This window comes from Pelecanus crispus, chromosome 1 (genome assembly GCF_030463565.1).
Source record: "Pelecanus crispus isolate bPelCri1 chromosome 1, bPelCri1.pri, whole genome shotgun sequence".
NCBI classification, from domain to species: domain Eukaryota; kingdom Metazoa; phylum Chordata; class Aves; order Pelecaniformes; family Pelecanidae; genus Pelecanus; species Pelecanus crispus.
Window position 1 is genome coordinate 100,447,455 of NC_134643.1, and position 141,724 is coordinate 100,589,178.

Below are 141,724 nucleotides of genomic sequence, written 5' to 3' on the forward strand. Positions count from 1 at the left end.
CAGACACGCTGGGAAATACCTTCCATGCAAGTGAGAGAGCAAAAGTTATATTTATCTTACTGACTCCTGTGGTCAATAAACGTAACTCTAGACCTTGTGAGAGACTGCAACAGCTTCTAGGTCTCAGTTGAAGGTGAGCAGAGATCCTGCCTCACTCGATGTATGAGTTCTGTTCCTTCTCGGTGCTTCACGGAAGAAAATCAATCGGGGTGGCCTAAATCCACTCGGGACTGAGTGCCTACCAAGCTTGATCTTGTGGCTACAAGGGTGTCCGCTGCTGTTCAATGTCTGACGCTTGCAGGAAAGAACTGCTCTGAAAGGATCGTCAAGGCAAATGTTAGCTAGAACTTCGTTTGAAGTTCTAGGCTTTCGTTACAATAGTCATGGTCTTTGCATGAAGATAGCCTTGGAGGTGTGTGTGGGGGGTGTTTTTTTTTCTTTTTCTAAGAATACTTGGGAATCCTAAAACTCGTGGCAAATTTCCTGATTCAGCTATCTTAAGTGCTTCCAGGAGATATGCTGAGACCTTTAGCTGCTTAGTATAGCAAGGTATGTATACCTACCAGTGGTTCAAATATCTGTCCATGTAACTTGTGCAGTTTTATCTCAGAAGGCTTATGCTTGCTTAGCAGTAAAGCTTTACTAAGCACCTGAGCAGCTTGCAAAACATTCAAGGCATTAGGTGAAGATGGAAGTAGTTGTCCAGTAACCTTCTCTGTGCCACCCTGCAGCTAGGCTGCTTTTGAGCCTGCTGGGTTGTGAATGGACTCAAACTCATCCTAATGCTAACTATATTAAAATACTAATTAAAAAAAAAAAAAACCAAACCCAAACGGTGCAGTCGCCTACTAGAGGCAGTGTTTCAGGCAGTCCTGGGGGTAGCCCCGTATGCACCTAAATTCATTCCTTTAAAAGCATAGGAGGTGCACTGTCCAGATTCTCAGAAATCTGTATTTCGTCAGCAGAAAGAAGTACCCAACCAGCATGTCTGTAAGGTGACTGATGGATGCTATTTTTAATTGCATGGGCTTACTCCCATGTCATAGATGACCCAGTTAACAGTATTCAGCCAACTTTGACAAAACCAGCTATCGTGTCCTGACGTGACCACCACGGCAGCAGCCACATTCAGGCCTGATGCGCTTGATCTCCGTCTCTGCCAGACTTGTGGAGCACCTCCTTGTCAGAACTCGCACGCCTGTGCTGGGTTCTGTCTGCTGGGGGTGGCTTTACCAGAGCTTTCGTTGTGAGGAGACCTGGGAGGAAAAGTCGGTTTTTGAGAAAATGGCAGCTTCTGCTTCCTGCAGAGGCAAACTGAGGTTTTACACTATTGGAAATCACTGGTGTAACTAGAACTCTTTTCTAGGCTGCCGTAAGATAAGAAGATAAATCTGTTGGGAAAAGCAACAGAATTTCAAGAAGGCTTTTTGAGTAGTTAGTAGCCTTAAAAGGTGTTCTGCGAAAAGAAGTCGGGGGTTTTTTTAATTCATTATAAAATTACAAATTGAGGAATGCTGAGTAGTTCTGCCCTTAAGCTACAGAAGGGAAGGTTGGTTACATTCTAAAGCCCCTGTAACTTGTCTAGTTCCTCTGCCAAGAGACACTAGAACACCATAAAAATTGGACAATTAACAAATTCCTTTTTACTTCAGCCTGTTAACACCTTCTTTATTTCTTCTGGTTTTATTAATGAAGGGATCTCCTACTGTTCTCTAATTTTGATATATTGGCATCTTTAAAACTATGTAGTGCTTGCTTAGGAAAGCTACTTGTGTTTGGTGATTTGGAGCCATTGCCTCAGGATAGGTGCACAGTTATCCATAGAATTAAAAGCATGAAACATGAACTGTTACACTTGAACACTGTATGTAGCGTGTTACATTTCGGTTTATGCACTTCCATTTAAAAGTCTGGAGTGGTGGGAGTCCAAGCAATATTTAGTTACCAAAGCAAACCTTTGAACTCTACAGTGCGCACTTTTTGTGGTATAGATACATACATGCCAGCTGCCCTTTGGGCTAGGTAGAGCGGGTAAGAGTGGCAGGGACTGTCACAGCTAGCAATTAGAGCGTGTTTTGTTTTGTTGGTTTTTTTTTTTTTTTTAATTCAGTGGCATATAGTGAGATCCTAAAAGCCTTTGCTAATCTTGTGACTTAGTTCTTAAATTTGGTTCTTGGGATTGGATTTCCTGATGAGACGGATGCACAAATAAAGCCTTTGTGGTTCTGTAGCGAGAGCTCCACGGAAACTTGATGTCATGAGCCTATGTTTATGTTTTCCTTGCAATACAAGTGTATTAATTTAAGGTAATGTGAGTCATAATAAAACCATAATTATCTCTCCTCTTCTCCCCCAGCTTTCCATAATTTGTAAACATAGCAGTTGCATATAAAGGGTTGGCTGATGCTCAGTCGCTCGTTATAAAATCATAATTCTGCCTTTGCTTTTGTGAAGGAAGTGTAACTGCGGTAGCCTTTCACGTTCACATGTACACCAACCTCCACTATACAGAATTGCCTAAAGAGCAGTTGTGAAACTAGCAAGTAGCTTAGGCTGTGCTTTAGTTTTGTTACTCAAGATGCTTGGTTAACACAGACCTGTTCACGTGTAAAATTTAAGGCCTCCACCAGAAGAGCTTGGGCTGCCACACATCTAAAAGCACCGAGTAAGTGAATACTGAGTGATGTTACCATCTGAAAGGCAGGGCACTTCACCCAAGAAACACTGCCCCCGGGACAAACCTTTCATAGGGGTGCAAGACAAACTGTTACTTTCTGAAAAGTACCTTCAAAGCCACGCTGGACTTGTAAGCGCATTCCCCTCCCAGCCCCACGCCTGAGGGTGCCAACAAAGTAGGAACTCTTCTGCACGAGGGCAGGTCTCCGTGAAGAACTGCTCCGGAGATGCTAGGCTCCCCCACCTTGTCAGCAGCAGGCAGCTGTAAGGCTGGCTCCTGAATGTTGTCATATTCAATGTATCCACCATTCCAATGCTTTAGAAATTCGTGGCTCTTCCTTTAACAGCCAGGAATGGCATGGTTCTAGCTCCAGTGGCAACAAGAGGAGGGGAAAAATGATCCACGCAGCGCTTTGCTGTTTTTCATCTGTAGTTGCGTCCCTTTGACTAGCGTTTGTTCAATGGTAGGCCACGTTACTCCTTCAGCACTCAGCCTTTTGAAAACCTTGCTTTTATTTAATTACGTACTTCCCACTTAGGTTGGTTACCTATATGGGCTCACGGAAGAGTTAAATAGGCTAAACCTTGCGCTCTTGCATAGCCATGTTCTGGCACAAGGGGGTTTCCTTTTCTCATATGAGTTAATTTTTTGAGACTTAAGCAAAAATTAAAAAATAGGTGTTACTAGAACTACTCTGACCAGACATCTATCTATATATGAAAGGTTAAACACTGAAGAGGAATAAATAATTCTGTAATCCCCCCCAACCCCCCCTAAAAAAATCACCCAAACCCAAAGTTGCTTGAAAGAGTAATTCATGGCAAAGCTCGGTTTATTTAATGACGGAAATAACCGTAACTTTATACATCTAACACTAAATAAAAACAGCAGAATGTACAGATCAAATTCATTATGTACAGGAATTCACTAGGAATACTTTATAAATGGACACTTCTCATGAACTTTATTTAAGAAAAAAAAAATTCAAATTAAATAATATCAACTGCTTATTTGCAGCCTGACTTCAAATAGATTGCAGAAGGGTAGTGAACATCTTAAATTAAGAGCTGAAATCTAAAGAAAAACATAAGGCAACTTCACACATACAGGAACAGCAAAGCTAAGAGTGACACTCCCTACTTACCTGATGCCCTTCTGAAAAGCTAAGGCAGAGTATGTTAAGAAAGGGGTGTCACAACATTCAGCTTTGATGTTCCTGGCTGAGTCTTGTTCAGGAAACAACTTTTTTGCGATTTGTTTTTAATTTTTAAATGGCAGGCCATCAAGTCAGTTAAAGCATTTTTACAGTGGGTAACAAGGCTCCAAAATTCAGATTCACTTCTGTCTCTTCCATAGGTTGGGCAAATAAATAAATGCACCAAAGATTAAACTAAGGTGCTGGTAATATTCTTTTTGTAAGGTAACACACTAAATATACAAATAATGTTCTAGCACTATTTACAGCTATTTTTCCTCAAACGTTTCCTCACTTTAGTAATACATAATTATTTGTAAGATACAAACACTGACATAAATTTTAAAGTTTACCTAGCGATCTTTTAAATCTTTTTCCATCATAATGGCAGTATTTTAATTTGAAGCAGGATGGCTATCTCCAGATTCTTGATCATACAAAAATCCAAGAGTTACAGCTAGCAGTATTTTTTTTTTTTTAAGTATTCATTTTAGTTTTACTCCATTTGGTAATTAGAAAAAGAATACAATTGTAAAGGGCTGCAGGATGTATAAATAACTACATTACTTCTCTGCAGGAAGGCCTTGACCTTTGAAATAGTCATCTACAGATTAATTTAGATCCAAGGCAGGAACTCAGACTACAGGTTGCTTAAAAAATTTTCAACAACTGCTTATCTACATGCTTGCAAAGTATAAAAAGAACAGTCCATTCTGTAGCTTAGTAGACAGATACTCAAATAGTTAAATAAGATGAAAAGTAGAAATACTAATTCAAATGAAGTGGTTACTTTGTCACAGATTTTGCTTACATTTTGTTCAGAGGATCTGTTTCACAGGTAGTACAGAGTTATATGCATGTAACTTTATTTACGCAGTTTACCCTGCAATATTACAGGCTTCTGGCTCCTTGGATATCTTGCTGCTGTCCAAGTTGGGAAACATTTGATAATACTATAGACTGAGAACAATTTAAAGAATACAGTTCTGATAGTTCATGTGTGTAGCACGTTCGGTTACCTCGACAGACATGTTTCTTGCTTAAAAAACACCCAAACAACCAACAATGAAAGAACCCACACCTTGTACAGATTAAGATGTGCACTGTCCGTGGTATTAAATCAGAAACATTTAAACTTGGGCCAAGCATGGCTGTGACTCATGCTTACTCGCAGGAAAACCCAGTAAGAATTTTTCCATCTATGTGGTGTAACACCAGGAATTAGCTTGCCCCAGAAGTATTTTCTTACAGCAGCAGTAATAAGGTCTTCTGGAGACTGGTATTTTGACAAAAATTTAATTTTTACCCCATACTAACACTTTCATAGTTCTCTATACTGATATTGCTATGTGTCCCATTTGGGAATTATCAGGGCTCCTCCTTTCAACATAATAAAAGACAAGATCAGATCGTGAGTAGCTGGACTTGTTCTGTATATTTACCCTGCCAAAGAAGTGTGCCATTAGACATTTTTCACTTGAGAGTTTCTACATCAAATGTAATGCAAAATTAGAAACATCCATCATTAGGTTGCCTGCTTTGGATGCATACAACAATGCAGGCGACAGCTTCCTTTACGCAACCAAACGTCATTAAACGAAGCACGGTTGTGCATAGAGGATGAAGTGTAAGCTCCTCACTCACAAATAAAAAGCAGTTTACTTCTCTAAGCAGTCTCCCTGTAGTGAGCTGTCCTCTGGTCAACTTAAATTCACAATCCGTCTCAGAGAACCACTTTCTCAGACTTTGGCGGACCCCTGCCCATTATCTGTAAAACATTTTACAGCGTTTTGGTGAACCTTGGACCTGGAATTTAAGTAAGTTCTTCAAAACTGGGATTCACTAACTGCCGACGATGCATCTACCCAAAGAAAAAAGCCTCACATTTTCTGTATGTCACATGAAGCACACGCTGCACAAAGCATTCTAACATCCCCGTGTCTTGGGGAGTAAACAAGCAGAATCCAATACAGGTAATTCGCTCACAAACTTGAAGAAATGCACATAAAAACAGAAGTAAAAAAATGCTACCAATAGCTGTGCATTTCTAGTTTTTAGTGCAGCCTCCTTATATTTTTTTTTTCCTTTTTGTTTTTTTAAAGTTACAGCATTGTACTTACTCCATGACACAGAAAACTTTTTTTTTTTTTTTTTTTTTTTTTTTAACAGTTATGACCAGTGCAGAAATCTTAGCCTGCAAAGCTTTGGCGCACACTGAAGCATCTTAGCTTTTTCCCCGTAATGCATGGTGCAGTATTTCGTTACCAAGACATTCAGTACTGGGGATTAACTGTTTGAAAATAGGTATTACTGTAAGCCTCAGATACCCAGTTAAATACTTTGCTCTCGCAGATCATAAGACCTCACCCTTCTTGCTCTCTCATATACTATATTCAGTCAGTCTTTGTAACGTGGGCCACTTCTACTTCAACAGTTTCAATGGCCTGTGTCACTTCAGCCATTTTCTGTCCTTGCTGTTGCGCCAATACATAATTCACCACCTGCATGATGCTTTGGTCAGAAAGAGTAGAGACCGACGTACATTCCTCAGTAGCTGCAACTGCTTCGATGGCTTCAAGCGTCTCTCCTGTCACTACCACAGTCTCAATCTCACCACCACCAACGCTAATCTCAGTTTCTTGTTCCTGCACGTCTGCTGCTAAAATGCTGATGGCATGCTCCACCTGTGTCCCCTGGTTATGAAACTGAAGAGTATCTTTTTCCAGCATAATTTTGCAGGGTACGTAGTCCCTATGAAACTTGGTCATGTGCTTCCGTAGCGTCCGGGCATCTATGTAGGCTTCATTGCACACTGGACAGACGTACGGTCGTTCTCCAGTATGCGTCCTCACGTGACGCTTCAATGACCGTGCATCAGCCCAGGCTACTCCGCAGGTTAGACATTCAAATGGCTTCACACCTGTTCTCAAAAGGAAAGCAAGGAGCAGATGATCGTCAGTGTCCATAAATATGCACAAGCCATGATGAGAAGTGACGAGGAGAACAGCAGTATAAAAGAACAAAAGAAGTACTATAACTTTTTCCATGTAAGAAAGAGATCTTGTTTACCACTTCTGTACTACAATATAATGCAAGCATAATACATCAAATGGTAAGATTTTCCACAAGTGCTCTGCCCAATCTAACATTTTACTTTAAAAGCTTTTTTTCTTTTCAAAATTCCTTTTAACGCAGTTTCTCCCCTATTTTAAGGGCATACCGCTTAATAAAGTTCTAATTATTTTTTGCTGGTGATGCCTTTCTGAAACCATGTTTTACTTCATAGAATTTGGCACTTACATTCCTAGTCACACTTTGTTTCTATAAATCTTACTATACAGGTGTCATCAAACCAGCACTTACTCTAGTTAGCTTATAATGCCATCTACGGCTTTTTCCCTCCTCCATGCTACATGTGTTCAAATACTGCACCTGATGTTTGTATAATCTTATTCTGCCTTACAACGTCTGAGTTCTGTGGTCTGTAGTATCTAATGGGGCGTGTGTGTGGCAACAAACACTATTTCAGTACTGGGTTTTCCAGTTACTGTAGGTTTAGGCTAGGTACCTATTTACAGGACACCACCTCTGTTTAGAAACAAACACTAAATCTCTATTTCAATAGTTAGTCAGCTCTTAGATTCATTCATAACAGCTCTTTAAAAGGAGATATGCTTCAAAAAGTGGTTTTTGCCCCAAGATAGGAATATATATAGACTTCCAACACAGCTGGAACAACCAAATACTCCAAAGTCAGTATCACACTTCACATCTAAAGTAAAAATGCACATACTTTTTTTTTTAAATTATAAAATGTTTTTGTATTTTCCCCAAACATCATATAGTTTACTGCTTGTTATAAATTAAGAAGCTGACCACTTTACAACAGTGGTCCTTTTTTTAAATTCAGGCCAATCACTCTCCCGTTTGAAGAATACTTTGTTAACCGTGTGCACCTTTCAGAATGGAGAATGTTTTACTACATCAAATTCTTTGCCAGATATACATCTTTTAATCACTTCTAAAAAAGGTCCTCTTCGATTAACGTTCTGAGAGGAACAAATTGTCACTGTCCCTCTGTGTGAGTGCAGTTTTAGGACGATCCCAACAGCCACTTCTGGGAATCACTGGAAGCAAGTTAACAAACCGGGGCTAGCATAAAACTAACTGGAGAGTCTGTAAGAACTTCTGTGCGTCTTGCAATGCAGGACACACACAGACTCAAAGAAACAATAACCCCTTTCCCCATAATCTTTTTAGGGGTTGAGGGATGTCATGACTACTTGTTCTCTACATACCTTCATGATTGTTCATGTGTCTCCTATATTCCCGGAGTTGTGTGAATTTTCTTCCGCAATGCTCACAAACTCGTTCCAGATTTTGTTTTGCTCTTCCTTTTTTACCATGTGTGGCTTTCTTTACATGTCTTCTGTACAAAGCTTTCTCATAAAATTCTTTACCACATATATTACACCTAAAATGTGTTAAGTGAGAAATCTGTTGAAACCGTTATTCTGTGCTTATGTTATGCTTTTTAAACCAAAATGCACTTTAATTATAGTAGGCAAAGTTTAATGGGAACTCTGTCTCATATGACAAGTAGTTCCATAATTAGAAATAATAGTGCTGGACTGAGCTACATTTTCTCTTATTCATAGCCACAAAGCTTCCACTTACCATTCTAGAGAAGTGAGATCACATACAATGCATTTCTAACTTCATCAATTAAGTGTCTCCTGCTACAACTTCGTATATATTAGTTCCACGATTGTGCCAGCAGGTTAACAGTCAGACCACACTACCTGAAGTCACCCATCCCTTCTCAAGTACTCAAGACCCCAGCCAACATCAATCAATTGGTACTTTAACAATGGACTAGGCAGCTCTTTGTTGATTGGCTGTGGATCTGTATACGCTCATATTGATTAGTGTATTTCAGTTGTTAAAGGAATTTCCTCTTACCTATAAGGGTCTGTGACAGAATGAGACTTTACATGAGAATACCAGTCTTTCTTCCAACTGTAACATTTTCCACAGAACTGACACTGAAATGGCTTCACACCTAAATGTTTATTCATATGCTGCCGAAGATCTCGAGCTTCATAGAAACTCTTTTCACACCTGTAACAGTAAAGGTTTTAGCATCCCATGTAAGAAAGATCTTGGTGATCCTGATTTCAAAGGCACTGGAACCCTCTTCTTTAATGGCAACTAAATACTTTGAGCAGACAACATCTATTGTGTCATCAACATCCATATAAATCACAATCCCTTTCCAAACTAGGGACAGTTAAAAGGAAGAGCAGTTTATCTGACAGTCTGGAATATAACTTGAGGCCCTCTGAAACACTTCTGTCTGTTACAGGTAACTATATTCTTTCTGTTATTTTTATGGGGAATAATCAAAGGCAAACCAACTGGAAGACATCAGAAATTTGTATTATACCATATGAACTTACGAGGATAGTAACAGCTGTTTCTTCCCTTAACCAAAGAGGATTAATTATTGATACAAAGATAACTGGGATTTGTTGCTTGTAATGCTCAAATATATTTTTTTAGAAATTAAAAACCAAATTCAGAATCCAACAAGAACGTATCTGAAACTAGTGATACGTATTCTTTAGCTTGCTGTTTGTATACATCTAAACCCTGGCAAATTCCTAGTTTTCCTTCATTTACACCTTGCCATAGTATGACTATATGAAATTACAAATCACTAGCTCCTCTTGGTATGAAAGAAATTCTGCTCTTCAGACATCTTTGCCCGATCATCTGCATCTCTTCCTCATGTAACATCATATACCTGTATGACTCAAGAAAGGACAGAGGCAGAGAAATGCCAGTAAGTGAAGGTGAAGGATTCACCTTCTACAGCTGATCAACCTCTAGAATGAGGGAATCTCAGAATTCCCAACCTCCAGTGGAATCTGAAAACAAAAAAGCTTCCATACAGAAACAAAACTTTTAATACTACATTTCCCAAAGAATGGGCATTCTAGAGAGGAAAAAATCCTTCTTCGCTTTTGAGGGAAAAAAGAAAAGGGGGGGGGGGGGGGTGGAGAAAAGAAGGGGGAGGTGAGGGAAAGGTGATGGTCCCTGAGACACCCAAACAACCTCCTACTCCTAAGCTGGAAAAACTGACAGCTCCAGTTCAAACGGGGCTCTTGGGGATCCTGGGTTTGCAGATCCACATCAAAAAGTACCACAAAGACCCCTGAGGGTCTTGAATGGGATTGGCACTTGGTGCTCTCCCCTCAAGGACTGCATATTTACAAAAGCCATTAGAGAAGTTTGGAAGAAAAAAAAAATATCAAGGAACCACCACCCTCTGGACCCTCTGATGCACTACTGAAATTTAATCGAATACCTACTTCACTGAAAAACTTCCACAAATGTTTTAGGAAAATAGAATCATAGAATCATAGAATGCTTTGGGTTGGAAGGGACCTTGAGAGATCATCGAGCCCAACCCCCCTGCAGTAAGCAGGGTTGTTAAGCTTTGTTCAACTGGGCCAGAAGCTCAAACTCAAGCCTGGCAGGCAGATTTACAGACCAAGCCACCAAACTAGAAAACTGAAGTCTGGTTATTGCTTAGTGAAGCTCTCTAAACCATCTGTGACAACATGAATAATATTCTTAGTAGAGGTCTTCACTGTAGAAGAAACAAGGACTGTGCCTGTTTTGAAGGGGTTGGGGAATCAAAATATCTTCTGTGTCAAGGTAATCTTTTGCATCCATGACTGTACTGCCTTGAGGAAAAAAAAAAAAAAAAAAAAAAAAAGAAAAAAATCTATTTTTTTAAATATATTTCTCCTTCAAAGCCAAAATTGCCTTCCCTAGTATGTTTCATTAAACAGTTCTGTCCCTGTTGTGGACCCTATTAAGTCTATTCTTTGTATTTTTAAGATGGGTATTTTTAGCATGACAAAGCACTAAATAAAGACATTGCTGACAGACTTAAAGTGAGATTTCAGCAGTTAGAAAATACTGGTTTTGCTAGCACACAGCAGCACTACCAGAGATACTTTAAACAATACTTTAGATTAAAGCTTTCATTAAAACCATGAGTTGCATACAGGCAATCATATAAATTGTACAACCCCTCTTAATACCCAAGAGTTTTCCAGAGACCTAACTGACAGTTTGGAAATGAAGCACCATTTGTACTTTTGCAGGTCACTTGAAAGATTCTCCTATAGTCTGCTTGGTCATGGAAAAAGTATCCATGTTTTGCTAATGCACTAGGAGACATGCTCTTTCCAGTTACAGAGTTTCTGCTAAACTAAAGTGCCTACATAATGCAAAGATATTTAAGTGGTCATGCAAGTTTTATAATCAAGTGAACTGCAATAGCCACTGAGTCTTAATTCATGATGTTCCCGCAGAGCTGTTTGCTAAACACCATATGTATTTCAGGGCACACAAGTATATGACATCGTAGACCGCATAGGAAATTTTCAAATTAAGCTGAAACCAACTATCACAGTAAAAGATGGCAAAGACAGGCTGAATGCCCTTCACCTCTGACAAGCTTACAGCTCTTCTATCTGTCCTACAAGGGAGCTTTAAAATCACATAGCTACTGATTACAGCTACAAGTGCAAACACACCCATTAAAACACAACTGTATGAAACTAGAGCTAGGTAACAGTTAAAAAACAAGCTTTTTCTCTCCAATGCATGTATCAACAAAAGTGCATTTTTGACTCCTATGTTTTAAAAGTCTTATTCCAGGCCAATGAACAGCTTTATGCTACAACAAGGAGCTGCTTTTAATCTTTAAAATTACTAGGATCATTACTGTTAAGGAAAAAAAGCCCACAAAAAAACCCCACCAACCAACTTACTGGGTACACTGATATCCACGAACTTCAGGCTTTGGCTGGTGCTTCTTTATGTGCTTACTGAGTCCTGATGCCCTGTGGAAAGATCTTCCACAGATGGAGCAAAGATACTTGGATTCTCCTGACAAAAACAAAACGAAACATGTTATGCAGCCAGGCCTCTGTGTCTCTGGAGTGCTTTGTGAGAGTGTTTTTTTTCTTCTCATATAATTTATCTTAAGTAATAAGAGCAGTGCTACAAAGAGAAGTTGGTTTAATTACACACGGATGGAATTTTTAAACATACTTCCTATGTGCTAATGTAATAATATGCAGAGGGGGGAGTAGCAACTCTATTTTATTAGATGTTTTTAAACACAGGTACAACGTTGCAGCTACTAATTAGTCACGAAACGTGAACAGCCTAAAAATTTGCCCTCTTGTGTGAAAAACAAATAATTGCCTGTGTTCACTATAATATGCAACTTCTTCAGCAATGCAGCATTGCTTACGGATGACTTGCATCTTGAACTTGTGGAACACCCCCTTAAAATAAACGTTTTCCGCTACAATTTATCAATTTAGGAGTGCTGAGTACTAATATAAATTCCTTCATTTCTGGAACAGATTGTTGTAACAGAAACAGTCTCTTATTTTTGATTCCCCCCAGCTAGGGAAACAGGAAACACAGACAATTTCTACACATTACAGTTTTAAAACTCTGCTTGTGTTAAATTATCATATTGTCATCTTTCACATGCTAAGATCTTTCAAGACACCAGATTTTATAAAGTTTCAGTATTAGTACAGCAAGTCTTGTGAAACATATATGGAGATTCTCAGAGATTTAACTTAGCATGTTTTCCTCTGAAAGGATAGGCTGGAAGTGCAAGTGCTTCATAACATTCCAGCCTGTTGCCTATCTTTGTTGAATTGACATGATACAGGCATAAATACGTACATAAAAACATAGGAACAGACCAACCATGATCCCCTGTTCTTGTATAGGACATTTCCATAATAACATTAAGCTACAGTAAAATAAGCCCAGAAAACAAATGTAAAATGACTACTTACCTCTATCTCGGCTGCCTGACCAGTAGAAAAAAAAGCAGAAACTACTTTTTTTGTTTGTTTGTTTTGTTAAACAGTTCTTTTGACACTGAAGAACAATATTAAAGTTCAGCAGCATGCAATGCCAATCAAAGTAAAAGGATCCTCTTTCTTATCACTTACCTGTATGAATGCTCATGTGTTCCTGAAGACTTCTTTTTGTGACAAAAGACTTTTCACACAAGTCACACTTGAACTGTTTCTGTACTTCATGGAGAGCTAAGTGCATTTTTAATCCATGCTTATACGTAAAGGTCTTTCCACAAACCTAAAAAAAATCCATATCCAGTGGAACAGGACAAATAAAACTCATTACGTAATAGGCGTTTAACTTCAAACACAACAAAACCTCCTGTATTTCTTGGGAACCAGGACAGCCAAGCCTGTGATTTCGCATCAGTGGCAGAACTGGTCTGTTAAAAAAGAATACTCAAGGGAAGACATTCTTCTAGACACAGGAATATGAACTTTCATGATTCAACTTCATTCTAGTTTTCTCAGTCTTGGACTACAAGAATTTTCATCAGGCATGTTACAGAAGTTTTCCCCATTCTGAAGTGACTGAAATTAACCTAAATTTTAGGATAGAGTGTCAATACTAAAATACCAAGAAAACATTACTAATTTGATTACAGAGTAAAAGGACTTTATCTTTACCTTGCATGCATGTGGTTTTACACCTGTATGTTTGAGCATGTGTATTCTGAGCGAATACAGCTTAGGTAGAGTTCTCCCACAAATATCACATATAAATTCCCGTTTAGTTCTCCCTTTCACCGAAGACACGCCTGTCTCTTCTACGCTAGCAGCTGCAGTGTTCACTTCGGTCTTCCGAGTGTGCCGGACGAGGTGGGCTCGCAGGGAGGCACCATACTGGAATTCTTTTTTACACAACTGGGAAAGAAAATATTACAATTTTACTTTGCATTTAATACTCCAAAATTATTTCCAAAAAAAGGTAATTAAAGGTTTTAATTATAGTAATACGATAAGCTAGGTCTATAACCTGACTCCAATAGGCATTTTATCTCAGGTTAATTAATAGTTGTAAATTTTGAATTTTATGGCTACTGACAGAACCACTGATCACTTCCCAATGAGGCTAACTTCCAGGCTAATCTAAACACAGTTGCAAATTTACTGGTAAGGTTAAAAGTAAAGTCGACGCCAGCACTGTCTGAGCAGCAAGCATACTCCCATGTGGCTCACACGGTGCCGTTAGGCCATATGGCTGCACCACATTTTACCCCACCCCAACCAGATCAGGGCTGCATCCGTCTCCAAAATCCGTAAGGAAAATACATACATGTATGAAAAAAGGCAAGAAAAATAATTACTAATGTCATTACTGAATAAATTTTCATAAAGAGGGAGGTTTACAGACAAAAAAAACCCCAACTTACTGGGCATTTATAATCTTTAGATCTTTCATGTTTCAGTGTGTGCATTATAAGTGCATAGCGCCGCTGGAACACCATTCCACATTCAGTGCATTTGTGCTGAGCTTCTACTTCATTATTTTCCATGGTTTCTCTTTTGGGCTGTTTCATTTTTTTCCCTCTTTGTACCAGCTTCATGGCAACCTAAGTTGGAAAAACATAACCCTTGAATGAACTTCACTGCACTGTACTTCATACTTCCTCTGCAAGTTAGTACTAAAAGCTGATGTTTCTTGTGTGTTACTATACCACCACTTAATTTTGCTCAGTTTACTTAGCTGCTAGAAAGTTACCCCCTTTCACTTCACTGCAAAACTACAGATCTCATGGTGGGTGGAAAACTGGTCTTGTTTTAAAACCATAAACTGGTAATAATTATCAGCAGACAATGACGTACCAGTTCAGAGACAACTAACTGTTCAGCCCTGAGTAACTGCCTAAGTGAGAGCTGAGGGATAATTACAGAGGAACCACAAAGTGCTGCCAGTCACAATTTCTATCAAATGTTTCCAACTCTTTCCCAAACTCCAACTTCCCTTTTCAGGATCTACATTTGCTTTACTACAAAAGTCATCAGATTAAAGAAAAAGTGCCCTAATTAATTTTTACCAGTGAGCAAAAACTGAGTTATTAATAACCTGTAAAAAACCAGGCAGTTAAACTTAAGCAAAGTTCTTTCTGGTTAAGAGCATTCCAGCCTTACTAGTGTTTTTTTGTTAGGCAGTATTGGCAGTGCTACCTAGAGCTGATAATCTCATTTTCCTTTGTAGAAACTTGGTGTCATATTTTTTAAAAGCCAAGTTGTAAGTGATTAGGCTGAAATTTCCTGTATCGGGATCTCCCCTTCAGGTTTCTGAGAGGAAGGCAAGGGAAAAAAGTACAAGCACCCCCATTTCTTCTTGCTGTTCTCTCAACAAGTGAGATACCTAGCAGTTTTTAAAAATATGCTAGCCCTTCCATGTCTCTCAAAACCAAACAAACTGAACACAGGGAGAACATTTTAGTTTTTTTAAAAATGTTGCTGGTGCTCTGAAAACTAATGCAAACTTGGCTAAACTGTGAAGCCACAAAAATAATCTTGTTGAGCAGATGATTAGTAAGAGCTTGGAAAATAATCCATTCATACAAAGCACACTTTATCCCCAACATCTCCATACCAACTGCAATTACTGTAATTCAAAAGTCAGCAGCATTTTTCCTGCCACCTCTCTTTCCTGTTATTCTTCCAGCATCACAACTGGGAACTCAGGAAGGAGTGTCTCTTTCCCAATGCTTAAACGACATCCAGTGCTGTGGGAGGGAGTTGAGGGATGCACAAGACAAAAATGCTAAAAGCTATGAAACTTGTTAGGAAAGCAGAAACCTATTCCTGAGTCCAATTCTGAGCAATTTTCTAAACCAATTTCTTTTTTCCATAGGTGGCCACTGTCTGTAGACCTCATCTGTCAAGAGGCCAGATTTAAAAACTGCAAAGTAAGATAACAGGAGCTGTTCCTAAAGGTAGATATTCCAGCTCCCAAAAGAGAACAAAACCTTGTCATTCTCCAACCATCATAAATAGGTTGATCAAATATTTTGATTGTGCTGGTTTTAACATCTGGGCTGTAAAGTGGCCATCTGTAAAAGGAGACTAATGCTACAATTTCTATCTACAAGGGTGTGGTAATGATAACAAATTATCCCCCTGTATATGGGACTGGTGGCTCTAGTATGTAAACGTCTCACAGAACACCTCTGAAAATTAACAGTTCTTCGTAAGATTTAGCCAATATGCAGTAAGAAAGGCAAAGTGTACTCTGTCACAAAAACAAATGTATTAATGCTCAGTGTGGTCAATGTCAGCTATCCATAGGCACTAGAAGAGGAAAGGCTCCTGAAGGGGAAAGAGTAAGAAGACTGTTTCATTAAAAAAAAAAAAAAAAATTGGAACAACTAGTTCAATTACTAAACATTTAATATGTCTGAGTGCTAGAGTTTTAATACCAGTGCTCTTTGAACCATTTTTTTTTAACTGACCCCAACCTGAGGGTAGCAGGACTGCACTATTGTGACTTATGACTATGTCTTAAGATCTATATAAAATGTCAAATTTTTCATCCCCAAAGCTCTGTTATCATCTTAACAAATGTAGGCTCTCACTTCTCTAATAGATAAATACATTTGTCTATGACTAACATACACACATTCTAGTTAAGAATTAAATTCCCAGATCATTAAGAATTTTAGGGAGAAGATACACCTTCTGTCCAACCATAAGAAGCTGTGAGAAGATACTCAAGCTGGGCTAAGGTCACTGAGCATTCTAAAGATCTTCAATATGGAAGGAATTTTGATGCCAATGGGGTTTTTTTGGGTTTTGGGTTTTTTTTTTGCACAACTGTCACACCTTAAAAGTTACTTTGGTTTGCAGTAATGTTAAGCACTCAAAAAAGAAAAACATTTGCCAGACAGTGCTTGGAATTGGGAAACGGTCTTTTCAGATTGGTCTCGATACACTGGATGATTGCTGACAACAGGCCTAAAGACAGATAGAATACCTGCTGTATTGCAGATTTAGGATTTGTCTTTCTATTTTGCAGTTTTTTTTCAATTCCTTTATGCAATCTGATATATCCCCCTTCACTAACAGAACGTTGGCGAAGCTTGCTTTTGTAAGTATCATCTTGGCTGGAAGCTAGGCTTTCCGGCTGTGAATCTGAAATGCTCTGTTCTTTACTTTGCTTGCCACGTTTTTGCTTGAGTGTTTCTGAGGAGTCTTCAGAAGCAGTGTCCACATTTGCTTTACCACTTTCATTTTGATCTGTCTCAATTTCCGTTTGACTTTGTGTGTCCATGGCTTCCACAGCTGATGGCTCAGCCTCTATGACAGACACGGTGCTATTTGAAATGCTCTCCAGCAGCTGCATCTTGACGTAATTTTCAGCTGTTTCACACTGCTCCACAGGCTTCGAAAGATCATCCGGAGTGGCCTCCACAGGCTCTGGGGGCAGGAGGTTGGGCTGGGGTGCAGCTGCCTCCTCTGTCCCAGCAGAGGAAGGAGCTCCGTTCACAGCTACTGGCACTTCTCCAGCTGCAAGCTCAGGTTGCTCAGCGCTACCCACGGGCTGTGCCACAACTTCAGTCTGCACTGCTAAATTCTGTGTTGACTCTACTGTTTGAACATCTCCCTTTTGGTACACCGTAATTTGTTTCTCTTCCATCTGTTTGTGCACATTTTCACAGATTTCGAGGACCTCTGACATGAAGAGATGCCGGGCAAGCATGGCCACTTCTGCCATACTACAGAAGTCAAAAGTTAATTCTGAAGTATAAGCAAATTCCAACAGAGGCAGGAAACTGGACTTGCAGAACCCTAACAGGAATAAAACAAGAGATTAGAGCAAACACTGATGACCCCACATTACACCAAAATATCCCATCATGGATACAACAGTTCACCTTTGATACGGTTAAGTCTGAAATTTAGAGCGAAACACACTTGCAAGTAACACTGAAGCCCCTCCACTGGGACTCAATTAATTGTCATTTAAGCAAAAGCATCCTCCTTGTGTATTTTCTATGTGGAAGTAAGCTCAGACAACTTTTCCAATAAGTAGAGCTGAGGTAAGTTTCACAATAAAATTCTCTAGAAGAATGTTTCAAGATGCTGGGAGAGCCACAATATTTTTGAAGTAGAATAACCCTAATTTAACCAAAGTCTTTCTGGACCTGCTACATTCAGAAAGTAGTCAGGGCTTAAGTAACAACTAATGTGCCATAAAAATAAGACAAGGAAGTGGCTAATGAAAAAACCAGAGATATAGATAAGTAGATAGAAAAGCTTAAAAATAAGCATTTGGTATAGTTTTCCACAGTTCTGTAAATCATTTAATTTGGGGGACGTTCTGGACCATCATACTAGAAATCTGTTGTTCATGCATGTCTATCGTTCGTGCAGAGACAGACACAGTTAAGAAACTAATAAGAAGCAACGCAGTATGCATATGCTCTGTACAGTATTCTTCGTCACTGCAAAGCTATTTTTAGAACATTTATTTTAGGATCGTCTCCTATCTTTAAGGTACCAGAAGGTTTGAGAAATAAGCAGAAACATGTATAACAGCATTTCACAGACATAAGAAACAATTTAGTATTTGTTCAGCTAAACAGCTCTCTGAGAAGCTAGTCAATATCCCCTCTTGATGTATTCAAGCATTTGATTATGTTCCTTTTTTTAATGTTTGTGACTAGTACAAGGGGAAAACATGCCTAAGCCAGGTAAAAATTAATCCAAAGCTTCTCAGAAGTTTTAAGACGAAATCCCATAGTCCATTCAATATGGAAGATCAGATTATGCAAAACCAGAGTGATCACATTAGCATTAAAATCCACACAAAATATTTTTAGATTAAAAGAGAGAAAAACAGCAAAATAAAATATTTGGTTGTCTTCAACACTCAAAAAAAGACTGAATCAAATACTGTACACCTTACTTAGGATATTATGATTTCTAGCTTTGAAACCCACAACAATTCACCTGACAGATCCACTACAGCTTCATGACTAGAGACAGCTCCCTTTTCAATGAAGAGCTCTCGGAAGTACTCGCTGTTGGCTGCCAAGACAGATTTGTGAGCTTTGTACTCCTCTCCTTCAATCAGCAGAGTCACATCACAGAACTGATTGGAAAGCCTCTGCTGATTCAGTTGGTTTAAGACTGACAGACAATGTTTGGAAGATGACTGCTTCACAAGGCCCTTACTGTCAACCTGTCATAAACAACATTATGAGAACTTCATTACATTGAGACTGTGCCTTTTTAAGCATTCACACTGAAACACAGAAAAGGATTATTTTCTGCAACTGTACAATCAGTTCAAGCTTGTATAATACACAGCTTAACTTTACTATTGTTTTCTTTCTTTAAATGCATCAAGCTTCACCCTCCCTCCAAACACAGTTAAACCAGACAACTGGAAACATGGGAAGACACGGATATTCAAACAGTTCTTTGACCATATTTTTCAATGCTATGGTCTGAAATGGTTTCTAGACTCAAAAGTCTTTACATGCATATGAGCCCCCAGTTATCAACAAGAATTTTATATATAAAAATAGCATCGTTTATTAAGGAATAGATATAGATTCCATGAGAATCTTGTACGTGATGTTTTACTACTTATACTTTTGCTGTTCATCTTCCCTTGGGTCCTATATGCATGAACAGGAGTTGGGGTGATTTTATTTTCCAAAGATGATGTACTAGAATTAATTTCACGTCATATATACCAATAACCTGTTTCCACATATTAAATATCTTTGGCAAAATTTATGTCATCTTATTATTATAAGATTATCACAACAATGGGAAGTAAGTATGTGAGTAAGAATGCATTAACAAACATCTTAAAAGCATTCAAATGTAAACAACAGTACTTACAAATACAAGCTCATGCTTCGCTATTGGCTTCTTCTTCACAGGCTTTGGGGATGCAGCTGGGATTGATGCCGTATTACTCAATTCATCATCTGTTTCGTTACTGTCTTCATGAGATTTGGCATCCAGTCCTAGTTCCTCCAGCATTTCAGAAGGATCTGACAGAGATCTAGAGCGATCTAGCTTTTCCTGGCACTTGCTGCATTCTTTAATGTAATCTTTAACCTGCTTAAGAATACCTGAGAAAAATTAATGGAGCTTAATTAGGCTTTTAATCTTCAATTTACCTTAAACGTGTAATTAAATATGTAGGTGATTAGCAAAACAATATCACACACTTACTAAGAAAAATGAAGTCAGTCACCTACACTTTCCTTCTCTGACTTTTTTTACCAGTTCTGCTTCTCTCACACCACTGTATGACATCGTATGTCACTAGTGTAATTCATTGTTAATTTGAGATAGAACATCACTATATCAAGCAGACTCTCCTAGAAAGATTTTTAAGGCTAGAAAAAATTTTTGTATTTATACATTCACCCTAAGAATCCCAAGACAATGAAAGCTGTAACCTAATCCTGCATTTAGCCCACACAAGTGGATCTCAGCTTGTCCTTACTGAAAGGGGGCAAGAACTGGAAGGTTTGTCTAAGGGCTTTTGCAAAATTGGGACCAACTGTGTTGTATGCAATGACGCTGATATATATTATTAACACCGACTTGAATCTATTGCTTATGATTTTGGGGTTTAAAGAAATGAATCTCCCACCAGTACCTTAACCGGTGTAACTAAGTAATTTTAGATACTCAACAGTTCCTAAGCTCAGGGTCCTCTTCTAGGTACCAAGGCATTTTCAGTGTATGGCTTTCAACCCAAATGCATTTTCTTCACTAGGACAATATAAAAGCATACATAACAGCAGCCATGTGTCTCTATAGTTCAAATCTAGCAGCCCTCAAAAACTAGGCTGACAGTTAGACTCATAGTACTCACACCTTTTCAGCGCATGAGATGCACTATCATTACATACATATTTCTGTAAGGATGGGGAAAACACAGACTTCAGGCAACCCAAGGCATTCCAACTGAAGACATTCATGCCCATTTCAAACATTTTTACGTTTCCTTGATTTCATCTGAAACCAGGGCTAGTTCTCAGGACAGAAGGTCTCTGGTGTTCAAATCTAACACCCTTCCTGGCCACTGGGCCATACTCCAGCCCATTGCTTCCCAGTCACAGAGCAGACAGACACAACAGACTGGCACCTGTCTTGGGATGATGACTGGGTCAAAGCTGCTGTCCGCTAGCAGCAGAGGAGTTTTATAATAGCAGGGGAAAACAATGTTTTAAAGGAGACACAGGTGAGAAACATAACGCTTGAACTGAAAGCGCAGCATGAATTGTAGTATTCTCAGTGCAAAAGAAATAAGAGAATACAGGTGGTGCAAATAGAGGTAACCACTAAGATCAAAAGATGCAGAATACAGAATGCCCTCTTCTGACGAACAGAAGATATACTGAGGTCCATTAAGGAACCTTCCAGCATAAAGTAACAGTAAATGCTAGAACAGTCCAATATTGGGCAGACGATGAGAAACCAGATAAAGGCAAGGAGACCACAATCCAGAGTAGATGTATCAACTTTGACACGCCAATTCCTTTTTCACATCAAAGATCTTCAAGTCAATGAGATCTGGAGTGGAAGGATGGGCTGCAGCTAGAGCAAAAAGCCTCCAAATTAAGACAGGGAAAACTAAAAAGCTGAAATGACAGGCTTGCTGACTGATGGATGACAAAAGCAGAACAAGAGAAGCAGTACAAACAGAAACTGGACCCTGGGCCACTGAAAAGCAGGATCGTTGTTTAATGGATACATCAGACAAAGCAGAACACCAAATCCAAAGGGAACGCAGATACCAAGTCATCGACCCAACCGAAAGGAGGTCCGATGAAGAATTATGGATGTTCATACGCTACCGTTTCTAATGGCTATGGCATCATTCAGGACCCGACCGAGAATTAGTTTGGTCTTTTCGGCTTCTCATTGGAAGAAAGGGACAAATAAAACGACGAGTGCAAGGACTACAAACAGCTCTACTATTTCAACGTGCACACCGTCCACATGCTAGCTGGAAAAGGCATTATGAGGTTAAAAGCTGAACTAGGTCACATGGAACGGGTCATCGCCCTATGCAGGGTGTGCAAGTTGAGAAATCGCTGCCTCAAGCGGGCCGTACGCAACGCCTGAGCGGGGACAGTCGCGCTCGGCGTTCCCATGTATGCCATGAACACAGGAATACGCTGCTGAGCAAGAAGCCAGGGGACAGCTTGCTGACCACGGCCGCAGCTCGCACGGCGAAGCCGGCCGCCGAAGCCCCGACCCACAGCCGCAGCCCACAGACGGCGCCTTTGAAGGCAGCGGCCGGCCAAAGCGGGCCAGGGTTCCCCCTCCTGCCTTCTCCCGGGAGGGCAGGCGGCCGCCGCCCCTCACACACCCGGGCCACCGACCCAGCGCCGGCGGGGCCGCAGGCCGGGCTCGCCCGGCTGCCTGCCCCCGTCGCCCCGCCCGCTGCCCGGCCGCCCTCCCGCTCACCTCGCCACCAGTACTTCTGCGAGAGCCCCTGCCAGGTCTGCAGGCGGGTGCGGTGGGCGCCGTCGGGCGCCAGGTGGGCGGCGCGGATGAGGCGGGCGCGGCGCTCGGCCTGCAGCACCACCTCGAGCTCGGCGAAGCGCTGCTGGTCCCGCTGCCGCCGCTGGTAGTAGAGGGTGCCGCCGCGCACCACGTAGCAGGCGGCCGCTTTGCGGATCTTCCGCTTGGCGTTGCCCTCCGTCCCCGGCGCGTAGGGCTCCCGCTCGTTGGTCAGGTAGCGCAGGATGGCCAGGTAGCTCTCCTCGCTGGACATGGCGGGGCAGGGGGAGAGGGAGGAGGAGGAGGACGCGGGGATGGAGGGGCGGCCTCCGCGCGGCTCCCCGGCGCCCTCAGGGCCACGCCGGGCGAGGGCACGGTGCTGGGCACGCCGCTCTGGGAAGGCGGGTCAGGCTCTCGCCCCCGCGGCGGAGGCGGCTGCGGGGCAGCGCGGGACTGGGCCCGCCCGGGCCAGTCACATGCGGCGGACCCCTGGGGGGAGAGGCGGCCCCGGCCCTCGCCGGGGGTCCGTGGGGCTTGCGGAGGCGCCTGCCGGGGCAGGGGGAGCCTGCGCTGCCGAGGGAAGGGGGACGGGGGCCTCCCGCGCCTCCGCCGGCCCCTCGGCCAGGCGCCGGGAGGGCGGAGAGCGCGGGCGGCGGGCCCGGCGGGAGCCCGGCCCGGGGGGGAACTGGAGTTTCGCAGCCAGCGGCGGCGGGTGGGAGGGAGAAGCTCGGGCAGCAGCAGCGACGGAAAGACAAAATGGCTGCTGCACAAGAGGAAGTGAGGTCAGAGGCCCGCGCATAGGGGAGGGGGCGGGAGGAGGGGCGTGTGCTCAGGGAAGGCGCAGCTCGGAGCGGGAACGGGGCCGCCATCTTGGAGCCGGGCAAAGGAGAGGCCGGGCGGAAGGCTGGGGGCGGCCATCTTAGAGCCGGGCAAAGCCCCTGAGGGCGGGCGCGGCCGTGGCGCCGGGAGGAGGGGACGCTCCTAAATAAATCCCTTTCTAGCCCGAGTTGCGAAACGAGCAGTCTCCACTTCAGAATCGCCTCGGGAGTAGGAGCTACGAGGAAATCGGAGGTGTGATTTCACGTTGCAGCCTCAGCGTACCTATCAGGAGCTGCACCGGCGCGGGCAGGGTGGCGCGGCGGCTACGTCTCGGTGTGTTGAGCGTGCTCTTTATTTGTAAAGGGAAAGAAAGAAAATACTTTTGCATGTCAACTGCTGGTTTTCCTTGTCCGAGTTCTGACCCGATTTTGTTTTACACCCGTAACAGAGACACGAAACGCAGGAGCCACAGGATGCCCGTGCCCCGGCAGGAGCGCAGCCAGCAGCCGCCCTTCCCCTGCGCTTAGTGCTTGCAAGACAGCGTCGGGAGAACTGTGATCTCCCCAGATGCAGAGATACTGGCGGGATGGAGCGACTCCGGCAGAAGGCCACAAAGATGGTCAGGGATCAGAGCATGAGGGACAAGGCGAGGCTGAGAGCTGACCTTTTTCAGCCTTAAAAAAGGCAGGCTTTGTGAGGACCTTGCTGCTGTCCACAGCTACCTTACCAGAGGATAGAGAGAAGATGGAAGCAAACTCTTCTCAGAGTTGCATGGCAATAGGCAACAGGCACCAGGCACAGGTTAGAACACAGGAAATTCTAGTTATATACAAGGATTTTTAAAAATATTTTTTTTATAAAGCATGGTGGTGGTCTAATACTGGGAACCAGGTTGCCCTAAGAGGTTGTGGAACCTCTGTCCTTTGAGTTGTTCAAGACATCTGGATACAGCCCTGAGCAACCTGATCTAATTTTTAGTGATAAATATTTAATAGAGAATCAATTACATTGCATTAGGTAAACAAAAGGACTTTAATTTATTAACTTGTGTTAATTCACTGCACTGTATCTATGTTTGAGCTGAATGATGTGCAGTCACACCAGGTTAATGGCATGCTCTGGAGAGCCTGCCTCACTCACTTGAAGCATAGCTTGTGAGACGAGTAACCTGATGGGCTTTACTCCATCCCACCGTATCAGTCAGAACTCACAGATAAACAGCAAGGAAGCATAATCTTAATGCATTTCTGTGCATCTCTGCAGTAACAGCAGGCAGCCAAAGCCTGCAAACTTCAAAGCATTAACAAATACTGACTTACCAATTAGTCATATCTGATAATCAATGCCTATATATTATTAATGGTATTTCAAGCAGATTGTTTGTAAAAGCTCATATTCACTTTCATCTTTTTAGCTGAACACTTTCACAAGCATACATGCAGTGTACCAGGTGCTTTATGCAAAGACACTCATAGACTCAGGATTTTATGTAGTCGTCACTAGCATAGGTAACTTTCAGTGGTGTTTTCAGCCTTCAGTTTTAAATGATTAAAAATTCCTTTCCCTGTAACAACAAGCAGTTTTCCTTCCCCTCTTTTCCTCTCCCATTTCTGGCTCCTTCACTCTCAAGTGTCTTAACGAGTTCAAAAGCCTTCAATTTAATTCTAAACATGAGGAGCTCCTATGCCTTTTTTTACAGCAAAAAGCATAATTGTTTGCAAGATAATGGTGCAGATTCCACTAATGTAATCAAGCTAGACCTATTTTAAATGGGTTGCAACCTTCATCCGGACCTGTGTCTATTTTATTAATAAATCCAAAACAACATATAACCCAAAGTGCCCATTATGGAAGTTAGCCAGATGCTTATTCAGCACGACTAACAGCTTGGCAAGTTAGCGCTTTCCACCAATGCGGGAAGCAGAAACCTAAGTGACTAGTGTAGTAAGATAACAAAGCTAACAGGCATTAAGATGTGGCATCAGTAAATTGAGAATTATCTGATTCAGAAAACAGAGAAGGTTCATTTTCTCCTATGCTTCTAGTAAGTCAGAGGATATTGCTTTGCCAAGGCTATTGCTGTCCATCAAAAATACAGCAAAGTTTGGGCACTTTCTACATAGTGTAGTTACAAAAGTAGACAGATACATGCTTCATATGAAGAATTTAACAAATTGCTGCTCCCTCTAGGGGTGGGAGGGTGGGGAATTACTAAGGGAACTCCTATCTGCATTCTGGAAGTTAAATATGAACCTAAATGGGCTTGAGGTAAATGTATACCATCAGCTGCCTTTGAAGCTCATTCAACCTGTTACTAGTGTTGCAAGTGCTGCTAATTCGATCATAATTGCAGAATGGCCATACTGGCTCAAGAAACCCACCTAGCTTAGTGAGTGAACATACAGCAGGACCTTCACAGCCATCCTTTTCCTGACAACAGCTTCCAGCAATCCATGGGTTTTTTTTACTTCCTGACCCAGGAGTTGCATCTGAACCTTTGCATGTAACAGCCATGCAGTCTGTGAAACCATCCATTCCCTTTTTTCAACCTAGTTCTTTTATCCTCTACAACATCTTGCTACACGTTCCACAAGAAGTGCATTAGCCTTTTTAAGTCACTTACAGACAGTACTGCTTCGCACACCCTTTAGTTTGCCTCTCTGCGCTTAGAAACCTCTTTTTATGCCATTTGACATAGACGCGGAATAAACTTGTACTCATGTGCTGTTTGTCCTGCAGGCAAGAACAGTTTCTCAAACATCAGCTCCATCTTCCCTGCCACCTGGGTCATTCATTAAGAACTTAGGAAATGTCTGCTAATACAAGAGATTGTCTAAGAAACAAAATGTTTTATGGGAAGAAGATGTTTTTCAGTCTGCAAAACCAGACGTGGTTATTTCATAGATTAATTCTCTTCAGTATATCTCACACAGTTGAAGAGAACATGGCACAAGTTATGAAAGTTAGTCAGATGTTTATTCAGCACGACTAACAGCTTGGCAAGTTAGCGCTTTCCACCAACACGGGGAGCAGAAACCTTGACTGGTTTCACAATCTTCTGCTTAGGTGCTGCCTTTGTAGGAGCCTGTAGAGAAATAATAAAGTATGAGCAAAGAGAAGCAATTTATCTGCAGCCCTGAAAGCATCCCTGAGTATTTACGATTCTTGACAGAACTCAGGCAACTTAGATCAGATTAGAATTACCATCTATCTGATTGACATTAACAGATTGTTACACAAATACCACTGTAAGCCTACAACACATACGATGCCAACATACTGTACTAATTCATAAGTAATAATGAAATAGATACTAGCATTCATCAGTATATTGTTACCAAGTTCCTAGGCAGTAAAGATGTCACATCCAGACAAGTTTTTAGCTGTCGAGAATCTCTGACGTATGGTCAGAAAGTTGTTTTACTGTAACATTTCTTCTTTAAAAAAACGTTCACTCTCTTCAGCTGTTTAACTTTTGTATTAAAAGTTTGGTCAAGGTGCTTCCACGTAAAAATAGACAAACAAATGCTTCCTCCAAACACAAATGGGAATTTCCAATTAAGCTCTGCAACAGAATGTTGTGTTACAACACAGTATATTCCATTTCATTATTTCCTATCCACCTATTGCATCTTACCTTTGCAGCAGAAACAGCTGTTTTCTTGGTGGCCTGCTTAGCCTTCTTGGCTTCTTTTGCAGCCCTGTTAATTCACAGAAAAAGAGTAACAGTTATCTGTGTCTGCCATTCACTGTTTCTTTGTCTCAGCACCATAAGAACTCCCTAAGACCAAGAAAGGAATGCATTACTTCAGGTTTATCTTCTACATTCAGTACCCTCTAGGGAGGCTCCTAAAGAGACAGCAGATCTGTGTGACAAAAGCAGTATTTTCACAAAGGGAGAGGGCAAGAAGAGACCTTTCTCTGCTGCTACTATCTCTTGCTGAGATTACTCAGCATTGCCTCCAAATATACTGATTAAAAAACCCACCCAAACCCGCAAAAAAGCTTGTAAAACATGGAGCTCACCTACAGTTTAAGCTCTTGTACGAAAAGCATTAATAAATCTTTGAAAGGCCTCAGATAGCTCCACTTATCTCTAATTTCTCACCTAATAGCTTGTTCCCTCTGCGCCTTTCGTACTTCGGGCTTCTGATTTCGCTTAGCCATAATCTCAGCTAAAGAAGCACCAGTGATAGCCCTCTGAAACTTAACAGCACGACGCGTGCGCTTCTTTTGTATCTCTTCCTAAAATGGCAGAGAAAAATACAGACAATTAGTACCACAAGACATTAAATAAAAGGCTAAAGACAATTACAGAAACAAGCTGCTATTAAGATTGAAGCTATTATAAAACGGTATGCAGAAGTAGAATTTTACTCCTCTCTTTGGAGATAACCGATTTCTTGATTTGCCGAAGCAGATGCATAGCTAAAAAAGAACGACGTATTCTCCTCTGCAAGGTATTAAAACAATTATTTTGGAGAATGTCAGAAGTTCAGGCTTCTGTAACTCCCAGAAAAAGAAGGGGGGAGGGATAAAGTCGACTTTGGAGTCTTCTGAAAGAAAGACACTTCCCACCTGTTTCAAGTGGGATCACGGTGCTGGGCAGCAGCGTAAGCCATCAAGCATCAACTTTCCTTCTCCAAACAAACTGGTAAAAACATTGATTTATAACATATATGTCAGCCTTTCTAAATGCTCTTTTGCTGTGCAAGTTTAAGCAAGAGCACTGAAAACACCTCACGCTACATGCCTTATTAATTTCTCTTTTTCATGCAGTGACAACTACACGGGAAAGACCTCCTAAGTTACAGCCCAAAGTTTTCAAGAAGGGTACGTGAAAGTTTCCCCACCCTTTAAGTCCCAAATCAGCTCTCTATGCTATCACCACTCAGAAACTTTACAAGTCCAAACTTTTAGAAAGTCTGCATATTAAACAGCATTACCCACCTTCTCCAAAACTAGTTTTTTTAAAACGTATGCCATTCATACAGTTGTTAAAATCTGCTGAACCTACTGTGGTTCTGTGTGGTCTCTCAAAGTAGTGATACAACACAAACAACGCTTTTGCTGGACTGGTTACCTTTCAAACATAAAGCAGCATATAAACTCATGTAAACGCACTCACATTTTCACCATTATTTGCCAGTCTTCATCCTGGGTGTATGCCTCATGCTTCTGGTAAACACGAGCATACTGGAGTTACCTCTATTCTAACAGACCAGCGACCACATCTTTTGGTAGAACACTTTAGAGCGCCATTAGTTGGCATATACTTACTGACTGTCCCTTCTTGTGTTTACGCCTATACAGAACAGTCCAATTGATTTGACGGGGGTTTCTCTTGGAAAGGAATGCAGACTCACATTTTGCATTCAAGAACTGAAAAACCTGGGAAGGGAAAGTATTTTGTGTAAGCTTTGTTTCTATGAAAGACACTGTCACAGTTTATATTAACAGATCAAGTAATTCTTTGATTCAGTGTTGATTTCGACAGTGATGCTTTTGTATTTCTTTACACAGCTCTGACAAAAATTTTAGAAGGCAATTTAAAAAAATCTAAAGTTTGGAATTTTGTTCCATTGATCAAACTGATCTCTTACAAGCCGTTCCAAAGCAGCTCAATTTTTCTGAAAAAAGCTCGAATTACCACTTGCATCCACTGCTGCACTGTGTTCTAAAGCACAGCATGAAGACCCATACCCAGCATCATACTTTTTAAGCGTCTGTCCTCAAGTAACTATGCACTTCCTATGTGTTTAAGCGAGTCAAAACTTGGCCTAAGGAACACACGGAGACTGATACTCAGCCCAATTCCTTCTTGCATAGCTATGCTAACTTTCTTGTCTAGAATAACAGGCAGAATTAGCCGACTGATTTGTTATTAGCTATACAATTCAATTTGAGGTATAAACTAATTCCCAAGAGAGCACCTGAGGATTCAGTCAGTCTATTTACTTAGCTGTCATTTCCCAGCAGATTCTGTACAGCAAGACGACTGTACTGGGCTATCCAAGATCCAAACCCTCCTTTTGCAAATATAAACGGTGCATTTCTAGTTACGACAGTCCTATCCGTATGAGAAAACGAGAGCCCGAAAGGGCTCTCCTCCCTATTTTACCCCAACGATCCGTACCCAAATCATTTGCAAGTCCAGCTGTTTACTTCAGCAAACTTAAGCATTAGACGCAGTGTATCTAAATAGCATTTTCTACAGAACTGTGGTGCTTTAGACCAGACGCTTTAAGACACCCTTCCCACACCACAACCCGAGCCCCGACTCGAACGCCCAAGCCACAGCACAAGCACGCCTCTCCCGCGGGCCGCCTCTGAGGGCAGTCCCGACGCCCGGACACCGACGCAGCGCAGCGACGCCGTTCTCAGGCAGCTCGGTGCCAGCGCTTCAGGCAGACGCCGCAGCAACGCTACCGGAGACCCCGGGGCCACGCCGGGCTCCCCACTCGCTGCCCGTCCGCTGCGAGGCCTTCGCTTCCCCCAGCGCCGCACCGGCCTCCCCCCCGCCCCGGCCCGCCGGCCTCCCCCGCCGCAGGGCCTGCTCCGCCGCCGGCACCGCAGGTGCCCCCTCGCCGCGGGGCTCGCCCCGGCCTCCCCGCCCGCCCCCGGCCCCACCTTGCCGTCGGTGCGGGCGTAGCGGCGCCCGTGTCCCGGGTAGATCTTGTACCCGCTGAAACTGCACAGCTCGACCCTGCGCGGGAGAGGAGAGTTAGAGGGGGGAGCGGGTTAGCGCAGGAGGAAGGCGCGGCCCTCCGGCAGCCTCCCCGCGGCGGATGGCCCCGGATGGGGCGGCGGGGAGCCGCCAAGGCCCTTACTTCATGATGGCGGCAGCTCCGAGGCGGGCGGCGGCCGGGGCGAAGAGGAAGGGCAGAGGACGGGGGAGGGCGTTCCGCCCGCAGCGCGCTGCACGCCGGGACGGCCCCTGACGGGAGCGGAGCGGGGCGGGGCGGGGCGGGCAGCGCCTCCCGGGCTGGAGGGGCGGGCAGGCGGGGGTCCTGCGGGAGCGCTGAGGCCGGGCGGGCTTTCCCGCTGTGCGGTTGAATTCACGCCGGGCGGCCCCCTACGCGGGGCGCTGCCGCCCCACCGAGAATACAAGACACCATTTTCCCGTCGCGGAGCAAGGCATCTAATCGGCGCCCGGCGCTCAGTTGCCTGGCGGCGTCGGCAAGAGGGGAAGCATGGCGGCCACGGGGGCTGCGGCGAGGACCGAGGCCGCCTCGCCGGCTGGAGGGGGTAAGGGGAGTGCCGGGGCAGCCCGCCGGGCTGCGGGTGTCGGGGGCCGGCGGGGTTTGTTTGGGTCTCCGTTGTGTGCCGCTGAGAGGCGGGGGCGCGCAGCGCGGCCTGGGAGCTGTAGTGCGGCGGCGGCCCCGCGCTTGCCGCGGGCGCGGGGGGGCGGACTACGAGTCCCGAAAGCCCCCGCGGCCCTGGCGGGGCGCGGGCGGTGGGCGCGGGGGCCTCGGCTGAGGGGGAGCTGGGGCGGCCATGGGGGCGCGCCCCCTCCTTTTGGGGGTGAAGGGGCGGCTTGGCTGCTCCCCTCTTCGCTGCCGGCCGGCGCCCGAGGTCCCCAAGCGGGGCTGGAAGCGGTCTGCAAAGCGGGGGGCGAGGAGGCCGGCGTCGGCACGGCTTCCCGCGCTCGGGCAGCCCGCCCTGAGGAGCGGGGGTCGCCGCCCAGCAGCGGGCTCGGCTCTGGGCATGGGCGGGGGGCGCGGGGGGGCTGTCCGCCCTGCCGAGGACCGGGGCCCTCGGGGAGGGATTCGCCCGCGGCCTTGCAGGAGGTAGGCCAGGAGCTGAAATAAGGCCCCTTTCTCCTGCAGCGGAGGGTAGAGAGACCTTGGGGGACAGCGCTCCCTCTGAGCGTGCCTTTCTTACTTCCTGCAGCTGCGTCTGAAAGGACGGTGTGTTTTAATAAAGCAAGTCTGGCTTTGGAGGCTTAAGGACTCAGTGAGTGAGCAGAGGCCTGAACCAAAAGTGGGAGCCTCTGAGGTGGGAACCTGGTTGTGTCTATTGCGGTACATACCTGCCAAACAAGTAATAAGGAATTCTGAACCTTTTTTCTGCGTACTGAGAGCATCTTAGGAAAATCTCATTCCCTAAGTATTATACCAATTAGTCTTTATAGTGTGAAATTGTATTAACTTTTTTAATACATCTGTTTATACAGTTTGCATTGTATACTGAATAGTCATGCTTAAGGAAGCAAACTAAAGGACCCTAGCTCATCACAAGAAGGACAGCCCTCCCTCCCTGCGATAAGGACCTTTGATTCTCAGAATCTTAAAGCTGTCCACAAAGGGTAAAGGATACCCCTGAACAACCGAGACGATAACATCAGTGTCCTAGCCTTTCCAACACATCTGTGAAGCCCTCTCATTATCTGGTGTCATAGATAAGTAACTATAGCAAGACTGACTCCAGGGATGTCTAGATCAATAAAGAAACAGGTGGATAATGATGCCATAGAAATACAGTTGCTTTGCAAATGGTACTGTGTGTTAAGTAGTGATTAGTCAAACCATGCTGTACCTGAATGCTATAAAGGTATAAGAACCGTGTGTAAAACCACATTCGGGGTGTCCCAGTTTGAATGGTGTGTCCCAGTTTGAATTCATGCACCTGATGTGCATGAATAAAAGAATTACTCTTGTAATTCTATACTGTGAGTGCTAGCCTCTCTCCTCAGTCAGCGTGGGCCAGTTGCAAATTTTCATTAACAAGCCCTTGAATAAATGGGTAGATGCAAAATTTCTCTATTTAGTTAAAGTGACCACGTGGTTGCAGAGGTGGCTACTTAAATGCAAAATATGCAGTACCTTTTCCCTGAACATGCAAACACAGGAGTGACTGTTTCTGGTACTGCTGGCTCAGCCTTGCTGCTCTTCAGAGCTCTTCAGGTGGCTGTGGATTTGAGAAGCAATGGAAATGTAGTAAATGTCATCGGAGATGATGCTTAGAAAAGCATATTCTCTAGTTGACAGAATGGTGCACCAAAAATGTTTGTCTCTATCCTTACCATAACTGAACCCTAAAAGCCTGCAAACTGTAACAATATTAATATATAGTGCATGTTAGGGTAAGAACACTATTTGGGAACATGCTGCTGAAAAGGGTAGCATTATTTACTGAGCAGCTAGTAAGAGATGAGCAAGCACTAGAATGGTGTGTGTATGTAAAACACACAGCAGAAGCTTAATATATAAAAATTATTATTAGCAGGTGTTGCCATGGGTACCCAGTGATCCAAGTTCCCTGTAGACGGCAAATGTTTTCCTCTTAACTTTATAGAGTAACAGTTCTTGCATGGAACACTTTAATTGTGTGTTCTGTTAATTAAATGATATGCTAGCCTATTTACAATTTGCTCCTGCCCGAATGTCAACTGTACTGTAGTATGGCTATATGAATGTGTTTGTTCTGACTTGTTACTAGCTACTTTGCTGGCATATGTAACATTTAGCCTATCAATACCATTTGAAGGAGACAAGCACCAAAATCCTAAGGTGAGATGCACTGAAGGATTTGGACAGTGAAATCCTGGAGTGGAATCTTTGGCTCTGAACTAGACACATTCCCTACCCGCTAAGTTAAATACTTGATACTATGTTTTGCAGCAGCCAAACTGCTAAAAGGAAGCATATCTTAATATATCTGATAGGAAATGTTAAAGGGAGGGTCGAATCTTAACTTTGTTTCTTTTCTGAAGTTTAAGCATTCAACTTCAGACAGCAGAGTGGTGTCCGTTGTGGTTTCACAGGCTGAAACCTCCGTGTTCAGTTTGTATCTAGATTGCCCTTAAAAAATGGTGTAGGCTAATATTATTTTTCCTTTGAAATACACAGAGAGAGGGAAAAAGAGAAAACTGCAGGCTTTTATTCAATGGTCTAGCTTTTAGAAGAGTTGTTCGTTATAAGGCTGTTTCTTTTCCTCAGGCTGAGGACTGTCACATGGTCATTTTACATTTATGAGTTTAGTGCCCTAATCTTCAAATATTTTAGCAGGGTGTTTGATGGAACTCTCCAGGAAGGTGAGGTGTGTAGGTTTGCATCAGATTTCTCACATTCTGATTGATGAAAGGGTAGATGCTGCTTACCCTTTTTCCAGACCCCTCCTCCCCTTTTTAAATTTTCTCTAGTGACAGATGTGGCTGCTGTTGTGTGTGGAGTATGATCCTACAGCTGTGTGCTAGACATGTTCTGCGTTTGCCTATAAGCAGGAATTTAGATAGTGCCTACATATAGACAGGTAGTTGTCAAGCTGCTCAAAACTTGAAATCTTTGAAAAATTTAGGGGCTTTTGAAATTTGGGGTTTTGAGGATCACACCTTTAAATTTAGCTACCAAAATTTTGCTCTGCTTCCCACTTCAGAGGATCTGTTACTGACTTTCCCAGAATTGCACCAGAATTCTTTATTGGGTTGGGGCCTGGAATCCATGTCTTCCAGCAGCTAGATCAGTTATTCTAATGTGTTTGGTCTGAAGAAATTTGCTTCAGCTTTACGTGGAAAAGAAAGTTTGTTTGTATTTGCAAATTAGCTGCATGCATTACAAAACAAATCTGTTTATCTTGCTTTGCTTTTTCAGTACATGTTCTCATATATAAAGTGTTGACTTCGGGGCTTTTCTTTTTTCCCCTGCTCCTCTTTTTATTTTTTTTTTTTTTTTTCTTCTCAGGCTTGGTAGTCAACTGGTCAGGTCAAGGATTGCAAAAACTGGGTCCGACCTTACCCTGTGATGCTGATACTCACACTCTGATTCTGGACAAAAACCAGATAATTAAATTGGAACATTTGGAGAAATGCAGGAATCTGATGCAGGTCAGTGTTACTTGACTTGAATTTGCTATGAAATAATGGTACTGTGATGCTGATTAAAATACTTCTGCTTTAAGGCCATGTTATGTAATTGAAGTAAGTTAGCAGTTACTGTCTTCATAGGAAAATAAATGATGGCTAACTAAAATAGAAAGCTTTGTTTTCAGTGTAGCTCTACAGTTGATAGTGGGGGAGGCTGTTTGCTAGTTACCTAGGTAACTAAAATCAACTAAATAAATCCGGGGCAGGGCGGGGGCATAAGAACACTTAGAAAAGTCACTGATAACCCAAATTTTGATACTTGTTAGCTTTTGAATACTTGAGCTTTGTAACCTTAAAAATAACTTTTTTATCTTTCCTCTGTGTAATTGTAAATATGCAGACATACATACAGGACTCTCCTCCCTACTTGGGTTTCATAACTGTTCACAAAGGAAGAGGATTAGCAGCCTTAATTTACAAGAAGAAAAAAAGCCATGTGGATTGGGTTAAAAAAGAAATAGCAAGTAAAAAAAATGTGAAGTGGGGAGGGATCTATGGGGTCTTGTTAACATATCGATTCGTGTAGGCCCTGATGTTGCCAGTGCTTATCCTTAATTTTAATACTAGCAACAGTCCATTGAAGTTCATGGGGGTCTGAGTGAGAACAATGTTAATCATATGCATGGTGCTGGCAAAAATCAGAGTATTAATCTCTCCGGGGCAAAGCTGTACAAGTCCATGTCAATTATCACTGAAAGTGCCTCCAGGGAGACTTGAAGTCACCTAATAGCTTCTAGAGACAATCTAAACTGAGATAGGAGAGGTGGGGTTTGTTGCTGCAACAAACCTTCACCGGTCTGCCAGCTTGGTGGTCATGTTATTAATGTGTATGTCTAATCAGGATTTATCCTTTAAAAGGTTTGTGATTTACGGTCCTGTTAGCACAGGACTTTTTTGAGAATCATGTGAAATGTATTTTGTCCTCTGGCATGCTGACAGTAAGTATGATTTTACAGCAGGAATGGTGCAACAATGTGCACCATGATTTGGCAATTCTGATTTTAAAATCTTATTTTCATATGACACGATTCCTCATTTGTTCTCCTTTATTTAGCTATTGCTGGGAGGAGGATTTCCTCTTAAGTTTGCAGAGTAAGTTGTGAAGACTACTTTCTGTGATCAGTAATTTATTTCCTGGCTCTTGCACTTTTTTGTGTTATTTGCTTGACAGTGGAATACATAGGTTGAAGTAGTTCCTGTTGGATTAGATTTGTAACCGCTAAAAATAAAAGCCTATTCTGTCTGTGCAATTTAATAGTTAGCATTGTTTCTTTTATTTGTGTGTCAATCTGCAGCTCTCTGTAGCCAACAATCGTTTGGTGCGAATGATGGGTGTAGCAAAACTGACTAAGCTCCGGGTGCTAAACTTGCCTCATAATAGTATTGGGTATGTGGAAGGGCTGAAGGATTTAGTGCACCTGGAATGGCTGAACTTGGCAGGAAATAACCTTAAGGTAAAGTATTTAGTCTTTATACATTTTCCAGAATCTAGTGTTGTAGAAATTTGGAAAATGCTGCAAAGAAATCTCAATATGTTTCTGGCTTTGGTTGGAACAAATGTTGAAGTTTTGTGTCTGCTGGTTCATGAGGGCAACTTTTGGACAAGAATTGTCTAGGAAAAAAATAAAAGGTTTGATATTGAAATATAATGAGAATTGGGAAACAGTCCCCAAAATAGGAGAAGAATTATCATCTTTAAAATGAAACTGTAAAAACATGGTTTTCGTTTTGGGTTACTTATCCAGTGTTTTTTAGCTTTCAAAATAATTTATACTTATTGATACCTGGTTTTATTTAATGACTAAAAAAGAGTTACTGTGAGTAATTGGCTTCTTTATTTTTGTAGGCCATTGAACAAATCAATTCCTGTCTATCTCTTCAGCACCTTGATTTGTCAGACAATAACATAGCTCAATTAGGCGATCTCTCCAAGCTTACTTCGCTGAAGGTAGATGCTGTTTTATCTCTGTTACGTTCTTTGCATAAAGAAATTTGGTTTGAAAATTGCTGCCTTTAAAAGCATTCATTATTCAAACACTAGCTCTTAAATAATTTTAATTAATCGCTATAATTTCTAGAGGGAAGCATGTAAGAATTCTTTTCCTTGTTTGCAAGTTGCAGGAACAGAGGCAGTGATTTTTCTATAACCACTCTAATGATTTTGATAAAGATAACATGGTGAGATCTTGTTCATAGTTCTTGGTTCTCTTGTCCCATGTCATGAATCAACACAAAACATAGTGTTAACTCTTTCAGCGTGAACGCTGTAGAGAAAAAAATGTTTCCAAATACATTTTTTTGTAACTGTGACTATACTTCAGTTCAGCATTTTAAAATGAGAAGATTTTGCTCTAAAATATAAAAATTAGTTCTCCTTTGCTGGAATAAACAAATATAATTTTGATGATACCAGAAAGCTTTAATTATAGTTCTTTTGTGTGTATTGTGCAGGTATTGCATGAACCAAAAATATGGGGGTTTTGATCAAACATACCTTTCATCACCATATTTTTATTTTATAGACTCTGTTGCTACATGGAAATATTATAACCTCACTTCGCACTGCCCCTGTTTGCCTACCTCAGAATCTGACTGTTCTTTCTTTGGCAGAAAATGAAATCAGAGACTTAAATGAGGTGAGAGATAGAAGATATATCACCTTGTCTTTAGGTAGACTGAAAGGAGATAGCTGGATAAAAATGAAATGGGCTCCCTACTTTGACATGACCCATGTTGACAGAAGTGACTTTTAATAGTTTATACGTAATAACTGTACTTTTTGCTAGCTGGACAAGCTAGGCGATACTTCTTGAAATTTGTCCTTAGAAGAAACTTTGCCTCTTTTATTTTTTGTTTTTATATTTATTCAAGGATGTCAGAAGAATACTTTGAGGACTGAATTCATAGAGAGCTTTTCATGATTGTCTGAAGGTTGAAAACTGAGCTGATTAACTGCTGCAGACGGCTTCTGCAGCTGCTGTGTTTAGAATGGAGATTTGAATTGTGCTTGTTGCAACTGAATGTTTTTGGGCCTATGTCTTTATTTCTCAAAGATCATATAAGAGAAACAAATATTCTGCCTGTGATTTTTGTCTTTATTGTTTGGTGGTGGGTTTTTTGTTTGTTTTTTGGGTTTTTTTTAGTATAAGTAGCAGCCAAAACTGTCAGTTGGACTTCCATGTTGGAAGAAAAATCTTATTTTGGTAATATATTCCTCTGCTTCAAACAGTGTTTCTCAGCTTTTTGGCTTGCTGTTTTTTTGTCAAAATCTCAATGCCTGTTATAGTGAACTGGAATAATAGAAATACTATACCTTTCTATACATAAAGCCCAATTCCCAGATTTTAAGAGAAGCTAATACTTTCCAAGGGCTATAATACCTACTAGAGAATTAATGGGAAAATGGCAATAGTTGATAGAAGGTCCTTTGAAGATGCTCATGTTCAAAAAGCAAATGTGATTTTCAATGTATTTGTAATTATGTTGTTTTGTGTGAGAGATCTAGCTGTAACTAGAGTCTGTAGGCATTTAATGGTTCTCCTCAGTTAATGAATATATCTTCTTTTCTCAAGGTTTCTTTCCTGGCCTCTCTTCATCAATTGGAACAGTTGTCAATTATGAACAATCCTTGTGTGATGGCCACACCTTCTATCCCTGGCTTTGACTACAGGCCATATATTGTCAGCTGGTGCCTGAACCTTAAAGTTCTTGATGGATATGTGATTTCTCAGAAGGAAAGGTGACATCATATCATTAAATCTCTGAAATTATGAAGTAAAGTTTGGCTAACCTGAAGTTGCATTTTTATATAACAATAAATGGAAAAGTGCTAATAATCTGAAATTCTGTTTGCCTTGCTAATGAGATACAGGCCAATTAACATTACTGCTTTTGCTAAATTTTCTATCTGTCACACTGGAATTACTATGTGAAATCACAAATTTAAGTAGAAGTATAAAGTTAAGGTTGGTTTTGTTACTCACAGTAGCACTTTTGCGGAGCAAAACTGTGGCAGCAATTTATTAATGGTCTGTTATCCCTTCCAGGTTTACAGCCTCTTTGACTTTGCAGAATGAGACAATCAGCAGATTATCTTGCAGATTATCTATTATCTTGGGGGAAGCTCAAATGTGCTCTTTTATAAATGGTCTGATTTGCATATGCATTTCTAGATTTGCATTTTTTGGTATCAATTAGTTAAATATCACTTTGCTCATGTCACTTCTTACTGTATCATTGTGGTCATTGTATCACTATGATATCTGTATGACAGTAGAGATATCATCTTAAAGTTCTTGACATCAGAACAGCCTGTATAAATACTATCCAGCAGAAACACGTTCTAGTCCAATACATTAACACATTCCAGGACATTATTGTCTTATTTCATGCTTAATAAAATAAAAAGCTGCCTTTTTAGTCAAAGGCAAATCACTCCTGTTTCTGTTTCACCATAGTATATTATGAGGTTACCAAAAAGCTGCCTATAAGAATTATAATTTCTTTTCATGGCTAATGGAGTTTTCTATATTAGTGGTATTATTATATGTGAACATACTATATTAAATGTTCTCAGACTGAAGAGCATTTAAATTAGAAACAGATTTTAATTGTTGAATGCTCTCAGCAAGATTTGCTCTCTGCCGCTATTCTGCATGTTAGTGTGAGGTTTTTCTGTTTCTGTGAAAGCTTTGCTGATAAATTTTTTCACACAAATGTGTTTTCAGTGCTCAAAGACTACACACAGATAAAGCAGAGACTGCAGAGTGTGTGTCAGATCTGTTTTTGTTTCATCCGTGTGTATGTGAGGGAATGCTTTATTCATTATTCTGGTTAATGAAAATGCAAGTTGCTCTGGGCACTGCTCATGTTCCAAGTTTTTGTTAGATTTGTAGATTAGCTCTTAGGTACCAACTAGAAGAACTATAATCAAAGGAGAGTTAGGGGTTTTAGGCCATGCAATAATGGTGGCCACTTTTCCCCTTCCCAACAGTTTGAAAGCAGAATGGCTCTACAGTCAAGGTAAAGGAAGATCATATCGACCTGGACAGCATGTTCAGTTAGTCCAGTACTTGGCTACTGTTTGTCCTCTTATATCTACGTATGGTCTCCAGACTGAAGAGGATGCCAAACTGGAAAAAATACTGAGTAAGCAAAGGTGAGAACTTCTTGTTTCTCTATTGTTAGAGAATGTAATGGAGAACATAATTACATGTCTTATCATGTGTTAGATACAATAACATTTCCTTTTAAGTATTTCAAAGCAGCAATGAGGGCTGGAGATGGGAAGAGTAATGGAGGTACAGGACGTATCCTAGAGGGGAATGAGAGGCAAGACAGCAGCAGCAGGAGTGTTTTCCTGCTTGCTGGGTCATCTAGGGGCAAATTCTCTGTATTTTTCAGTCTGTGCTCTGTAGGACATTAAGGTGATTTGTATTAGGACTGATTAAAATAAACTACCTACTGAGATTTTTTGCCATGGAGAAAGTGAGGAAAACATCAAAAAGGAGCTTAGATTAACTTTTGTTCTAATTGTAAATGAAGATTATTGTGGTACACTGGTGTACTAGCCACTTTTTTGTTGTTAGCATGTTCTTGATTTTAAAGCTAAGGTGGTTGTCTGAGGGACGCTGTTCCCAGTGATGCTTTTGATGACCTCTGTATCTGGCACCTCGGGTCTGTCAGCAGAGGCCTCTATAGAGGTTCTGCCAGGAGTAGGCATTTTGCTAAGGTCTATGCAAGTAGATCGGGAGAGTTATCATGGTGCACTTTCCTCCCATGAAAAGGTGAACTAATTGGGATTAAGAGCCAGAAAATGTAACAATACAGGTATCCCTATTCCCCAGGACCTATTGACAAACTTTTTTTGCAGAAAGATCAGAGCAGAAGACTCAGCTTAAAGGAGCAGGCTACGTAAGTGGCATAGTGTGGGTAGAAAGTTGGGCAACAAAAGTGTTGTGGTAAGCAGAAGGGTGGCATCTCATCAAAAGGCTGGAAAACTTGGGAGCATCTGGAAGGAGCTACTACATACTTTGTCAGTGTAGACTGATCTTCAGGAGGAAATTATAGAAACGTTGGGGCCATTTCAGAGGAGAAGGTACAATAAAAGCATGTTGACATTGGAATTTCCAGCTAAGTGCTCTGACATTCACATGATGTTTCTGAGGAAAATTCAGGAAGTTGGCTTGCAAAATATAACTCTTTAAAAATTTAAAAGAAAACCACAAACAAACAAAAGCAATCCTCACCAAAAAATCCAACCCCTCCAAAATCCCCATGCGCATATATCTATATATATATGCACACACATATATGATTTTTAAGGCAGTTTGACTTTTCTGACCTCTGCCTCATGATCTTTGAATTTAGCTGGGCTGAAACAACCTGTGTGTTTTCTCAGTTTGTAAAAGATGATTTTATGTTTGTGGCACTGTTTGATTTGTATTAGGATTTTGTCCCTTTAGTAACAGGGATACACTTGGCTTGATTCAGTCATTTTCAAATATAAAAGACACTCCCTCCATTCCTCAAACTCTTCTTTGCATATAAGCATAATGTATCCCGTGGTAGACACTTGAAATATCTGCGTAGCTTCCTTCCTTGTGTGTAGAAACACTTCATGGTTTTCAATCTATAGTCAGAATTGGATGGTGGATTTTTTTTTTTTTCTGTACATGTAATGAAGAAAAAGGGATAGGAGGAAGGGGAACTGGAGCAGTCTGTGCAATCCCCTACTTTATGAGTAGTCCTGTTAGGCATCTGCAGAAATAGTCTCTTCTTTTAGAATGGGTTGATCACCTGTTTCCTTTAAAGTAGTTGATAGTTTCTTGTAGATGTTTTATGTACCAAAACAAGTTTAAAAGAAATATAAAATCTGTTGGAACTCTGTGCTTAGGCTCCACCAGAGGCAGCTGATGCATCAAAACCAAAACGAAGGACCACCTACATCTTCTACTCCCAACAAAACACTGCCAGTTACTTATGAACACAGCAGTCCAGCCCAGCCACCACAGATAGTTCTTGAAAGTGGTAAGAAGCTAATCTGCACCTTTGATCTAACCTGTGGAAATAATTTTTTCTTTTTTTTTTTTTTTTTTTTTTAGAACATGGATAACTTTGTGGAGAGAATTTCAGAACAAGGCCCCGTTATTATTTTATTCTGTTGAATTTTGGAGATTTTCAGCTGAAGTTATACTTTGTTTTCTAAAAATACATTCCATGCTTATTCATGTCTTGAAATGCTAGTAAGATTATTAGGTGAAAACCACAATCCAATAAACTAAAGATTTATGACTTTGACTGTTCCATCTGACAGAATTGTAACTTCTCCAGGGGGAGGCAGTTTGTGCAATTTACTGTACCGAGTATTTGCAAAGTTTGTGGATGTTACTCCTTATTGTTATGTAGAAATAATGCTTATCATTACTAGCATTTTAGATTGTCTTACACACCCAGATTCGAACTATCTAAACCAAATTGTGAATACCTATGAATTAAAGGAAGATATGTTATTGAAACAATGTGACACTTTTGAATATGGCTTTCTGCCTATCTAGAACCTATCATCCAGAAGAATTCTTGGGTTGGACCAAGTGCAAACGATGATCATTCCTATGCAGTAAAGAACACTTCTCTTCTTGAAAGAAGTTTTCGCAAGGAGCTATACCTTGAAGATGTACAGACAGATGAAGACAAACTAAACAGCAGCCTTTTATCCTCAGAGTCTACTTTCATGCCAGTTGCTTCAGGATTGTCTCCAGTGTCTCCCACTTCAGACCTGAAGCTACATGGAATCAATTTGGGCCTAGAAGATGATGATGATACAGGGATCGAATGTGTGAGAGATGTTAATAGAGAAGAAACAGCTAACAAGCAAGAAGCTTTGTGTGCTACAAGAGAGCATTCCAACAGAGCAGTAGGAAGTGTGGATACTCAAGAGAACATCAAAGAGAGTATACTGTTGCCTTCTCCTGATCCAGTGACAGCTAGCCTGACTGCTAATACTAGCAGCTGTTCAGCATCCTCTGAAGACCAAGTTCTGCATAGTCACCCCAGCACCTCAGTGGGTGCTGAATCAGGAGTTACAACTCTCTGCCCTGACCAGATGGCAGGAGAGAGTTCTGATTCATTAGCTATTGTCAATCAAGACACAGCTGAACTGCAAAGAATGACCAAAGCAGCTACCAAGCTTCAAGCCTGCTGGAGAGGATTTTACGCAAGGAACTATCATCCCCGAGCCAAGGAAGTGCGGTATGAAATTCGACTAAACAGAATGCAGGAGCACATCATTTGCTTAACTGATGAAATAGAAAAGTAAGTTGAGGTCATGCTATGTATTTTCAAACCTGAATGAATATAACCATCATTCCAGGATATTTCAGAACAGATATAAACGGGTCTTGATATATAACTACTCACAGTAGAACCTAGCATTGGTAATATAAAACTGTGATTACAGTAGAGAATTGCTTCTTGTAAGATAAGCACAGTTATGCACACAGCTATTCATACTCTCAAAGTGCCTTCTATGAGTGGGTTGGATTAGAATAAATGTTTCTATTTCTCTGTTAGCAGGACTTGCATGTTTCACTGCATAGCCAAAATAGAAGTTGCTAAATGTGATTTTTTTTTTTTTTTTTTTTTTTAAAAAATACTTGTCTCCTAGCAATTACAGTCTGTAAATGAAGCATCCATATTGAGAGTCATTCCTCTGTTACTGGTGAAAAGAAGAATTCTCTCTCTGCCTTGTATGATACAATTTTAAAATGAGATTCTGTGCTTGGTTCTGGGTTTTTTTTGATCCTACGAATCTGTGTTTGGAGGAGATCATTATCAAAGGTCCTCAATTTGTAAGATATAAATTGCAGACTTAGTTAATATCTTCCAGGATCAGCCTGGGAACTGGTGGTCTGACAGGCTCTTTTCCTTTACTATCACAAGCAACAAAAGTTCTGTGAATTAAGTTGGGCCCTCTGAACCTCTAGAAACTCCCAATGCTTACGCATCATGCCTACATCCAAGCGATACCAGTTGGGAAGAGCATAATTTGAAATGAAGAAGCACTATTTTGGGTTGTTTTTTTGTGCAGGAAAAAGAATCACATCTACTTAAAATGAAGAACTCGGGTTCAGTTTACAAAAGGACACTTAAAGTATTAGCAAGTCAATAAATGTTCTGCAGTAAAAGGAAGCAGAATCTTAATGTAACTCTGAAAAAGAAACTTGAAGTGAGCAGCTGGATATTGATGGCAAGCCAGAGTGCAGTAATGTCTTAATGTTAGGCTCTGTTGTATCTTTCAAGAGTGCCATTACATAAGTAGGCATTTTTATGTATTCTTGTTGATCTTGTTACCCAAATGTTGCTTATTTAAGCTGCATAAATTTGGATGTGTATTCTTGCAGACTAAGGAAAGAAAGAGAGGAAGATAAGATTCAGAGGCTTGTACAGGAGGAAGCTGTCAGATTTCTTTGGAACCAGGTAAATAGTTTTAGTCCTCTTATTTTTCTGCTTACATATCAATTTGAAAGGCATTATTTCATACCGTAGATCCTGAAGAGACAGTGTCGTTCATTTTTTCCAGTGATGACTTGGGTGGCTTATTAGAATCTAATTGCTGTGTTGTTTGCTATACTGGTATTCTGTGATAAAATAACATTCAGAAGTATTAGCGCAATAACGCTGGTTTTGTTACAAAAGGCTAAATTATAGCCTGGTCTGAGAAGGAGGGCAAAATGCAAGGGAAGCGCAATAAACGTAGCAGAAGTGTGAAGAATGATGTGACTGCTAGATGCCCAGGGTAAATGAAATGGTGCCCAGCTATGTTGCTTGTGAGCAACTCATTTTTGAAGTAGAAAAGTTATTAATACATCTTCCAATAAGCTATTGTTCCAAAAATAAGACTGAATGTTTTCTTAAGCATGGGTTATTTCATAAAGGTTCACCATACTTTGTTACAAGCAGATACCTTTTTCTTCAGGTACTTGAACTGGGAGGCTTGTGTGCCCTGTCAGTGTTGGGCATCTAGGTTTAAAAGCCATTATTCAACAATGGGAAGAACATGTTTTCCCTAAAGGTATAGCGAACCTTTTGTTGGTTCACTTAGTCTTAAATTTTATACTACAGCTTTGGTGGTGATTGCAAGAAATACTCTAGAAATCAAAGTACTTTCTTAATTGCATTTCATAATGAAACTCTCTCTATACTTTACAGGTTAAGTCCCTTCAACAATGGCAGCTTTCCGTGACACAGAATTTAGGTGCCGTTTGGCAACCTGTGATCCCTTCAGCCAGTACTTTCTGTCCATCTGAACCATCTATTCAATCACCCACACTTGAGCAAGAAACCCCACCGGGTGTTAGTTCTGCTTGGTTAGTTCCATCTAGCGATGTTCTTCAGGAAAAGTCTTTGTTGCAGTTCCCAGATTCTGGTTTTCATTCTTCCATGGCTGATCAGACTCATGCCAGTGACTTGTGTAGCTTTGAAAAGAGTTTAACGGAAGGAACTGACAGCTCTCTTTCAGTGGAAACTGTCAAACAATGTGGCAATTCTGTTTCGGCGTATTCTTCAGATGGAGAGGATGACTGTGGGGAATGTGGGCAAAGTAGAGAGAGCTCCAGTAACGAGCAGGACAACAGGCTAATACAACAGTATTTGAAATCAGTTCAGCAGCTGGAAGAGGCTGATGAAGGGACAGATTGCAATGATGAAACAGAGGGTAGCTGGCCACAAATCACTGTTTCAGCAGAAAGCCAAGATTCTTCATCTGATGCTGTCTCTGGACATCTCCCTCAAGATATGTCTTCCCCTGCCCGAGGTGAAATCAGTCAGACACCAGAAGGCTGTAAACTGAATTCGGGAATAGTAGAAGGGAAGCAAACAGACTGTGATTCCTCATTTCAGATGCTGCATGTTGGGATAGCTGTATAGTAGGCTCAGTTCCACAAAGGACTAGGGATTCCATTTCACTTTCCGTTCTTTTTCCCATTTATACAAAACTTTTTTTTCATGTGTGCTGTTTCAGAGTTTGACTTGTGCTACTAATTTATGTTTTAATTAGTATTTTATTGATGTTGCTGAGGACTGACACTAACTATGCTAACTTGAAATCAGCAAAATTCTTAGTGGCAGTCATTATGCACTTTATTTTCAAACATAAAACTGATATCCTAATAACTGGCTTCCATTAAATTAATTCTGAAGGTTGGGGATGGTTGCTGTGAATTCATTTAAATGAATGTGTTAGTAAGTCTTTAAATTTTGTTGTAAAAAGCAGGATTGAGTTCTTTCTTTGCAGAAGAGAAAGAAACAATATGGGAGGAAACAGAGTCAATATAGGCAGTGTGTGTGTGTATGGATACAGCCTGATAAGAAAGATGAAAGCAGTTGCCTTCAAGACTTCTTTTGACTTTAACGAGAGTAGTTTTGTCAGTGTTTCAAAGATGCATTCTATGAAACCAGTGTCCAAGTCAGTGACTTCTTTTTGTCATTTACGTGAAGCTGCTGGCTAGGAATTAGGTCATTTACATATGCACTGAAACAAGGACTTACAGGAGTCAGACCTTAGGGAGCTTCAGACAAACTTTGACCTTTGTTTGCCCTGGGGTTGAATTTCCGTGCTTTCTCAGGTAAGACTCAAAGTGGAACCAGTAGCAGCCTTTACTAAATAAGAATTTCAAAAGGGCATGTGATTTGGGAACATAGTTTCCAAGAACAAGTTTAGGAACAAGTGTCCATAGTTTTCTGCTGGGTTACAGCAGCAGACTTGGTGACATATGTTTTGCCTCCACAAGGATATTAATGTCACTTTGGGATTTGGATCTGCGTGGCTTTTAAGACATTAGCGTGTTTGATGAATCACAGCTACTTCTATCTACAGGTATAAATATTAAAAGCAAATGTCATGACTTAAAACTATTTCTTGACAACTCTGTTGGGATTTTTGTTTGGGTTTTTTTTCTCTGTATGGCCAGTATTTGACATTCTAATTAGATGTGGATCAAAAGCTGTCTTTCTTCCCTGTTGGCAAATGTGCTAAGTTACCTAGGCTATGCTTTCCAGTTAAACACTGGGCAAGCAATAGGGTTTGTATTTTGACTAGCCATTGCTATATTGGTTTTTTTAATGGAAAAAGATTAGGTATCTTAGTATACTGCAAAAGTGGCAAGGGAAATCTGTTTTGCCATGTGACTAGTAAAATAAAAGTTGATGTGACTTCTAGGGGTCAGTTAAAGTTGCTAATACCCCATTTTGCAATGTGCACTGGAAGGCCAGTGTTTCAGTAATTTGCTAATACCAACTTCTCAGATATAAAGACACATGCATATTATAATTCTCTGAATCCACAGGTTAAACTTCTGGTGCTATGGTGCCATTAAAATCAACTAGTGCTCTTTTAACATGACTCTTATGACCATGTTACCATGTAAAATAATTTAATTTTTGTAAAGGTTTTGGTTGCTTGTCTACTTCAGGTTCTGAGCTGAAATTTGCCACTACTCAGGAGTCTGGCATGAGGCCAGTATCTGCTTGAGGCCTCAAAATAGGCTGTATTTAGAACATAAATGTTGTGTTGGACTCGTACCAGCTATCTGCCCAGCGGTGAAGTTCACCTTGGAAGAATAAAGCTTGCCTCTGTGTATAGAGTAGCCATCACCTTTTTCCCCCACCCCCCAAAAAATAAGTTCTAGGGCACAAACCTCTCAAAAGAGCAGTCACTGCAGTCAAGCTGACGTCTGACTGTGCCTTGCATACATGAGAGCATTTTAAAAAAAAAAAAAAAAGTGGTAGATTCTTAATGTGCTATGTTTCTAACTCAGTCTAGTTACAGCATGTTTGTAGCATAACCATGTTCCTAATTAGATCTTAGATCATGAGTGTGCTTGGGTATTGAAAGTGGTACAGGTGCATTAATGTATCACAACACCTAATTAACTGTGCAAAGAAGTGTGTAGGCTACGTGGTCATACGCTTGTCCTTTGAAGGTTTTCAACTTGCATTTAAATCTGCCATGCTTGGAAATCTCCACAGTTCATAGGATTTGGCTCTTTGACTGTCAATCTATTATTTAAAAAAAAAAAAAAACAAACTTCTGTAAACCTTTAAAGATACTTTCTTTGGGCTTTGAGAGAGAAATTTTATCTGTGAAACAGTTGTTGGACCTTACTCTCTAGAGGCAGTGGTTAGGTGTAACGAAACAGTAAGTTCTCTTTTGTGGCAGAGTGCTGTATTAGCATATGCAATGGGAGAAACCAGACTACTGTCTGGATGTAAATGTCTCACTTGCTGAAGACACTGAGGGACCATATATATTTTGCTATTTTGTATTATTGTCACTTTTGCTGCAGAATTACAAAGAAGAGAAACAACTTCAATTTTGGAGGTGTTAAAGGGGGAAAACTTGGTGAAACTTAATTTTTCGTGGAAGCCCTAGATGTTTCTTGAAATTTCCTCTGTTATTAGGGCTTGCAAACACAAGATGTCTTATTTTAACTAATGCCTAGGGCAACGATTGGCTTTTTTAACTTGTAACCTTTATATCCAAAACTGATTTTATGAAGGTACAGCAAAGTGTGTACCAACATATAATCAGCTTTATCTTATTCTTCTGGGGAAGCTGTAAAATGGGAAAGATATTTTTGTGATGTTCTGAAAAGTATCTTGCATGTGTAGAAGATGAGTTGCCTAAGTATACAGAAATCACAAAGAATGATAAAGTTCTGGATTAGTTTTTACAGGGTTAAATGTAATTAGTTTGTACATACACAACATATTTTCATCCTGACCATTAAAATACACACAGGGAAAGACATAATGGAGGATAGAGTGGAAAAATAAGGACTCAGACTGGATGTGTACTTAAAAATGGCTTCTTTCAGTCTGTTCTGAGCTCTCAAAGAATCGTGATATAGAAATATCATAGTTTAGTATATGGTTTAACATTACTCTTCTTTGTATAAGTTTTCTTAATCTAGGTATGTAATATTCTTTTATCTGGATAGGGAAGCACAGCTCCCTGTGGAGATGATAGAAATTTCATAAAGGAATCAGAAGGCCTAATATATGAAAATCCATGTCTGTAATTTTCCTGTATTAATATTGTATGTCTTTCAGCATTTTCCTTTTGCAAGGCTTCATATTCAGCCGAAGAATGTATTTTGTCCACTAATGGTTATTTGTCAGGCAATGTTGTCAGCTCTGCCTCGAGTACAGTTTAAGCACTGCTTTCATTTGCTTCAAAAAAAATCAGCTAAATATAGCTCGGACTAACAATTTAAACTGTGCCACACAAGTAGTTTTGCCCTGAATGAGGTGTTTGGCACATACAAACCTCTTTGTCTATGGCAGAAATTACTTTTTTTTTGCCTGCTTTTCTGAAGGTCGGGACAAGGGGGAAGGTGGAAATGCATTTATCTGTGTTTTCAGGTGTAATTTGTGATGGTAACACCAACTCTTATGATTGCTATTTTGCTTTTCTCCCAATTATTTTTACAGTCTACAAATGTCGATCTTTCATGTAATCAAGAATGCATTTTTTTCTACTGTATGTAATATTTGATAGACACTGTTCCAGGCAGTATTTGGAAAGGTAGAAGAATGTCATGAAAGCAGGCCTGTTCACATTTTATATTTCAAGGGGTTTTTTTAAGGTGTTTGGATTGTATTGATTCCTCTCGGTTAGCTAACTTCTCTACTTCTCTACAAAAGAAAAACACAAGGCAATGCCTCATTAATGACAGTAAGGAAATTTCTGTTTCTGCCCTCTTCTGTGAACTGAGCTTAATGGTCACAACTCTTTTTTTTTCTTTTTTTTTTTTTTTAGTACCTAAAATTGTCATATAAATGAATTGTGAGATTTAGCTGCAGAATGAATGCAGCAACTCTAATGGGTTTTTTGTGGTGACTATTTTTGTGTGGTGCTATTTTCTAAACAAAGTATGTGTGGCAAGGATGGAATTTTTAAAAGGTACTGAACATTGGCCTAACTCTCTGCTTTTGTTTCCTTAAAAGAAGCAGGGTCATGCTTAAGTTGACTCCTTGTGAACTGGCTGTCTAAATTGGGATTTTATCATATTTACATCTCTAAAAGTGTTCTTACACCACAAAGCAAGAAGGCATTAAGACTGCAAATTTTAGTTTGTTGCTTCTAAAACACAAATACTTTTCAGCAAATACTTGAGAAAGTCCTTGTTAAACTAAATTGCAGAAGCCTAACAGTTTGTTTATAGTTAAGTTCCTTAAACAATTGTAGATTCTATTTGCATGCAGCAATTTAAATAATGCACTTAGCAGCCAGTCTGTCTGTATATATAAAAAAAAAAGAGTTGGTTTTTTTTCTGAATGATGTTGTATGTTATTGAGCTTGCAAATTGTTCCTGGTTTTTATGAATTTGTATATATTGTCCAAAGAACTCCAGTCTTAATTTCTACTGGTAGCAGGTTGTTGGATGAACAAAAACGGAAGATACATTCCTTTAAGACTACCTGGGTACTTTTTAACTGGACTTGAAGTTACAGTGTATCTCACACAGATAAGCTTTTCCCTGAGAGGATAGAACTGTAGCATTTAGTGTCGACTGACTGAATGACAATAAAATGTAAAAAGCTAGTCAGTTCCCCTGCTTTTAGCTAGTGGAAAAGAGATTCTTTTTCTGTTGTATTAACTTTTTCTGTTCCTTGAGGACTGTGCCATCCAAATAAGTAAGCATCAAGTATTCATGAAGTCTTTCAAAAAGCCGTCTTTGATAATTACAGGTTTTTTTCCCACTTTGGCTTTCTAGGACAAGTTACTGAAAAACACTTGTTTTCTATATGTCTGCCATAAAGTTGGGACTTTCTGTCTATTTTTAAATGCTTTCTGTATGTCAGTAATGTAAAAAGCAGAGGATCCTTTACTTGCAAAAGCATAAACCAGTATTTATCAGGAAAGGTGCTTTATCTCTTGGGATGTGCCATGCCAAATTTTGTTGTACAAGAGCTCTTAATAAGAAACTTCTTTTCTGGCTTCATTACATTTATAAGTATATGGGTCAAATTCACTTGTAGCATAATTCTACTGAACTAAATTTTGTTGAGTCTTTCACAAGTAGTATTCTACCTCTAAACTAGAATCTGAAAAAAATAACAATTAGGCATTGATTTGTCTTTCTACTTCTCACTATTTTCTGTGAAGAATGGTGGGTGGTTAAATTGGTACAGTTCGTATATTTTCTATGAGTGTTTACATTTCTGAATTTATTGTTTCTCAAATATTTTGTTGTACCTCTGAGTTTTGAACTGCAAATAAATGATTTGTACGTTTATTGAAAATGTTAATTTGTGCTCGATCCTGACTCTTACAGCTAATAGTCATTGTCTTACCATTGGAGGGCTCTTTTGGAGATAAAAAGTTTAGAAATACAAAACAGTGATGACAAGGTAAGCATTAGCATTCATGACTTGGTACAGCTGAGGCATCTAATGGCCCGCTGTTTCAGTGTTGAAGATAGTAAGAGTGTGGTAGGGTGCTCAAAATTCATACACCAATTGATTAGTAGATGCCACTGAAATTGGTATTCATGACTTGCAGTTAGTCATTTGTTTCTATCACTGGCCCACTCTTTAATGTTCTTAAATTAAAAGATGTGGCAGTATTCTGTACAGAGCTTTGCAGAAAGAGAATTACGGCTATGAGCTTATCAAGAGAAATAGAATTGCAAAGCATGTTGTTCCCTCTCCTACTATTTTGGTTTGGTGAGATACCTGCTGCATGCTTAAATAAATGAAGACTAATCAAACATTTTTCAGGCTTTAACAAACAGTCAGGAGCTCAGACATATATGAAAGTCATGTTTTACTGCACGACAGTCATCCCAAAGGTTTAAAAAAAAAAAAGAAAATCCCAAACTCAAAATAACTAAATAACTTTGTTTAACTCTCATTTTGCACATGGAGGTTAGTGGTCATTTTTTAACTCTTTACTGTGTGTTTCCACTTCATTACACTGAAGAAATTAGCTGAGGTTTTTCAGTGAGACTCTTGCTCTTCCATGAAGATATTTGAAAGACAGAAATAGGCATAGCTAAAGTGACTTGACTTCAAGTCTTAGAAGAGCAGTGCTGTTTTCTCTTGGAGTAAAGACCTTAAAGCTGTACTATTAAGTTTAAATGCTCTCTATTGTAGGGATAGTAACCATAACACTTCAGGTGCTCAGGTTGAAGGTCCCTCTTGTCCCTGTTTTTGATTCATACTTGTAATAAGACTGGACATTAAAATCTTTGGCTAGAGTTGGAAAATAAAGGGATAAATATATCTAGTGGACAGACCCAATTTTGTTCAAATGGAAATAGTTACTTTGAATTTTATGGGCGGAAATCCTTACATATGCTAGGAGCTGAGTTTCTTTGGTGTATGACGGTGTGGTTTGAAAAACTCCTGTTAATTCTGTATAGCATTATGTCCAGATGGTAGGTGAGGTATTCTTTCCCCTTCACTCAGGTGTTACAGTGTGAAAACTAATTTTTCTCTATTGTATTGGTACAGTTGCAAAAGCACAAACCACTATGTCCAAGTATAGCTTACATCAGTACATGATTTCAAGCCATAATACTGCATTTGTGAAGGATCTGTGATGATGTAATGTGTCGATTTGGGGTATAGGTAGAAGGAAGTATTACTTTGAGGCCTGCATGGGACAGCACATAGACATCTTGACAGATCTTAATACATGGGCTTCCTCAACTTTATCCATGGCACTGATGGAGCTCATTCTTATTTTCTGTCTATGGCTTGGCACGAGTTTTGCCTGTACATAAGGATATTTTCAGACATGTCTCTTGTGATGCTCCATCATAACTTCTTGTGGGTTTGGAAAGGTGCACGTGACTGCCACAAGTCCTGCAAGTAATCCAGCACGTTCCTTGGTCTAGGAGCATCAAGACCAATGGAGTCAACATGCCACCCTGGGCTATTATGCCTCTTGTCCCAGTGGGGACTTCCTGAGGATTGCTAGGACCTTTTCAGGTACAGCCCAAATTGTTTCTGGCAGAATTTGTGAATGTGAAGGCTTTGGGATTGCTCGTGTCTATCCCCTTTTTCCTTGCCAAGATCCTGTTTGCCTGCTCTTCCTGATATGTGCAAGACAACATTGAACAAGGGAAGAAATAGCAGAAAATTATGTACAGGATGCTCAAATGAAACCAGTCACAGCCTTTGACTTCCACGACTCTTTGTCTGTGAAAACCAGGAAGCCCGTGATCATGAAGGATGCCCTGGAAAATGTAAAATCTGTGCACGTCGTGTTTAAATTGTTCCTGTGTTGGTCTGAAAGCAGCAAACCATTACAAAAGCCTAAACAATTCTCAAACAATGTAGGGCTGTGAGGAACAGCAGTCCAGCAGCCAGGGCTGTTTTGTTAGTATTGTACTAAACTGCATTCAGGCAGCAGCCTTTGTGATGTCTCTTCCTGTCTGCTTTTTGTTACACCAGCTGAAGGTCTCCAGTCCCTTGAGAGCTTGCAGCATGTTTTCTGGTGCGGGAAGTAGACAGAAAATGAGCTGAGGAAGTTACTGCTGCTTATGTGTGTAGAGGCTGTGGGACCTGAGGAGAAACAGGAGGCACTCAGAGACTCCACAGCCTGAACTCTTTCATCCTTCCATCATTAGCTCCTACAGCCCCTTCAGCTTGAAGTTAAAGGCAAATGCATGTGCTGTATTTTCAAGATCTGCTTCACAGCTGTCTTGTAGTGCTGAGCTCCCCAGAGTGGAGTTCATTCACTTGTCCTCTTCTCGTTGTGGCTTGCTGGTTCCCAATTTCAATACTTTTTCTACAGCAGATTGGCTGTCCTTTTAATCTTTGATTCTCTGGCTTTACACACAGATACTGAGAGTCTTAAGCACATAAAGTAGCCATTCTTTTGCTAGCAGGACAGGTAACCTACCTTTCTCACCTGCTTTTTCATATTCATAGTTGCCTGATGCTTTCCCTCCTTTGGTGTAGCAGTGTCTACGTTAAACTCGCTGGATATGCTCCAGGTAGCCTTCGGCTGAGATGGCTGTGGCTGCACCCATTGTCTGGTGGAGAAAAGGAAAGGGAGCCCTGGAAGAGCTTGTGTTAGTCCTAAAGGGGAAACAAAACTACCTGGGGGCAATGGGAAACTGTGCTCCTGCTTGTCCCTGGCGTGGGGAATGCTGCACAGCTGCCTGGGGGAGGATCTGCAGCAAATTTGCTGGTGCAGAAGGGAAGTAGAAAGGCTGCTTGGTGCCTGTAGGTAAACTTCTCCGTAACCTTTTGGGAAACAACTTGAGGAAGCTGGAAGAGGATCCTTCTGGCAAAAGCTCTATCCCTTTACAAGCATTAGATGATGTGAAAAGGGTCTGGGCAGCACCAGATCAGCAAAAGACTTTTTCCAACCAAGTCAAATATATCTTAGTTGTTGCTATGCCTGAAACCAGGGGACATGCTGAACTTGTGTGCAAGGTCAGAGTGAAACTCGCTGTTTTAGGAACTGCCAGGGGGGCAACACCAGATGGTCATGTAAGTGGAAGATAGTTGCAGAAGTGATACAGGGGTAATGTGGCAAAAGGGGAGTGGTTGAAGATGTGTATAGAAAGGGAACAGGGTGGGTTGTGCTCTTTGCAAACTCTGTCCAGGACTCTGTCCAATGTACAGTTTGTTAAATTAAGAATCAGTTTAGTAATCCCAGATGCATTATCTAATATACTGTGTATTGTTGATGATTATTTGCAGGTAAGGCATGGAAGAGCAATGGGGCCAAGGGCCCAGCATAACTTCACCTTACTGCATGTAATTCTGTAAAAAGAAATACAGAAAGATCGATTTTTTAATTTTTTTTTTCTTTTTCCCCATCATCTATCTTTCTGTGCTCATCTCAAAGTAATAGCCAAGTGCTTCTGCTGTGATAAACCAGGAGGGATGTAAGGTGAGTAACAGCTGCTGAAGCTGTAGTTCTGTAGTTTTTTGGGGCTAATGACATCTAGAAGTTGCATGTGGAACAGACCTCACCAAAGTCACTGACATTCAAATAACTTAAAACCAAACAGCCTTTTACAAGGTCCCTTCTACACAGTGTGGGGGCAGATGTTCGGTGATCAGTTTATGGCCTCTATGCACAAAGGCTTACCACTTCAGAGATTGGAAAAGCACATTTGATTCATTATTAGGTCTTCATCAAGACTAACTACAGTAATAACCGAAGAATTTATGGAGAAAAGTAGTGGGGATCCCTTCCCATTGAGGGATAGTAAAAGGTAAAATGTGGTGGAGAATAGCATAGCCATACCGATTTCCTGTGAAAAGAGCACAAGTTTTGTCATTGCTGTAGTCTTCCATGCCCTCACCCCCAACATCAGTCCAGTTCTATTACTTAGATGGGCTTATGCCTGGCATTTAGCACACTAATTAGATAGTTTTGCCTTGGGTCTCACTTTGAACTGAAGGGTCTGTAGGAGAATTTGATGCACTGCATGGCTCATGAAGGAAGGGTGAAGAGAAATGAGGCCGCTATAAAATTGATAGACTTGGTATATAGACAGGGGAAAAAAAAAATCAATACCAAGTATCTTTCAAGATACTGTGTTTTTAGTGTTCTGCTTATGCAGCCAGATGGCTTTCAATTCTTGACGGACAGTATAGAGTACTAATAAAAGCTGGTGCCTGCTGAGACTTCTGCTTTCCATCTCTACCAGGTAATCACTACTGGCTGTAATGTGGGGAAAGGAGGAGAAAAGTAAAAGTGAGATCACTTTTAATTCATTCAAAATAGCTATGGCTGATGGGGGGCAGGAGACAAGAGGAGGCATTTAATATTTATAATGGCTAAAGTATTACGTACACAGGAATATTTCAGCTACTCTGTCTCTGTGTGTGCCTGGCTTTAAGCAAGCCACGTATTCCTTAGTAAAAATAAGATTCAGTCTTTAACCTGTACTCATGCAGACAACTGCTAGCAGGTGAATGTTTTGGAAAGTGGTATTCCCAAACCTAGGCAGCGTTTACGAGTGATGGCAAATCCAATTGCAGATGTCCTATTACCAGATGGAAAGCGCCACACAGCTCTGGTGCAGGCTGCTGAACTCAACGCTGACTGCGTGCATCTCCTCAAGCGTTCTGAAGTCCTGCCTTTTAACGCAGCTGTTTTTGCCCAATTCTGCTGTCCTGTGTTCTTGCCTCCCGAGCTCAGCCCCTGCAGCTGCCCTACGGGCCAGCCTCTCCCCTCCTTCATAATCTTCTTGCTGCTCAAGACACTGCTTCTCTAGCTCTCCCCCGTATTTGCCTTCGGGGACAGGCTCAGCGACGTCTGCACCACGCTGGCTCCCATCAGAGCCTTCTCCCGCCTGGGGCTGCAGCTGGGCAGGCCCTGGATGGGCGCCTGGCAACGCCAGCCGGCCCACAGGCCTGAGCTCCGCGCCGGCCTCCCCACATCCCGCCTTCTTGGGCTTCACCAACTGTGGCTCAAAAATTACCGGGACTCCCCCCGCCCCACCGGTATGAGGCCCTTCTCGGCACAAAGGATGCCTAGAAATAAGCTTTTTTTTTTTTTTTAATGATTTTTTTCCTTCCCCGTAGGATCACCGTGTCGCAAAACCCCGCCAGGTTCAGCCAGGAGCTTCCCCCGCCCCCGCCAGGCCCAGCTCCTTCGGCAGCGGCCTGCGCCCCGGGCCAGGGCCTCTGTGGGCGGCGGGGGGCGGGCGGGGCGCGGCCCTGAGGCGGTGGCGCGGCCGCTGCCGTTCGCCTCGGGGGCGGGGAGGAAGGAGGGGCGAGGGCGGGGAGGAAGGAGGGGCGGCGGCGGCGGGGCCGTCAGATCCAGCGAGCCGCCTCCGGGCCGGGGGCGAGGCCGCCGCCTGGCCCGGGGGAAACGGCTGGGGCTGCGGTGAGGGGGCGTGGGGTGCCGGCGGCGGGGCCTGCGGTGCGGGGGGCTCGTCTGAGGAGGCGCTGGGGGGGAGCAGCTCTGGGGGGGGAGCAGAAGGCGGAGCGGGGCTTGGGGGAGTGGCAGCGGGGCCGGGGCCCTTGTAGGGAGGCCCGGCGGCCTCGGGCAGCCGTGCCCGGCTGGGGTGAGCGCTCCCGGGCTTGGCGGGGGTCCTGCTCGGCTGCCGGCCCCGCCGCCCGCGTCGCTCGGGTTTTAGCTCGGCGGCGGCTGGAGGTGCTTCCCGCCGGTGCCGGGGCTGCCGAGCTCGGCTGCGCCGCTGCCCCGAGGGCTGCGAGCCGCCGTGGCAGCCGGAGGCCGTCCGGCCCCGCGGCGTGTGCCCGGGCCTGCTGCGTGGGGCTGCCGAGCCGCCCGCGAAGCTGTGCTGCGGCTCGGAAGAGCGCGGCGGAAAGTAGCATCCAAGCGGCAAATATACAGCTTTGCAGTTTATGTCGCCGGCAGCGGTGCTTCCTGCTTGCTTTTTATTCCCCCACGTCCCTTGCTCGTGGGTGCGTGTTCCGTAGCCGCGCCGTGGGAGCAGGCTTGTGTCCCCGGGCGCGGAGCGGGGGCTGCGGCACGGCCGGGCGCCTGCGAGTCATCCCCGGGCACCGCGGAATGGCTGCCTGCTGCAGGGGCTCTTAGCCCCGCTCTTCGGGGAGCACGGCCGAGGTAGGAGAAGCAGTAGCTAATCTGATTTTCTGTGACCGCAGCCACTCAGGCCTCTAGCCTGGAGACCTTGTGCCTCGGGGAAATCGTTTTGCCCTCGCCGGAGTGGGCGGCTCGCCTGCCTTAGCGATTTGCACGGCAGTTCTGTGAAGTAGTTGCGACGGTACGTGCTATTGTAACGCCACTGGCTTGGAGAAGTGTTAGGGTAGAGAGCTGACAATATTGCATGACTTCAAAAAAACCAAATAAAAACCCAGCCCTGTAACTGAGCATGAGAGAACTTGAAGACTGCTCAGAAAAATGTCCCTGAGCTGCTCTTTGGTTTTAACCTTGGGCAGAATGGGGCGTGTAATAACACGGAACAAAGCTGCGAGGAGTAATACTTAATAAAAAGCAGAAAATTCAAAGGTACAGGACTGAAGTTTAAAAAAAAGTAAATACTTTAAAAAAAAATCCCTGGATTATTGTAGAAACAACATTAATTTTACGGGTAAGGAGTCTTAACTGCCATGTTATTTTGTGTCACTGCAAGCAAACCACCAATATATGAGATTTTATTAAAAAAAAAATTTGTGTATGTGTATATATTTATGTATATATACGGGGGGGGGGGGGGGGAAATCTCTATTGTTTCCAAGGTTATTTATGGCCTTTTGCATAGATAGCTTCAGAGAATGCTCCAAGAATGGGGTAAGGCTTTTTGGCATACTTATGCGCTTCCATTATATAAAAAATGAACTAGATCAATTATTCAGGGATGATGAAACTGGAAGTATGTTAAGGCCTTTAGCACAAAGAAAGCTCTAAACCTGTACATTTGAATGTTTTAGAACTTGTGAAGTTTACAGAAATATAGAATATTTTGAACAAAAACTTTTGAACAAAAATACGTGGGAGTAGCCTCTGTGGCCTTTTTAGGTGTATGAAATTACATTCTATTAATTTTCAGTGTCTCGTGCTTTTCAGTGATTTGAAGAGAATTCTCAGCAACAAAATTGGAAATTCCATTTTTCTCTAATTTATTTGCTTCTGTTCCTCAAATAGACATATATGGCCTTAAATTAGCATTTTAATGTATTTAAGTATATTTATTACCAGTTATCATTTAAAAACCACGTTGGTATTTTATACAAATTTAATATTTTATATTAGCGCAGAACTGTTCCAACAAAGCTGCGTTTTTGTTGCATTTTGTCAGTTTGATATGTTAATGGACATCTTGCTCTTTCAATGCTTGTTCATCAGTCAGAAATACAATCTCTGTAATTCCCAGCAAAGCATTTGAAGTTATAATCCTTATAATCCTTGTAAAGCAATTTCAGATGCGGTCTATTTTGAGACTGTCCCTATACCAGTAGTACATTTCAGTTCTCTAGTCTATGTTCATTTAATGAATGATTTAATTAGCTAATTTTGATATTTAATATATCATTATGTTTAACTTGCACAGCATTCTTCATATAGTCTTAATAAATGGTATAGCTTCCTAGTTATACTCTTTAGAGAAAGTTATACAAAGTTTATCTAATCATTTGATTATGCTGTTGCACTTGGTGGATAGTTGGATGAGTAATGCTGCTTTGAGAATATTAGGTTTGAAGAGACTGGTGTCTTTTGACTGTCTCTCCTTGCCATCTGTTGTCTGTTTCCAAGTTTAGAGCTTCTCTTTCTGTAAGAACAGTACCCTTTTTGCTTGCAAAATGGCTGCCTCAAAATTGGCCCTCTAAAACAGAAGCAAGATCCAAGAGTCAAACTGAACAAGTGTTAAGCTGTGAGAACTGTTTATCAATGGTTGTTAAATCTGTGATTTTATAATGGATCAGCTATCAAGCAACCTCAAAGAAATAATGTATTTCATGAAAGTTAAATTTTATTAAAAACATGACTATTATTAAATTTTATCTTAAAAAATCACAAACAACAAAACCAAACCCCAACACCTTGCATTCTTCCCAGAAGTCTACTTTTTTACCATTAGAGCTGCATCAAAGTACATGATGTAAAAGGAGTGATTGAAAAAAAAAAAAAAAAACCCAAGGTGGATGTAGTCGAAGGTTATAGAAGATTTCTGAAGTTCAACTTTTAGTGCATTCAACTCTACTAGATATCTCCCATTTAACTGATAGGTGTTACAGCTGGTTTTTTCCCCCCTCTCCCCAGCAGAAAACTGGAGAAAGTATCTTTTCTCTTGCTTATCCAGACTTGCTTCAGATCTTAGTCTTTAATAACAACTTACTGGAATCTCTAATCAGGTACATAGGGAGATGTCTAAAAACACAAGTTTCTGCTAAAAGTCTTGGGGTCATAATGGCTGGATGGTGATAGTGTGGCCTAATAGATAAACAGGGTGGTTGGTTGTTTTGGTTTTTTTGGTTGCCAGAAAGAAAGCTTGCACTCTTCTTTTGCCTTTTTTGTAATACGGGCGAGACTGGCTTTACGGTAAGGTTTTGTCTTGACATGCCCAAGAGAGGTAACATAATAGATAGTCCTGTTCCGATTAATGCCACAAAATCTGTCTTGGCTTAACAGTTGTATTGTACCAGCTGTTGCCATGCAAAGTTCCACCATTTATATGCTTTCAGTCTTAAGCTTGACTTTACTTCCAACTGTTTTGGGGACTTAATATAATTTTTGTAAATACATTTGCAGGAATGAAGTGGAAGTCAACTGAATTCTCTTGTGCACTACTGAGACGAAATGACATTCCTGTTTGTGATGAATGGAAGTCCTGGCAGCGTCTAATATGGGAGGGAAAGACATGAATGGACAATGTGGCGTGACTCGTTCAGATTGCATATCTTCTGCCTGCTTATGGCAGGACTGGCTATTGTGGTGCTGGTCCATAATTTTTTTCAGTTAGAGGTAAGTGGAGCCTGTTTCTTCTCCAAGAGGGCTTGAGCAACATTATTCCTCTTTGAGTGTAAGGTTAGAATTGTGACTGACAGCATTTAACTACAACTTGGAATCATAGAAAATTCACACTGGAAGGGATGTCTTGAAGTGTTTAATCCAACACCCTCCTCAAAGGACTAACTTCAAAGTCAGCCTGAATTGCACAGGGTATCAGCGAGTTGAGTTTTGACAGTCTTCAAGGACGGTCAGGTTTCACAACCTGCCTGGGCAGCCTGTTGCAGTGCTGCACCCCTCTCATAGGGAAGAATGTTTCTCTTATGTGTATGTGGAAGCTGTCTCTTGTCCTTTTAGTTCTGATTCCAGTTTCTCTGTAATTCCCCTTTAGTAGCAAAAGACTGCAGTTAGGTCTTCTACAGACTTAAAAAAAAAAAAAAAGTCTGATTCCTTTAGTGTCTCTTTTTGGTCATGTACTCCAGTCCCCTAATCATCTCAGGGATTCTTAGCTGATGTCTCCAGTTTGACTCTGATATGGGGTGTCCAAAAAACAGATAGAGCGTTCTAGGTATGGCTTCACCAAGGTCAAGCTGAGGGGAATTATCACTTTGCTCGATCAGCTGGTTACGCTCTTGTTTATTCATTGCCACAACACTGTGCTGTTGGCATGTGATCACTTTGCTGTCCACTGGAATCCTTAGGTCTTTTTCTGCGGAGCTGTTAGCTAGCTAGTTGATCTCCAGCCTGTAGTGATGCAATTTTCTTTTGCCTTTTCCATTTTCCCTCTGCTGTGTCTGACTTGCATATTTCTTCATTTTATTTATCAATTTAGTGGATAGGTACTTTCGAACTGCATTAGTCAGTAACCCCAGACTAAAGTCAAGACAGATAAAATCACCAGGGATCCTAATACCTTGTTAAATTCTAGCTTTTATGCATGTTAGCCAATCAGTAATTGCTTTATGCATTTAGGTTGTGAGTATCCTGCTTGCAGAGTCCTTTTTTTTTTCTTGATGAATGATGCCAAAATGAAATGATCCAAAAGAGGGGCTGTAAAATCCCCTCTCACTCCCAAAAAGATATAATTGAATTGGAAGAGGTTCAGATAAGGGGTAAGGAAGATGTTTGAGAGGTCTAAAATCACAAGTGGCACAGGATCAATAACTAAACAATGAATGTTTGTTACCTATTCCAGTACTAGTGGAGACAGTAAATAAAAACTGCAGATGCTGAATTCAAAGGAAGCAGGGGTGGTTTTTTTATGGATTGCAGCAAAGCTGCAGAAGTCCTTGCACTAAGACTGTGTAGCTGCTAAAAACATATATTCAAAAAGTCTGGATGAATTCTGTGCAGTTTTGGCTGGGATAGAGTTAATTTTCTTCCTAGTAGCTGGCATAGTGCTGTGGTTTGGATTTAGTATGAGAATAATGCTGGTAACACACTGATGGTTTAGTTGTTGCTAAGTAGTACTGACACTAGTCAAGGACTTTTTCAGGTTCCCATGCTTTGCCAGGTGCACAAGAAGCTGGGAGGGGGCACAGCCAAGACAGTTGATCCAAACTGTCCAAAGGGATATTCCATACCATATGACATCATGCTCAGTATAGAAACTGGGGGGAGTTGGCCCGATGACAGTGATTGCTGCTCAGGGACTGGCTGGGTGTTGGTCAGTGGGTGGTGAGGGGTTGCATCACTTATGCTTTTCTTGGGTTTTGTTCCTCTTCTTGTTGTTTTCCTTTTCACCATTTATTATTATTATTATTATTATTTATTTATTTATTTATTTCATTTTATTTCAATTATTAAACTGTTCTTATCTCAACCCATGAGTTTTCTTTCTTCTACCCTTCTGATTCTCTCCTCCATCCCACTGCGGGGGGGAAGGGTGAGCAAGCAGCTGCGTGGTGCTTGGTTGCTGGCTGGGGTTAAACCACGACAAATTCATAGAAGAAGAATCCATTAGGGGATACTAAATTTTAAAGAGGTCAACCCTAGTGTTTAATAAGTCTCTTAAGCCACAAAGTCATAGAATCATAGAATGCTTTGGGTTGGAAAGGACCTTTAGAGGTCATCTAGCCCAATCCCCCTGCAGTGAAGCAGGGACAGCTTTAACTAGATCAGGGCGCATGTTTGTAAATGCATCAAACATGCGTCTCATCCCCAAATCATCTAATCTAGCTCGCGAAACCTAAAGAGCTAAGGCAATTATCAGCTAGCCCCCAGCTAGCCTCCCTGCTTTTTCTCTTTAGGATTTTATACTTTTTCATGTTGGAACTTTCTCTCTTGAATTCTTAAGCTACTAACGATACCCTCTCAATAGTCCTACCCATGTCAAAATTTTACTTTTCTTACTTTGTGTGTTTAAAAAAAAAAAAAAAATCAAGCTGTCCACGAAACATTTGATAGCGTGCTTATTATTTAATTCGCTTTTTAGTATGGAGTAACTCCTCCCTTGAGGTCCACAGCTGACTGCTGCATTATAGTACCGGAAAAAATGTGGTTGGGTTTGGTTGGTTGGTTGTTTTTTTCCCACAAACGCAGCCAGACAGATAAAATGTTCAATAATTTTCCACAAAGCGTGAGGTTGTTGCTGAGGAGCAACATCATGCCTTTAGGATACAGGAGAGTTTGTATATTTGTACCAATTGCCTTCAGAGCGAGAGAACCACTTCAGGATTGGTTGTGAGCATTATTTTATTTAAAAGCACTTGGAAAAGAGAGTGTATGGGGAGAGGGGAAGTTTCTTGCAAGGGTGAAGGAATGGTGTGTGGAATCAAACAGCTGAAACAGCACAAAAGAACTATGTAACAAAGGTTTTTATTCTTGCTTCTAAATTGCAAGTGCCTACGAAAGATAACTGCATCATCTTATTTGGATTATTGCTGGAACATTTGTCTGTCGGGTGGTGGCTTTTTAGGATTGGCTTTGACATTTAGAGTAACTTAGCACCCACTCAGTGCTGTGAGACAGTAAAGACAGTGAACTGATTTCATGTCTATCTTAGACAACAAATAGGGATAAAGTACCTGGAGTGTAAAATTACTGAAAATAAGATGACTGACCTCTCAGTAATTGGTATTTGTTTGGTTTCAAATAGTCTGCTGCATAAATTAAGACTGTCTGTTGGGCAAACTGGAACTCCCCCCAGCCCATGCCTGTCGCCTGGGAATCTCCTATGATGTTTCCTGCTCTAATGTTAGTGACGTATGCAGGTTTACAGCAATTGTTCTGAATGTACTAGGCCAAGCTAAGAGTTACAGCTGGTGGAAGATACTGGGCTTTGAGATGGAGTTCCACCTTTTCAGCAGCAATTAATACTCAACATTTTTTTTATCAGCCACCAACATTATTGCATTTAACTGAGGACAAATGTTCATTGCAGGTCTAGCCAAGTACCCTGTGACCCTTCTAGAATATCTTTGAGAGCATGATTGCCTGAGTGGGGCTATATGTTATATCTAATTTTTGCTTAGTTGGCAGTGAGAATGCTAAAAGCTGAGTAGTTGAGCTGAAACTTTCAGTAGTTCTCCTGAAAATACAACTTCCTTTTTTCCTTTTTATGACATCTTTCGTGCACCAGAAACAGCTCGTGGATTTGGTTTTGCTTAATTGACATGTAATCCATTCTGTCCTGCCTGTGTTACTTGGCAGACATTCATTAAATTACTTTGTGATCACATTTGGGTTCTGGTTAACTTCAGAATGCAGCAAGTTAAAAATAAAAAAAAAAACAAACCCAAACAAAAAACCAAAACACACCCCCCCAACCTAAAAAAAAAAAAAAACCAAACCAAACCCAGCAAACTAACCAACCCCCTTGGGAATTGCATTCAAAATCAAGACACCTTGAATGGAGTATATATAGAAATAAACAAAGCAGGGCAAGTGTTACTCAACGTGGAGATTGTATTAAAAACTAAAAGACTCTGTCGTAAGATAAAGGAAGAGGACTCTTGAGAAATCTTGTGAAATACTCTTTATCTGCCCTACCTAAAGAAATTTTATTCTATTTTAGCTGCTAACTAGGGTAGAGAGCCCACAGTTCTGCATGGGCTCAGTATGACTTTTTAACAAACAGGAGCCAGAGAGATTTGGAAATGCCAGTGAAAGAGAGGGTAGGGAATGGAGTGGGGACAGACTAAGCTTTTAATCTGCTCAGGGCAAGCCATGTGTATCCATAGGGATAGGAGAGCTTGAGCACTTGTTTGGAGATGAGCCTGGAAAACATTTAAGTAAGGAAGATGGTTTGGAAAACTTTTCTATTCCAGTAAAGGATCTTTGGTATATTAATTGACTCTGAAGCTTTCCCTGCCTTAACTGGAGAATGGAATCTCTGTAATATTTTCTCCTGTGAATAGCATACATGATGTAGTTTACTTTCACACATAAGCCTATAATTCTGCAATAATACATGGTCCTGTTTGGGCTTGGGAGAGGGCTGTAAAGATGAACAAGGATGTTAAAGAATGGTCCTTCAGGATATTGAAGCAGCTCTGGTTTTACCTTCATAGAGATTTTTTTTTTTTCCTCTTCAAGACTGACTGAGGAAATATTTGTGGTATGATCCATTCTGCCTAGTGGGTCATAACCTGGAGATGCTGAAGTTGAAGTGACAGTGCTTGTCCGGGACCTCAGCGGCATACAAGTGAGGAGCTTTGGCCTGGTGCTTTGCTAAAAAGGCTGTGTAAGTGGACTGCTTTAGAGGCATCGAACTGTGTTCTCTGCTCTGTTTTCTGAATGTATGAGTTTATTGGCTTGGTGTTCTCTGCACCCTTTTCCACTGGAAGATATAGGTAGGCCCTTGGAAAGACTTCAGAAAGGCTAGCTAGGACATAAACGACATCTTTCACATCTCTGACAGAAAGACTGAGTTAAAAATCCTGAAGAAATTTAAAGAAGGTTAAAAAGAGTGATAGGTCTGTTTTTAAGGCTGCCTTAGATAGCCATCTCTCTTCTTCATTTGAAAGGATTTTCTTTTTCCGTGCCCCCCCCGCCTTGAAGTACCAACCATTGAAGAACCAACTGAAATACAGAAACCTTCTCTTGAGAGCTTACACTGAACACAAGGATTAATCAAACACACATATTCTCCCTTTCCACCCCTCCTCAGGAAAGTGCTTAAATATTTTTGCTGACTGAGACATGGTTACCAGCTTGTTGGATGCATTGAAATATATAGCTAACTTTTAAAAATATTTCCATGCAGTATTTTCTGTGTTATGTATATGCATGAAGAAGTGAAAGGAAGAAGTTGTGAAGGTATCCAAAAATAACAACTTGGCTTAATTCAAGAATGCATGTAGGCAAGATTTAAAGTAGAGCTGTGCCCGAGATTCATTTTCAGCTTTGCCTGAAATTTACTGGATTAATAAAAGCAATGTGCAGTGATACGTTTGCATTTTTGCCTGCTGTGATGGAAAATAGAAATAATTACAAATTACCTCAGATGGCCTTTAGGGAAAATTTGTTAAATCCTGGGTGGAAGCGTAGAACAGAAGTAAAAGCTTCTATTATGATAATAACATTTATGTATCTGTTGGTACCTGTCAGTTTACATTTTATAGTGAAAATGCAACAAGTTACAATTTCAGATTTTATAGTTAACATGGGTATTGTCCTGGTTTCGGCTGGGATAGAGTTAATTTTCTTCCTAGTAGCAGGCGTAGTGCTGTGTTTTGGATTTAGTAGGAGAAGAATGCTGATAACACGCTGATGTTTTTAGTTGTTGCTAAGTAGTGCTTATGCTAGTCAAGGACTTTTCAGCTTCCCATGCTCTGCCAGGTGCACAAGAAAGTGGGAGGGGGCACAGCCAGAATAGTTGATCCAAACTGGCCAAAGGGCTATTCCATACCATATGATGTCATGCTCAGTATATAAACTGGGGGGGGTTGGCCGGGGAGCAGCGATCGCTGCTCGGGAACTGTCTGGGTATCGGTCAGTGGGTGGTGAGCAATTGCATTGTGCATCACTTGCTTTGTATATTGTTATTATCATTATTATATTGTTATTATTATCATTACTATTTTACTTTATTTCAATTATTAAGCTGTTCTTATCTCAACCCAGGAGTGTTTCTCACTCTTACTCCTCCGATTCTCTCCCCCATCCCACCTGGGTAGGGGGAGTGAGCGAGCAGCTGCGTGGTGCTTAGTTGCCGGCTGGGGCTAAACCACGACAACTATACACGTAGGAAATCAGCACACAGGGCAACGCACCCAGCTAAATTCTTTCCCAGGTATCAAACAGAAGATTCTGTGTATCCACCCTACAACCTAGTGTGCTCATTATCCTCTTACTCCTAAGCTGATCAAAACCAACTTCTTATGTAACAGGCTTCAAAAAGCCCTGTGCATTTCTGTTGCTTGTTAGGTTTGCCTTTCTTATAAAAAGCATATTGAATCTCTGTGTTGCTCAAATTACTTTAGTATACTGGCAAATTCAAATAAAATGTAGCAGTGGGGGAAACTACTTAGTGTGTACATGTACTCCAGGTGATATTTCAATGGACTAAGAAAGGTTTATAACAATAAATAAGGCTTTAATGTAAGTACGGGGAATTTTAGTACATTACTGAGCAGTTAATTATGGAGGAAGTAAATGGAAAACACTAGGATATTGGTAAGTACGATGATGTTTAAAACATTTCAAATAGTGTAGTTTTGATTTTTGTAGCAATCTTTCAAATCTAAACTAGCATATTCTCTGATGCCGTGTAAATGGTACATTGTGTAATTTTAATCTTTGCTTGAAAAACGATTTGAAGTATTTTGCTTCTCTATGAAATACAACTATGGATAAGTTCTACTATATACACCTGGTAATTAAGTACTCATTAGCTGCTGATTTTGTGTGTATTTGAGGTGTAAGTTTGGATTTGCTGATTAGAAATCTCACAGGTAGCTCTGGAGTCTTAGACTGTGCTATTTTTTAAATTTCCCTAATGCAAACCTGCAAAATTGTGTGATGTCATGAAGAAGATGGTATCTCTGCAGTCATTTGCATAAAAATACAGTTTTGGACACTGATATCAAGTCACAGCAGAAGCCCCCTGTCTTAGTCTAGCATTGTATTTAACTTCTAAACTCGTGTGGATTAGGAGATGCTCTGGTTGTGTTTCATTTGGCTCTAGAAGAAGCTGTATATAGATTTTAAAATCTTAAAAATATATAAATTAATTTATTTTCCCCTGTTTAGTCCTAGCTTTACTCCTAGACTATTTTACTTGCCCACCAGTTCATGAATTTATTGCCCCTGAAGCATTCCTTTCTTTTATTCCATTTCTCTCAATCTGTACATTACAGGGAAACCCACATTTCAGATAATTAGATAAGAAGCAACCTGAGTGTGACCAGATAAATGACTGCAGCTGCTACATGCAGCAGACTTCTCTAGAAGGCATGTGCAGGGGGTGCATCAGATTCATCTGCAGTGTAATGTCTCAACGAAACCCTATTTCCTTGCATTATATTGGGCAGCTATTAGACCTCATTGTGCTGGAAGACTAAAATGTTACTATGTAAGAAAATTAAACACAAGTTACAATTTACTATTTAATCATACGACCTTTTGTAATTTTTTTTCACACTACTGATTTTTACAGAATACACTTGGTAGCCAGAATACTGCCACAGAAAATATTGGGCCTGATTTATGTAAAAGCCTCTTTGCCAGAGCAGGGCAACCAGAGGTTGCCCACTTGTTTCCTTAGAAAGCCCACACTCAAAATAATAGATTTGTGTCTTCTGGTAAAGTTGCTTCATTTGGTCAGCTTCCAAGCTCTGTAAAACAAAGCCCAGTTCTTGGGATCATTTCCTGACAAAGCATCTGTTATTCATAGTGTTTAATTTAATAGCACAGTTTCAGGTAATCTTTTTCCTCCCCAGCACCTGGATGATGACACAGTTTCAGGATCAAATTGGATAACAGCAAACAATGTCCAGCATTCTCTATCACAGACAACCAAAACTACCAGGAAGCCTTACTGTGGTTATAAGCAGCAGATTTTGTCCAAAAGAGAACAAGCGGAACAGGAATCGTTGCTTGCCGCAATACGGTGGCCAAAACCCTCTGATGGCAAAATTGCCTTTGTACAAAGCACTGATCCTGCACATAGTGACTTTGTGATTGTGAAACCCAGCGAGTTCTTCAAGGTGGGTGATCAGTTAGAGGTGCTTGTTCGTATGAAGGATTTCCAGGGAAAACCCAAGCAGTATGGTGGAGACTATCTACAGGCACGAATTCACTCTCCTCTGCTGAAAGCTGGAGCAACAGGAAGGATTGTAGATTGCCGTAATGGCCTTTACAAAGTCGTCTTTACTTTGCTTTGGCCGGGAGAGGTCAAAGTTTCTGTGTCACTTGTCCATCCGAGTGAAGCGATCCAAGTCCTCCTGCGTTTACGAGAAGAAAGGCCGGACAGGGTCTATTTCAAAAGCTCATTCAAGTCTGGGAGGCGTTCGGAGACCACCGAGTGCAATGTTTGCTTGCCTGGAGATCTCCCAGTGTGTAACTTCACAGATCTCTACACGGGTGAGCCATGGTTCTGTTATAAGCCTCGAAAACTGTCCTGTGCTAGCCGAATCAGCCATGCCAAGGGTGGATATCAAAAAGGTCTTCTGACACAAGAGGAAAGCCTCTTTTTCCAAAGGTACGTATGTTGTTGAATTTATATTTACTCAGTCAAGTAATTTTTTTTTAAGACAAACTCTAGTTTATTAGTGAAATATGACAGATTGCCTTAGAAGAGGTATCTGTGTATCTGCAGGAGCAGGTGTTTGATGTGAGTCATTGAATATTCTCTTCCCCTCCATTCAGCCATGCAAGAACACAGTAATCTTAAACTAAAGAAACTTGGAGTGTTCTCTCTCTATGCTTTGAATTCAACCCTGGTGCACCTGCTAAATTTTACAAGAGCATGCTGTCTAAATCTGGTGGTGGTTTGGGGGACTGTTTCCTTATTTTTTGTTTCCACACCTACTCTTGCAATATCAATAACAACGCTTTGAGATGTATTTTTGGCCAAGTCTGAACTGCCTGAAAAGGGTCCAGGTTTTTGGCTTATTTTTACACAAAATGCTAATTGTTTTTATCCTCAGCAAAAGTCATCTTACATGTAATGCAGTGTGTTCCTTGTTGCTCAGTATGACTTTCAAATCTTAGGAATGATTTTAAGCCAGTCATGAAGAAAACGCCCAGTAGAACAAGCTGCTGAGCAATACCTGTGCAAGTGGAAATGATCTGTGCATGTTATATAAAGTATCAAACTAAATTAGTTTCACAGTCATCTTTTTCTTCTGCATTCAGCATTTTAAAAAATACCTCTCTTAGTGCATGGGTAGACGTGCTGGAACTGCTTCTGTATATACCCTCAGCTGAAATTAGACAAAGTTAGCTACTGTGTCAGAACTGTAGTTGTAGGCTACTGCCTTGCTCTCCAAAAAAGGTGTTGAAGGAAAGTGTTTCAGCCGTATGTCCACTTGAGGCTTAAATTGGGAAGGATTTTAGAGCAGCTCCAAATAGTTTAATTAGGAAAGTGTGTGTGCATGTTTGTAACTGAAGACCAGAAATTTGATTTTGGTAAGTATTGGTGGGATTCTTTTTTGGCTCTTCCTTTTCAAGTTTATAAGTGGGTCTTCTGACTTTCTGTGCCTCAGGCAGTTCACCTGTAAAATACGGCTGATATTGATTGGTGATGTTTCCAAATGGGAGTGGGAAATTTTTTTTGCTTGTTTTGTTTTGGGTTTTGTTTGTTCTGTTCAGCTCTGAGATCCTTGACTGAAATGGCTTATAGAAATTCCAAATAATTGATTTCTTAAGTAGAGAAAAACATTAGACAGGGATTCTCTTTAAAACTGCAACAAAAGACAGAACAAGAGCTTAGTATTAAATCTCCACGTCTGTCACAGCTGTACAATAGTGATACGTGTCCAACGCAAAAGGATCAGAATTCACTGATGTCCGCAAACAAATACTTCTGAGGTCTCCTTGTGTTCAGGGGGATGAGCTTTGTTTCTGTACTCAGCAAGTTGCTGTCCTACTGGAAGACCTTATTGCTGGAGATCTCTGAAGTTGGTTGGATGTCGGCTGGTACTGCCTTCTCCCCGAGAGGCAGGACACACCACCGCCAGCCTAGCCTAGATCTAGAACTGCAGGTGGTGGTGGTGCTGGGCTGCTCCAAGCTCCGCTAAGTACTGCGGAGCAGGCTGTGGGATTATGGGGGCTGAAAGCGGTGTTAAGCACCTACAGAGAGCCGGCAGAGCTGGGAGCTGCTGCTGCTGCTGCACACCCTTTCAGTGGTTTGTCTCCTGGCTGTGGTCCACATTCCACAGGCTGGGAACTTCCCACCTTTGTGGTATATCCCCCAAAGCTTCTTGCAGACCTCTGAGAGCTTGATAGCTTTATCTAGACTTGTGCCAGTAAGAGGGTGCATGAGATTTGTGTCCCAGTGCTATGAAATTTTGAATTCTGACTGAGAACGGTGATAGTGGTCTCAAGGAAACTAATACAGAATGAATTCAGCTATAGGAAGCAGAGTAAACTTCAAGTAACAAAATTCTTATTGTGAGTCCTATGTGCTTATTTGAAGTGGGTTAAGAAAAAATGAGATTAATATTACCTTCAAATTTTACAGCCTTACTATATTACTATTACTAATTTTTGTTCAAGCGATGTGAATATCAAAAGGCCGATACTCTCCAGTGGACCCGATTCAGTGATTGTAAAGCCCAAGGCATTTACAGGTAAAGTAATCTTTATAAGATTCTTGTTTGTAATTCATAATTAAATTTATAAAAAGAACAACAGGCATGAGGTAATAATTGATTTGTTTGTTTACATAGCATGGAATAGAAATTAACTTTTAAATTTGTATTGAGAAGATGAAGGCTTTTGGGTGTTGCTGTAATGTAAGTTCAGTACTAATAACAGTTGTCTAAAATTACATACATAAGTGGGATTTTTAGGAAAAAATAATTAAAAAAAAGTTTGTTCTCTTGCCAAAAGTGTCTTTTTTCTAGCATTTACTCAGAGATGTAAAATGTCTTACAGTAACTGCTCACCAAACTCTCAAGTTAATCTAGCAAAACCAGCTGTGTGATGTTTTTTAATGTCTGTCTCTGCTAAGAATTCTGTCTAACAGATTTTGACAATTTGCATTTAAGTATTACTATCATTTTTGTTACCACAGGATGTCAGAACCTAGTTGTGGACCAGAACCTAATTTTTCTGTACCCTGTCTAAAAACAGAACAAAAAGACAGTCCGTACCAAGTTAAACAGAGGTTTTATCTCATTCATATCCACATGCACGCTTTTTGTGCCTCTCGGAAGCCTGCATGAAATGTGATACACAGCAAATTACTTCTTAACTGAAAGCTTTTCAGATGTTTTTTCTATAAGGTTGTAGGAGACTTTAAAGGTAGTGTTCCTGACCTGAGCAATAAGGTCTTAACTGAAAACAGCCTACAGCATTTTCTTGCTTTTAGTTTTGCTGTTCACTAAAAAAAAAGAGTGCTGCTACTAGACCAGTAGCACTTTATCTCCCTTTCTTTCTCCTGATCCTTCAGATGGCATGTTTTTTGTTGCTTTTTTTTATCTTCTATATTTCCTCACAGAAACGCCTGCAAATTTGAAATTCAATTATATCGCCCTTCTTTCAGGAGCTGCAGATGATCAAAGCTTGCCTGGATTTCCTAAGGATTAATGCTGGCTTAGAAAGGGTTGATAGGAATAACACAGTATTCCTCAGGGAAATTCCTTCCAAGAAGAACAGTCTCTGAATACATAAACTTAATACACTGGTATAATGATCGTGGATGTATGGATTTGTTAGGATTGATGGCACACTTAAATTCATTGTTCTGCTGTTGTTGGTTTTGCGTGTACCTTTCTGGTTTGGGGTAAGTGTAGATTGAGGTGATTTTTAAAACTTTCTGAAATACAAGCTTTTATTTCTATTCTTGGTTTGTAACTATTCAGATTGGAGCTTTTACTCTCTTCTATAAATTCCAAAAGTAATGTCTTTCTAAATTCAGGAGCAAAACTGGTATGATACTGTACACCAATTTGAAATGTTGGAGTTGGGTTTAGTGTGAGGCACCAAAAAGTTTTTTCTAGTACCATTTTTACGTATCTATTTGTAGTCTAAGAATAAGTTTAAAAGGTAAAAAATGGAAATGTTTTTACATCAAAACTTAAGAAACAAAAAGTTGTGAATTAACATTATGAATTAGTCTTCAGTTACATGACCACATGAAGGGTTTTTTCCCTTTTCTTTTGTAGGATTCCTGTTTCATACATATTGGATGAGTCAACATTACTAGTTGGGTTTTTTCTCTTCCTTCATTGTCCCTGTTGCCTGATTTAAAGAATCATCCAAAGACAAAATTTTCTAATGGCTTTTTCTGTGGTACTCATGGTTAGAGTCTTTTGTGTTACACAAACATAATAGTAGTTTGCTTTCTATGGTGTTCCTGTGAGGTCTAAGGAGGTTAACATCTACTAATGCAAGACACAGAGAACATTGTGTAGAAACAGTGAGACCAAAAATGCCTATTAGGAATGGGTGTTTAAAGGTGCTTATGGCCTGATTTTTTGAGTGTTTAGATTTTGGCTACACCTGTGCTACAATGAAGCAGCTACCAGAGGATGCTTCTGGGCACTGGAATTCCACTGCCTGTACTTTCACATGGTTAGAATGGTCCCTGACATGATTTTGGCTGTGGCAATGTGTGCTTTCCCAAACAGCTGCAAGTTAGGACAGGGCAAGGACAGTTCTTAACAGGTAGTCTCCACGCCAAGGTGGGTAAAAGTGTTTAAACAGCTGGACGTGGCTGCTCCATGCAGCTGGCGTTGGTGCCACGGGACACCTCCGCACTGTTCAGTTTAGGTCTTCGAATACACATGTGGTAAAGCAAGAACCTGTAATGACCTCACGGAAGTTCGATGTACTAGTATCACACTGGATACTAAGAGAAATATGGCCAAGTTTGACTGACGTAACCGTGAGATTGCAGCTCCTCTTCGTGTAATCTCTGGCCCTTGCTTGCAACGTAGCGTCTGACTTCTGCAAGTTAAATAGGTGTCCTACAGAGTAGAGCTTCCCTGCTGCGGTCTAGTAACTCCTCGGAGGGCCGCCTGTCCCAGGCAGTAAAAGGGGAAGGGGGTAGATAGCAGAGAGACAGTGTAAAGTCCATGGAATTAGAGACTCTCGTAATTCACGCATTCAAAGAGCACACCTAAAATTCTTGGGTCGTAGCTTGAATTCTGGCATCTCCTAGTTTCGGAGTCCTTATGATTCAGACTTCACTTTTCCAGCATGTGTGGCTGGAGCAGGAGCGTTAGTGTGTGTGTTATTCCGTAGAGGGGTGGGTTGGGGTTTTTGGGGGGTTTGTTTTGGGTTTTTTTTTTTAAGCAAATAGGCTGTGGAGCGGGGCAGGCCGCTAGAGGGGAGCAGTGGGCTGCGGTGCGGAGGACGCCAGTGCCGGGGGCTTTGGGAAGAGAATCATAGAATAGAACCGTGGAAGCATTTCAGTCGGAAAAGACCTTCAAGACCATCGAGAGGAGGCTGCTCTGCTGATCCTTCTGCCTGTGTTCCTCTGTGCCTCTCACAAGCATCCACGACTGGGCGTTTCTGTCTAAGTGTGAAAGAAGTCAGATACTTGCTGGGTTTTTACTTTATCATCAGAGAGGCCATTTAATTTCAACTATGATTGTTCAGCCAACTGAGTCAGTAGTTGCAGGTTTTGCTGCAGAAATAGGTGGAATATTTTGAGGAGAAATACTTGGGCTTACAGAAGTGTGTGATGCATCAAGCTTTTTAATCTACACGGTACATCATATTCTTTTGCTTTTAAACTAGGGAAGATCTTCAGACATCACTGCCTGTGTGCCCATGAAGGTTATGGAGGCTGGTTTTGTTGTACGTAAATCTTGAAGAATTCCTCTCTTTCAGATTCAAGCAGTATGGACAGAGCTGAAGATCCCGCAGTTTCCCCCTCTGGTTATTATTATGAAGACCAGTGGAGGTCCAGAACACACTGGATCCATCATTTTAACAAGTCAGATGATGTAACCAAGTGCTTACAAGGAAAAGTAATCCACTTGTTTGGAGACTCTACAATAAGGCAGTGGTTTGAATATCTGACAGCATTTGTTCCAGGTTATTTTTTTTTTTTTAATTTGGTTTTGTTCTTAAAGACTTTTGCAAAGCTTTATTTCTCACATCTCGGACACAGAGTTGATCTTACTGAATGACAATGGCAAAACAAAGGAAGAGGAAAGACAAAACATCATCAGAAGTGCTGGCAGAAAGGCAGTTAGTCAAACGTTTGAGCAGACACTAGAAACATGTAGGCCTTGGAAATAGGGCCACAAGGTATCTGCAAAGTTGTCCTTGTAAAACGTTTCACTAATGAGGACCGCTGCTGTGGCTGTGAATTAAGGTGGCCACCTGGGGGCATGGCAGAAGCCTCTTTGGGTGCCTGCATAAGGCCTTGCAGCATCCCAGTCACACAAGGCATTTTGCAATGAAGTAGCAAATGACTTCCGTTAGTGTTGATTGGTTTCATACCCTTTCTTGTATTTCCCTTATTTTAACTTAAATAACAGAATTTCAGTAGCCAATTAGATATTCCTCCCTCACCCCTTGCCAAGCAGTAAAGTTGTGTTGGAACACAGACTTTGACACTCTTTATTCCCTATGTGTTGAAGTTGTCTTTAAATTTAATGGAGTCTTAAAGTTGCCAGAAGGGTTCCCATGAACACTGGATTCATAGGGTAACAATGACTGAAGGAGCCTGTTTGGAAAATTTCTTCTTTTATGAGAGAGAAAAGAAAATAGTGACAGCCTTGTGAAGTTGAAGTGTGCTGTCTTGCAAATTTCAACACCCATAAAAGTACACTCTGAAATACGCAGCTAGCATGTGTATGACACTCATCTTCTGTTTCACTTTAGAGTTCTTAAAATTACGTTCAGATTTCCTTATCGTTACTTTTGCCCTGTGGTCCTAGCATCTTGTTGATAGTTTTAATCTCTAATGCTGTCTTTCACTAATGCTTGCCCTTGGTTTTTCAGATCTAGTGGAATTTAACCTGGGGAGTCCTAAGAATGTGGGCCCTTTCATGTCTGTGGACCTGAAGCACAATATCCTACTGAAGTTCCGCTGTCACGGGCCACCCATTCGCTTTTCAACAGTCTTTAGTAGTGAACTGCGCTACATTGCCAACGAACTGAACGGCATAGTGGGTGGGAGAAACACGGTGATAGCCATAACTATATGGTCCCACTTCAGCACTTTCCCTGTGGAAGTGTATATCCGGCGGCTGAGGAACATTCGGAGATCAATTATTCAACTGCTGGATCGCAGCCCCAAGACGTTAATCATCATCAGAACCGCTAATGTTCAGGAGCTTGGGCCAGAAGTGAGCCTCTTTAACAGTGACTGGTATTCCTTTCAGCTTGATTCTGTCATGAGGAAAATGTTCTCAGGAGTTGCTGTGCACTTTGTGGATGCTTGGGAGATGTCTCTGGCTCATTACTTGCCACATAACTTGCACCCAAAAGAAGTAATTGTTAAGAATCAAATAGATGCATTTTTATCTTATGTGTGCCCTATGCAAACTTAGCACAAGTGGATATCCCTATGTCACCTTTTGCTGTAGCCGAAGTAAAGTTGCTCTTTGTCGGAGCTATCGAATTATGCTGGGTGGTATGGAAGAACTCTGGTTATTGTACTTGCATGCAGTACAAGCGGGGCGGCCTTAACTCTGGGTAGCTGTGAAGGGTGGTAAAGAGGAGTTGGCTGTTCAGACCATATCTTCCTGCGAGGTTGATTCCTTTCAACCTTGTAATTCATATCTGAGATTATTAGAGAGCACCTTAAATTAAATTGACAGTATTCAATAAGAAATTATGTGGGTTATTAGCTTTACTAGTTGTCTGCACTGTATGCTTAATTTAATCCATATGACACTGATTCTGTTGCCAGGGTCTTGCTGCTCAGAACTGTGTGTGAAACCTGGGAAAGATTTTTGGGAGCGGTCTTTCTCAGTGTTCCAGAGTTTAAGGGACATCCCCTCTAGTTGTATGTCAGAGAAGCACAGTGTCTGTTCTTGTTTCAAAGTCCTAATTAGAAGTATGAAGGGGGTATACCAAAATCACTAATAGCAATCAAGGAAGCACAATCAAAATATCTATGGTATTAAGTCATCAGGAATTTGCTGAAATTGAATAGAGCACACTAGTTAGGTACCGTTGGTGTTTACAGATGGCTGCTAAATAATGCAAATAGCCAGGATTTTAGTTTGGTTTCCTGTACTACTGAATCTCTTCTGAGCTTTGATGCACTACTTCTTGATTTATCGGTAATGGAGAAATGTGTATATTATGACCTCAGTGAAGACACTGTCTCAGGCAGTTTCTGCAAGTTCAAGTTGCAGGCTCGTCTACTTGAAGCATTTACTAATGAAAGCATTTCCCTTCCCTGTAAGGTAAAGCTATTCCGTTATGGTCCTGCAAAGTTGGGCTTCTGATAATTACTCTTGTACGTCATTCGTACATTGTGTCTGTACGGAGAAGCCGAGTGACCTGAATGCACTTGATGATGTTTGGCAATGGGTAACGGTAACTGGCACACACGAGAGTCAAGGAAGGCCATGCAATGATGCCCCTTCTATGTTTGGCAGTTTTATCATTTATTCATGAGCTTCGCTGCTGCCAGTACAAAAGGTCAAAAAAATCGCACCCAAAAGCCAAACACACACAAGGTTGCCCTTCATACAGGTGCTTGGTAAATATTTACGGTTTTGCTGGTGTGAAAGCTGGTGGCTCTTGGGCCTCTTGGCATGGTGTTTTCTGCTGCTAATTTGATTGAGCCTGTCTATAGTTTTAAGTAGTAGCACTTTGAAAACCAAGTTTTGATTAAATTCAGCCCCCAGATTGAACAGCAGGGAAGTGTTCCGTGTTGTCTTATTTCTGGTCCCACTCAGGCCAAAGGTAGTCTTTACCAGTGGCTCTACTGAGAAATGCGTCAAAACAGTGGTGGAGTGCTTCTGAAGCAGCTCATCATGCTTAAGGAGAATATGAAAGTTGAGTCTTTGTGAGGAAACTGAGAAGATGAATAAGGCATATTGGTAGGTTGCAGAGAGTGGAATAATAGAAATGTCTTCATATTTGAAATGTTTTGCTCTTTGCCAGGTTTGCTGCTACTTTAGTAAGATTGTGCTCTTATTGCTGGAGCCCCAAGAGAGCTAATGCTACTAGCTACAGGAACGGTGTTTTTTGTTTTGTTCATTTTAAAGGACAACTGAGAACTGTTTTAAAAACAAATGTAAATGCTTTTAGCATGTAAAAGTTGTCAGTAGCATCCATCTATAAACTTAACAATCTTAAAATGTTAAAAAATGACTGGAAGAGTCGCATACACTGAAATAGCATTTATTCTTAGCTTTTCGAATCAGGATTAAGGAGGTGCAGTTTGCTAGTTTCTTCTGACAACTGTCTCATATAGTATCTGTCCATACATTACCTTTAGGTAACTATTGCTTACTTTAATATGTTAACAGCAATTTATCCTCTGCTAAAAAGAGACTATACTAATTCAGGTCTGGGAAGGTAAACCACCACAATGCAAAATGACCTTTCATCTTTTTCAGGTGTGTTTTTTAAAATAGGTCAAGTATAAGGCTTTCATCCTGAATAACAAACCTATCCAAATAATGTTAATGAAAATAAGACTTCAAACTTACTTTGAAGGGAACTACTTAATTTGTGGACTAACCGTTTGGTTTAGCTCATAAAGCCATATCATGTGTGAAAGTGTTGTGGCGGCATGTTTCTTGTGCTCACCGCTGCTCTTCAACAGCAACTTGGTACCGCTGTTAGCTACCAAGAACAGATAGAGAGGAACAAATTTTTTTGAATGTTTTGACAATTGAGGGAAAGAGAACAGGACTGCTGTTAGCAAAGGTGTCTAATCACCTTCTGGTAGAACCTGTCCCTTTTAGATTAATTAGATTAATTTTTTAATAACATATTAACTAACTTTTAGGTCGTGAACTTGAGGGAAATTGCTACTTAATTTGGAATGAGGACCAATATTTCAGTTCTTTGGGCTCTGGAATAGACAGGGAGGAGAAAGGGAGAAACTGAGGAGTTTAAGATGGAGACTGGGGACGCTATGCTTCTATATATCATTCAGTTGAACTATAAATGAGTTTTTCATTCTATTCTCATCTTGTTACTAGTTGCACCAGTTGTGTATGTACTGTATATAGAAACATAGAAGCAATAAAATATTTTTAAATCAGCTTCTTTAAACCTTTAAGCTTCTAAATGGATTTTAATGGGGACTTAGGTTAAGAAGTTGGTTATTTTTCAAGTTACTTAATAGGAAACAGGACTGGAAAGGAATTTCTCAGTTAAGTATCTTCCTTTACACGTCAAAGTTTATTTCGCAAGATTTTTTCAAAGCCCTGTCTTCCTTTTTGTTCCATTTTATTCACTTGAAGGGAAGAAATGGTATTATTTTTGATATTTTCGTTCCTGGCCTGAGCCTTTTGATTATTAACCTTTCAATACAGAGGGTTTTTTTTTTTTTTTCTTTTAAAATTGTCTATTCAAAATTCAGCTCACTCAAATCCCAGTGAAAAATACTGTATTTTTATGGTGTTTATCAGAAGATTTCAGAGCAATTTATTTATAAAATAAGTAAACTCCCTTTTACAGATTTTACTGATCCACAGTGATTTTTCTGCTCCTGATATTTTGAGAATCTTGTTTCTCATATATACCATGCTAGGCTGATTTCTTCATTCTAGCAATTTAGTGAAAACGTTAGTTGAATTGTTGATGAAAATGAGGATAAAAAGCAGAAGTTTCCATTACTTTTTTTTTTTTTCCAAGTTTTCAATTGCTTCTAATTTCATTTTCTATGCAACACTGTTGCAGTTCTCCTTTACAATATTCGAGTTACTGTTTTCGTTGTTTTACTTGTTAGAGGTAAGCATTTAAAAAATGGGAACTTCGCTTACTAGAAGGGTCTGTACGACTTTTTATATACTACAGGTGACGCTTCCATGTATGTGTGACAAAAACGAAGATTTGAAGTCATCTGCTGGGAAGGGTAAGGCACTGGGGTTTTGCTTTGTTTTTGTTGCAGAAGTGTGGGTTAAAACATTGTTCCTGTCATCTGAGTTTAAGTAACAGCAAAATACTTCAACTGCAAATGTGTATTTAATTTATAAAGCCCTTACTCGTTAAGTCCAGTTCACTTCTTCATGCTTAGTTTCCACTCGTATATTTAGACTCTTGTTATCTGTTGGTAGCAGCAAAGGGCTTGCTATCTGTGTGTTAGAAAGAGAACTTGTTTTCAAAGGGGTTTTTTTCCATTGTATGTATATTATTGAAATGCTTACAATACAAAGAAGGCTCTGATGTCTCAAAGAATAAAAAGTTCCTAATAAAGAGGGCAAGTTTACTTGAACTGTTTCATCTGATTTAGTCTCAGTTTATCTTGTTTGCTATAACCCCCCGTACTTTCTATTTTTATAGTTGTGTAGTAGTTCCCTTAGTTTTACCTATTACATTTTTGTGCTGTGTGTTGGGTAGAAGTTTCATGCTGTGGTTTATAGATTAAAATCACTTCAAAAAGTGATTTTTTTAAAAATCTTTTTTCTTTTCTGATGATCTGTATTTGGAGGGGAGTGATCTGTGCAAGCAGCACAAGCCTGGCATGAGGCCTAGCGCTGAAGCACACGGATATTTCCGATTGTCACTGTATCAGGCCTGACACATAATAAAAGCTTGTACGTAATCCAGGCTTCCTTCTTTCAGGGCTTTTGCAACCCAGCTGGCCAATGGGAAACCCTTAAGCCACTCCATTTGAAAAAAGCAGCATGAAGAACAGAGGAGATGCAGGGCGGTCATTGCTTCTCTGGCTTATGAACAGTTTTTACTTCAAGTAATGGAAGAAAAATCGAGGAGAGATCTGTTCCGTAAGTCAGCGGGCACTTTCAAGGGCCGCAGGGCACCCTGCGCTGCCGTGCTGCGTGCCCGCTGCCGCCTGAGCCCCGGAGCTGTGCGTGCAGGGTGGTGGGGAGAGGGAGAGCGGCCGCCCAGCGCGGAGCGGGGAGCCTCTGGGACGGCCACAGGGCCAGGGTGGAGGAGCTGGGGGACAGCTACAGGGGTGCCTTGGAGTTAGGTTGCAGCCAGGATTCACAGCTGGGAAAGAATTTAGCTGGGTGCGTTGCCCTGTGTGCTGATTTCCTACGTGGTTTAGCCCCAGCCAGCAACTAAGCACCACGCAGCCGCTCACTCACTCCCCCTACCCCGATGGGATGGGGGAGAGAATCGGAGGAGTAAGAGTGAGAAACACTCCTGGGTTGAGATAAGAACAGCTTAATAATTGAAATAAAGTAAAATAGTAATGATAATAATAACAATATAATAATGATAATAACAATATACAAAGCAAGTGATGCACAATGCAATTGCTCACCACCCACTGACCGATACCCAGACAGTTCCCGAGCAGCGATCGCTGCTCCCCGGCCAACCCCCCCCCCCAGTTTATATACTGAGCACGACGTCATATGGTATGGAATAGCCCTTTGGCCAGTTTGGATCAACTATTCTGGCTGTGCCCCCTCCCACTTTCTTGTGCACCTGGCAGAGCATGGGAAGCTGAAAAGTCCTTGACTAGCATAAGCACTACTTAGCAACAACTAAAGCATCAGCGTGCTATCAACATTCTTCTCCTACTAAATCCAAAACACAGCGCTATGCCAGCTGCTAGGAAGAAAATTAATTCTATCCCAGCTGAAACCTGGACAATAGTCAAAAATAGCCTGTTTGACTTGGAAAAATCCCTGAACTACAAACTCCTGGGAACCAGAAGAGAGCACGCTGAGGCAGTATTGCTAAGCGTTTGCTCTCCTCTTCAGTTCCCCCTCTCATTCGATGGTGACCGCTGGAGGAGGCAGGGTAGGGGACAGCGGCCGCTGGTGTGATCCTGGGTGCTGCTCTCGTGTTCCTCCAAAACGAGGAGCCGAGTTTGCGCCCCAGCCTGCTCTCGCCAATGCCACCTGACAGCCACTAGGTAACAGGGCAAAGGCAGAGCACCTTATTCCCGCATTTTGCTCTGGAAACTGAAAGTGAAGTGTACTGCCATCATGTGCCACCTACGTCAGCCCTCACTTAGCCAAAAATGGAGGAGAGAGGCTGCAAAGCATGAGCTGCTTTTCACTGTGGTGTGAGGTCAGGCCCTGGGCATGCTCAGAGGGGAAATGGAGTGCTGTGTGTAGCAAAAAGAGGGGAAGCAAAAAGGGTAGGATGGAGTCGAAGGAAGGACAGCGTGCAAAGGTCTTGCTCTGTGACACCAGAGAAAGGAAGAAGGCTGGGGATTTGGTCATGTGGAAGTTTCCAAAGGCAGCACTAATCGTGTGGGGCAGAGTCGCTCCTCCGCTACAGCGCGCTGAAATGTACATACCTCTATTTCTCCAAATGTGTCAAAAAAGGAAGTGTTCTTCCCACCCAGGCTGCTCACCCGCCTCTTCCTCTGCTCCGTCCCTGACAGCAATGTCGTAGCAGTCATATGTTAGGTACTGCTCCAGGCTTTCTGCTTACAGTTGGTCTGAAGCCATGTATATTGGGTTTTCATGTGTTTGTAGACGTGACGGGTATCATAGATGGGGAACTTTTTAAAAACAAACGCAAAGCATTTATAACCAGGAGGAGGACCAGCGCACGGGCAGGCTTTCACCCCGTGTCGTGTGCTCTTCAGAGCCTGTGGTGACTCCGGGAAGGCACGAACCTTGCCTGAGACGGCACAGGCGCTTGGCAGGGCAGGGGCTTGAGCCTCGCGCTGCCGGACAGAGGGACAGGAGGCTCGCTGGGGCTGGCGGAGAGCCGAGACCACGTGGTTTCTTATCTGGTTGGAACGGGGCTTCTTGTGCTCATCCCATGGTTTAGCGCTGCACCCCCAATTAGCAAGGTACTACGTAACTTCTAACATTAGCTGCCTTTCTTACGAGACAGGACCAATGTATTTGAAATCGAAGAAGTGTTTTATCATCTCCCCGAATCTAGGTATTTAGGTCTTTCCTGAAAAGTTAATTCACCGTGGTGCTTGTCACCCGGATCTGCACTGTCACGTAAGGTAACCTTGCTTGTATCTGGGCAGTGACTTTCCAAAATCCTGTCCAAATTACCGTGTCCTCCTTCATGGTTGGTGTTACTAGCCCTTCGCAGGCATATTCCATAGCCTTTTGGGGGGTGAAAGAAGCAGGTCTGCTCTGTGCGTCTGTCACAGTGAATTGCCCAGGAGCTTCTCTGCCTGCAATGCTAGAGAATTAAGACCGTGTGAGTTATTTTGTATGAGCCCCAGCTGCAGAGTGAGCACATCGCTAAACCCAAGTGAAAGTACAACATGCCCTCCCCCACACCCTGACTGCCTCAGCTGACCTGGGCTGAACAGATCTGTGAATCCTTAATGAATGTGGCCAGAAGAGGGCTTCGAGGCACTGAAAAAGAGCCTGGGATGTCTCTCAAATGAAAAATGTAAGCCACAATGTAATAGTCGTGGTGGTGGTTTGTTTTCTAACTCCTGGGTGGTTGTGTTTTGAAAACAAATGGCTCAAACACCACTGGATGAAGCTCGTCTACTCGGAGTTCATTCTAGAATGAACTTCATTTGATGACATAGATGTTGATAACTCATAGGTTGGCTTGAGACTGTCCTTCAGAGGATGATTTTTTCACCCTAAATATTCTCTTAACTCTGATTTTTTTTTTTTTCTTCCTAAGTCACAAAAGGATCCAGAGGAGTAAACTTTACTGGGATAGAATGGTCCATCTCAAGTCACTTCTTCCTGCAACGCTGAAAATTTAGCAGAATTTGTCGGCTGACAGCAAGTCCATGCTATGACAGTCAGTGTTCCCTGGTTCAGCCATCCATTAAACAATTTTTTCCTGTTCCCCCCCCCACCCTTGCTCTTCTCCCCCTTCCCTGGCTAGCTCTGAAAATAGATAAGTGCTTTTCAGCCGGTGCCTTCATGCTTGGGCTCTCTTTACGAACCTGTTATTTTTTGGTTCAGCTTGATAGGGGGCTCTCCCTTTTCACTCTAAATGTCTGCCCCAGGTTGTTTGCAATGATCAGGACTAGTTATGGGATGAGTGCTATTGCTCTGCTGCAGCACGGCAGCCCACTCTGAAGGATCCCACAAAAGAGCTTCCAGGTGGGACGTACCCGCTGGACTTCAGCAGGCGAGAGGCATGGCAAAAGTACCTGCAGTGAATGAAGGACGACAAATTCACGTTTTTTCCCCCCTCGCTATCCTGCGCTCAGTTCTTTCTGCTCCTTCCTACCCTCTGGTTTTCCCTGAGCTGGGTGAGTCACGCTTTCCAGTCCCGCCTGCCCTCTTTCTCTGCCCGAATCAGCTTCTCTCAGGGAATTGCCACTTGCCACTGGCAAGGCAGCTATTTCAGCTATTTCTTCCTTCTGATGGTTTCTTCTCTTTCTGCTCCACCTGTATGATTTTTGCCCTGTGCATTTGTATTATTATTGTTTGCTTCTGCTGTGTCTCTTTTTTGCCTTTGCTTTGATAAGTAAAAATAGGGGGAAAAAAGTTACTTTACGGAAAAAAGATACTGTCTTAAAAATCCAATGAAAAAAGTTCAAGAGCTCCAGTAACAAGCAGATATTACGATTATTGCTGTAAAATGTGTCCAATTTACATGCATTTTCCAATCCCAGCAATTTCATATCCACTGTTTGAAATGTAGGTTCTCTACGTCAACAAAGTTCTTCTTGCTGTCCTGTTGTCCCTGTTCTTCTGTGCAACAAGTATCGCTACAAGTAGATATTTTGATTTCTGACTGAAGTCATGACTTTTCATCCTGCCCTGCCACACATCAGCTGTTTGGCCGTGGCATAGTTACTCTGCCCTTCTGTGCTTCCGTTTGTTTCTTGTCCTATTTGGATTTTCCTTTATCTTTGCAGTAGGGATTGCCTGTTTGCACAGGTGACTGGTGCCCCGGAGGAGGCTGACCCTCGGCGCATTTACAGCTGATAACAAGTATAACAAGTGTCCCCCATGGCTTTGGGAGCCAGAGCACCTGAGCTGCCCTGATTCAAGAGGCAGCAACACCTGGAGGGTGTTGGGGGAGGAACGGGTGGGGAAGCTGGATGAGCCCAGTGGTGCGCCAGGTGATGTTGGGCCATCCGTGCCCCTCTGGGGCTGCAGTCCTCTCTCTTTGCAAAGAGAGATCTTGGTACCTTGTGACGGCACCCAGAGGCTTTTCAGGTCCCCGTTGGCAGCACGCTTTGCTCCGCAGTTGCTGTGGCAGAGAGCAGGGCAAGGGTCCGGCCGGGGCACTGCCCTGCCATGCGTTAGACGAGACCGAGGGCACCGCAGGCCTTCGGCGAGCACATTATCAAATACCGTCCCCGGCTGGAACAAACCACCCTTATTTCAAAGAAAAGCATCGAGCCCATCAAGATTATCAGCTGAACATGTTCCAGTGATAGAATACATCTGCGAACAGGAAGATGGAGCCCACGCAGCATTTCCTGCCTGCAGGGGGAAGGTTTCAAAATTATCACCTTTGGGAAGGAGATGTTCTCTCCTACCTCCCTCCTACAGCTTGCTGAGGCAGGGCGAGAGTGAGGGTAAAGTCTGAGGGGTTTTTGTTTGTCTGTTTTTAACATCTCCGTTCCAGCGCAGGAGGCACTGGGGACGCAATGGGCAGGGGGATAAGTGAGTGCTTCGGTGCTTTTACCTTGTTGGTGCCAGCCACCGGGAACCGTATGCATTAACTGCACTTGGGAAGGGGTAAGGAAAGGCACTGAAGCCAGGGGGTGTTTGCTCTGAGAAGATTTGGGTGTCCTGTCCTTGCTTGTCACGTTTGATAAGCATGGTGAATCCTGGCCCGCGATACTGCTGAAAAGCGAAGAAAAGGGAGTGTGATTCAGCAGGATCTGCTCACCTTCTAGGAAAATCTTGGAAACTTCTATGCTGAAGGGTATCATATCTACTGGAGCAGGTGACTATTTTATGTCTGATGCATCTGTGATGGAGTACTTTTTTTTTCCTTTTTTTTTTTTTTTTTTTTTAACAGCTCCGCCTTGTTTTAATCGGGCTTCTGGCTGTATGGAGCTTTCGCACTAACTGACACTGGCCTCCTTGAAACTCATCTGGACCTTTCTGAGGGCAAAATCCCACTGAAATCCTGGCAGTCCCCAAGGAGAGATGTTTGCCCTGCTCCACCTCCCAAAGGCTAGAGCTGGTTTTGTCATCTGTGGGACACTGCATCTCTCTTGCTTCCTATGCGACCGCTACGCAGGCACCTGCTTGTCCAGGTTACCCTGTCGTGCCAAGGCAGAGAAGGGCTGCAAGATGCAGCTTGGCTGCTTGCGGCCATACAGGCAGCACTGCAGGCAGGAGGTGGGCAAGGAGGAGAACCTGACCCCATCGGGAAAGAAACCCCGCCGCGTTGTACGCTGCAGCTTTCTCTTTGCCCCTTTGTTGTACAGCCCTTTCTCGTTGTTCTTGCTGTGAATCTCACATCAGCATCTTCTAGACCCTTTTTTGGCAGCCTTACGCCAGCCCGGGGTTTCCTGCCAGGCTCTGGCAGGGGAATGTCCCCGCCAGGGCTTACCCCGCCTGGGAAATTCCAGTGCGCAGAAAAAGTCCAGGGAGCCATGCTCACACCGCTCTCCTCCTCCACCCTGCCGCTTCCTCTCACATGTCATAACATCCCGCCCCCCTCCCTGGTTAACCAGGGCTGAAAGATAAGCAGTGTGTGATCCACTGCAATAAAAAGAGCCCCATGGGTACTCAGACCAGAGCTGTAATAAACTTGGGGGTGGTTGTTTAGGGTGTCTTTTTTTTTTTTTCTTATATGTGTATTTTTTTCTCTGTAACCAGAAAGCCAGAGTAAGCAGGACTTTTGTGAGGGGAGGGAAAAAAAAATTTCCTTGCTGCTGCTTCTCTGTTTCATACCATTAAACCTCAGAGGAACTTTTAAATCATTCACACAGACGTGGCCATAAGGAACGATCAGTTGACAGTGGGGTGCAAAGAACTGGCTTGTTTTCCGTAGAGCTAATTCTAACTTCACTCCTCCAACATGAAGGTACACTATTATCATTTTATTTGCTTTATTGCTTAAAAGCTGTAATTGTTTGGAACAATATTGGCTTGTCATTATCTTTTTACTTCTAATGGCCTTGCAAGTGGCTTCTGCTATAAATGTCTGTGCGTGTTTTGGGGTCAGATATGGAAGAATGGCTGGCTTTTGGGAAGGTAACGGGTAATAACCAAGTGTGAAGAAACCACAATGAGTAGTGGGATTTTTAAAAGCCCACACTGGATCTAGGGGCAAAATATCCCTGAATAGCTTAGCTGTTTTGGGCAATTCTCTCTGAAACAGTCTTTTTTCCGGGGAGGATGTAGTAGCTTTCCAGAGTTAAAATGGATGCATGCATGCATGCATGGGAAGGTAAGCTCCTAAAGCACTGAATGGAAGAAACATTGTTAGTGGAAGCAGGTGTTTTGTATGTTCTCGATGACAGTTTCTTTCCTGGCGTCTCATCAGTAATTTTGGAATAGCAGAGCATCAGCAGCATACAAGCCTGCCAGCTTCAACAGGACAGGAGTAAACTGTTGTGGTGCAGTGTGAGACAACACAGGGAAACATATACAAAAATACGGGATCTATGCCTAATTTCTTGTAATTTAGCAAAAAAATCTGTGGGAATTAAAAGAACTAAGTTTCATGAACTTAAACTTCACTTTAAAATTTGTTATGCGAAGGGGTTTGTTAAACCGAACCATAAACTTCTTTTCATCGCCTGGTGAGGGTTTCTCTGGCTTACCACATGAGGTTGATTATGCAGCACCCTGGTTCATTACCTGTGCCCATATCTGGCAGGCAGGGAAGGCAGCTCAGCACTAAGCTTCTTGCAGAGGATGAAATGTGCTCTGCGTTTTAGACCCCCAAAATCTGGGGGCCCGTTTGTACCATGGTGTCATCGGGGACTTGCGTGTGGCTGGGGATGAGTAGCTTGCAAGTGCTTTAGGTGGAAGCAGGTATTTTCAGCTGGGACATTGTGGCTTGCCCGGAGGCGCGCAGGGGGCAGAGGAAGGGTGATACCCTGGGCTCTCCCTCAGCCAGACTGGGCGACCAGCAGTCAGGGACAAATGTCACCTAGGGGCATTGGGAAGAAGGATGTATTTCTGCTCCAAACGAAACTCCAGTATCAGCTTGGTTCCCGAGGCAAGTGATTTCTTTTTGGCTAGTTAGACCTTTTATTGACTTTCTTTGCAGCAAGCCACGTGTTTCCCGTTGCGTTCAGTGGCAGTGGATGGGAGGAGGGTGTGTGTGGGGAGGAAATGCCCTCTGCCTCCGGGGGCCTGGCACCGGCCGAGCCCAGGGCTGCCTGGGGCAGCCAAGCAGCCTCAGCCCTGCACCCTGCCCTGCCTACACCAGAGCCTTGCAGCTGCCCCAGAGGCGGTGGCTGGGATATCACCATCATCATCACCATCAACCAGCTGCTGGAAACGGGCTTCCAGCAGCTCTCCTGGGTGCTGGGAAGCTTCCCTTGCCACCCCTGGGCTGCCTGGAGCAGTGGGGTGGCAGGCACAGCCCCGTCCCTCCCTTCGGGTCTGCCTCCTGCTGCAGCCCGGACGGCCTGACCTGGCTTTGCTTCTAGCCCCGGGCTTTCAGGGGCAGCAGAACTCAGTCCTGACGGTGCTGCTGAGAAACCCCCATGTGACTTCTCCCATTCCCAGTCACAAGCTCCTGGGACAAAACATGCAAGGTAGAAACAAGAGCTGCCTTTACTCTTGCTTTCTTCTTAAGAAATTGGCAGGAAATTAAAAGGAAACTTAAAACATCCATGGGCTAGCTTCTGTGAAAGAGCAGCGTCCTGTCAGACAGGATGCGCCTGGCTTGGGTCGGTGTCTTTTCCCAACTAAGAACTGGAGGAGGGAGCCAATGCCTGGGAACAGAGCTTTGCACTGTGCCCCACCAAATCAAAGTTTCTTTCCAACTTTCTTGATGTTTTATGCTAACTCGTGCACGATTTACATATTACTGTAAATTTGTCGTTACTGTCACGGATTTCTTTCTAAATGTGTAGCAACTGGCTGTTAAGTCTGTAGAAGCAAGAAAGAACATGGTATTAGTATCCTTTCCATGATATTAATATGCTTTATGCAGACATAGGACATCTCAACTTATGTGGCAGCAAATTCTGACCCACAGATGTAGCGATGTTCTCCCAGTTGTCCCAGAACACATTTAACTGAAGATCAAACCTGCCTTAGTATATGCTATTCAGCCCAAGCACCAGGAAAGTTTTTGTACTGCTGCTTGGAAGCAACCTAACATTTTCCTTACCATAATAAAATTCTATTTGGCTGCCTTGGTTTAGGTGCTTTTTTTTTAAATGAGAAAATTTCCTGTTTATTGAATTTTTGTCTGACTAATGGAGTGCAGCTCTACAGCTGAGTGTCAGGACTTTCCCAAGGTCAGACAGCCATGTGTTTTGAAACCTGGGATTTCTCTAGTGAATGGGAGTCTAAACTGAAGGCATTTAAACTCTATAAACTGGAAAATACAGTGAAATAAGATCAAGACATAAGATGACGGCGTTCCCTTCAACGATCTTTGCAGTGTTAACATGGTACAAGTGTCTTTTACTGCGATTGTCTTGTTTCTGCCTGGGCTTTCCTGCATGCCGATCTGCACCCTTGAGCTGCAGGTATGCTCACAGGCTGGGTAGGATTGTGCAAGTCAGTGCTGAGGCTTCCTGCGAGTGGCAATCCTGCCGTGCAACCACAGCGCAGGTGATCTGCATGTGTGCTGACACTGTGCCTGGGATTCCTGGGCTGGTCAGCCCGGTTGGGTCTGCTGTCTGGTAGATGTGACTGGTTTGCCGTGTCCAAGAAGTGTGTAAATTTTCAAAATCTGCCTGGACAACGTTTTTGAGCTGAAAAAAGCGTATTTGGGGAGCCTAGATATATGGCAACCTTAATCATAGATAGGTTACCCATTACTACTAGGAAAGCAGGGTCTTGGGTAGATTGCAGTTTGAAAAATTGTATTCTTCTGGGTTAAAATCTCACTGAGATAAAGCAGTTTTCCCTCCCATTCCTGTACTAAAGAGCTGAGTAGCAATGCTGCACTGGGACAGCTCTGCGGTCCCTGCTAGACAGTGGTTTTGCTTTACAGGTGGTTGAAGTGGGTCCTTGTTTGTGGAAGGTAGGAAGACTGAAATCAAAGTTGACCAGAGCCCAACTCACCTGCTGTGCTTACAGCTGAGGCCCCTGCATCTGACAGCGGAGAATAAAATTAACACGGGTGTGGGCTCAGAATGACAGGTTTTGGCCCAGGTTGGTCACCTGAGTTAGGAGGAAAAAGGACTTCAGCATGAGTCAGGAGGAAAACTGATGCTTGCCCCTTCAGACCTACACTGAGATTCCCTAACAGCACCGAGAAACTGCGTTAACTCCCTTTCTAAACCGGAATATCGTAACAAGGAAAATATTTTAAGGCAAGAACGTGCACTATTTACCTCATCTATGTACCCACAGACAGTATCCTTTACAGGTGACATATGATGTTGCCCTTTGTTATGGGGAAATGGCCTTCTGCTTCTTCTTTACACACTGTGACATCAGTGGTGCGTGTATTTCTTAGCTATGTGTTCCTACTGCAAGGTGCTAATGAACTAATGAGATAATGTAAGCTATGAGAAAACATGACTAACCAGGGCAGTGAGTACATTGAGAGGAATGTCCACAAACAGAAGGTGTACATGCAGGGAGTCAGTTTACTTGTACAGAAATCAGATCCATTTAGACAGCTTTGTAACATTTGCTGGGTTTGGGGTTTCTTTTCCTCTGTACTGATTTCAGCTGCTTTAAATACACAGTCTGAAAGGATCTACTTAGGAGCAACCCACTTTTTCTTTTTTTTTTTTTTTTTAAATATCAAACAGCCTGGGAGAAAAAAAGCAGAATTGAGGGCATTCTTTGGATCAAAGGAGCAAGCCCCAAAAGACATACGTTAAATAAATAGTCTGAGTTTTCCTTTAATATGGAGAATTATACATGCCCCCTTTTGAAGTTCAGGCTGATCCCAGAACGTCAGTCTTGGAGACCAACGTCCAGGAAAAATGTAGCAATACAAGTGTAGCAAAAAGGGAAGAAACACTGACTCCTCTGTACTGGCTTCTAGAGCAAATCCGTGTCATGGACCATTTCCAACCAGCTGACGTGTGCTCTCCTAAACCGTTAAAGCAAACACAGGTGTTGATGGTCTCTAGGAGTGGAACAGTTACTAAGCTTTTACTTCTGGTTTTCTCGATGCTATTCTAAAAGCAAACCGAGCGTTACACTGGACGGCTTGGGGTTTGCGTGCTGTGTGGAAATGCTGCTAGGGTACAGAGGTGTGGCGGCAGTGTTCGCACACCTCGACTCACAGTCTGGAGCAGGAGGCTAATTACACCCATTGGAGAATAAGGTACATTTGACATCCATACAGCAAAAACTCACTTGCGTTAAGCAACTGGATTGTAAACTACCATTTTTACTCCCAGTTTAAGAAATACAACAAAGGTTATACTGCTCCAGAAACGTGTTGCAAAACCAAGTTCTTGTTACAAGTAGTTTGTGCTCTGCCACTTTGCCTAGAGGCTGACCCTTGTCCCGCGCTGCTGCTTAGGAGATGGACCGAGGAGAGAGGTGTATTCTGCTCCCGTACCTGCTGAACTGTGGGCTGCTCTGAGACCTGCCACGTTCCTCACTCGCGGTTAGGAGGGGCTGGGTGCCTGGCAGAGTGACTCCATGCTGCTCTACAGGGAAGGCACAGCCCCGCTTTCTGGGCTTGATTTATTTATTTATGTATTTTTTTTTATTTAAAGCCTGCACCCCCTGTAGCATTCACCCCAGTACGTGCCCCGGGGGCTGAGCAGTGCAGGCGCGCTGATGCTGTAAAGGCTAGCCCTTTCCTTACAGCCGCCCAGCCCCATGCATGCCGCGTTAACAACCCTTTCTCAGCTTTGGTCTCTTCTGAGCCCCATGTGGCCTCCCCAGGACCAGGTGGGACTTGCTCATGCTGTCTCTAGGGAGCAGCCCTGGAGCAAACCATGCCCCGGCTTCACTCAAAGGAGCTAGTTTCTCTCACCAGAGATCCCAGAATTGAGCTCGCACAAGAGCACTGTTACTGATCCTGGGACCAGGACGTGAGGGTAAACTGTGGGACCGCATCTTTTGACCGTATAGAGGTAGGGAGTAGTTACATCAGGGATTAGATCGGCAGTGATCGCTTACACGCAAAGCTATAGGGGATGGCATAGGGGGTGTTGGGAGGACGTCTTTGCAAGCACCCACAAACCTCTGCCTGAGCTTTGCAGCCCAGGTTTTTCTGAGCTGAGAGTCCTCAACCTGTCTGCCCGGTACCCCCCTGCTCCGTTACGCCGTGTGTGGCTTTGCCGGGCTGAGGACAGGCAGTTCTGCTGGAGGTTTCCTTTCGGCTGCCTTGCTGCCACTCTGCAGGGTGGCCCAGAAGTCCCCTGCCCCGCAGCGTCGCAGCTCAGGCCGCAAAGCTCACGTCAGAAAGGATAAACCAGAGGGGGCCGAAAGCTGGGCAGCAAAATTTCTCCCTCAGTCTGTACTTGTGCTATCGTTATTGAAATGCTGTTCTCAGTGTGAGGGCCCAGATGTGAGAGAAAAATCTCATGGTTACAATTCAAAAGGGTGTTGAAAATATGGAAGTCTGTTTTAATAGAAAGACCCCCAAACACTGAGCAGGCTTCTTGATTGTGCTTTGACGGCGGCTCAGCTGTTTCTGTGTAAGAAGGACACAGTTACTGGAGGCCTAATGCAGAGAGAAGCCCAGCACAGCAGGTCCAGTGCATCTTTTCTCTGTGCTGGCTCTGATTAGGATAGAAGAAGAGAGATATATGACTGTGATTAGCCTAGATGTTTAGTTGGAGGTGAAAGTCTAAGGTGTTGGCTTTCAACCCCTCTGACTTTTGCGATGAGACCCCTACCCAGTGCGTACAAGCTTTGAGACAATAGGATTTTTGTTTTGTTTTTAACTGAATTTTCAGATCCCTTCAAAGTAGCTCAAGGGTGTGCACAAGTCACACGCTCAAAAGCAGCGACTGAAGCTGTTGCAGTGATCAAGAATATTGCTATAACCCACACCAAGGCTGATTAGCTTTAATTCCACGATACTTGTCTAGCTGTGCTCTGAAGAGAGGGAAGGAACAGGGTTTTCGGGGGGAAAAAAAAAAAAAAATCTTGTTTCTTATTTTTGCAGTGGTCTGAGATACCAAGATAAGCATATTTCACTATTTCCAGACGTATACAGGAAAGGATTCAGGACAAATGTTGCTAATACTGGCCGCTAGTTGGCATTATTGATACATCCCAGTAAATGGAGGTGGTGCAACAAAAACCTGGGAGGGCAGCGCTGGGGGAGCTGAGGCATCCTCCTCCTCCACGCTCATCTCGCAGCCTTCTCCAGCTCTGGAGGTCGATGGGTTGCGCTGCGTTAACAGCCCGGCCTAAGCCAGCTGTAACCACCTGGGAGGACACAGCAGCCCTGCAATGCCTTCCCAGCTGACCCTCCTTTTCCCTCAGTTTGTTGCTGTCTGTACGGGCTGTGCTGGGTTTCCCGTCAGGAGAAGAGGTGACAAGCGCTTTTGGTCACCACCCTGCCCAGGAGGAACTTTCTTAGGCTGAAAATGCCTCATGGGGTTTGGGTCACCACAGATGTTACGTAGTGTTTGGGTCAAAAACCAGATGCTCAAGGACTGCAGCATTAATAATTACAATTTCTAGATGTAGCAATAATTTACCAGTAACTTGCATGGAAGCGCTTTGAGAGTACAAGGTGCTGGGAGCCAGCTCATCTTGTGCAAACGATGGGTGTGTGTATTTTTGAAAGAGCCTTTTGTTACAGAGCTTGGTAGAATTAGACTTGTCTTAATCTGCTTTGACTGGGAACAGATTTATGCCAGAAGACCTGATAAATAAGATGTTGCTGATGAAACAAGTATGAGAGTATCAGAGTGTTGCCCGAAGTGGATATTGCTTGGTAAGATGAGAGCGGGTCAGCAGTTCAGCCTTCAGTAGAGTAGAAACTTTGGAAGAGAAGAGAAAAAGAAATTCCACGCCCTCTTCAAGACAAAAACCTCATTAAATTGTTTTATAGAATAGTTTTCATTCATACGCAGAGACTAATCTTCAATTAAATCCATTCCAATATAATTACTGAATAGCAAGGATAAAGGCACTGTCTGTCCCTGCCTGCATGCGGTTTAGGGACTTTCCATGACACAGCAGGACTACAATGAGAGAAATCCGTTTTTGGTTTGAAATCTACTTTTAATCTTGACATTTTTAAGGGAATTGCAGACAACTATGGTGCCAAATCTAATTTTCTAGATTGTAGACTTCTCAGATTCACGGTACCGTTTGCACATTAAAAGGCAAGATCCATTTGCTGCCGTAGTTGGAGACCCTCCTGGCTAGATTAAAACGACTCGCTTTCCTGGCTACCTGGCAGGCATGCGAACGCAAAGGTTGATCGGTCGGATCTGCTTTTGGAAAGCTGGGTTGCGGGTCCTCCCATCAGCCAGCAAGTGTGCAAAAAGCGTTCAGGGGCTAAAGGATCTCTGAGCAGCAAGCGCTTTGCAACAGGGAAACACTTAAAGTGTCCACCTAAGGCTAAGGTATCGTAACTGAGGGCTAAGGCTTGAGGAACAACAGAGAGCGATCTCCTTGCAGGTTTAAAACATACAGCCTGATTTCACAAATCCTCGCTTGCATAAAGACGTTCATTGAAATCAGTGAGAACACTCGCTTGGGAGATAGCTGCTGATTAAGGAGCAAGTGAATTTTTACCTTTATTAGACGACGCTATTTCTGGTACTGCTTGGCGTCTGATTTCGCTTTATGGGTTACACTTGCAAATTTTGCTGCGACTGCATAAATTCAATCTATGGCATAAAACAACAGTCTTTGGAATAGAAAGCTGCCTAGCTAATTCCCAGTGAAACCCTTTCTTCACCTGGCAGCGGAAGAAATATTTGAATAATATAAAGTAATTCCCTCCTGCGTCCTCATGGGCTGATTAATATAATTTCATGTTGCACCTGTCCCATGTTTTTTAATACAATAAAACCATATATAATAATCTAAATTATAGACCTCCAATTTGCCTAATATACTTTAGAAATGCTGTGTTGTTTTACTACGTATTTTTCGGGGCAGCTGCGGTGCTAAAAACATCCTAATCGTAACCTCACATGGACAAAAATGCACGCTCGTATTTTAGAAGATGGTGACCTCAGTGGAAACAAGGAAAGCAGACATATTTGTTTGAAAAGTAGAAATCTGAGAAGTTTCCCCTGTGAATATTGGTAATAACTCAGTAATGTTGTTAACAGTAATCACAGGCACACGGTTTCGCCCACTTTTCGTTTCGGCATTGTATTGCTTACCCGCTTGTCTCGGCTGGCCTCGACTGAGAGGCTTTGCCACCGCAGTATGGTGCAACCTAAAACCAAAATAACTCCTGCGTCTGCCCCCGGCCTCTCTGATAAGAGAGGAAAAAAGATGACTCATCTCTGTTGTGAGTAACCGCTCACGTTCCCTTTCTCTCTGGATGCTGCCCACTTGATGCACATGGCCAAAAAATCCCCGTACTCCCAAGCGCGGGTACCCGGAGCCGAGGCCTGGCAGGAGCGGGGCGAACGCTCCCGCGCCGTCGCGCTTGGGGCGAGGCGTACGTGTGCGCGGGGACGCGAGCCTGCATCAGCGGCGGCGGGAGGCCGAGGGCGACGCTCGTGGTTTCCATCTCTGCACCTGCACCTCTTGGGTGGAAATTTGGGCTTGCACATCTTGCGAGTGGGAGCTGCAAAAGCTGCGGGAGGCCCCCAGGGGTGATCTTGGAGGACAGGGTGCGAGGTGGCATCCATCCCCATCGTCATCCCCATCAACCCAATGCCATCCCCATCATCCATCATCCCCATCACCCTCACCCCAACCCCATCCCCATCATCCCAACGCCAACCCCGTCCCCATCATCCCAACCCCATCCCCATCTCCCTCACACCAACCCCATCCCCATCATCCCAATGCCATCCCCATCTCCCTCACCCCGACCCCATCCCCATCTCCCTCACCCCATCCCCATCATCCCAACCCCATCCCCATCTCCCTCACCCCGACCCCATCCCCATCATCCCAACCCCATCCCCATCTCCCTCACACCAACCCCATCCCCATCATCCCAACCCCATCCCCATCTCCCTCACACCAACCCCATCCCCGTCTCCCTCACCCCATCCCCATCATCCCAACCCCATCCCCATCTCCCTCACCCCGACCCCATCCCCATCTCCCTCACCCCATCCCCATCATCCCAACCCCATCCCCATCTCCCTCACCCCGACCCCATCCCCATCATCCCAACCCCATCCCCATCTCCCTCACCCTGACCCCATCCCCATCTCCCTCACCCCATCCCCATCATCCCAACCCCATCCCCCTAGCCCTATCGCCACCCCCATCCCCCCCATCATCCCCATCCCCCCATCCCCATCCCATCATCCCACCCCCCCATTACCCCCATCGCCCCATCCCCATCCCACCCATCATCCCCTTCCCCTCCATCCCCATCCCCTCATCCCCAGCCCCCCCATCATCGCGATCCCCCCATCCCCGCCATCCCCCCCGTCACCCCCAGACCCATCGGCGGCGCTGCCCGATGCCGGGGCTGGCGGAGCGGGGCGATGCCGCCGGCCCCTCCCGCCCCCCGCCCGGCTCCCGGGGGCGGTGGAGCCCCGGGCGGGGCGGGGCGGGCACCGAGCCCCGCCCCCCTTCGCCCCGCCCCTCGCCCCGCCCGGCCCCGCCCCCTCCCGCCGCCCTGACGGGAAGCGCGGCCCCGCCCCGGCCCGGCCCCGCCCCCGCGCCCGCGGGGGGGCGGAGCCGCTATAACCGCCGCCGCCGGCGCCCGCCGCCCCCACTGGCCGCCGCGCCGCCCGCCCAGCCCTGGCCGTGCCCGCGTCCGCTCCGCCGCCCGCCGCCCTCCGCCGCCGCCGCCGCCCGCCGCCCCGCGGCACCGCCATGATCGTGGAGAGCAGCCGGGACGCGGCGCCCGATGGCGGCGACGGCGGCGCCCTCAGCAGCCCCATCAACCTCGCCTACTTCTACGGGGCCTCGCCCCACTCCAGCGAGGGCAGCTGCTCGCCGGCGCACTCCGCCCCGGGCTCGCCGGGCTCCGACTCGGACCTCTCGGTGAGCAGCCGCGGCGGCGGCCGGAGGGACCCCCGGGGCGGCGCCCGCCCCGCGCTGCAAGGTACGGCGTGCCCCGGCGGCGGTCCCGGCCCCCTGCGCCCGGGGGAGCGGCGGCGGCGGCAGCGGGGGAGGAGGGCGCGGAGCCGCGGTTCCCGCTCCCTCCCCGCCGGGCGAGCCGCCGCGAAGCCGGTCGCGGACCCTTTTGGGCTTAAAAACCCCCGGAGCGGTGGCAAGCGGGAGCTCGGCGGCGGGCAGGGGCGTTTGGGCGGCCCGCGGCGGGGTTGCCAGCCGTGCGGGAGCGGGCGGGGAGGCGGCGGCGGCGGGAGCCGCAGGCCCGTGGGACGGCGGGGGGCATCGCCTCGGCTCGGCTCGGCTCTGCTCTGCGGCGCCGGCCTCTGGCTCGTTTCCCACAAGCGTTCCTGCTGCTTCCCCCCCCTTTCTTTTTAAGTGAAGACGGAGCCGGCGGCTTAAACTCGGGTTTTGTTTTCGTGTCTCAACAGTTGAACAACACATGGCGGGGGGAAAGCAGCACCGAGGACCTTTCCAGGGGGTCCGTGTGAAGAACTCGGTGAAGGAACTCCTGCTGCACTTCAGGAGCAGCAAACAGATGTCCTCGGGCTCCGCCACGGAGGAAGGCAAGGTAACCAGCATTTTTCAGCACTGACATAATCGCTTTTCATGGTCACTGAAGTTGGTTTAACAAAAAACAAAAAAAACCCAAAAAAAAAACCCAAAAAAAGGGCATGCGATAACGCTAGAAACGAGCTCGCCGCTTTATCTGATGCGGATGGAGTCAGTGCTTTTCCTTTTTGCTATGTAATGGAAGAAATTAGTGAGAAGGCTTACTGCAGGAGAAGGAGGCACTTAAAAACGTTCTTACTAAGCTTTATTTTCTAACTGGAGTTTGGATAAAGATATGTTTGTGTTACGAAACCACAGAAACTCCCTGTTAACTCAAATGAGGTCATTCATTGTAAGAGTCGGGGAATCTTAGAAGAGAATTGTTTGTCATGCTATTGCGCTCCTCTGTGCGGAGCACACAGTATGAAGGCACACCCCTCCAGCCTGAAAAGATAGAAACAGAAAAAATATAAGAAATTCTGGGAGGATTAAAGGAGATTTTTTTTTTTAATAGTCTCTCTGAGCGTGTGTTTGCGAGCTTCCTAGATGAGTGTTGTCACAGGAAAATTTTTGCTTAGAAAAGTTCACAGCATTGAAGAAATATAAAATTGGCGCGCTTATTTATGTTTAAAAAAAAATCCTCACACCTCAGTAAGGAACAGTGTCTTTCTCTAGACTTTCTTGAGTTTTGTGGTATTGTAACAAATAGCTTAAAAAGCCTTAAGAAAAGCGGTGGTTTTCATTTAAGTTCCATAAAAGTCTTTCCATTTTCTAACCTTAATTAAAAGCAATTAAATTAGGGTTAGACAATCATGTACTAGAATTATTCTAAGGTATATTCTGTGTTTATAGAAGCAAGTCTCTGCTTCTTTCCTCTTGATTTTGGTTTTTTTTTTTCCCTGAAATAACATTATACTAATGGAATAATTGGATTTTTCTCAAAAGGCACAAGGAGGATTGGTGAACTACGAGCAGTACACAGGTAAAAAAAACCCTTTCTTTAAATACCCTGCAATAAGATTTTATAAGCCGATTTTAAGAGTAACCTCTAAATGGATTCTAAATTAATGTTCTTTTTGGCAGAGCTGAAGAGCATACTAGGTCACAGTGGCAAAAGAAAGGCTCCCGAACTCCTTTCTGATGGACCTTCTTTCAAACGCCAAGCTAATGTTCACCCACACCTCCTGGTAAGTAACTTTTTCTGCACCTTTATTTTTCAGTTTGCTTCGTGTAGCCGGAAATTGCCAGACACAGTAATACCTCTTAACTTTCTGGGGCTTGTTTTGATTTTTGGTTTTTTTTTTTTTTTTTTCCACCTGACAGACGCCACCCCAGACACCAACTTCTATGGATAACATGGAGGAGACTCATAAAAATGACCCAAAGCACGACAGCAATTCTGATCTGCTTCAGAACATTATAAACATCAAGAATGAGTCGAGCCCTGTTTCACTGAGCACGGTGCAGGTTAGCTGGTTGCACACTGTCTCCAGTCACAGCTCGCCCAGTGAGCAGTACCAGGATGGCCTGGGAACACAGGCTTTCTCCCCGTCCCAGAAGTACCAAGGCTTCCAAGATCACACCTCCCAGCATATGCTTGATCCGGCGCAGCACTGCCAGTTCCCTCCATCCCAGAACCAGGATTTGTCGCAGAACTACCCTTCAGACGCTGCTGCCTCCCTGGAGTACAGGCCGTTTGCTGCCAATGACCAGTCTCCTGGCTACCAGCAGAATACCTTTGAGAGCCACGAGCTGCAGTACTGCCCGTCGCAGAGCTTCTCCTCCCTCTTGAATGACTCTGAAGGCTCAGAGGGCATCTCCGCTCCCCTCCAGCCACTCTCCGGTGCCCACCCGCAGGCTGATGTTGGCCCCCATGCTCCAAACTTCAGCTTGCTTTCCAATAACGTCTGTGGTAGTCTGGAGCGCAGTGTCTCTTTGGCTACTTTGAATGTCTCTCTACCTGACCAAAACATCGCCAGAAGCACGACGCAGCTGGGCAAGTCGTTTTTTCAATGGCAAGTGGAGCAGGAGGAAAACAAACTGGCTAACATCTCTCAAGACCAGTTCCTTGCAAAAGACTCAGATGGAGATACGTGAGTACTGTTTATCTCCGTGTTTCTGATGTGGAAGGTTGGGAAATGTTTCTGTCTGGGTTTCAGCGGACCATGGGGTTGTAATGGACGCAGTTCATTAGCAGTGTTTGTGTCATGAGCGCAGCAGATTTTGTTAATCAAGTGAAATGTGTGGTCGTGCTGATGGGCTGCGAGGTGCAGAGTTGCAGCACACTGAGTAGATAAGGTGTTTGTATTGTCTAATTTCAGGTACTTATCGTTAGACTTCTATCTAATAAATGGGGAGAAAAAGATTCTAATTTAGATGCTTTAAATTGCCCTGGGAAGAAGGTACCCATGTTCCTGTCTTAGTCACCCAGAGGAGATCTGAAGCTGGCAGCATAACACCACCCCCATATGTTTGGATCTCTGTAATGACTTGAGCCCTGGTTTGTATTACGGCGGTGTAACTCTGTGTTTCCCCTCTTTCCTGCAGCTTCCTTCACATTGCGGTTGCCCAGGGCCGACGAGCTCTCTCCTACGTTCTTGCAAGGAAGATGGCTGCCCTGCACATGCTGGATATTAAAGAGCACAATGGCCAGGTGAGGTTCTCAAAATCTTTGCACCTGCTTTGTGCACCTGAGTGCTTCTGCATATCTGGACCTTGAGGAAGATGTGGCGAAATGCTTATTTAATATTAACCCTGAGACTTAGCCTGCATACTAATATTAACCTTGAGCTATTAATACTTCTTGGGATCACCTTGAGCTGGTAAAACTATGTGCTCTGCTTCATTTGTCCGGGCTTCCTGGTATTCATAATCACTGCTTAAATAATACCAGGTAGCTAGGCTTTTTATTTGTTCTAGTTGCTCTTTCCTGTTCGAGATCAGATGAGTAATAGTTTAAATTTTCTTCTCGATGTTTGCAGAGTGCTTTCCAGGTTGCTGTGGCTGCCAATCAGCATCTCATTGTGCAGGACTTGGTTAGCTTGGGGGCTCAAGTCAACACCACAGACTGCTGGGGTAGAACGCCGTTGCATGTTTGCGCTGAGAAGGGGCATGCCCAGGTCCTTCAGGTAAGAACCAGGCAGGCGTAGCTCTGCCCTGACCGTTAACGCTTGTACTTTGTAGTAGTTGTCTTGGGAAACTCTGAAAATGCCACTCCTTCCTTTATCTTTCTCTCTGTGTAACCTTGTGAGTATGTCTCAGGGCGCTACAGTAATGGCTTAAAGTGAGACCGAATTTCACATTAAGGTTCTCGCCAACGTTTTAGCGTAATTTGGTGGAATCCTCTAGTCTATGAAAACAATAAATAAGTCTCCTCTTAATGCCATTATTTATTGCAACTTCGTTGCAGTAAGACCATATACAAGCTTGAAGAAGCAATATGTGGTTTGGATAAGACCTAAATGCATACCTGTTCCCACTTTTGTAGGCGATCCAAAAGGGAGCCATGGGAAGCAATCAGTATGTGGACCTTGAGGCAACAAACTACGATGGTGAGTAGTTAAGAGTTTATAATTTACAGAGTTACTGGATGTTATAATGTTTTATGGCTGCTGATGTGAATGTTATCCTGGGTTGAGAAACAATAAAATGGAGTATATCTTTGCCAGGTTGAAATTTACAATTACAATTGAAATTACATTACAATTGGCATATCTGACAGATAAAAACATGGTTAGTCTGTGCCTGTCAGGACCTCTTCCCCCTTACATTCGATTGCTGTGTTTGGCATGGAGAGTTTAAGTGGTAATAGGCTGCTGTTAAAAACGTGTGAGTGCCAGCAATACATTGGTGGATACAGAAACCAGAACCTCTGATACCAGAGAGCTGTTTTAATTGAACCACTTTCCATATAATACCTCTTTCTAAAGTACATTTTGTAAAAAAAAAAAAAAAGAATTCTTTTATTATCTGCTGGCTGAGAGCTCACAGTAGGTTGCTACTTGACTCCTCTGGCAATGGGCAACCCAAATCCCGAGCCATTCAAAAGTAATCGCTGTCACTTACAAATGTGGAACCATCCCTGGGCTTGACAGGCAGAGAAGCTCCTTTACCCATCCTTCAAACCAAGCAGCCAGTCAATACTTCATTATTGCTTTTGTTCATTAATGATGATTTTGGTTTTTTTTTCATGTTAAGGTTTGACAGCATTGCACTGTGCTGTTCTGGCCCATAATGCTGTGCTGCATGAACTGCAGAACAGTCAGCCACCTCACTCCCCTGAGGTCCAGGAGCTTCTGCTGAGAAACAAGAGCCTGGTAGAAACCATCAAGACTCTAATACAAATGGGAGCCTCTGTTGAAGCAAAAGTAAGTACAGCAGCTTTTTCAGAAGTGCCAGATCCAGAGAGAATGTGGAAGCAGAACATGTCCCTTTCTCCCATGCCACATCTCAGCTTTATTGCAAAGTAGACTAATTTGAAAGCTTCCCTACAGCTTAATTTACCCAAGTGCAATGAGAATGTTGCATTTATTCAGTACAAGGTATTATCAGTGCAAATGAACCATGGGGAAAGAGGGAGGTGACAGTCTAATTTCTGGATTAAGAATGATGCTATGCTGGCTGCAACTGGTTGTGTCTTAAAAGTAAGAATATGTTTGGAGCACTCTGAGGTATCTGTAGTAATAGGGTGCTGATGATACCTTGTTCTTGAACTGCAGATTTTAATTAAAAAGTGTTGCCCTGTCCAGTTCAGGTCTGTGCTGGGCCAGATCATTACTTGGTTTGATATTTTGGCTACGTAAGCTTACTGCCAAATGAGATCTTGTCCATTGTACATTAGATACTCATATTAAAATATATATTCAGATTGACTTTCGGTGAATTGTAGTGCAAATATGTTTGTTCAACACTCTGCAGTTCTCTGCAGTTACTCTGCTTTCTGTTCTTATTTGTCTGCGTGTTCACCCTGGATAGGTGAAGGACTTTCAGGGAAGACTAACAGTTTCTTTTTTTGATAGGATCGCAAAAGTGGTCGCTCGGCTTTACATTTGGCAGCAGAAGAAGCAAATCTGGAGCTCATTCGTCTCTTTCTGGAGCTGCCCAACTGTCTCTCTTTTGTTAATGCAAAGGTACGATAATTTTTCTGGAATGCGGATGTAATCTGGGATGTGCATGTGTGTGCCACCGCGAGTGTCCTGAGACTCCTGTCCCTGCCTTTCCTTCATGGAGTTACTTTGTCTTCTCCAGGCTTACAACGGCAACACAGCACTCCACGTGGCTGCCAGCCTGCAGTATCGGGTGAGTCAGTTGGATGCTGTGCGCCTGCTGATGCGAAAGGGAGCTGATCCAAGTGCCAGAAACTTGGAGAATGAGCAGCCAGTTCATCTGGTTCCTGATGGCCTTGTAGGAGAACAGGTAAAAAACCAAACCACCTTCTTCTCTGCTCCCATCTGTCCCCATCTACACAAAAGCCTTATTCCTCTCCAAAAGCTTCTTTTGGGTTTTGAGTTGCAGATTTTCAGGAAAAGATTTTGCAAATGCCATTTTATTCGGGGATTTTTGGTTTTAATGTCAAGATCGGGCAGAATATAGAAAGACCTGAAATCATAGGTTTCACTTGTAGCTTTTATTTTTTTCCATCTCAAAAGCTTTTTCCAGTCAAGCTAGGTTTTTTCTCTGTAACCTTGCAACATACTGGAGGTAATATCCCTTCTCTTGTTCATCTCAGTATGGCCTGAGATCATGCTTTTGTTGCTCTTTTCATAATTAATGGCAGTTCTTAGGTCTGAATAACAGATGAAGAAAATCCCTTTTTCCTAGGAGCTGTACAAATAAATACATGATATAAAAGGTGACTCTTGACCTGAGAAGCTAATAACGTAAGCAACTAATTCTGTTGCCTTTCATTGGTTCAAATGCTGTAAAAAATGAATCAGTTCTGGTGTAACTGAACTCAGAACCTAGGCTCAGATAAACGAGGAATGCAGAACTGGGTCTAGGTTTGTTTGGGTGGTTTTTCTTTTTTTTCAAATTATGACTTGCTTTAGGATGATGAATACTAATGTTTTGTCTTTTTTTCTTCTCTAGATAAGACGTATCCTAAAAGGGAAGGCGATTCAGCAGAGAGTGTCGCCATTTTAAGCTCCATGTGATGGAGTTCAGCAACTCACACTCACTGTCAGTCAGGCAGTCCTAATGTATCTGTAAATAGACCATTTGCCTGGTGTGGGCAAATGTTAGTTGTTTCTGTGAAACAAAAATATTTTGTTCACTATAGTATAGTGGGTTATGTAAGAGTAAAAAAAAAAAAAAATCCCCAAACCCAACAATCGAATTCCTCTGAGCAAATGGGAATGTTTCATTCCCAAGTACATGGAACATTTGCCTGGATACCTGGATTTCATAGCTACGTCAAGACTGATTTTATTTAAACAGCCATACAGATAACTTCTGGACAAGGACAATTCTACAGGAAATCTTTTTATTTAGAGTGGGCTGATACATATCAACATTGCAGAGTGTTTTTTGTTGTGTTTTTAATAACACTTAAGTGTTAAGTGCAAGAGAAATAACATACTTTTGAAGTTGAACATTTATTTATGTAACTTTGTAGCTTTCTTCCAGTATCTTGTGCAGGATTGTATATAGTCACTGGCATTATTGTACAGCTGTATAGTTCTAAGAATCTATTGATCACTTGGGGAATGAACTGAAGAAACAAGTTCCTTGATCTTGAACTTGCAAATTGCATATAGAGTTTTAATACTATACTGGTGCAAATCGGGTAAATTTTGTTGTTTTGAAAGACTGAAGACCAAAAGTACAGTTAAGATAGATTGTCCCTAGCACTGATTTGTGCATGCTTTTGGAGCTGTTAAAAAAAAAAAAAACAAACCCAACCCATGAAAAGCCATGCTTCTTCAGGGGACTGTATCAGTTTTTCTTGTACCCAGCAGAGGTTTTTCTTTTGATGGGACAATAGATTGAGGGAGAAAGATCATGACTTTTATGCTGTATGTAACTTTGTTGTACTTTACGGAATATGATCCTGATTCAGTGAAAGTATTTAGCATGTACTTAGCTGTTGATGCATGCTGAAATCTCTCCATGTGAATTACAATACTTCAATATGTGTAAGCCCCACTAGTGTCAGTAGGACTTAAGCACATGCGTAAGTAGTTTGCTGAATTGGGCTCTAGTTAATTCTAGAGACTTAGTGTTTTTCACCTCCTAAGCAGAGTTAGTCCATTTATGGTTTTACCTTATAGGTATAGTGGCTAGCCAAGTAATATTTGAAGTTAACATTTTTCTATTTTTAGTAATTATGGGTATTAATGCAAAATGTATACTAATGACGCTGTATACTTGTGTTCTGTTGGAGGAAACTTCCTTGTCCTATCACTTTCTGAATGATCCTTGCTGGGCTGTAATCCAGTAATATGTTCTCTGTTTGGTCTTTGCTCTTAAACTGTTTTTGCATCACATGCAATTCTCTGCCATAAGTGTTTAATTAGTCTGCTGTTTTGACAAAGTATGTCTTGTAGACAAGCTAAGTGGGGAAAAAAACCTGATAAGCAGAGGCCTAGCTGCAATGTATTTCTTGAAGGGTCTCATGTAACTTGTGTTTGAATAAACATACTAATTAAATTTTGGTGGTTACTGTCTGTGATACAAATAATGATGATGAAATCAAGCCTGAGATATTTAGCATGGTAATACTGTGAGACAGATGAAGGTTCATTTGTTAAGGATGAAATGAAGTCTTTCCATCCCGCTGTTTATGCTTTCTCGTTTGATGCTGGTTTTGAAGCTGGTGCTTGGGTGTTTTGGGTCATGCACCATGCAGTTGTATTGCCTGTGTATTTAGTAGATGTGTGCCCCAAACAGAGTTAAGTTACCAGGTTGTTACCTGAATGCTTGTCCCTGCATGCTTGAAAGAACGATAGCAGTTCTGACAATGTCGTGTTTTCCCTATGACTTCCTTGCCTTGGCCCTCAATTCTTACAGCCTGGGTACAAGCAGTCACCTTAGCACAGGTGAAAGTCTGCATGAGCAAATGAGGCTATACACATGGGGACAGACTCTCCTTGCTTCACAACTGAAAAGATGGGCTCTGAGCTGGCCGTGACCTTTCAGGAGAGAGAACTCTCATCGCAGACTGTCCTTGCTGAGCACTGAGCTGGTGAGGTGGCAACAGTCAAGAAAAGCAGATGAAGCATTAGGATCTGTAAGAAAGGAATTGAAGAAAAACAAGAGCGCTTCTATGCTATTGTATAAACCTGTTGTCCACCCCTGCCTTACTGCTGTGTGCGGTCAGGGTGTCCCCTCAGATGGAAGTGTTCTAGGATGGGGAGAGGCCCAGAGGTGTGGAGGAGCTTCCCTGCAGGGAGCAACAGAGCAGACGGGGGGTCTTCGGCTGCAAAAGCAATGGCTGACAGCAGGTATGACAGGCCTGCAGAGTCATGTCTGGCCAGAGGAACCGGATGGGGATGAACTGCTCACTGTCCCTTCCAGCATGAGAGCTGGAAGCTATTAGTGACAGGGCCAAGTACACAACAGACAACAGGATACGATTCCTTGAGATAGCTGAAGAATGTGGTAGAAACAAGACATTTGTTGATGCAGGGAGGGCCTGGGTGCACACTTAGAGGCAGTACCTTTTTGTGGAGAGTTACTAGAGAGAGTAACCATGTGAGGCAGTACTTTCTGTTGAAGGGTGAAGTACTGCAGGCTTGCCCTCCTGCTCTCAGCACTTCCCTGGGGACTTGCTTCTCTGTGGACACTCCTCTTGCAGACCTGATACCGGGCTGGATTATACCCTTTACCCAAATCATTGCGGTTAGGCTTTTCAGTGGATCGTGGGCTCAGTCTGGCTCCACTGATACTGGTTGCACCTTTCATAAGAAGAAAACATAGGAAAATCATCTTGCAGCTAGTTGAGTGCTTCAGGGGAGTGCTCGTGGATACTTTGCTCTGCTCCTGCTCTGTGCAAAAACTCATCCCTGGTAGTCTCAAAAATGGCTTTAGGTGCTGAGGTAAGGTGATGGAGAGAGGAGGCTGTACATTGTTTAGCAGATAAGAGTGGGAAATGATGGAGACCGGAAATGGAACTGAATTTCTAGTTAGGGTATGCAAAGATGAAATGGCACCTCTTATGTGAACAGCTAATTGGACCTATAGATTGTGTTGAAGATGCTGTTGTCTGCACCTCTCACTGCAAGTGACCCTGCCCTAGTTTGGGTTTGTTTGTTTGTTTGTTTTTTTATGAGGAGCCTGATAGTACTGTTTCTGCTTCATTTCATTTCCTTTATAAGATGTGATTACATAGGAAAAAAGAATTGCTGCTGAGATATTCTGGCCTGCAGATCAGCCTGATCTGACTGCCTGGCACTCCTTTCTTGGGTGGTGTTGACTGAGTCATCTCGCAAAGGGATGAAGTACCTTGGGCTTGTAAGGGTGGCGGAGCATGAGCGTGCGTTCAGTCAGTGCTTGAGCATGAAGTAGGCGCTGCTGGTGAGAGACATTTAGCAAGCGGCGCGGTGCTTTCAGCAGCACTTGTACCCTTCTGGAAGGGACACTCCTGGCACTCCAAGCTAGAAAATTCCTGAGGGGAGACTGAAGTGTTTGAAGCCAATTTAATCTGCGTAGAGCCTAACTTCATCGTCTCAAGAGGCAATTTCACAAGAAAGCATCCCTACTCTGACTCATTTTTCTCTCCTATGATATTTGGAAGTTCTGGCATATCTGACATGATATAACTAGTTATTAGAAACAATCCCTTTTTACTGAAGAGCGAGTGACTCCAAATGTTTAGCAGGCTAACAGTGTTTATCTGAAAACTTATGGTGCTGGGAAAGTGCTGAATAGCTTTTATGGATGTGGATGCAGGCACACCATTTATTTCTCTGGTTGGAGTAGAGGCAGAAGAGACTCTCTGGCTTGGGTCCGAGTAGGGATATTAAGACACATGGAGCTTTGTTCCCAGGATGTTTCTGATTTGTTTGTCTAAGTAAGCCAAACCTCAGGAAAGGTTTGCTTTTTGCCTTTTTTTTTTTTTTTTTTTTTTTTGTGGGCTACTCATCTGGCTGGAGTTGTGGAAGGTGGCAATCCACAATTTACAAGAAATGAGTTCTGCTTCTGGGGATGGAAAAAGTACATTTCCCACATTTATTTCTAATTTTATATTTTTATCAGAAAAAGAAAACATATCCAGGAAGTGCATTCTTAGAGCGGTTGGGTGTGGCAGAAGCAACTTCAAAGATACAACATGAACTGCTTGTTCTTCTCGCCTGACAGTTTGCTTATCTGGTTGCCTTTCTTTTAAAAATATATTTGCTTTCCTGTGTAAGGGAAGAGCTAAGGATGATTAAGGTGCAGCGAACATGGGAAGCCTAAAGAACAGGTTCCTGCAGTTAAGCATCTGGCAAAAATTGACCTGGTCTTTCAGTGCATTCAAAACAAATTCTATCGTTATCTATTACCTTTCTTGAGTGTTTGGTGGTCCTCTTGGCCTGAGATACCAATGGCTTGGGAGAGTCATACAACTGACTCATCAAGTTGATTAGGTGTCATCCAGCCTCCAACACTGCTACCTTTCATTTTGTGTGATTAGGACAAAGACCAGTGTTGCTGGTGCAGACACTGGCCCGTGCCTGGGTTTAGAAAGGCAAGCGGCACCCCCAGAAGTCAGGAAGCCTTTCAAGCAGCATCCCACCTCCTTTCCCCACTGCCCCAAGGGCTGCAGGGAGGGCTTGCCTAGCAGCATTTTGCTATTGTGAGAGGAAGCCTCTCTTAGCATATTTGAATTTCTTCTAGAAGGTGAAATACTAATTTGCGAGCAGAAAGGTTTAGTTTGCTCAAGGGGTGGGCTGCTGATATTTCTGCCTCTAAATGAGGCAGAACTAGCCCCTAAATGAAGTTGTTCCTAACAGGTAGCCTTGCTATCTGGGAATGCTCATCTGTACGCAAAGCCCATATAGGCAGCTCTGTTTCCTTGCAAAATTTCCCAAATGTTGCTGGCTAATGGACCAATGTCTAATCTTACAGTATTTCTTTAGATCCAATCACTATTAGCAAAAAACTCAAGGCAGCACTAATGAAATTGGGAACTGCACTACCGCGATGATGCTACACCAGAGGTTGTCTCTTCAAATAGCTGCATTTGGGGTTTGGTTTCTACTTCAGGCACCTATCTTGGTCTTGCTGGAGAAAGGTAATATATCTTGGGCTGTGTTTGTTTAGTGTGTATTTGTTTTCCGCTCTCGTGATTAAAAGGCTGACTCTGTAAGTCTTTGTTTTACCAGGAAACCTTACTCTTAGCTCTGAAAACTCGATCTAGGCTGTTTTGAGAAAGTGGTTGCTACACTAACCAACCTATACTTCACACGTGGTTTTCCTCTTAGTTTCTGCTGAAATTTCTTCCTTCCCCTTTGCTAGTTAGAGAGCCTGAGGGAAAGATGACTAAGGTGGTGCTTTATGTTTAGGAAGGGGAGCAGACAGTTGAAAGAAGTTGCCCATTGCTTCTATAAACTTGTCTGGGCTGCGAGACAGACTGTGAAGAGTCTGAGTGAAATGTCTTCATGTGGATGCAGTGCAGGGATGCTTTGACATATGTTTAATGAAAGTTTGTAGCTCTGTTCAGATGGTCTTGGTCACATATGTGACTTTTTGATATCACGGTAGATACCATTTGGTACCGTGGTAGGTCACGGTACCAAATGCTGCGTGTTGGCTGCCTGTGGCTGGTTTTTAGGCCCCAAATAAAAGATCTCTTCATTAGTGCTGAGCTCTTTCCATCGAGTTGACCTGGGAGAGAGGTAGAAGTTGGATCATTTCAGTCTGTGGCTCCTTAGGACAGCCTTCAGTCATTGCTCATGTGGCTCTCAAGGCCTTTCTGGGAAGGCCCAGAGCTGCCCTGTAAGCTTCAAACTCAGGCTTGCCATAAAAGAGGACTGGGACTACTGGGACTACATGAACACTGCTGTTTGTGGCCAGCCAATAAACCCTGCGGAGCTGAGCAGGTACATCTTGTTATTATCCTCAGGCAGACCACAGGTCCTTGCCTAAGGACTTTCACTCCACTAAAACCAGCCCAGTAAGTGATGCCAAGAAGAATTGTAAGAAGAATTAGAAATTTGAGGTCACAGCAAGGAAAGATCTTGAGAGATGCTTACAGTGCTACTATGACCTTGTCCTTTGCACTGTGCTGCACCTGGGCATACTGTGTAGGAGTAAGAACTGGTCATCAGTGGCAGCCCATGTACATTTTGAGGGGAAGTGTTTTAGGAGTAATTTGAGGAAAACCATCAAGATAGTAGTGTGCTACTATCATTATTCACCAGTAGATTTCTAGGTGGCTTTAAAAGCCAGTAATAATCACTAATCCCATCAACTAGGTAAGAAACCAGAGGCAGGGAGAAAGAAAGGTCATCTGAGGATACTCAAAGAACTGCAGGAGCCTCATCCAAAGGCCATGCAGGCTTGCAAATATCCTCCTAGTTGCCTGCTCTTTCTAAATTTGCTGAATAATGCAGTGAACGATGACTGATCTGTAGGTCATTTATGTTTAGCTCATCAGAGACCCTGCCTGTGATACTGCTTTTGCCCGCTGCCAGGATTGCCAGACTGTTCAGCCATTGGGCAAAAACTCAAAAATGAGCTGCAAACTCTTTTTCCCTGAAAAATTTAGTCTTTCTAAGCCAAGATGCTGGAACAGGAAAAGAAAAAGCAGACCCAGACTAGGAAAAAATATACTAGAGCAAATTCAGTATGCTACAACTGCAGGGAACTCTAAGCTAGACTTAGTCTCCAGTCTCATTGCATTTTGTGAACATTTGAGGCAAAACTATGAAAGACTTTTTAAAGTGAGGTGAAACCATATAAAGGCATTTTTAAAAGTTGGTCATGAAACATGCTTAGTCATTAATGGATTTCTCAAAAAAGAAGGGAGATGATTCAAACTGAGGAATAAACATCTGTCTTAATGGTATGGGCTTTTAACAGTGCTTAAGACATCACCATGAATGCTCTGAGGGAGATATATAAAATAAATCTTCCTATTGGGATTGCAGTGGCAAGATTCAGCTCAGGACACGGATGACTCACCAGGAGGTAACTATGCCATTGGGTCAGCTGCTCCAGTGCTCAGGATAGATGGACTTCTCTTAACAAAAATAATAAGTGGGGTGAAAGAGTGTCTTTAAAAGTGAGCAGATAGGAGAGGATGCTTTACTGCCTAGAAAATACAGCTTTCATCCAGCTCTGTCCTTGCCCCTGGCCCTAGTTGCAGGCTGGTATGGTTTTTCATCTTTTCAAACTTTCTCACACACGTCTGTGAATAAAAAACATGCATATGTAGAGTAAGTTTATAATATGGATCAATTTATTTTTGTACTCTGTAGGAGAATTGTATGCATTTATGCATGCAAAAATCTAAGTATGTAAAATGTATTGTGTGGGAGTATATAAGGCAGCAAAACTCTTTCAAGAAGATTAATCTTTTTATCCAGTAGTTCATTACTTCAGAAGTTTTTACTTTCTTTTGTTAAAAATAGAAACTTTTCCCATATTATTCCCTTGGATTTGCAAATTGAATGCACTAGTAAAGACCTGTAGTAAAAACCCAAAGCTCTACAGGGAATAAAATTCAGGTTTCTAATGGTTTTCTGTTCTGAGAATGAACGCCAACGTTGAGTCTCCCATGCTTAGTAAGGATGAAGCACAGTCCTCAGCCATCGGTGAGGACCCTAATGTCCTCCCCGTTTCTCTCTCAATGAACTCATAAATCTGTAAGTCTGCGTGAACTAGTAAATCTTGCAGTCTCCTCTCTCTGTTGCCGTAAAGAGAAGGACCCCAGGAAAGGTGTTTTGTGTGCACCTTGTGGCATGGAGGGCTGAGTTAACACTGCAAAGGGCTGATCTGCTGCCTGGAAAATGACATACAGTACATAAACTAGGACACTTCTAGTCCTCACCCAGGGCTGAAACCTGCCTGTGCAACCAGTACTGCAAAGGTAGATACCTTTGTACTTTATTATAGACACAGTAAACAAAGAATTTTTGTTTCTTCTTCCTTAGCTGTCGTAATGAAATTTTATTATTGTAGTGGTTTTATCTGTCTTCTGATGAACATGAATGTTGTTAGCCTCTTTCCCACACTTTCTGCATCGGTGTCTTCAAGGCGCTTCTCTTGACTTTATGGCAGCCCTTTCTTTCCACGCCTTGTGTCCCCAGCTGTAAGCGCAGGCTGGGCTGCGGTGGCTGTCGCTGAGCCTGGGGACAGCAGATGGGAGGGAACGCTGGAGCAAACCTGACTGCCAGCGTGTGGCCGCTGGGCACTGACCTGCTTTGGAGCAGCCCAAGCTGACGATTGGGGTTTTCAAGCTTAGACGCGATAGCAATGGGGTGGGTGCATACCTCCAGCTGCCTGGCTTGGTCCTTGAGCATGAGCTAATGAGAGGTATCCTTGCTGCAGGGACAATGGCAATTGTCCCCTGTTACTCTGTGCTGGACAGAACAGGAGCACGGCTAATAAGCTTTATGTGCTTTCTAGGAAGGTGCTGGAAAGATGCAGCAAGAGCTGTGGGAAAGGCAGCCTGCTCCTCCTGCCCTCCCGCTCCCCAGTTGATGCCCGGGCTCCTGTTTCCCCACTCTTGTGGGAGGACCTTTGCTCTCCAGGGAGGTGCCTGGTTGCCGCTCCGTAGCTGGGGCTGCAACTACTAAGCCCTCTTGCCCCTTCCTCGCGCTGCCTGTGCTCCGCAAGCCCAGCAACGGCACCTTCCTTCAGGGATCTACTGGTGGCTGCTCTCCCCTGGAAGTGCCCCCCCATCAATCTTGTGTCTGTCCCCACCCTCTCTGCCCCATGCGCAGTGGGGATCTTTTGAGGGCCCCTGCCCCAAAGAGCTCTTGGTCTAGACGCTAGGTGCAGGGACAAGTGCAACAGGGGCCCTACTTCAAAAAGATGTGTCTTCCCTGGTCACCGGCTTGACGTCTTCCCAAAGGCCTCGTGCTGCAGATGGGTATTCGGGGAAGATTTGAATAAGGAGAGGGAGGAGGCCCGGCAGCTCTATCTGGGCCTCCATTAGCTGCTCTCCGTTTGTGTACAGAGTTTATATGCTGCTGTGGCGTTGTCCTTGTTACCATGCTGGTGGCTCTGGTTCTTGCTCTGCCTGTTTATTTTTATTCCATTGTTGAATTTATTGCTCCTGGACTCTTTACTCTTGTTGGCTCCTGATAAATTACTGCCTCTTATTAGCCTTAAATTACTGTCTCTTACCAACCTTTAATTATTTGCTGCCATCATATCTTGGTGCCACATCCTCTTAATTATTGTTGCCATACTGGTGGAGACTCCTCCGCACCTTTGTTAAACCCATTAGCTTTGCTTTTGGCTTGCTTTGGCCATTCTCTCATCTCTCCCTGCGCCTCCTTCCCTATCTCCTTGTGTCTTGCGTTGATACTACGGAGCATCATCCCCATCCTTTCCTGTGAGCCTTTATGGTTGTACTGCAACCCTCTTGGCTCGTCCTGTGCCACCAGCTCGCTGCTGCCTTGTTCCTCCACAGCCTGCGTCACCCTGCCGTTTCAGGGCTGGAGGGTGCTGGTGGATTTCTTTTGCTGTGTCTTCTCTCTTTTTGCTTTCATGCATGCACTGGTGTCCTCTGCCTGTCCAATTTCCCCCATCTCTCCTATTTCTTGCTTTTCTAGGGGCTTGGTTTTTTTCCTGCTGGTGTCCCAATTGCTTTGGTGGGATACACTTTGCAACTTTCTCCTCCTTTTTGCTGCTAAACTTCATTTTGAGACCTGCTTTTCTGCTCAAGACTGGTGCTGATGGCTCTTTGGTGCCTCTTTTCTTGAGCAACTCCCGAGTGTCTCTATCCTGTTGTACTCAGTCCACCACGTCTAGCTCTGGTACTTGCTTTTCCCCGTCTCCTGCTCAGTCTCCGCCATGGAGCACCATGCCTGTCCTTGGGCAGTCAGATCCTGCCTCTCCTGGTGCTTTTGAGTTCTCCACCTCTGTGGAGCTCAGGCTTCCTGTGTTGTTACAGCATTTGGTTTCCATTGCCACCCCCTCTGTCGTGCTCTGTGTTGCTGTTCCCAGAGTAGCATCTGTTCCCAGCCATCTTCTCCCATGCCCATATACCCACTTGCGCAAATCCCCTACCAGCTTAAGCTTTCCTTTCTAGCACTGCCAAGACGTTTCCTTTTGTGTCTGCTACGACTAAACTGTTGGCTGTGGAGGAGGCAAATTGAAACTCAGGGAGACAGAAGAGGAAGCCAAACCTTGCTGATGTGCCTAGAACTAACCCATTCTACCACTTTAGTCTCCTCTTCAAATTCCTCTGGTCATAACCCATTGCTGAAATGTTGAGTGCCTGCTTGTCTCCCCCATGTGCACGTCCCAGTGCTCATGCAGTCCCACAGCCCTGGTGCCTTTTCGTTCACCCATGCTGTAGGCTGGCCACAGCCTGCAGCTCACCCTCCTGCAATGCCGCATGTGGAACTTTACCTAGAATAGCCACTCTGACTTGCTTTGCCCTCTCAACACGGGGGCCAGTAACTGCCTTGGCATTGCCATTTCTTTCCCCAAACTTGGCTGTGCAAATTTCTTGCTGCTGTCTGTGTACACCCAGAAGTGTTTTCTTTGCTGTGCCACATCTTCGTGGCCTAGGTCCTGTGCCTCATCAATGCTGTTGATGGAGGCTGGTGAGGCCGAGCGCTTTTGCTGGGACCAGGGAGTCCTCGGTGGTGCAACCCTCATTCAAGAGCCTTGTTCCCCCCAGCCAGCGCTGTCAGTTCTCAGGACCTGTCTGCTTGCTCCAAGCATTCGGTGAGATTGCGGGAATGATTCTGCCTATGTAAGTCATTAGTTTAACTAATATTGTATCTCTTTATTGTAAAAATGCTCTTTGAGGTTGATTAATGAGGAGTGGGTGGAGATAAAATGAACTCTGGTTTTGCAGGTGAAACACCATTCCTTTAAAACAAAATACTTGTAATGTTAAAAAAACATAAACCCACTTAAAACAAACCTCTACTTCTTCCTGTGGGGAGACTATGTCTCCCACAGAAAGTTATATTTTCTCCTATTTTTTTTTTTTAAACAATGTATTTCCTGCACATCCTTATCTGCCTGTCTTCAGTCTCCCTCTTAATAAAGTGCTAACATCTTGGGTCACCAGGATGTAGCCTGGTGGATTGTCCCTTTGAAACACATGTCAGGTATATGACATAAGGTATAAAAAAAGCTGTGATATCTTGGAGCTTTCTGACTCTCCTTTCATAGTGCTGCAGCAGCTACCAGCTCCTGTTTCATCTCGCAGAGCCTCTTGCACAACGACTTGTTGACTTAATGATAAATCTTAGCAAACTCTCAAAACGCCCCTGTGGAAATTGCTCCCTCTGTGAAGAAATGCACCTAAGAGCCAGCGTGGTGCCCAGCTCTCCCCGTGCCGTACCCCAGCAGACAGGAGGCTGCTGCTGCCCAGGGGTGTCCCGGTGGGCTGCTGCGGAGGGGACGGCGCAGCCCCCCTCCGCCCAACGGGCAGCGTCCTCAGCCAGGGCTGGCAGAGCCCTTGCAGACTGCAACAAGCCCAGGAAGACCCTCCCTAGGTGTGGTTCCTGACTGTCATGTCCTTTATCAGAAAGCCGCAGGGTAATCTGTGTTAGGCCTATTCTCTTGCTAAATACAAGTTCAGCTTCCAAGTCTGTCAGCCCGGTTGGAGACTCCTTTCCAAGTGGAGGTGCCTTGGGGGGAAGGCAACGTAGAGAAACACTGCAGCTCTTGCAGCCATCCTCATATCCAGTTTCTAATACCGCCAGACTCTTTTGGTGCATAACTTCATAACACCTTGGTGGTACCCAGGGCAGTAGGGGAGGATTTCCTGGTCGTCACCACAGCACTCTGTTCTCCAGTGGTGTTAAAGACCACCTTTTGCTTTTTCTCCATGAGACATGCTAACCAAAAAAGAAGGCCTTACTGAACAGTTTTGGAAATACCTGGTCATTTTGATTGTATGATACACAACTCCCTTAAAAAACCCCGGAGCATCAGTGTAGGGTGCCTTTTTCTGCAGATCCCTTGTGCCCTGTGGCTGGTTAGGGTGAGGATGGGCTGTGATGCTGAGATGGATGGTTAAGCTGCAAATGTGGAGACCAGGCTGCTGAGCAGAAGATGGATGAATTAAGTTAAAAAAAAGCTGTGCCTGGCTGCAGACCAATGCCTGTCTGCCTTGGCATGCTGTGCGCTGGGATGGGTGAAAAGCAGGAGGGGTATGCGTGGGGGAATACGCCTTGGCACTGTGGCAGCAGGAGCAGCAGGGCCCCTGCCTGCACCGGCGGAAGCGGGTGGGAGGTGATGTGAGCCTGGGAGCTCTCAGCGGCATGGCTCGGCTTGCTCTCCCCTGCTGCTCCACTCCCATTTCCCCTTCTCTCCATTGTTTTGCTTTGCTTTCTGATGAGCTAAACCTTGTTTTGGAGAGGGAGGGACGCTGGTGCAAGTGAAAGAGGTCCTCAGCAGTGGGGAGAGCGGAGGATTGTTCTTAAAACTTTCTCTTGCTTCTCCCTTTCCTGCTCTTAAAGGAGCAGCAAAGCACCTCCGGCATCCCAGGGCCATCCAGAAGCCTGCCCAGGATGCTGGCACCGGGAGGGTGCTCTCAGACCCCAAGCTGCTCTCTGGTGGTGACCCCACTCCCAAAGCTGTCCATGCAAAAGCGTGTGTGAATGTGCGTGGAGGGCTGGTGCCAAAGGGCAAACGTGCTGTTTGTCCTGCGAGGGAAAGCCTATCATCACACGCAGCCTCTCCTGGAGCTGCGTGCAAGCTCACGAGGCATGCACGGGCGTAGAGGTCTGCACGATGGGGACTGCATTTGGTGTTAATCGTCAGAACATCACATTAGACTCCCAGCATCTCCAGTGCAAGGATTTTGGAAGAGTGACTCTCCGGGCGCTATCAGAAGACATGCAAATGCATGCAGAGCCAGCTCATGCACCCAGCAGGGAACAAGCCTTCCCTTGAGGTAGGAGTGGGTGGGCCTGCTAGTCGTCTGGGCCTGAGAGGTAGGAAACACCCCAGCGTCAGTCCTGGCTCCAGAAGCAGGCAACACAACTGTGTCGGTAATTGCAAGCTGCGCGGGGACTTTTGAAAGCCCTACCCCACACTGGCTCGTCCCCGTCTGGAAGAAAAAGGATGTTTTTCTGTAGCGGAGGAAGGGGAACTGTGGTCTCCTCTCCATTTTGGTCCACATCCAGTTTACAGTGTAAGGAGTGGCTCTGGCACAGCTGGCTGGGGGATGACATGCCTTAAACCCATTTTCTTCTTGACGTGTCCTAATACATCAGCCGCTGCCTTAGTGGCACCAAGACAGTAAGGGCATCCTCTCCCGGGGAAAATCATGCGTAGCCGGGGTAGCTCAGTACAGGGCAGAGGGGCGGATGCGGGGGCTCTGCCAGCTCCCCTTTCCCTCCATGGGAAAGGCTGCTGGGCGCCAGCAGCACCCTCTCCCTCGGGTGCTGGGCCCTCGGGCTTGTCTGCTTCCCTTGGCAGCGGTCCGGGTGACTCCACCAGCGCTGTCCCCGTGTCAGTCGCACACAGCTTCTCGTGGGTGCTGGCGTGGGGTGGGGGGTCAATAACGCTAAAGAGGGTTGTTTCAGGGAGGGACACCGTGGCAAGCTGCCAGCCCCTGGTTGGGAAAAAAAAAATCTTATTTCCCTGAAGGTTGTTTCTCTGAACAGAGCACCCTGCCCTTAGGGAAAGCCCTGTCTCTACCAAGGAGAGCTCGGCACCAACCCCTTCAGGGTTTCAAGCACCGGTGCCTGCTTTTGCAGGATGCGGGACATCAGAAAGTGGTGGGAATGGACCCCAGCTCTGACTCCTCTGCGGATACGGGTTGAGATGCTGGGCTTTGCCCTGTCCTTCCTCATGCCCATTCCCACCAATCGCCACCTCCTCAGCTCTGCCAGGTGTTGTGTGGCCCCAGTAATTTTTCCCATGTGTTTTTATTATTTTTTTAAGGGATTATTAACCTGGGCGCCTTCACCGTCAGGTTTGGTCCCATGGACAACTCCTGCCATTAAGAGAGATGAGCCCTGCAGCACAGGGATGGATGACTGGCAGAGCGGGGAGGAGGTGACAGGAGGAGGAAGCTGGCTACTGTGCTGCGGTTGTCTTCTCCCCAAATTGCATGGCGAGGGGGTTGTGCTGGAGATCACTCGGCCCATCGAGGCAAAGCAATGATGGCTCGAGGAGCCCTGCAGCCCACTGGATCCAGGGGATGGTCTGAGATCTGGTGCCGATGTGGTGAAATCCTGAGGGAGCCTTGTGGCTCCTCTGGGGTGCAGAGGGAGGTGAGCTTTTGGACTGGCTATAGAAAGGTGTGGAGGGTTCTCCCCTCATGTTTCTGAGGGGTTACAGCAAGTGCAAAGGGTGAGCAAAGCTAGTCAGTCGGTGAGATGAGGCTATAATTAAAGCCTTCCGACCTCCTTGCCTTACCTAATTTCTCTTAAATCGAACCTTAAATCTACTTTCCTTTTCCTTACCCAAGGATAAATGCAAAGTAACGCAATTAGGTTCAATGAAAAAACAAATAGTAGAAAACTGATCAGAGATAAGAATCTGATTTCATCTCCTGTCAAATGGTGGTCTTTCTGCTACTTCCTCGCCCTGGCAAAACCTCAATTGCCAAGGGGACCTTTGCCTCATCTATCATTCAAAAATATCATTCCTTTTTAATTTTAACATCCAAAGCCTCCAGCCAAGCAAATACTTAGCGTGCGCAAAGCTTGCACCAAACAAACCGGGACAAATTCCCCACCACTGTAATTATCCTCCAACATTATTCTTTGCTCTCAAATAGCCAGGATACTCTTGCAGGGAGGCTGTGGCTCACTGGAGCCCTGAGGCGTCGTACAGGCCTGCTCTGGCCACTTTTCCCACAGCAAATCCTTCCTTTCTCCCCCAGGAAAGCGCACTGGTTTTAATGCGGGCACATGGCTCCTTGAGCAGCGAGGGCTCGCCTGTGCTGCTGGAGAGTGGAGGTGAAACCAGCACATGGCTCTCCTCCGTGCCCACGTGTGGAGGCTTGCCCAAAGTCTGCCCGGGCCGTACCTCCAAAAGTAACTGCTGCCTATGAGGGCTAGGCACCTGATGGAGATGGGCGAGTCTCGACAGTGTACCTATGTATCCTAAAAATCATGGCACTGGGGCCTCAGCTTCATGTCCATGAAACGGCTGTGGTCCTTCCCTGCGGGCTTTGGGAGGGAGAGGGAAGAGGCTGTGTGAGCACAGCAGATGGATCACTTGAGTCCTGCCTCAGTGCCCGGTGTCCAAATTAGCTTTCCATGTGCAGGTAAGAGTTATTTTATTCCCTGATTTCATGCATCTGGTCGTGCAGGGCAGGCTTACCAGCATGCTCTACTGGAAATGTTCGCAGGGAGACGTATCCTTGGTTTAGACCCAAAGATAACAAAAATCAGCAGGGTACGCCTTTTGCCCCCTGCACATGGAAGGGGAAATGAGACAAGGATATTGCGGTTTGCTTGTAAGGCAGTTTTTGGCACGCTTCCTAGAAAGCCCCCTTGATTTTTGTTTCCATTTTCGCATTAAGCAATTAAATTCAATTTTGGAAAATGTTCAACCTGCCACTTCAATCTTTTTAAAGTAGTGTAAGTAAGTACAGTTTGCTCTGGTTAAAGCAGCACTGCTGGACTCCAGCCCTTTGTGGAGGTACATGGGTTGCTAGAAATAGCCTGTTGCTGCGGGTCAGCCTTGGTGGGCAGCTCAGCACCAAGCCAGCCGGTCGCTCACTCCCCTCAGTGGCATGGGGGAGAGAATCGGAAGGGTGAAAGTGCAAAAACTCGTGGGTTGAGATAAAGACAGTTTAATAGGTAAAGGAAAATCTGTGTGCACATGCAAAGCAAAACAAGGAATTCATTCACTGCTTCCCATGGCAGACAGGTGTTCAGTCATCTCCAGCAAAGCAGGACTCCATCATGCATGATGGTGATTTGGGAAGACAAACACCATCACTCCCAATGTCCCCCCCTTCCTTCTTCCCCCAGCTTTTATTGCTGAGCACAACACCATACCGTGTGGGATATCCCTTTGGTCAGTTGGGGTCAGCTGTCCTGGCTGTGTTGCCTCCCAACTTCTGGTGCACCCCCAGCCTACTCATGGGCAGGGCAGCCTGAGAAGCAAAGCAGGAAAGCCCTTGATGCTGTGTAAGCACTGCTGAGCAGTAACTAAAACATTAGTGTGTTATCATCGACACTGTTTTGGTCACAAATCCAAAACATAGGACCATATGAGCGGCTATGAAGAAAATTAACTCTATCCCAGCCAAAACCTGTGCACCTATTATTTCCACTGAGGAGGAGTAATAAGTCAGAGCTATTATCCTGGTATTTTTTTACAAGTGCGTTGTTCAAAGGACATTGGTTGGACAAGATCTGTAGGTAAAGCTAAAATCTTTTATTAGACCAACTGCTATAACTGCAAAGAATTAAGACGCTCTTTTGGGAACAGAGTCATTCTTTGCTTTGGGGCTGTGGGCATGAAAACTAGTTTTTTTCCACCTGTACCAATTAGTTTAATAAAAGACACAGGCTTGCTTGTGCACTCATAGCAGGTGACTGCCTCTGTACTACTGAGGCTACAACAGGGCAAGAACTATAAAAGTAGCACCTGAACAGGAGGAGTTCTCCAATTATACAGTGAGTGTATAAATCAGGTCAAAGAAATGAACAAATTAACCTGTCAAATTCAATAACTCAACATGGCATGTAATCCAAAGTTCAGCTTCACTTAGGCTTTTATTGCTCACTCAGGACCAACTGCTCCAGTAACTTGCTGCTGTTTGGGTTTCTTTTGAACAGTTAGCACTGTTGTTTCAAAGAAGTAATAAAACTTCAAAAACTGGACTTTGAGTTTACACTGTTTGTGCTTGGGAATTGAAATTTTTTTAAATGGAATTTGTCTTTATCACCTGGAGAGAGTGTGTGTGAGAGAGAGAGCGAGCAAGCAGGAGGGAGATCTTTACATATCTACATCATCTTGAATTTCAAAGGGCTTTACAAATCTTAGTCTTCCAAAATCTACTAAAATGCTGTGCTTTGCATGTGATTATATGAAGCTCATTAGTACGGGTACTAATGAGCCTCTACACACCCGAGGCAGATAAATGAGGTTCCAGAGTAAAATGATTTGCTTAAGGTCAGACTCCTGTAAGTTGACAGCAGAGCTGGAAATAGAAACCATTGTTTCCCAGTCCCTCGTACCATATTCCCACGGACGGAATGTGTTGTGTTTTTTTTTTTTTTTTAAGATGAAAACACTGCTGTTTGTTCATGCTGGTTTGCTTCTTGTGCTTTCAATGTAATCTTCACAAATGCAAATGTCCTGACCTAGAGCTATATAAGACCTTCATTAAAAACCTCTCCACAATATCATTCTTCATGCAATTGTGTGAAGCAGAAGGGATAGCCCAATTTAACAATTCCCACGCCTCATAAAATGATTGGCCTAGTTTCTTTAAAGTGGGTTTAAGCTATAGTCCCCAGTGTGATTTAACACGGAAGCCACACTATTAATTGTCTATCTTCTGCCATTAAGGTAGTGAGTTACTGGAAAGTGATGGAAACAGTTCTTGTCTTTCATGCACTAATAGCCAATTTTGCATGGTTTTTTATTGTTATTTTCAGGCTGCAATGGGGCACACTGACCTTCCTCCTCCCTTCCGCTTTGAGGAGCTGTAATTGGAATGGGGATGAGTGCAGGGAGGTGCAGGACTGGTGCTGCACAAGAGAAACCCCAGTATCGGCATCAGGGCTCTGCCCTGGATATGGGCAGCAACCGAAACACCCCGTGCCCACATTCTGGAGAGAAACCGGGGATAGTGTTCCCACCCCGGGAATGGAGACAGGCCACGTTAGGGAGATGCCTAGAAACTCCCGGTTACACCCTTCAGAGGGTACCGCGCCTCCATGACGGTGTGCTGTACCTTGTGAAGGGTGAAACCTCCTCTGTGTTTTTCCCTTTCTCTCCACTAATGTGTCTCCTTCCCCCCTGTATGTAGAGCATGCCTTTTCCTCGCTTACCTGTTATTGCTGGAGCAGAACAGCTGTTGGCCTTGTCAACAATTTGGAGCAAGGCCAGTGAAAGGGGTTTTTGGCAATTCTAGGCTTGCAGGGAAGACTTGTGGCCCACAAAAAAAGAAAAGATACACACACACACACACATATATATGTATATATACACATATATATGCATATATACATATACATATGAGAGAGAAAGCAAGGGAGAGAGTCTGCCAACAAGCCTATCATGTGAGTGCGTGCGTGTATTTTTTTGGCAGGGCATATGTGACTTTGTGCCTGCACATTTTATACCATTTCTATGTACTTTTCTCATCCTGAGCCCGTTTTTAAGCTTGGATGGCTGGGGACATGAAATCATTCCCTGGCAGAGCGGTGCTGCGGAAGCCGTCGGTACCTGCGGTTGTGGTTTACCTGTGACCGGCCTTTGTGGCACACATGACACGGATCATCCATCCCGGGGCAGATGTTGTTTTCTCCATCAGTGCTCGAGCCGGTGTGGGTAACGCTGGCAAGTGGAGCGTGGTAAATGCAAGCAAACAGTTTACTTACTTCTTGTATAAACGAAAGAGATGAACACTCATTCTCCTACTTATCTCAGCAGGGCTGAATCAAATGATGGCCACAGAGTTCAAATACCTCACGTTGATTAAAATCGGGGGTTTTTTTTGTAGGTTATCTGAACACAGACTATTTTTTCAATGCACTGAGACAATAGCAATAAAAGCTGTAAAACTGTGTTCTTCTTTTGGCACTAGCCCATTGTAAACAGCGAGCTACCAGGCTTAATGAGGCAATTCTGTACCATCACTTTTAATAACTGAATGTTTGTCTCCCGGCTATTCAGGTGGGCTATTACTGGTATTTAATATTACTGGCAATGTTGTTATATATTCTGTGCCAGAGCTGGCAAAGAGCAAGGCGATTCTTCCAGATAACAGCCCTGCAATAGCATTTTTTCTGGATTTAACTGAGAGAAAGGCCAGGCAAAGCCACTGTGCGCTTGTATTTGGCTTTCCTTTTTCCTTGCAAACATTATTTCAAACACTGAAAGAGTTAAATGAAATAATTACAGGCATAAGCATGTTGATTCTAGCTTCTGTTATGGCAAACATAAAAATGTATTGACTAAAAGGTAAATGTTGATTGAAGTAAAAAACTGACGTCAATATAAACTCCAAAGCACTCTGTATGTTGATGCTTGGCACATGAACACCATACTGTATATATAGTGTGAAATACTTAGGTTTGTTTTAATTAGATGGATGATAATCTGGTGATTGTGGTTCTCATTTCAAGTGTAACAATTTACGGCATGACTAATTCTGCCGAAAAAACCCAAAATTGTCAGCGACAATCTGGAGGGCTGAGCAAAGTGTTAAATGACAGCAATTTATTCTATCAGTGACATCGATGGGGTTTTCAGAGGAAAAGATTCGTATACTCTGCCTAGTCTGCCCAAGTTTGTGGGGTGATTTTTTCTGACCAGTGTGTTTTGTACCAGTATTTCCTCCCCACCCAGAAATCTGCCGATGGAGACCAGTTTGTGGCTGAAGCTGTAGACATTTGGTCCCAGTACCATCCCTCCCTCCCCTGTAGATGTGATGGTGCTGGTTTGGGCTTCTTTCCCTCCTCTTGCCTCCCGCAGCCCAGGCTGGGCCCCTTGTGCAGGTCACCCCACCGTCGTCAGCCTTTCTTTGTGTAAACCAGTGGACCTGAGCTCGTACTTTTCTCTGTCCCCAGTTTTGCATGGCACTGAACTATCTCCTGAGAGTTAAGCAGCTCTGGGCAAGCTGGCCTGCCAAGGAGAGGGCGGCAGCAAGGTTAAGACCTGATGAAGCACCGTGGGTGCCTCAGAGAGGTCTGCCAGCGTGCTCACTGGTGGATCCAACAACGAGACTTCCACCATGTGCAAAACGAGGGTAAATTTTATTTTGCCTTTCCAGTAAAAGCCCTACTCGTGGAGTGCGGAGATGGTGGTGAAGGGGGTGTGTGGGCAGCTCCCGGCTCCCAAAGGTGAGGGATGAGGCCAGGTCCCAGACAGCGGAGGCAGATACAAGGGCTGGGCTGGAGCCTTGGGACACAGGTGTACTGGGACAAGAGATGGCCGGGAGCCAGGACAGTCGCCTGGGGGATGCGAGGGTGGAGCAGGAGGGGGTGGCGCGCCCGCAGCTCCACAAACGGCCATGCTTGAGTAAACTGTGATTAGGATTAGATTTGTAAATCTCCCAAGAAGCCCTTGGGAAAGCGCCTATTGTGATTCACAAGGCTTCCCCCTGCCTGCGCCCGCGCGGTGTGCAAACTCCGACCGAAGCCCTTGCTGCCCCTCCGGTGGGGATGTTTCTCCAGCTGCGAAATCTGCGTGTTCAGCAGCTGCACCTGGCTCTGCCACAGAACCTGCTGTCAAATCTCAGCGTATCAAAGCCCTCATGCATGGGCTTCAGCTTTCCTCTGCTTCTGTGAATTCACTAAAGCTTGCATTTATTTTTTGTGAGCCCCCAGTGTGGGCCCTAAGTGTGGATAACCTAAACGTGTATGTGTCCTCCAAAGCAGCACCCATGAAAAGAAAGGCAAGGTGGAAGATGAAAAAAATCAGGTGTTTCTTGGTTTCTTAAGACAGATCGGACCTCATATAGGCTCATGTTTTTTCCTATTCCTGTTTCCTCACTCTGATATATAAGTGGAGGCTGACTGGTTTCACAGAGAGTGCTGACCTTGCCAACCCAGTATTAACCCAGGGTTATCTTGAACCTGGGCTTAGGAGAATGACTTTATCTGAAGGCAGTTTGGAGCGGTGCTGGTTTTCCTCTGTTTTTAGGGTATCCCCATGTCCCACTTTCAAGCATTTTTTTCCCTTTCAGAAACTCCAAAGGGAAGAAACTTTAATTAGGATTTTAAAATTAAATATAAAAGAGGACATTCTCAAGCTGCAGCCTGATTCTGGCAGTTTATGTCTTAAGAAAGAGATTACGTGACTTGAGACCTGAAGTGTTCCCTGTTTTCATACCTTGGCTACATTAAAAACACAGCATGTCTGTAGATTTCCCTGGAAAATGCTCAGGGGCTTAATGAAGAATTAAGCACATTGACTAGTTTTCCTTGAGACTTGATGGATAATCTGCAGGTTTTCCTTTTAAAGCAAGGATACATTTTTCTAAGTATTTTCAGGTATTTGAACTATGTGGTAAAACAAGGTTGCCAAGAAGCATTTTTTTCTGTTTTGCAGGGTTTCTTCTCTGTGTTAGCTCTGGTGCCTGCAGGGAAGAGCGTGGCAGACAAGACTGGTGCCTAACAGCAAAAACCAGCTGGAGAATCCCACCGCCTCCTCTCTGGGGAAGAGCAAGAAGGATATCCAAATCAAAAAAGAAGCAAAATAGAGAACTTTTTTTCCCCTCCTCTTCCAGGTGACTTTTAACACGACATTTTTGTGACAGGAACCTGTTGTTTCAGGCCACTGCCCACATATGAGGGTCTGGAGGGGACCAAAACCTGATGCTTCAGAGGAAATTTTGTAATCCACGGTAACACAGTTATGTGATGTGGCACACACAGGGTAAAGAAAATGGGAGGGCTCGTTTCCACACCTGCCACATCTCTCATTTGAGGGCTGAACATCCAGCTTATTAAGAAATTGTGGTGACGTATTGGTATAATTTCCTAGTGTTGTCCAAAGCAGAAACTGGGTCTCCCGCATTTTAATGGCATGCTTTTTGTGACTGCTTTTGTGTTTAATATTGCAAGGTAAAAAGCATCTGAAGGCAATAGAAGGAGGCACTTTAAATACAAAGCAGTTGAAAATGAAAGGCTCCTTACGTGAGGCATAGCTTTTGCTGAGTCACCTGCATCATCAGGTGCGAGCCCATCCAAGGGGGCGGTGGTGTTGCCCCCTGCCATGGCTGGGTTCTGAGCTCAGGATGCAATGTACAGTATAGATTTGGCCATGCAAACTTATCTCAGTCACCAAAGGCATTTATTAAACTCTGACTCACCCCACAGAGACACAGGCCATAACTTTTCAAGGCAGTCACTCTTCGGAGTAAAACCGCACTTGAAGAAACTGGGTCCTTCCCGCTGATAAGCTCAGGAGCTCTGTGCTGGCACTTCTTCATGTTGCAAATGATGTTGGGGGTATTCACTTGAACAGCAGAGTGCATTAGGAGATGAATTGCCCAGCCCGCTTGTCGCAATTTACCAATGAATCAAGGTTTCACGTAGTTTGTGAACTACTAGTAGATGATGCATCCTTCTCTTGGTAGGTGGGTGATGTTCCTACTGCTAGACTGGGTATTTCCCTGCCTTCAATACTGATGCTGTGTGAAATGCATCTTTCTCAGGGCTCCTCCTTCAGTCAGCTCCTGGCATGTGGAGGCTGAGAATTTGGATGTCTCCAGCTACATCACTGCATCACCGGGGAGGATGATAGGGAGCAGCATGGCAGTGTGCTGTGCATCCCGTCTGACTTGGTTTTCTAAGGGTTCAGGGATCTCCTGCTCTTGTTCTTGCATAGAGCCCAGGTGCAGGAGTCCTGCTTAGTCAGCCTGCCTTCCTCTTCCCTGCTTTTTCAGAAAAAACCCAGCAAAGCTGCCAGGTGCAGGTCAGGTAGAGGCTTCAGAAAGATGCATCAGAAATCATAGCTGGCTGACCAGCACAATGGCAGGCCATTTTGTTGTGTTGCAATGTTGGCTCTGCCACTGGCTGCACATCACGGTTGTGTTTTGTGTGCTGGGATAATTTGGATGGAGACAAAATTCTGCATAGCTGGGGTGAATCACGGGCTGCAGGAGCTGCACTGCCATGTCTTGCAGGGTGAGCTTGCATTTTGAGCAACTCAGATGTTATCTTGTCCCAGGTTCTTTCCACGCTGTCAAAATCAGTGCTGCTGGATGATCATGTGGATGTCAGAGAGCAAATGGTTTGACCTTATTCTCCTTTTTAAAGCAAATTGGTGCCTTTTATGAATTCTTGCCCTGGTGTAAATCTAATTTCTGCTAATTTCAGCTTATTTCTGCCTATCCGGAAGAAATCCTTAGTAGCCTTAGGAGTTTATGTACTGTTGACTTGCTACACATCCATTTACAAAACTGCTATCTAGTGTCTGTGTCTCCAGCTGGACAGCATGTGATAAAAAAAATCTTCTTATGAATTATAAATAAACCCCGTCTGTGCTCTGTGGTGGATGAAATAACATGCAATGGGTTAAGTATTTGGATTCTGCGTAACAACTGAAATGGCAAAGAAAAAAAGAGCAGGTAACATTATTATACAATATATAAATCCAAGCTACACTGGTATCTTGGGTAGTGTGAGTGTTTATATACGCTTACACACACGTATCTGTGTATCTATATAGTTAACTCTTGAGGTGGAGCTGCTACTGTGTGTGACAAGCTGTGTGATAAACTTTTTAGACTGAAGTGGAAGAAACTGCTCTTTTATATACTGAATAAAAATATAATGATTTAAACTTAGTTCTTTGCATTTGCTTCCCTGAAGACATAGTGTGCTACTTTTGGTTATTTTTTGTATTCACGTCTTTTTTTTGGTTATTTTTTTGTATTGACTTTTTTTTTTTTTTCCCATATCAGCATATAAACTTCTGGCACAGCTGTGCTTCTGGTTTTCTTGGGAAATAAGGAGTGCCAGCAAATATGCAACTTCGACTCTGCCAACAAGTCAGTCGATGCCAGTAGAGAAAAGGTGACAGTCGGCAGAAGCAGAGCATGGCTTCAGCTGGGCACCAACGCGCCATGGGGAGCCCAGCTTTGGGCAGAGTTCAGCCTGGGGGCCCGTGGGCAGATGCAGGGAGGGTTTAAGTGGCCAGGGCATGTTTCACGTCCCACCAAAGGAGCACTGGGTGGGCTCCTGTTCCCACTCCGGGGCATGGTGCTGCTCCATGTTCCTTGCTGGGGAAGCACCGAGGCACTCACTACCCTGCAAGGGGAGGACAGGTGTGGGTGGTGGGGTCCTCCAGTGGCCTCCACCCGCCCATCCCCACACCAGCACAGGAAACGGAAATGAGAAATGATGGATCGCCGGTACGTCCAAAACCCTGCTGCCCTCTTTCACTCCCACCACCCCCTTGAGGCCAGAAGCTATGAAAATGAAATTGGTAAGAGGCAATTTTTAACAGGCTATTTCTCTGGTAGGCAACCTTATGTAGCCGAAGAGGAGGTACCAAATGCTCATTGGTACTCCAGTTAGTTTAAGCTAACCAGTTGCTCTGCATTCCCCTCCCCCCTCTTTTTTTTTTTTTTTTTAGAGATTTTCTTATGATTAGAGACTTCCTTTTCACAGCACTTCATGCACTTCTTCATTTCTGGCAGGGCTTAATTCCCAACTAAGACATGGTTTGCTAATGGCTTATAACCCTAGAATGGAAAAAAAAAATTCTCGGATGGAAAAATATTTGCCCAGAATGACCTCAGCTTTAGGCTTAGAGCAAGCAGTGAAAGTACACAAAAGCATTGGGAGTACATGAAGATCATCCATCTCCCTTAATAATTTGCTTGAACCGAGTAAAAAAAGGACTTGTTCCTTATGGAAAATAGAAATGTTTGATACTTGAAGTGGCAAAGTGCACATACTGCTACTTATGAGACCAAACCACGCTGTGCATAAAAAGACAAGATGCTGAGGATGTCTTGACTAGTAAAATCCAGAGAGCCGAAAGCCTCTTCTGAAAATCTGTGGGGATATATGCAGAATGAAAGTAAAAATACCTATGCTGGTTTGGAAATACACGTGCAATGTCTGGTTTGTATTTCTTTGTAGGGGCTTACATTTGCATCAAATAAATTTCATTACTTGCTACTGAAGAGATCTTCCTGACAGGCATGCATTTTCCTGTTATTAGCTCAGGTTACATCTTCCCATTAAGCATAGGTGTCTCCACGCTTGGACAGATATACTCTGATTACTGTATATGCCTTGATTCATGACCCCAAGGATGTGTACAGTGGTCCCCAGTGTAACAGCAGGGCTGCCATGGACTTCAGTCCTACTGCTTGCTTTGGATTAGCTTTTATCATGCTCCTTCACTACAGTGGGTCTGGGGGTTATAACTGATGTTTGGACACGCGGTATCTTGTGAGACTGGGTTTGCAGGTGAGTTACCATTAACCTGCATAGAGATTTTCTTTTGATGGTAAGTTACGTAGATATATACTCTGAGTTCCCCAAACAAAGGCTTTTGTGATGGGAAAAAGAACAGCAGTAATACAAGAAAGGCACTAATAGCTTAGTCCGACAGCTCTCTACTCTCTTCCTCTCCCCTACTCTCTCTAAAGCTTCCATATGTGGCACAAATTTTTTTTTGCACCCTTACAATACACTCTTTCTATCTGTTAGAGCAAATAGGCACTTGCACATGCGCCCTATGGAGCATCAAGCCTGCTTGGCACAGTCCTCCATCCTGGCTTTTTGCTATGATTTTGCTGCCTTTTGGAACTGGGTCTGGATTTTTTAACAAGATAACTCAGCGACGGCAAAGCAATGAAAACAAACAGTTTGTCTTCATGTTCTGGCTCTTGGAACAGGGATATGCCTAACAGTGGGAAGTCAGGGTTTACCTAAAACCAGATGGAACTCAAACCATGGTAGCTGTAGCTCCACTTGGCTCCAGACTACTACATCAGCAATTGACTTAATCCACAGAAAACATCTAAGGGTTATAAGTATGAGGGATCTAGAATTAATATGTGCACATTAATAGCAATTTTCTTTTTTCTGGGAGTGATTACTGGAAAATGGTTGTGTTGCTGAGTAGTTGGTCTCCCTTCCAGCTCTGTAATATTTGTATTCCTTTGCCTTTCTTATTGTTTTATGAGGATTTATTTCTCCTGGTTTTGTTTGTAAACAAGACAGCAGATGCCAGGGCCTAAACCCTATTAAAGATCTAATCCAAAAGCTGTGAAAATCGGCGATTATCTTGCTTATGAGCTCGACTGACTAACAAGCTAATAGTTGGACTAGAATAACAAGCTAATAATAGGATTATTTTAAGATCTGAAACAGAGATTGACTAACTCTTCCACACATTTACAGCAGTAATTCTGGCTATTCTTTTTATGCATATGGACTGGGGTAGTTGATCCTTTGCTCCCTCTCCTCTACCAAAGTGTTTTTGAATGGTAATGTTATATAATTTTTAATGGGAAACTGTGGATTTGAAGTGAAAGAAATTTTACATGAATTGTTGTTGGTCCCCCAGCCAACCTTTGATATTTTGTCACTGAGGGGAAAAAAAGCAGTATCTGAAAAGCTCTGGTTTGTAAATTCTGCTGCACTCAGCCTGTTGAGAGCCACTGTCCTTAGCCTGCCTCACCTGCTCATGCTCCTTATGTGTCCTTGATGCACAGTAATGCCTCTGCACCTGGTGCGGTAACTGACTGCCACACTGAAAGTCTAAAATCCTCTGAATGTCTCCCCTACACCTCTCACTATCACCTATCTCTATCCTGTCTGGCTGTGGGGATTCCCTGATACCCCAGAAAAGTGCAAAATTAGTTGAAAACACAACCCAGCAAAAATGTTACAAGTGTTTTTTTGCTAGTTGAGATGGTGACTTCTGATTTTGTCTACCCAAGTCTATCCAAAAGGACATCTGGTGGAAATGGCAGTAATGTTATCTTTTCCTTCTTCGTTTTTGAAATGAGACCAAGAATTGCCTATGTACATGATTTAAAAAATACTTGCCTCTTTGGTAGGGCTAAAACTGTGGTCTGCAGGTTTCTTTGAGAGGGCAACGGCCTTTTCTGGTTGGTGACACATCTACCTGATGATGAAGAAAAGACGAACTGAGAGCTGCTGAGCCAGAGAGAGACACCACGTCTCACAGATGTTATTTGGATCTGCCAACTTGCGACACGTAATAGAAATGTTTCCCTTTGGATCTAGGGTGAATCATGAAAATGTCTCATTACAGAAAAAGTCAAAGCGTTTTCCATAATGGCCCCAATTTTGCTATGTTATTGCTCTTCCCGCTTCAAGAAATGGCTTTTCGGCAAGTTTGATTAGTGAAGTGCTAAAAATTAAGCTGGCTAAAGGAGCATCTCCTGTGTTGTGTTATGATTTCTGCCGGCCAACATAGACATCAGCAAGCTGTGGGCATTTCATCTGTGAATGTGGTTAGCTGTCTTTAGAAGCCTTTAACCATGGAAATCCCCGCTGTAACCCAACCTTTGCACGCTGGCAGGAAGCAAGTTGGCCCGGCGTCTCCTTCCGCGAGGTCCCAAATCCGTCCTACCATTACCCTGAGCAGCTCTTTACCTTGGGAGGCGTTTTTCTCTGCCAGCCTGGCTGCTCTTTCATGGTTGTGCAGAGTTCACTGCAAAGCCTCGGTATTGACCTCAGGAATATGACAGCCCTTATCCGGCCACAGAGGTTTTCAAAAGCATTGGCTGGTGGCCCAAGTTACCTGAAGCAGTTACTAATTGTTTGGTGATGACGCAAATGCTGGGGTCCAATTTCAGCCCTGCTGCTGGCTTCCAGGCAGGAATGACCTGCTCGACCATTATTACTCTCCATATCCTGGTGACAGGCAGGCCTGCAAATTCCCCAGGTGCTCCGCTCCTGCCATAGGTAGGTTACATTGAAAGGTGCATTTTGTTTCTTTTGGACTGAAATACTCTTTCCTGCGGCCTTTGCTCTGATTTAAACCTGTGTGGTTTTTTTTTCCCCCCACTCCTATTGTATGTAGAAACTGTTCCGGTGCCTGTCTGAGCATCATTTCATGTATGCTTACTTTACAGACTTCTGTTATTATCCAAAATTGTTAAAATCATATTCAATGGCTTAAAGACTCTCCTTTTCATCCAGGTACCTGGCCTGACTCTCCTGTAGCAGGCACATCATACAAGATTGTTTCACCATGACTTATGTGCTCCCCATTGAACCGGAATTATCCTCTGCACCACTGGCAAACACCTGTGGAAAACTGCTGTAACAGCTGCTCAATAACACTTCAGGCAGTTTTATATGTTTTTATAAATGTTTTAAGTGCTGATTTGGTCTTTTATAGCAAATGCTATCTGATGTTATTTATGCAATGGTCAAAGCGTAAGACATATCCCGAGGATTAGCGATGGGAAGAACCAGACTGTAGCCTTGGCCTCCTGCTCAGCCTGATTCTGTGATGTGGAGTGAGTCAGCGGCTGTGCCTCCGTCTCCCTGCGTGTAAGGTGGGACAGTAACACGGGTGGATTGCAAAGCTTACAGGGTCTATCAGCCTGGTATCACCTGCCGGTGAACTGTGATTAGTGGGAGAGAAGTGAGGCAGCGGCACAGAGCAGAGGCTACTGAGGTCCCCCAGAAGCACGCCGCGTGCACCAGTGGTGCAAATTCTGCTGCAGTTGGCTTGCTTGGGGTCAGTGCCGAAAGGTAGGTGGGCAGCTGGGGGAAGGGGCCTTGGGAGAGAGGCTGAGGCCGGGTGAAGTATCCTGAACAACTGCGGTAGATGTTTTCTGTGCACAACCCTGAGAATATTTTCTATATGGCTTTGTCACCTGCATGGTTATTCAGTTCTGTCTAAGCTTTTTGCAAAAAAAGTGTAGTGGAGGGAAAAGAGAAGAAAAGCTCCTTGTTTTTAATGGTAACGTTTAAAAAGAATATAAAACCATCCTCAGTGGCCAAACCACAGAAATTGCCATGCAGATCCAAGAGCAGGTGTGCCTCCTGGAGCTACTGGAACAGCATCAGAAACCTGCTGGATCCCCAGTAGAAAGTGTCCTCTTAATTCTGGGTCAAATTCTGCTCCAAATGTGGTTGAGAGCAAAACTCCTATTTACTTTAATGCTTGCTGGCTTTCATCTGTTGTTTTTGGAATAAACTGAGATCAGACGTGAGAAGTGCAAAGTATGTCTGTTAGGGCCAGAGGAAGCTAGCGATGTGCTGGGAGAGGTTGGGAATGAACTGGTCGGTACGTCCAGGTCCTTGGGATGAGACCTTTTAGGAGAGTAACGCGGCAAAGGACACTCCTGGTCTTGCGGCATGAAGCTGAGGTTATGGCTTTCCATTCTCGCTTCTCATTTTCCTTAATTTCTCCCGCAGGCCCCCCTGACTGGCTGCCCGTATTGCACTCAGCTGTAGCCCAGCTCAGTAGGTCATTTCTGTGGGGTTTTGTCTTGTTCCCTCCTGCCAAACCAGTGGCTCTGGGGGACCCACCGCAGCGCTTGCCACTGTGAACATGACCTACCCAGCAAAACAGCTCTCTGCCTGGCATGAAGCATCTGAGCTGTCCCCCGGCATTACAGGTGACCTCAAGCGCATGGGTAGGTGTTTATGCTTAGCTGGCTTCATGGAGCTTCAGAGACTTTAAGCTCTCCCCCTGCCCCACCCCCCCACCCCCCAAAAAAAAAAAAAAAAAAAAAGAAATCTACCTTCTTCAGCTTGGGACATGCAGAATTTCAGCCATTTTAGTACCACGGAAGTCATCACACCCCTTCAAGAACAGCAGGTTGGCTGAATACATTCTTGTATTGCTGTGGAAATAGGGAGAGAAAGCAGGTAAGTTGGGTGCATAGGCTACTACAGGATGTATTTCTTAATGCGATTTCCTAAGTGTATAGCCAGTCCAGTTTCTGGGTCAGTGTGGATATGAGGTGGTAGCTCACTGTTAACACAAATGTCCCAATAGATTCAGACTTTTCACCATTCTTCTTTTCTCCATTCGTATCCATCACAAACTTCAGAAATGATTAATTGACTTATTATTCAGCAGGAGAACTCCTTTCCCTCCCACTTTCCTCCCCCCTATTTCCCAAACCATTGCCTCTCACTTAAAGCCTTCCAAAACATTTAAGACTTGATACTCCAGAGTGCTGAGCACCCTGGCCCCGATTCAGTAGAACACTTAAACATAGGAATAATTTCATTTGAAGTCAATGCAATTATTTGCATGCTTTAGTTGTTTTGGAGTGAGAATTGCTCCATATTCAATAGGGTGGAGCCCATCGAGTCCTTTCCTGGCTGCACCGCTCAAGTTTGCTGGGGGGGGGCGGGGGCTAAAGTAGTTTTTTTTCAGTGCTTGCTCTGCTGGAGAGCAAAGGAAGCAGCACCTAGAAAGGGTATTTCTGGGCAGGATGGGGTTGTGGTTCACTAATGCTGTATTGTAAAAGACTTGTTCTCATTGTATTCTTATCAGAACCTGGGAGATTATTCTTATCACAGCCTGTAACATTATCAGCTTGCAAGATGGTTCTTCCATACCAGGGCAGCTGTGAGCCTCTTAAGGCCTTTCCCTTTATTTACCTCTCTGCTGCACTTCTCTTCCTCTCTCCTATCAGCGTTTGCCCTTTGATACGAAATCTCAGAGTAGACTCACATTTAAACATGTAACGCTGGGCTGGAGGTGTTTTGCAGTGTAAAAAGCCTGGATGCGTGATTTAGACCACTGCTTCTCAGTTCCCATGTAAAAGTATGGCTCAAATAGGGCTCCGATGCCTGTTTTAGGAGATTTAGCCCAGTGACGCTCGTTCCAGACAGCCCAGGCTGGTGGCAGAACATAAAGGTATGCATCCGTGATTTTATCTGTGCTACCTTGGGCTGCTAGTTTGTGGTCTGGGATGAGCTGAGCAGCTCTTTGGGACAGGAACATCCTTCTATTATGTGTGGAGTCCAGAGTAAGACTGGAAACAGGTAATTTAAAAAATAATAACAACAACAACAACAACAATAATAATAATGGTAATAATAATAATGATAATAGTTCTGTTCCACCTTCTGTGTCAAAACCCCTAACTTGGCCAATACGCACATACTTGTATTTTGGTATCCTAGTCTGGAAACCTCAGCAGACTCGCTGCCCAATCCTTATCAGAGGAGTGGTGATAGGGTGCCATCAGCAGATGCTCCAGGCCTCTTGCGAAGTCTGTTTGTGTTGCCAGGAGGTTACCTTTGCTGTTAGCAACGCAGGGAGCTCTATAGGATAGTTTTTGCTGTGCCTGTGAGCGTAAGAGGCATGTGCGTATCATCCCAAAGGTGAGACCACAGCCTCAGAGCTGCCGGACAGGGATTTGGACTGCAAAGAGCTCCCAAAGTGGTCCCCGGAGGCCCCCACGTAAAATGCCTAGTGCAAACACAGTTTGCAGTGTAAATGAGACCCAAGAAAATTGTGTGACTGCTCAATGGTTTTTATTTTATCATGCTCACACTCCTCTGTTCACTTTCCCACAAATAGCCTGTGCACGGGGATTTGGCTGCTGTTGTTGGTGCTGCAGAGATAGCAAGGGTGGCTGTGCGCTGAGGGAATACCCACGCACTGAGCGAGTACCCATCTCAACTTGCCACGGCAGCCAGAGAGGGCCTGAAACACCTCTGTCAGCAGCGATCCTCACTTCTGCTCCTTCCCTCTCACACCACATCTTACTGTGCTGCAACCAGAAAAGGAGCAGAAAAAGTGCTGTCATGAAGCAACCAGCCAGGAAAAGGATAGGAAATACCAAAAAAACAAACCAAGGGCAGTCGTCTGGAAGTAACCAGTCGTGTTCCCATCAAGCATTTTCGGCAGAGACGTAAAAATTGGAGCTTGCTTCAGACGAGAGATGGGGGATCAGCGACGTATTTGCAAGGCACATACGTAAGGGATCAGGCCAAAGGTCTGCCTGGCTCCGGGTCCTGCCCCTGCCCCACACCAGCGGCCACGGGACCGGGATGGCGAGGGGGAGCTTTTCCCTCCTGCAGCACACCTGGCTCGAGGGGCACAGCCTGCGCCCCACCGCTGCCCTGCCGTGCTCCCGGCACTTTGGCCAGATGCCGGTGCGTAGAGCGCCGGTGGGGCGCGCGTGGAGCGGGATCGTGCCGCAGGAGCGGGGCGTACCGACCCTGGGGCTGCCCCTGGCGCAGGCATGGGAGCAGATGCGCGAGCGTGTCTCTTTCGGCTGGGGCTGGCTGTAGCCTCCTCGGCAGCAAGGCCCTGCATGCATTTTTGGAAGGGCTTTGAGACTGTTTCTCCCGAGGGCTGTTGCTGTCTGGGCGCAGCGCAGGCAATAAAACCCAGCGGCAGCAATGCCGGTGGGGCCCTCACACCACGGCTCCCTCTCCACCCGCAGTGCCATAGAGAGGGTTGTTCTGCAGCTGCTGGGCAATGCAGCCTGAATTTAAGTTGCCTAACCCTCCCCATTTTTTGCCTGTTTTGGGCAATTTTTAACTCCACCACCCTCCACTGAGCAAAGATGCCCAATGGGTCCTCCCTCTCTCTCCCCGCAGGGCACCCTGTCCGCAGATGGCAAAAACACGCCGCCGAGTCCCGCACAGCTGTGCCAGCTTCTGCAATTGGGTCACGGTTCACAGCGGCTCTGCCGGGCTGGTTTCGCTCATCTTTGCTTCCTCGCACCCTGCAGCCCAGGGTTTCAGCTGCCGCGCAGCTTCTGCTGATTTCCCAGCCGCCTGCCCCGCTGCGCCTGTCGAAAGGGAGCTGCGTTGGCCCCCGGGGTTGCGGTGAAAACGTTTGGGGTTGTGGCTGGAAAACTCCCCTCGCTCAGGCACCTGAAGGGAAACCGCCCAGATGTTTGTTTTTGTTCTTTATTTTTTTTTTTTTTTTCCTTAAAGCCCTGAATTTACAAGCTAGCCTTGTGGTTTTTTTTTTTTTCCACCGGTATGGGAAAGGTCTGTGTGGGGGAGAGGGAAGGGGCTAGACCCTGATTTCTGAATATTTAAAGCTGGTGAAATTGGCAACAGGGCTGTATCATTCACCATGATTGCATTTCCCCTTCCTTCTGCTGTGGGTCTCTCCTCCACAAAAGCATGGGCCTGAGCTCCTGGGCTGCTTGGGAAGAGGCTCATCCCTCCACAAAACCCTTTTGATGTGGACTTCAGGAGGATCTGGATCAAGCTTTTAAGGTAGTTGGTATAGACTTTTAACAAAATGTGAAGTCTTATCTAGAAATGATATTGCAGATTGATACTATCCAAAAGGAATGACAAAATATTATCAAAATACCCTGTACTTCTCTGCTCTCCAGCCCTAAACTAACACCTTTCCTCTTCCTGGAGTTTTGCTAGGACGGGTACTAGCTGTGCCATGTTTTGCCAGCACAACTTGTATAGTTTAGACATCACAACTCCCAACTGACAACTTCCCTGGCAAAAAAAAAAGAAAAAAAGTTTGCAATGTGTACCTGGCCTATGTGACGTAGCCATGAGGTGTCTCGTCAGCAGTGGTTTATGCAGATATCTAGATTTGTATGAATTTCACAATTGCATTTGAAGCCCCTGGGCTGCTGGAGCACTCCCTGGGTGCTGGAAGGGGCCGGGGCCCTCAGCGCTTTGCAGGGTGGAGCTCATCATCTTGCTTTAAAGCAGATCCTCATGAATGCTGTAGACTGAGAGCAGAGGGACAGTGGCACTTCCCACTGCTTGTACCCAGGGGAATAAAGGGAAGCGGGACTAGTGGGAGTTTTCAGAAGCCTCTAACTCACCGGAGGAGCATAAATATCTTCAAGGGATTGCCCTGAGGTGCTTCTTAAAAAAGCAGCCGGGTTAAAGTGGCTTTGCTTAGTTTGTTCCCATGAATATGATTTTCCCCAGGCGCACTTTTTACATATACCTGTTAGATAAAAGCTACCACACAGTAAAAGAAAAACAACACACAACCCTCTTAATTAAAGATATCAGGGGAAGGAGGATCCTCATACAAACAAAGAGGTGAGGTGGTTCTGGTTTGAAGAGCCCTGAGAAATAAAGCTGCCCATGATTGCTATGGTGGTCTTTCTAGGTTCTTGCACAGAGCCTGGGCTTACAGGCTTGCCCATGCCACTCTCTCCTCCTCCACCCAGTGCCAGCATTGCCTACCCCTCATTGCCTAGCAATGGCAGGCATCCTAAAACCCAACTTAAAAGCAGGTCCCATCAATCTGCTTTCCGGGCTGGTTGCTCTGGGTATACCCTGCCTGTGGCCTCGTGGCTCCCTGCCTAGGTCATCTGCCTGCCTCTCCAGCCCATGCTGGCCTCCCACCGTCCCCAGACTCTCAGGAGGTTCCCAAATGCGTGATGTGTTTAGGAGGACAGACTCTTTCCACACCAGTGACAGCGGGATGACTCTGTCTGTTTATGTGGGCATGGTCCTGGGTCTCCCTGCCCTGTCCCTGCTCTCCACAGGGCTCCCCTGCTTTTTCTTTCCCTGGCACCTGGTTAGGGTGGGTTGTCCAACTCCCCCTCTGCAGAGGTGTGACCCTCAGTGTGGGACGCAGTGATTTTTACATGGCTTTTCCCAGCTGGCCTGTCACGTGCCATGGAAACGATCCCGTGGTGCTCAGGACCTGGGAGCAGCGAGTAGGTTACTTTGCCCAAAGCGCTGAGAGTGTAACACGGAGGAAGTGGAAGCAGTAACTGGTGCCGATACAAAAGCCAACTCTTGGATGTGCCTATTTTGTGCCGGTTAACACAATTATGCTGATGACTCGCTTTGATGTAAACTCACTCTTGTGAACAAGTCTGTGATCTTATATTTGAAAGCCAGGGAACTTCTGTTGTTGAAGATTTGGAAGCTGTGAAGGCTTTTGTTGGGGTGTGTGATGACAGCATGGATCCATGGGATATGCCTTCCAAAATACGTTGTTCTGGGACATTGTGGAGGGAGGTGAAAGATGGAAAGGAGGTGGGGGGGTGCCTTCACCAGGTAGGCACTGTTGAGCATTGGGTCTGAAAAGCTCATCTGTCTCAATGGGTGTCTGTCTACTGTCTAATGGGGAGGCGTTTCGCTGTGCTATCCTGTCTGCCCCACCACAGCCTGTGCTCATGTGGGCATTTTGGGAGCTCAGCGATGTACCAGTACAAACAAAAGAAGTGGTCAAGTGCCTTGATAGTGAAGCAGTGGACCTGACCAAAATGACTAACACTGATAGAAAATGGAGCTGCAAGAGCTGTGTGTGAGATCTGGAGGATAGTCCAGACCCAGCAAACCCCTGTGAGAGCAACAGCAAAAGCTTATCTTGCTCTCCCATCGGTCTGCTGCTCATGGGAACCCATGCAGCAAAGTATTTATTCAGAGGGCTAGTTGTGTAGGTGGCCGAGCGTGTTATCACAGAAACGAAATGTTAGTCATGAGAGCGTACTCGCTAGACATGCCTTCTGCATGCGCCTTCTCGCGCGGCAGCCGGCTTTATCTCCTGGCGGGGCGCGGGCCCTTGCCAGCTTGGCATGGGAACGTGACAGGATGGGACTTGATGCGAGGAGTCTGGAAGGGAATGCCGCTCCACCAGCACCGAGCGCTTCGGCTGCATTTCCATGTCTAATCGGTCTAATTCACATTTGAATTAATGCAGCGTATATGAAGATGCTTACAGCTAACAAGTGGTTGTGGTTTTGTTTTGTAAATCGTTATCTTTCTTTCAGATCAATGAAACTAACTCCGTGGCTGACAAACAAAGTTAACATACTAAGGCTTTCAGATGTACGTAACTCTTAGGTTGGCTCAGGTTTTGGGTGCCCAACATTAACCAAACTTTCAGCGGCTGTTGGAAACACAGATCCTCTCAAGGATGATGAAAGTGGGCACAGCAAAACAGAGGGTCTGAAGTGACAAATCCCTTGAGTTTAAATCCTTTGGTCTGGTCTTTCCTTGCGTGTGGGAGAAGGTGTTATTAATGAGGGGTCATAGAATTACATCACGGTGAGCCCTGGTTTTATACAAGTGTGACTGAACCCAAAAACTTACTTCCCTGTGAGAAATTACAAGCAATGTTACACCAGTACGGCTGCATGGCTGCTAAGGTCATTTTCCCTCTGTTTGGCTGTTCCAGTAGAGTTAAAGTTAACTGTTAGTGTAGACTTTTCAATACAAGAAAGCGTAGGGAAACCTACTCTGCTTCGGGTAGGTTCCCCAGAGCAGCCGTGAAGGAGAGGGCTGTAGGACCTCGTTGCAGGGAGCTGTGAGGCTGTACCGAAGGAAGCAGAGGTGGCTTTAGCGGGTGACACACATGTGAAGCCCGGTTTCACTGGCACCATGATTTGTTGAAGGCATTCCCGTCCACTGCCACACTGTTAATTTACCTACAGCACAAGTTGCCAAGGTTTTTTAACTATCGTTTTCTTGCTACATATTGATTTTATTCTGTTGCCTAAAGGTATAGAAATAATTAGCAGAAGAGTCTTCCCATCACATTTACTATGTAGTTAATTAGAAGTTTTATCATATACAGTAGTCACATGAGGAAAAACATTGCTTTAGTAACTGAGGTGTGCTCTTCCAGCTGATGTGAAACAGCAGATCTCCATTGACTTCTGCTGGTCCTCATCATTTTACAGCAGCAGCAGGAACATGGTCCCGTATGACATGGGAAACACCAATGGCTTTTGTTTCATAAACACTCAGAGGCCCAGCAAGCGCTCCAGGGAAGCTCTTGCTGTTTAAGCAGCTTGTCGGAGAATTAAGCCAACTTGTTGCAAATTGGTGCACCATTCCCCCACGGCTTCCTTCCCGTTACCATATGGGGGACCCAGCAGGTCTGCAGCATTTCCACTCTCTTTGCATTCACCTAGTGTTTAGACGGTCCAGGATATTCAAGATAACAGTTTGCCTCTGGGCTCAGGGGCTCCAGGGCTCACCATGGCTATACCAAATGCTGAGCCCTTCATTGCATCTCTGCTAGGGTTCTTCCTGTGGCAGGATTGCCCTCCATTTTGCTATGGCAGGAAAGCCTTTCTTGCCTTACAGCGCCAAGGCTCTGGCTCAGACAGTTCAAGTATCCTTCTTCTGCTCCTCTTTCACGCTGCGGATCCACGCAGAGTCTCCCACAGCCAGCTGACAGTGGGTGCTGTGCCCAGCTCAGGAGGTGGCCGGTTGACCATCTGCACTGACGCGTCTGAAATGGCCTCCCTGCAGAGCGTGGCGGTGTCTGGCTTGTGGCTCACTGGGGGGGCAGAGGCTGGCGGGGTTGCACCTTTGCATGCCACGCTTGACGGTGGGGATCACTGATCAGCTTCTGGGTGCCGCGAGTGTTACTTGTGACTGCTGCCTGTGAACTACGCTTGCAGGTGCTGCTGGGAGTGGCGGAAACGAGCTGTGATTGTGTGTGTATGTATGTGTATGTAGCAGAGATGAAAAAGAATCTTGCACATGCCAGTAGGTAATTTCGGCATTGATAATGAATCTTTGTCTTGTAACTGGGTGGCTTAAATCCAGCTCATGGCCTAGAGAGAATAATGTTTATTCCTGAAAAGAAGGCTCTTCGGCATGCTTTTCTGGCTGCAGTCCAACATCTGATATCCATTTCTTAAACTGGGATAGGTACATGTGCATCCTGGATTGGAGCTGAGACTGGTGGCTGGCTGAAGCTATAGCTCAGTCTCACCTCCTCCCCAAAAGTGGCTCCTGTAAAGCTGGGAGGAAGCATATGCTGGCCTGGGTAGTGCTCCATCTCTAAACCATCACCTCTCTGGAAGAGATGTGCCAGGTAGCTGGTGGTCCTCTGAAGCTGCCTGCATTTAAGTGTTTGTTCCAGCTTGTGACACGCAGAGAGCGTTTGTGCTTTGGCAGAGAAGGCAAGACTGGCCAGAAGCTGCTCTCGAGTTGAGTAGCGTTGCTTCCTGCTGAGGAGATGGGTTCTCAGCACTCAGAAGAGCAACTGAATATGTGGGCTGGTGGCGTGTCTTGGGAGAGGTCCCCAGTCAGCAAAGTAAAGGTGGGTGCAGGTGCAGAGCAGGACATCTCCCAGCGGCACCCCAGGGAGGGTGTCTGAGCAGAGACCAGGGTTTCGGCAGCTCCAGGTTCTGCTTTCAGATCCTCTACTGTAAGGTGCCATAAGCAATGTGCCTTTTATTTCTGCAACCACTAGTCTACTTATATGGCAAGCTCTTTGGGCCTGGGTGCTATGTATTTTCCTGTTGCTCCCTGCAGCCTTAGTTTGATTTGATGCTCTTCTAGCGGGGGGGAGCTCCTCACTCTGCAGAACCGGGGGCACTTGAGGTGGCTGCTGCACCAGGGGTGCAGGCGGGCAGCCCGCCCAGGGAGGCACAGCCCAAACTTGGGCTCTGGGGATCCAAGTCACCTTCTAGATACTCTGCTGACAGCCTAGGGTTGCTATAAGCACCAAAGTTAGATGCCTAAAATTAACCTAAGATGGTGTGATGACCCTCCTCATCCCTTCTCCACATGCACTTTTTTTTTTTTACATTTCATTTTTTTTTCACATTTCTATACGGCTGATGTCTGATTTATGCCCATTTATTTCCACACAAAGGCCTTTTTATGTACAGTCAACATTGTGAGGTGGCCTGTTCCTGGGTAACTGCAATGTGCTGAACGTTGTTCTGCAAATCTTTGTTGGAGCCTGAAATGAGGGCTCATCTATTTTTTGTGTGCCTCTAGATTCTGATCTGAGACACATGTTCAGTTTGGTCGATGTTAGACAATATTTAAAAATACAGTTTCTGTTGCATCGGTGGAAAAAGAGAAACTCTGCTTGCCAAAAGCCCCTTCCTCTTAGATATCTATCAATGCCTTGCCTAGCTGAAATAAAATATCTGCATCATAGCTCAAACCTATTACTGTGTTAGAAGTGAACTTCCCATCTGAATCTTGCATGAAAGAGTCTATAAGCTCAAAATTAAGCTGTAATTGTATAAGCAACAGCTGGACTATAAATTAGTTGCTTCTTCAGAGAAGGCTTTTTTTTTTTCTTTAAATACCTGGCTAAGCAATATTGCTTGCTCGGTTATAATTTAAGGCAAGTTCACTCTAAACCAGCTGTGCTAAAGGAAGATATTACCACTGCCTGTCTGCTGGTTACTGCTTCTGTGCCAGAGGGAGGCAGCTGCAAGAGTGACAGCCCTCTCCGGTGTGTCGTGGCGGAATCCCTGGGAGCATTTCCCAGGCGCAATCGCCCTGCCTAGAGCAAGCAGCTGGCTCTGGTGGTTTGAGGGTTTGCCCTCAGCACGAGTGCACAGGACAAGCTACTGGGCAGGAAGGCAACATGAAGTCCTGACTTGATCTGCCAGCAAAACCACTTGTTATCTGTAACCCACTGGAGATGAAAGGAGCTCCGTTTACCTATTTAAACTCTTTGAATGAGCGCATTGTGGCTGCAGTACATTATGGAGGAAAGCAGGTTATGGGCATGTTGGGATGCTAAGCTGTTGAGCTGACAAAGCAAGATGTGGAAGTCTTGTCCATCCATGACTCCAGAGCTAGAGCGGGCTGCGGCGTGTAGCAGTGAAACAAACCCCAAGCAGTTTTGGGCTTGAAACAAGAGATTCTGCTTGTATCCCTGTCGTGGTTTAGCCCCAGCCAGCAACTAAGCACCACGCAGCCGCTCGCTCACTCCCCCTACCCCGATGGGATGGGGGAGAGAATCGGAGGAGTAAGAGTGAGGAAAAACTC

At 44.0% G+C, this 141,724-nt stretch overlaps 5 protein-coding genes across 7 annotated transcripts; 3 read left to right on the forward strand and 2 right to left on the reverse strand.

The window, feature by feature from the left end:
• Positions 1–3,706: 3,706 nt before the first annotated feature.
• ZBTB11 (zinc finger and BTB domain containing 11) lies at positions 3,707–22,571 on the reverse strand. The gene is made up of 11 exons (XM_075715090.1): positions 22,262–22,571; positions 19,670–19,905; positions 18,767–18,998; positions 16,788–17,602; positions 14,215–14,394; positions 13,469–13,705; positions 12,935–13,079; positions 11,723–11,840; positions 8,835–8,993; positions 8,171–8,346; positions 3,707–6,792 (listed from the first exon to the last, which is right to left on the reverse strand). Exons 1-11 carry the CDS (start codon positions 22,569–22,571, stop codon positions 6,266–6,268), a joined length of 3,135 nt encoding a protein of 1,044 aa, XP_075571205.1. The 3' UTR covers positions 3,707–6,265.
• Positions 22,572–25,583: 3,012 nt separating this feature from the next.
• RPL24 (ribosomal protein L24) lies at positions 25,584–29,998 on the reverse strand. Its single transcript, XM_075711985.1, has 6 exons — positions 29,947–29,998; positions 29,747–29,822; positions 28,397–28,507; positions 27,225–27,361; positions 26,754–26,817; positions 25,584–26,201 (listed from the first exon to the last, which is right to left on the reverse strand). The coding sequence occupies exons 1-6, from the start codon at positions 29,949–29,951 to the stop codon at positions 26,121–26,123; spliced, it is 474 nt and encodes a 157-aa protein (XP_075568100.1). The 5' UTR covers positions 29,952–29,998; the 3' UTR covers positions 25,584–26,120.
• A 311-nt stretch (positions 29,999–30,309) lies between these two features.
• CEP97 (centrosomal protein 97) lies at positions 30,310–46,746 on the forward strand. Of its 2 annotated transcripts, XM_075714851.1 has the most exons (11): positions 30,310–30,364; positions 33,799–33,941; positions 35,276–35,434; positions 35,827–35,928; positions 36,503–36,616; positions 37,553–37,719; positions 38,974–39,138; positions 40,876–41,009; positions 41,537–42,293; positions 43,382–43,457; positions 44,190–46,746. In XM_075714851.1, the coding sequence occupies exons 1-11, from the start codon at positions 30,310–30,312 to the stop codon at positions 44,904–44,906; spliced, it is 2,589 nt and encodes an 862-aa protein (XP_075570966.1). In that variant the 3' UTR covers positions 44,907–46,746. The 2 variants fall into 2 exon arrangements, with proteins under 2 accessions (XP_075570966.1, XP_075570976.1); XM_075714861.1 differs by lacking the exons at positions 30,310–30,364; positions 35,276–35,434 and having other exon boundaries at positions 33,919–33,941.
• Positions 46,747–59,248: 12,502 nt separating this feature from the next.
• Positions 59,249–75,910, forward strand: NXPE3 (neurexophilin and PC-esterase domain family member 3). Of its 2 annotated transcripts, XM_075717492.1 has the most exons (5): positions 59,249–59,406; positions 67,275–68,035; positions 70,054–70,127; positions 73,339–73,545; positions 74,461–75,910. In XM_075717492.1, exons 1-5 carry the CDS (start codon positions 59,314–59,316, stop codon positions 75,009–75,011), a joined length of 1,686 nt encoding a protein of 561 aa, XP_075573607.1. In that variant the 5' UTR covers positions 59,249–59,313; the 3' UTR covers positions 75,012–75,910. The 2 variants fall into 2 exon arrangements, with proteins under 2 accessions (XP_075573607.1, XP_075573616.1); XM_075717501.1 differs by lacking the exon at positions 73,339–73,545.
• A 20,292-nt stretch (positions 75,911–96,202) lies between these two features.
• NFKBIZ (NFKB inhibitor zeta) lies at positions 96,203–102,464 on the forward strand. The gene is made up of 11 exons (XM_009493355.2): positions 96,203–96,342; positions 97,269–97,305; positions 97,407–97,510; positions 97,647–98,416; positions 98,871–98,976; positions 99,305–99,451; positions 99,811–99,874; positions 100,521–100,690; positions 101,342–101,452; positions 101,571–101,738; positions 102,411–102,464. Exons 1-11 carry the CDS (start codon positions 96,214–96,216, stop codon positions 102,462–102,464), a joined length of 1,860 nt encoding a protein of 619 aa, XP_009491630.1. The 5' UTR covers positions 96,203–96,213.
• The last annotated feature ends 39,260 nt before the right edge of the window (positions 102,465–141,724 follow it).

What these genes read in the sequence shown, in the direction of transcription:
- ZBTB11 (XM_075715090.1), bottom strand. Translation starts at nt 22,571, where the DNA reads ATGTCCAGCGAGGAGAGCTACCTGGCCATCCTGCGCTACCTGACCAAC. An exon ending in CTAAAGATTATAAATGCCCA is followed by an intron (nt 13,706 to 14,214) that starts GTAAGTTGGGGT and finishes TTTCTTTCCCAG; the next exon opens with TTGTGTAAAAAAGAATTCCA. An exon ending in ACACATGAACAATCATGAAG is followed by an intron (nt 6,793 to 8,170) that starts GTATGTAGAGAA and finishes TTTTGAGAACAG; the next exon opens with GTGTGAAGCCATTTGAATGT.
- RPL24 (XM_075711985.1), bottom strand. An exon ending in AACACAAGAAGGGACAGTCA is followed by an intron (nt 27,362 to 28,396) that starts GTAAGTATATGC and finishes CTGCCATTTTAG; the next exon opens with GAAGAGATACAAAAGAAGCG. An exon ending in CAGCTGTTTCTGCTGCAAAG is followed by an intron (nt 26,202 to 26,753) that starts GTAAGATGCAAT and finishes ATTTCTCTACAG; the next exon opens with GCTCCTACAAAGGCAGCACC.
- CEP97 (XM_075714851.1), top strand. Translation starts at nt 30,310, where the DNA reads ATGGCGGCCACGGGGGCTGCGGCGAGGACCGAGGCCGCCTCGCCGGCT. An exon ending in GTGATTTCTCAGAAGGAAAG is followed by an intron (nt 37,720 to 38,973) that starts GTGACATCATAT and finishes CCTTCCCAACAG; the next exon opens with TTTGAAAGCAGAATGGCTCT. An exon ending in TTAACTGATGAAATAGAAAA is followed by an intron (nt 42,294 to 43,381) that starts GTAAGTTGAGGT and finishes GTATTCTTGCAG; the next exon opens with ACTAAGGAAAGAAAGAGAGG.
- NXPE3 (XM_075717492.1), top strand. Translation starts at nt 59,314, where the DNA reads ATGTGGCGTGACTCGTTCAGATTGCATATCTTCTGCCTGCTTATGGCA. An exon ending in GAAAGCCTCTTTTTCCAAAG is followed by an intron (nt 68,036 to 70,053) that starts GTACGTATGTTG and finishes TTTTTGTTCAAG; the next exon opens with CGATGTGAATATCAAAAGGC. An exon ending in TCTGACAGCATTTGTTCCAG is followed by an intron (nt 73,546 to 74,460) that starts GTTATTTTTTTT and finishes TTGGTTTTTCAG; the next exon opens with ATCTAGTGGAATTTAACCTG.
- NFKBIZ (XM_009493355.2), top strand. Translation starts at nt 96,214, where the DNA reads ATGGCGGGGGGAAAGCAGCACCGAGGACCTTTCCAGGGGGTCCGTGTG. An exon ending in ATGTTCACCCACACCTCCTG is followed by an intron (nt 97,511 to 97,646) that starts GTAAGTAACTTT and finishes TCCACCTGACAG; the next exon opens with ACGCCACCCCAGACACCAAC. An exon ending in GGCATGCCCAGGTCCTTCAG is followed by an intron (nt 99,452 to 99,810) that starts GTAAGAACCAGG and finishes CCACTTTTGTAG; the next exon opens with GCGATCCAAAAGGGAGCCAT.